This window comes from Ascaphus truei, chromosome 15, assembly GCF_040206685.1.
Source record: "Ascaphus truei isolate aAscTru1 chromosome 15, aAscTru1.hap1, whole genome shotgun sequence".
Lineage (NCBI taxonomy): Eukaryota > Metazoa > Chordata > Amphibia > Anura > Ascaphidae > Ascaphus > Ascaphus truei.
Genome location: NC_134497.1, coordinates 8715056 through 8828559, shown reverse-complemented (window position 1 = coordinate 8828559; position 113504 = coordinate 8715056). Strand labels below are relative to the sequence as shown.

The window sequence follows — 113504 nt, the reverse complement described above, 5'->3', positions numbered from 1 at the left end:
GTGTCTGAGAGAGAGAGTGTGTGTCTGAGAGAGAGTGTGTGTCTGAGAGAGAGAGTGTGTGTCTGAGAGAGAGAGAGAGTGTGTGTCAGAGAGAGAGTGTGTGTCTGAGAGAGAGTGTGTGTCTGGGAGAGAGAGATTGTGTCTGAGAGAGAGAGTGTGTCTGAGAGAGAGATAGTATGTCTGAGAGAGAGAGAGAGTGTGTCTGAGAGAGAGAGTGTGTGTCTGAGAGAGAGAGAGAGAGAGTGTGTGTCTGAGAGAGAGAGTGTGTCTGAGAGAGAGTGTGTGTCTGGGAGAGAGAGATTGTGTCTGAGAGAGAGAGTGTGTCTGAGACAGAGAGAGTATGTCTGAGAGAGAGAGAGAGAGTGTGTCTGAGAGAGAGAGTGTGTCTGAGAGAGAGAGAGTGTGTCAGAGAGAGAGTCTGAGAGAGAAAGTCTGAGAGAGATAGAGAAAGAGAGTGTCTGAGAGAGAGTGTGTCTGAGAGAGAGAGAGAGAGAGAGAGTCTGAGAGAGAGAGGGAGTAAGAGAGAGAGTCAGAGAGAGAGAGAGGGAGTCAGAGAGAGTCAGAGAGGGTCAGAGAGAGGGAGTCAGAGAGAGGGCGTCAGAGAGAGGAAGAGGGAGTCAGAGAGAGGGAGAGGGAGTCAGAGAGAGGGAGAGAGTCAGGGAGAGAGTCAGAGGGAGGGAGAGAGTCAGAGGGAGGGAGAGAGTCTGAGGGAGGGAGAGAGTCTGAGGGAGGGAGAGAGTCTGAGGGAGGGAGATAGTCTGAGGGAGGGAGAGAGTCTGAGGGGGGGAGGGAGAGAGTCAGAGAGAGGGGGAGAGAGAGTCAGAGAGAGGGGGAGAGAGAGTCAGAGAGAGGGAGAGAGAGAGTCAGAGAGAGGGAGAGAGAGAGTCATTGAGAGGGAGAGAGAGAGTCAGAGAGAGGGAGGGAGTCAGAGAGAGGGAGGGAGTCAGAGAGAGAGAGGGAGTCAGAGAGAGAGTGGGAGTCAGAGAGAGAGAGGAGAGACCCAGAGGGAGAGAGTCAGAGAGAGGGAGAGAGAGGGAGAGAGAGTCAGAGAGAGTCAGAGAGAGGGAGAGAGTCAGAGAGAGGGAGGGGGAGAGGGAGAGAGTCAGAGGGAGGGAGAGAGTCAGAGAGAGGGGGAGAGAGAGTCAGAGAGAGAGAGTCAGAGAGAGGGAGAGAGAGTCATTGAGAGGGAGAGAGAGAGTCAGAGAGAGGGAGGGAGTCAGAGAGAGGGAGGGAGTCAGAGAGAGAGAGGGAGTCAGAGAGAGAGTGGGAGTCAGAGAGAGAGAGGAGAGAGCCAGAGGGAGAGAGTCAGAGAGAGGGAGAGAGAGGGAGAGAGAGGGAGAGAGAGTCAGAGAGAGGGAGAGAGAGTCAGAGAGAGGGAGAGAGTCAGAGAGAGGGAGGGAGAGAGGGAGAGAGTCAGAGGGAGGGAGAGAGTCAGAGGGAGGGAGAGATTCAGAGGGAGTGAGGGAGGGAGAGAGTCAGAGGGAGGGACGGAGGGAGAGAGTCTGAGGGAGGGAGGGAGGGAGGGAGAGAGTCTAAGGGAGGGAGGGAGAGAGTCTGAGGGAGGGAGGGAGAGAGTCTGAGGGAGGGAGGGAGGGAGGGAGGGAGAGAGTCTGAGGGAGGGAGGGAGGGAGAGAGTCTGAGGGAGGGAGGGAGAGATTCAGAGGGAGGGGGAGAGTCAGAGAGAGAGAGGGAGAGTCAGAGAGAGAGAGGGAGAGTCAGAGAGAGGGAGAGTCAAGAGAGAGAGAGGGAGAGTCAGAGAGAGAGGGAGAGTCAGAGAGAGTCAGAGAGAGTCAGAGAGAGAGAGAGAGAGAGAGAGAGTCAGAGATGCCAAGTGTCAGGAAGAAAGCATTAATTTTATCGTTGTTCTTGTTCTTTTTTTATACTGTACTTTTCGAAATAAACCTATGTTTCTATGAAAATTGAAGTTTTTTTTTTTTTGCGGCCCACCTAAACTTAAACCTTGTTTATTTGGCCCGTGTTAGCCTTTGAGTTTGACATGCTTGCACTACACAATGTGTGTCTAACTCAATGAGCCACTACACAATGTTTCTAACTCAATGAGCCACTACACAATGTGTGTCTAACTCAATGAGCCACTACACAATGTGTGTCTAACTCAATGAGCCACTACACAATGTGTGTCTAACTCAATGAGCCACTACACAATGTATGTTTCTGGAATGGGATATTTCAACACGACCAAATGACTGCCGGCATTTGGCCACAGACGGAAACTCTGCCGCAGCCGATGCCGCTGATCACGGAGCCGTCGCCTGCTCCTAACATACGGTAAGTTTTAGGGGCTTTAGGGCTTGGAGTAAGGGGGTTATCTTTAGGGGTTTTAGTGGTTAAGGTAGGGGGTAACGTTAGTGTTAAGGGTTAACATTAGGGGGGTTTAGGGTTAACTTTAAGGACTTACCTTAGCGGTGAGATGAGTTGTGTCCAAGCGCCAATGGCCATTTGGTCATGGCGAAACGACCATGGACAATTTTCCTAGACCGGTGTGTCTAACACACTGAGTCTCTACACAATGTGTCTAACATACTGAGCCAACACTACACAATGTGTGTCTAACACACTGATCCACTACACATTGTGTGTCTAACATACTGAGTCTCTACACAATGTGTGTCTAACATACTGAGCCAACAAAACACAATGTGTGTTTAACACACTGAGACAACTCTACACACTGTAAAATAAATACAAAAACTGTGCGCTCCTCCCACATTGGCTTGCTATTTATTTGTGAAATTCTACATTCTGATCTTAAGTCTTAAAACAAAAGAGTAATTTTGTTGCATCTTTTGATCAAAAAATGATTCAATCCTGTTAACTGATTCAAGGCAAACTCCACTTAGCAGCAGCAAGTCTACTAAATGTATAATATTTATTTTTGTCTTGTAGACTAAACATCATTAAATATGTGAAAGTGCCTAGAGGCGTATACACTACACACTGTCTCTCTAACACACAGCCAGCTCTACACACTGTTTCTCTAACACACAGCCAACTATACACACTGTCTCTCTAACACACAGCCAACTCTACACACTGTTTCTCTAACACACAGCCAGCTCTACACACTGTCGCTCTAACACACAGCCAACTATACACACTGTCTCTCTAACACACAGCCAACTATACACACTGTCTCTCTAACACACAGCCAACTATACACACTGTCTCTCTAACACACAGCCAGCTCTACACACTGTCTCTCTAACACACAGCCAACTATACACACTGTCTCTCTAACACACAGCCAACTATACACACTGTCTCTCTAACACACAGCCAACTATACACACTGTCTCTCTAACACACAGCCAACTATACAAACTGTCTCTCTAACACACAGCCAACTCTACACACTGTCTCTCTAACACACAGCCAGCTCTACACACTGTCTCTCTAACACACAGCCAGCTCTACACACTGTCTCTCTAACACACAGCCAACTATACACACTGTCTCTCTAACACACAGCCAGCTCTACACACTGTCTCTCTAACACACAGCCAACTATACACACTGTCTCTCTAACACACAGCCAACTCTACACACTGTCTCTCTAACACACAGCCAGCTCTACACACTGTTTCTAACACAATGAACCAACTCTACACTATTTCTAACTAATTAACCAACTCTATCATATTTCTAACTAATTAAACAACTCTACACACTGTTTCTAACTAGTGAGCCAATTCTACACTATTTCTAACTAATTAACCAACTTTACACACTGTTTAGTAAATCTGTTCCCTTGTGTCTGACACATTAAACCAAACTCCTCTGTTTGTTTTCTAAGCTTCAGCTCCTCCGCATTTATATTTAGAAACCTTTGGTAATTTAATACTTGATGTCAAAAGGACGAGAAAGTTACCCAAAAGCAGCGGAGCCAGGTCCTTATCGACCAACAGTCTGAGACAGCGCAAGAGAGCACGTTATTTATAGGACACTCAGCTGTGTACTGCGCACACTGTCATGTCATTGGGTGTGGTTAAAGTGGCAGAGCCATTGGTCAGTGCATCAAAGTGATGTTATTAAGTATCACAACCTTTGGGTAATGGCAGAAACACACGGTGACGTCATTAGACAAGGTTACAGCATCCTTGCCATTGGTTAGCATAACAATGCAGGTTATTAACAATGGATGAAATGAACATTAAGTAACAGTATGGTGTGAAATATATAACTTCCCTTTCTGCCTCTTCCATGTGAGGCTGCGCTTATAGTGCCGGCAACGGCGCGGCAACACGACGTCGCTCCGAATCAAATACTCTGACTCCGTCGCAAGCGCTTATAGTAAGCGCGACGGCGACGGAGTGACCAAAAATTTTGAAGCCGGGTTTATTTGATTTTTGTCGCTGGCGACAGTCGCTCAAAATAAGTTTCGCTAGTGGCGACGGCGACGGGTGACGTCATCGCCAGCACTATACAGTAAGCACGGCCTAAGGGTTTCACCCCCTTAGCGCTGAGCTGGACACAAAGTCTTAGCACACATTCTCTCATTCATCTGAATGTATTCTTGGATTCTTGAGGTTTTTGTTTTTCCACTGTGTCCTCTTGAAATCTCCACAAGATGAGTTGGGGAAGGCTTTATATGGTGTATGTACATTATAGAAACCCTGTATCTCTGTTCTTTTTTTTCTCAATTTCCTTAGCATCACAAAACATTCAGCTCTGGGGTTGCGTGAACTTCCCGGCTAATGACCTGTATGAAACACACATTCAGTTATAAGCTTCTTACATTCGGTGCAGCCACAAGCAGAACATTACCAACAAAATGGTGTGTGTTCAATGCAGACATCTCTGCCTTGGGATGTAGGATTGTGTGTTGCTAAATGTTACAATTTAATGGCAAAAGTTGGGAAATCCTCAAACAGTATATATGACCCTTAAAAATAACTATGATATGCCCATGTCTGCTTTTGCCCCTCAGTCCCACCCATGACTCTCACTCCCACCTCTTTCTCTACCACGCCCTCCGAAACTGTCCCACAGCAAAGCTTTGCCTAGGCTGCTAACATATTATTGTTTACCCTACGATCAATATCATCTGTATTTGTAAAGCTTGTCCCAAATTAGCTCAAACTGGGAATTAAAAGGCGGAATAAAAAAAGTGCCTTTCAGCAGGTCTTAAAATCAATGTATTTTGATATGGCCGAGGGGACCTTGTTCTATGTTGTATTGCGAATGTCAATATCTATAATTGTGTGATGAATGGAGCCCCAGCGCGAGAGACAGGGAGCATAACAGATACTCTAATGAGACCGTCCTGTATTCATTGGCCCCAAGTGTTACCTATCTGTCTGGGATGTGAGATGTCCGTCTGTCCCCCATACACCTCCTTCCCCCCCCCCCCTCAGGCACAGACAACTCCATTCTGTCTTTGCCTTTCAATCAGTGTTGGGCACATGGGACCCTACCACTAAAATGGAATAAGGGGGGCTCTGGGCATCCATTAATTTTTTCAACGTTTACCTCTTTCCTAACAGTAATAACACAGGAGGGAGAGGACCAACAAGTAGTGGATACAAGCTTTCCAACCTCTCAGGGTCCTTCATCGTGTAACCCCAGTACCACCAGCTTTCCAACCTCTCAGGATCCTTCATCGTGTAACCCCAATACCACAACCTTTCCAACCTCTCAGGATCCTTCATCGTGTAACCCCAGTACCACCAGCTTTCCAACCTCTCAGGATCCTTCATCGTGTAACCCCAGTACCACCAGCTTTCCAGCCTCTCAGGATCCTTCATCGTGTAACCCCAATACCACAACCTTTCCAACCTCTCAGGATCCTTCATCATGTAACCCCAGTACCACCAGCTTTCCAGCCTCTCATGGTCCTTCATCGGGTAACCCCAGTACCACCAGCTTTCCAACCTTTCAGGGTCCTTCATCGGGTAACCCCAGTACCACCAGCTTTCCAACCTCTCAGGGTCCTTCATCGAGTAACCCCAGTACCACCAGCTTTCCAACCTCTCAGGAACCTTCATTGTGTAACCCCAGTACCACCAGCTTTCCAACCTCTCAGGAACCTTCATCGTGTAATCCCAGTACCACAACCTTTCCAACCTCTCAGGATCCTTCATCGTGTAACCCCAGTACCACAACCTTTCCAACCTCTCAGGATCCTTCATCGTGTAACCCCAGTACCACCAGCTTTCCAACCTCTCAGGAACCTTCATCGTGTAACTCCAGTACCACCAGCTTTCCAACCTCTCAGGATCCTTCATCGGGTAACCCCAGTACCCCCAGCTATCCAACCTCTCAGGATCCTTCATCGGGTAACCCCAGTACCCCCAGCTATCCAACCTCTCAGGATCCTTCATCGTGTAACCCCAGTACCACCAGCTTTCCAACCTCTCAGGATCCTTCATCGGGTAACCCCAGTACCACCAGCTATCCAACCTCTCAGGATCCTTCATCGGGTATGGCAGAAATACAGATACAAAAATATAATATACAGTGGTTGCAAGAGGGATCTCTGGTTACAATGGGTGTTCAAAGGAAGTGGGAATTAAGATAAGGTAGAAACAGGTGGCCTGGTGTGAAAATTAACAGCAGACACATAAAAGGCTCTATGGAAAGCTTGTAACATAGCCACTACATGTCGGTCCAATAAAAGGTATCATACCCGCTACTCCCTCTCCCTCTTTAGTTACTGCATGGAAGAAAGGCTATCTACTCAGCCTTCTTTGCTCTTTCCTATCACGAGAGTTAACCTTATGTGAATAAAACTCCAAGATCTTTCCATCAACTAGTGTGTTAGGATTAGTCACTCTTCCTTCCAACACAGTCCCACTCCATCAATAAAGCTGCAGTCCAATCTGCCGTTTCTTTATTTTTTATTTTATTATTTCCCCCTTTGATATGTGCATCATTACAATCACCACAATGATAAGTAATTAGCTAAGTTGCCGATCGATCCGTTCTTCTGTGATCGATCGGCAAAGCTTCGGATCAGGGGTTCACTAAATGGCTGTCAGTGCAGCAGAAGAGGACCAAAGATGCAAAGTTTCGCAGGGAAGATCATGTGACCAGGCAGTCACTAGATACAATTGGTGCACTGTTAGAGAGAGGGCAGGGCTCAAAAAGGGGTGTGCCCGAGCCTGTTTCAGAATAGGAAGGGGATGTGACATTGTAAATTATGGCTATAGAATGGGACTGCCAGGGACCCCCGCTGTGTTAATCCGATGGGCCATTAGTCTGTCTGCAGAAATCTCATAGAAATGTTGCAGTATTACTGGGAGATTGCCCCAGATTTTCCAAGGCAAGTGTTCAGATACTCGTGGCTGCATCTGTACATTATAATACATTAAAAAAAAAATTTAGAGTTGATTTTTAAAAAATGCTACAAGTATTTTTTCATAGTACTTAACTGATTTATTTTTTTTAAAAGACACACATAGGTATTGCTTGGTCTGCAGCTTTAAAAGAGCAGCCACCCCATTCATGTTCAAATTGTATTTGTAAAAGATGTCTTCACAATACTGTATAATAAAATATCTATTTCTCTGAAAATATTCAATTATTTTGTGTACTAATGGTCCGGAAAGCTTGCACTCTAATTACTCACAAGTTAGCTGCTACAGGTATCACTTCTGCCCCCTTACATTTGATTGTCTGGGTATGTTTGTGACCGCAAACTCCGTCTTCTCGCTACTCGTGGAACAGTCGCCACACTTGGGTCAGAACGGCTTGCTCCGTCCCACTACTGTAACTTCTCCCAACAAGGACGCAGCAAGACGCGACATGTACAAAGCCTGTCCGGATGCAGCGACTCACCGAGCCGCCCCATGACTGCCTCTCTGTCACATTGCCGGAGGCAGAGTGTAAATGCAAAGACTTCATTTAAAAGCCTCTCTCAGTGTGACAGTCAGAGATGGGCTGTGCATGCAGGAAACTCTCCCATTCAATGTCCCTGCGGCTGCTTAAATCTATAAGGGGGGGTTTCTGAGAGCTCGCTGGGTATCTGTGTGTTTTTTTAAATCTATAAGAGGCTGATCTGTGAGCACATGACCCCAATGAGATGTTTCGTGTTCCAGTACAAATGATAAAAATCTGATGACACAAAGAGATGTGTGTTGTAAGGGATGACTTCCATACAGTTCTTTAATCTAGTGGAAGGAGCGGCCTACTGTGTGTTTGTATTTGGATGGGACCAGCCATGTGCTCAGCACTTTGCAGAACAGCCATTAAAATTCCCGTGAGCTACCATAAAGTACAGGCCGTCAGACTCTATATGTTCGGGGATAAGGATCCAGCTCCTGAAGAGTTTGTAATCTAGGATTTAGGAGCGTAGAGAAGCTTAGAATCTGAACCTGGTGGCAAAAGCAGAAGTCTGAGACCTTTCCTTCTTTGGGAGCGTAGAGAAGCTTAGAATCTGAACCTGGTGGCAAAAGCAGAAGTCTGAGACCTTTCCTTCTTTGGGATAACATTCGCTTATGGCTGTTGGAGGTGATCCCCTATACACCCCTAATGCACACTACTGACAAACCCTAGCATGGAGAAGGACTGTCCTTGTGGTTATTACTGTGAGCCAGAGCAGGGGTGCTCAGCTCCAGTCCTCGGCCTTCCAACAGGTCAGGTTTTATGGATATCCCTGCTTCAGCACAGGTGGCTCAATCAGTGGCTCGGTGGAAGACATAACCAGTGATTGAGCCACCTGTGCAACAGCAGTGACTGATTGAGCCACCTGCGTGGAAGCAGGGACTGATTGAGCCACCTGCGCTGATGCAGGGATATCCTGAAAACCTGACCTGTTAGAGGGTCTTGAGGACTGGAGTTAGGGTAACACAAACACAACCTCGCCAAGAAGGTGAACATTCCTGCGCCTGCTTTAACATCTCCATCACTGCAAGGGGTTAAACACATCTAATATATGCCAAGGCAATCCATCAATACCGCTGCATATTCATGAGTCTGCCCAGACAGCTCAACAGGGCGCCTCCTTCTGCCAAGTCTTTCTGGACAGAATGGGCTCGCCAGCAGAGTTCCTGTGCATTTCCAGAGCCGGACGAGTCAGCCAGCAGCAGGGCATGGATTTCCCGAGCAGGGTGTAATTGATGGCTGGAGCTTGATGTCATTGTGAGAATGTCACAACACAGGCACCTGCCTTGCATGGAAATGTACGGATTAGCAGTGCGTCTGTGGCTTTGTGAGTGCGTGTACGTCTGTCAGTGTCAGGGGGACTTATCTAACTGTTTGAAAGACAGAACTCACTAAGATCTAACCTTATAACTCATTCCAAAAACACATTTCCCCGGGGGATAAAAGGCCAAAAGCAGCATTCTGCTATAAGACACCTTCTAGAGCTGGAAGACCTGGCAATGCCCTGTAAGGTGTCATGGCAGAATACTGCTTAGTAAGCATGGGCCAAATGTACTGAGACTCTATGAAACTGGAGCCAGGGTAAGGGCCTCCTTGTATTGGGAGACAAAGCATTTAAACCATTTGACATGAAAATAAACATGCTGCACTGTAATAATACTGAACATGAACCAGCAGTAAAGGCTGAACTAAATGGACGTCTTTGTGTAACCTAAACTTCTATGTTACTGTAGTAGAATATCACTGTACAACTCAACATCCAACATCTTCCCACAGATAACAGAACAGGGCGTCCCATGTCTTATGGGTAGGGTTGCCAGGTTGCTTCTCCAAAAATACTGGACTCAATGGTGAAAGGTGCGTCAGGTCACTGTGTCCAGGGAGGAAAATACTGGACAAATACATGTCCAGTATTACAGTACCTCTCATTTTTTACTGGACAGTGTATCCAAATACAGGACAGTCCAGTTCAATACCGAACACCTGGCAACCCTACTTATGGGATCGGCCTTGACGATTTAAGGAACAGTGCAACGTTTTGTTTTTGTAATACCTGAAATGGGAGATGGTTCATGGCGTCCAACCTTCGGCCACCCAACAGTTCTAGAGATATTTGAGTTTTTTGGGGGTCAGTGTGTATAAAAACAGGGGGAAAAAATGTCCACTAGAAAGTCACTGTGTCATCTCACCTTTTTATTGGGTGCCAGAGCGAGCCGGACGCCTCTGACATATTCTGTCCACTAGACAAATATTAGGGCAGACTGCTACTTTAATGATCTCTATGAGCAATAACCGGTAAAGGATTCTTGCCACAGATTATGGATCTTGGTATCTGCGTTTTGTGAGGTTACTGGAGCATCTTGTGGGGTCAGCTGCTGGCAATGCACTTTAACCCTTGCTCTCCTGCAGAATCCTACAGCACTGCTGGTGCCCAGCAGTTAGGTGTCTCTGCGCTGCAGACTCTGGTGCTTGTTCCACATCATTGGGTTTCTGCTTCTTCTTCTTCCTGCCATTTAAATGGCAGCAACTCTGAGAAAACCTCTTAGATCAGCAGAAACACAGAGTGAGAGCAGCCCGGGGAGGGGAGACGGAAGGGTGAGGGAAGGGAGAGGGGTTATCAGGTGCACAATGTTTTAGAAAATGTGCCTTTGTAGCCATAATGAAGGTGCTGGTTGAGCAGCGCAGAACCTGCGTGCACCTGTCACACATCCCTATCTCAGACACACACACAGGCAGTGGCGATGTGCAGCAGAGTTCTGAGCTCCACCTGGGAATAACCACTTAGCTGGAGGCTTCTTATACACCTTCCGAGGGCTGATGAGGTGACAGGTCCTGTGTGAACCTGACAGCCACCGTGCAGGCAGCATCAGTGCCGGGCTCCCCATCTCATACACACACTGGCCTGGTTACCCAACCTTTTACACTATGTAGGAATAATGAGGGCAGCTGATGTGCTAATCACACATACTGTATTTTATCTATCCAGGTTTACAGTCAGTGGGATACACAGGCTGCTCGGTATCAAAGTCAAAACTGGTTGTGCGAGTCCGCTGAAGCATTTTGAATAGACGTCTCGGTGTCTTTGGCCTCACTGGGTGAGTTTTCGAGTGGTTATACAGAGGTGTTAGCAGGCCTCCTGATAATCTCTAACAGAAAGATATCCTCCTGATCAAATACCCTGTATCACTATACAAACCATGTATACACAGCAAAATATACTGTATATTAAATACCCCCCTCCCATTAAACACACTGGTCCAAATGGATTAAATAGAATAAAATAGCCCCCATTTGATCGTTGTCTCTCTTTCGTATTTAGCTTTATATCTATCCCAAGCATGTTTGAATTCCCTTACTGCATTAGACCCAACCACCTCTGCTGGGATGCTGTTCCGTGAATCCACCACGATTTCTGGCATACAGTGTAGGTTGCCATCCTGACTCCATGTCATCATAAAATTCCAGTCCAGTTTATGTTTCGCAATCGACTCCTCGTGCATTTGGGTTCTCTATCATTTTGTACATCTATGTAAAACAGGGAATATGGGGACAGGGCTACAATCGTTCACTGACACGGGGTTAGGGTGACATCGGGCAATAATGCAAATGTCTAGAATAAGAGTGTGCAAACTGGGGGGCGTGCACAAAATTTTCCAGGGGGGGCTCGGCGGGTTGCAGAGGCCCCGCGCTCTTCCCCAAGCCATTTAAATGAAATGCCGGGGGGATCGCATGAGGCCTCTGCAACTTCCCTTGCCTTGTCTTCGGCGACGCATCGCCATGGCAATGCAGCGTCAAATGACGCTGCAGGTCATGTGATGTCACGTTGCCATGACCCCGCAGCGAGGTAAGGATGGGGCGCAAGCAGGGGGGGGGGAGCAGGCAGGGGGGGGAGAGCAGGCAGGGGGTGGGGAGAAGGCAGGGGGGGAGAGCAGGCAGGGGGTGGAGAGCAGGCAGGGGGTGGAGAACAGGCAGGGGGGGGAGAGCAGGCAGGGGGTGGAGAGAAGGCAGGGGGGGAGAGCAGGCAGGGGGTGGAGAGCAGGCAGGGGGTGGAGAGCAGGCAGGGGGTGGAGTGCAGGCAGGTGGTGGCAGACTGAAACGTTTGCCCACACCTGGTCTAGAACACAAACGTAACCCAGTAGGATACATTTTTACAGCGTCTGCAGATGAGAATATCCGTATATAATGATAATAGGACATTTACGAACACTAATACTGTACAATGTATTACTAGAAAGACATGTTTATCGTCATGGCTCGCAGTGAAGGCTGGGGTGGAATTTCCTCTCATAAAACTACATTAAAAATCTCTCCTTCTGCAGATGTGGGCTGGGGCGTTGATGGAGATTTTTAATAAACCCAACTGAATTGTTCTTCTTCTCTCTGTGCACCGCAATTAGTGACATGGTGTTAAGCATAAACTTATTTCTTTGAAGAGGCTCAATAATTCATTAGGATCCAAGATCCCAGAGTTAATTAAGCAGCAGCCAGCAGATACAATTCTATTTTGTTTGAACAAAGCCTCTCCCAAAACTTCTAAGATTCTCTATAATTTGCAGATAAAGAGCTTAAAAGAGCTTAGTTTTTGCCCTCTCCTGCAAACCCTGATGTGTAAACATACTCATTATCCTGCAGATTGTGATGCCTTTTCTTGGACCAACTAGAAAGGTTTTTCTGGATAATGCTAATGAACTATCCAGACTTCAGAGGAGGACGCATTGCTGCTGATCACCTCTTCTCCCTCTACCACTTGCCCTCTTGGCCTCATTCCATTCCATCCCATCTCCTCTAACCTCCTGCTCTTACTCCCTAATCCCTACACTCATTCATATTTTCAATTTATCCCCCAACGCTGGTACCTTTCCCATCTCCCTCAAGCACTCAACCGTTATACCCTTACTCAAAAACAGCAAGTTTGACCCTACCTGTCGCTCTAACTATCGCCCTTTCTCCCTCCTCCTTGAACACCTTGTATTCTCTCGCTTGCTCCATTTTCTCACCTCCAATTCTCTGCTTGATCCTCTACAATCTGGCTTCCGCACTGCTCACTCGACTGAAACAGCCCTCACTAAAATAACCAATGACCTCCATGCTGCCAAAGACAAAGGTCACTGCACTTTGCTCATATTACTTGACCTCTCTGCAGCCTTTGATACTGTGGACCACCTTCTTCTCCTTCACATTCTCCATACTCTTGGTGTCCGTAACAGAACTCTATCCTGGATTTCCTCTTACCTCTCCTATCATACTTTCCGTGTCTCGTTTGCTAACATCACCTCCTCCTCTCTCGATCTGTCTGTGGGTGTACCCCAGGGGTCTGTCCTGGCTCATCTTCTCTCTTTCACACTCTCTCTAGGTGACTTTATAACATCTCTTGGGTTCAAATATCACCTCTACACTGATGACACACAAATTAACTTTTCAACCCCCGACCTTACACCTGCTGTACATACCAAAGTCTCTGAATGTCTCTCCGCGATATCATCCTGGATGTCCCTGGATGGTACTATCATACTCGCAGTATAACATGCACGCTCCCTAGGGGTCACATTTGACTCCTCCATCACATTCTCTGCTCACATTAACAATGTTGCTAAAACCTGTAGTTTTTTCCTAAATAACATTACAAAGATACGCCCTTTCCTCTGTCGCTCTACTGCTAAACCTCTAACGCAGGCCCTCATTCTCTCCCGTCTCGCTTATTGTACCCTTCTGCTGTCCGGCCTTCCTGCCTCTCACCTGTGTCCCCTACAATCTATCCTAAACGCTGCTGCCAGAATCACTTTACTATCTCCTAAATCTGTCTCAGCATCTCCCCTGCTGAAATCCCTCTCCTGGCTTCCTATTATACTCTATATTACTTACAAAATTCTCTTCTCCTCTTTTAAGGCTATACTTCCCTCTGCCCCTGCTTAGATCTCAGCCTTAATTTCTCGCTATACTCCAGCCCGACTCATGCGTTCTGCTTAAGGATGTCTTCTCTCTACCCCTTTTGTATCAAAAGCCCTCTCCCGCCTTAAACCTTTCTCACTCACTGCCCCCACACCTGGAATACCCTTCCTCTCAATAGGCGACTGGCGCCCTCTCTCTCCACCTTTAGGATCTTTCTTACAATACACCCCTTTAACGTGCATATTTATTGCCCCAGAATTACACCACTTTTACCTTAATACATGCGCCTCTATGTATCAGGGTAATTTGGTAGTAAACTGGGACATTTTCACCCATGTCAATGCATTTTGCTCCATTTTTGCCCAGTCTGCCCCAGCATGCACAGTGCCAGTAGGAGTTGGAGAGAGGGGGCGGGTGTGGGGGTTACATGGAGGAACAGAACCTTAAAAGAATAAGGGGAAAAGGCCCCCTGTTCTAGCACTCCAAGTTAAAGTGTAATGGTGTGTTAGTTAAAATGTAACTTTTAATGGTGTTAATAATAATAAAATATAGTTGGACAGACTAGATTACCAATACCCAAAGAGACACATTAGAGATACTCCATGTGAGAGTGCTTGTGCTTACTGAACCTCAGTGGACAGATGCCTAGGACCGGGGTCTCCAAACTCAGTCCTCAAGAGCCGCACACAGGCCAGCATTTATGGATATCCCTATGTAAGGCCAGGTCCCCGCTGGCTACTGCAGCGCCCGCTGTGGCGGACGCTGCAGCGGACGCTGCAGGGACAAGAGCCGCCCCACATTGGGGCCGTGGCAGCTGCGAGGGGGGGGCGCCGAGATGCGCCGACAGAAACTCCTGCTCTCCAGGGAATTGAGATCAGGACTCGAGACAGAGTGATAGGCCACGGCCCCCCGGAGGTTCAGCCAATGAGGGCGAACCTGCAGGGTGAGGTCATGGCCGCGCCTGCTGTCACTCCCCCGCCATGCCCCCCCCCCCCCTCTTTCCCCCTGCAGCTCTCTGCAGACCGGGGAATTCGGCTGCACGCGCCGCCAGCCACAGCCTCAGTGGTAGTATAGAGTTCAGGCTCCTATAGAAAAAGTGTATAAACTTGGCTGTATAGTATAAACTCAAGCATGTAGAGCCAACAGATTTCACTGTATCAATAACCAGATCGCACTCGTATGAGAGTATCTACTAGGTAGGTATATAAAAGCTCTTATGTTCTCTTATGAGTGGTCGGACCGTCCATTAGGCGAAACTAGCGGACGGCAATGGCTTGGCTGTGAAAGGCGAAGACATCCGATTAGAGCAGGAGCACAGGAGACGGCTGGGGAGGTACGTGCTGTAACACCGGAGTTGGAAGTCAGGCGCCGGAAGTCAGGCGCCGGTCAACTTCCGGTGTTATAGCCCGTACTGCCCCTGCCATCTCCTGTGCTCCGGCTCATGCTCCAATCGGATGTCTTCGCCTGCCACAGCCAAGCCACCGCCGCCTGCAGTCTCAACGTCTTCCCTCCGCTGTCATCGTTTTTAACTGCCGCTCCCTGACTCCTGTGCCGCTCCACTCCTGCTGTGCCACCGCCAAGCCTGGCAAGTGAGGGTGGGTCGCCGCAACTTTCCTACATCTCGCTGGTGCTCTCGCGTTTTTCTCCTGCCCGCTGGTGACATCACGGAGCTTCAGTGAGATCTCACACTAGCGACCCTTCCAGATTTTGATGGTCTTTTGCAGACAACCAGAAAGAAACGCTCTCCCCCTACGCATTTCTTTACTTCCTCAGGTCATCAATGACGGAAGGAGAGGTGGAAAAAGTCTCTGCCCGGAGCCACTGAGGACTCAGGTCGGAAGTGGCGTCAACTTCTCTGGCCCACAATTTGCATAATATGTAAGGCTGCGTCCATACTGCGCATGACTGTGCACACGCGGCGCAAACAAAAGGTCGCACCTCAATGAGGCAGACGCAATGAAGCACAACGGCGACGCACATTTTTTGTTTTTGTCGCGCGACAGCCAGGTCACGTGGGCGGTTCAGCCAATGAGGGCGAACCAGCCTCATGACGTCATGACATGACGTCATGGACATGCTTCTGCCACGCCACCGACACGCCTCCCACGTCACGCACATCATACAAATCCCAAAGGCAACATATCGCTCAAGCTACAGGCGCGCACGACGACACACGCTCTGTCTCGCGTGCGCCTACTATATCCGAGGACATTTGACTCAAATGAGAGCAGAAAACAAAACAAATTCCCTTTCTCTATTGATGCATCTCCCCGTAGATCCCGGAGTGGGAACAAAGTAACACAAACAGAAAAACTGCGTTTGAAGCCGGGGAATTCTGGTTCAATTCCCGGTGTCGGCTCCTTGTGACCTTGTGCAATTCACTTTATTTCCCTGTGCCTCGGGCACCAGAAATAGATTGTAAGCTCTATGGGGCAGGGACTTGGGCCTGCACAATTCTATGTACAGCGCTACATACACTGTCGGCGCTATACAATAAAACCAAACAAAAAAATACTTATTGCCGCACCCTCAGAGCTGAAGCGCAGTGTCGACAGAGTAAACCCCTTACCTGCTTGAAGTAACAGAATATACAATATGTATTCCAGTTATTAATGCACATCTGCATAGAAACAGTTTGCAAGGTTCAGTATCATGAATTAAAATGTTGCATCTTAACGAAGCCTCCGTGATGTTATCCTCCCCCAGGGTGATAACTCATTGCTGTGTATAACCTTATGAAAGAGGAGGGTGGCACTGAAACGTATTACAGAGCACGGCATCTCCCTTGCTCACCCCCAACATTTGATTCCTGTCTCCAGCGGTGAAAGTTTAAGGTGAGCCCTTAAACTGAGGGAATTGTTCATATCTGTTCCCATTAATGAGGCTCCCCGGGCTTTCCTCTCTGTGCAGATATCCCAGGTCTACCTGCACTGATTGATGTTTAATCCTCGTCCGTCTGGACTTTACAGCAAGACGAGAGAAGCCAAGGGATGGAGACAGCTCCAGGAACCAAGCCTCAAATCCCAGCGAATGGATAAACCAGGAAAACATCAGCTCACATCTCACAACGCTTTGTACCTGTTCTTATTTTCTTTTTAATCTTCCAACCTTTTCATCTGTCTTTTTCCTTGAGTCTCATTGCTCTGTCTCTCCCTGTATGTTGATTCCTGCAAATATCCTGGTGACTTGTTATGCTGATGGATTTAGATACAGTGTCTTATTCAGAGAGCCCCAGAGGTGTTAATAAGCAGAATAGTAAGAGAGATAAACAAATTAATAACACATGAGCATCAGGATTAATTGGGATAACATGATTTATATTCCATTTACAAGACACCTCTTTCTGTAACACCGATAAGGTAAACCTACACTTTGGATGCAATTATAGAGCCCGGTGCTAGAAGTGGCTTTTCATTCAGTGTGTTCATGAATACATTTCCAGCCATAACACTTCTTAGCCCTTCTATGACTGCAGCAAGTGAGTTATTTGTGTGCTGTGCAGATTAGTGCCTGGTTATGGAGTGTTTATAATGACTGGTCCCTGCATCTCTCATACTCAAATGTATTTACAGCAACATCTTCATTATTGAAGCAGTCAGGAGGCCAAGTCGGTTTCATACAGATCCCAGTGGTACCCTATACGAAGCATACGAGTTGCTCCGTGGCTGATACTATACACCTCATACATCAACCTTGGCCACTTGCAGACGCACTTACCAAAACACCCTCCTACTGTCTCTGTACGTTCTTCCTACTTACCACTTTGATTGGAAAGTCTTCGGGGCAGGGACTCCTTTTCCTAAATGTTACTTTTATGCCTGAAGCATTTCTTCCCATTATGTGTTATTTGTTATTTAGATGATTGTGTCACTTGTATTACTGCTGTGAAGAGCTATGTACATTAATGGCGCTATATAAATGAAGACATACATACATACAGGTCAGCTGTGCAGAAATACCCAGACAACATATGCCACCATGCCAGCCACTGCCCTGCTAATCTTTATTCACAGCCCCATTCCTCTCTATCTACATGTGTGAATTCCTATTCATCTTTCTCTCGCTAGTGAATTTCCAGTTCCTTCGTGCAAGACAGAAATAAATGCCTTTTCTTGCTAGCCTACACTGGTTCTTAAGGAGAGAAAAAATGAAGGTTATTTCCTTTTTCTGGCATTCAATTCTACCAGTGTCATTATCGACTACAGTATGTAGTGACCCTTTTCTTTTAACAGGAGAATACAAAGTTATCAACAGCCATTATTCCCTGGGCATTTAACTCCTTCTATACCCAAGGGAATGGAATCACATTGCACTGCTTTAATCGGGAACTCATTTATATTCTGCACAAATACCGGATTTTAGGAGCATGGCGTGTATTTGCTCAGCAGAGGATGCATTTGGAAACATCTTCCCAGCACCCATCAGCAGGTCACTAAAAATAAATGAAGTCCCTGATCGTCTTTTGTGACATTCCACACTTCATGCATTTACTTGTGGAGGTTTGGGAGCTTGTCCAGATGCTGCATAATTGGTGCTAAACTATATCGGGGGTAATTTACTGCAGTCTCATGGCTGCAACAGGTGGGCAAAACCAGAGCAGAAGATATATCATCGAACAATCGTCACTGGTTTCCAATTTGATTCATTGAGGCACAATGTATCCAGGCCAAAGGGGTGCAATTCTGGGCCCCAAAAGGCCGTCTTGTGCTGTAGGTTGGGAGTAGCCCTCTCCTTGATAAAGGCAGTTCCCTGCTGAAACGTTGGACCCTCTGGTGGCACATTAAATATTCTTTGCATAAGACCGTGTGCCTGCTTCCATTTTCTATGCTGTAGGTTGGGAGATCACAAAGGTCTCATTCACCTTCACAGTATGTTCTCCTCGCTGGGAAACGAGAATCCTGAGAGATACAAACCCGGTTTCCATTAAACATGTATGTATGTATGTTTCTATAATTTTATTTATCTAGCACCAACAATATGCACAGCGCTTTACAAAGTTATAATACAAGTTAAATAACCTACAAACAGTGGGGATAAGTAGAATGGTAAATTACAACATAATGTAATGGGAGATCTTGCCCCAAAGAGCTTACAATCAGATCCTCGCCAATTTATATTTTCTGTCCAGATTTTCGTTCCCATATTCTTTACAACCTAACAACAATATCTAACTAAAAACCTAAAGAAAAAACGCTAGACCTAAAAAGTGACACAAACTAAACAAAACAAAAAAACGTGACTACTGCCATTGTGTGAGTGCACTTGTGCAGTGTACTGTGAATAAATACCCAGTGATAACCTAATATGGGGATTATCTACTGGGTGGAGCTGCCTAGGGGACCTCATACACAAGTCTCTCTAGGGACTTGTCAAAAAAGATGTACTACAGTAAACAAAATGCATTATACCTGACAAACAATGATTGGACAGATTGCCACTATAATGCACAATTGTCCACAGAACTGTCCACAAAGAAGTTCAATTCCAGAATAAGTCCAATCTTGGATCCCGCTCAAATAATGTCCTCCTCATGTATGGCTTTCATCCTAATGCATAATACAGAAAAAGGGGGGGCAGTATGCAAAGTCCAGAGATGGTACCCTATGTAAAACAAATAAAGGCCTATTTACAAAGTGGGCATTCAAAGCATGCAGCGGATAGGAACTGTGCTTGTACCAACGTCTTCTCCTTGATGCTTGATCCTGCCCCAAAGAGCTTACAATCAGATCCTCGCCCATTTATATTCTCAGTCCAATTTTTCCTTCCCATATTCTTTGCAACCTGTTTGTATTACTAGTAGAGTTTGAGCTAGCTGGGAATGTGTGTGTATTACTAGTAGAGTTTGAGCTAGCTGGGAATGTGTGTGTATTACTAGTAGAGATTGAGCTAGCAGGGAATGTGTGTGTATTACTAGTAGAGTTTGATCTAGCTGGGAATGTGTGTGTATTACTAGTAGAGTTTGAGCTAGCTTGGAATGTGTGTGTATTACTAGTAGAGTTTGAGCTAGCTGGGAATGTGTGTGTATTACTAGTAGAGTTTGAGCTATCTGGGATTGTGTGTGTATTACTAGTAGAGATTGAGCTAGCTGGGAATGTGTGTATTACTAGTAGAGATTGAGCTAGCTGGGAATGTGTGTGTATTACTAGTAGAGTTTGAGCTAGCTGGGAATGTGTGTGTATTACTAGTAGAGTTTGAGCTAGCTGGGAATGTGTGTGTATTACTAGTAGAGTTTGAGCTAGCTGGGAATGTGTGTGTATTACTAGTAGAGTTTGAGCTAGCTGGGAATGTGTGTGTATTACTAGTAGAGTTTGAGCTAGCTGGGAATGTGTGTGTATTACTAGTAGAGATTGAGCTAGCTGGGAATGTGTGTGTATTACTAGTAGAGTTTGAGCTAGCTGGGAATGTGTGTGTATTACTAGTAGAGTTTGATCTAGCTGGGAATGTGTGTGTATTACTAGTAGAGTTTGAGCTAGCTGGGAATGTGTGTGTATTACTAGTAGAGTTTGAGCTAGCTGGGAATGTGTGTGTATTACTAGTAGAGTTTGAGCTAGCTGGGAATGTGTGTGTATTACTAGTAGAGTTTGAGCTAGCTGGGAATGTGAGTGTATTACTAGTAGAGTTTGAGCTAGCTGGGCATGTGTGTGTATTACTAGTAGAGTTTGAGCTAGCTGGGAATGTGTGTGTATTACTAGTAGAGTTTGAGCTAGCTGGGAATGTGTGTGTATTACTAGTAGAGTTTGAGCTAGCTGGGAATGTGTGTGTATTACTAGTAGAGTTTGAGCTAGCTGGGAAATGTGTGTATTACTAATAGAGTTTGAGCTAGCTGGGAATGTGTGTGTATTACTAGTAGAGATTGAGCTAGCTGGGAATGTGTGTGTATTACTAGTAGAGTTTGAGCTAGCTGGGAAATGTGTGTATTACTAATAGAGTTTGAGCTAGCTGGGAATGTGTGTGTATTACTAGTAGAGATTGAGCTAGCTGGGAATGTGTGTGTATTACTAGTAGAGATTGAGCTAGCTGGGAATGTGTGTGTATTACTAGTAGAGTTTGAGCTAGCTGGGAATGTGTGTGTATTACTAGTAGAGAGTGAGCTAGCTGGGAATGTGTGTGTATTACTAGTAGAGTTTGAGCTAGCTGGGAATGTGTATGTATTACTAGTAGAGTTTGAGCTAGCTGGGAATGTGTGTGTATTACTAGTAGGTAACATTTTAGCACGTCTCATCCCGGATTACTTGTGATGTCTAATTCTGTGATTGTAATCAAACATCCCTCAGCCTGTAATCCTGCCAGTCTATTATCAGACCTCTCACTGCTGGGGGGTGGAGGGGTGGGGACAATCATGTTTTAATAAAGAGTACAGCAAATGTAATTACCAGGTCCACTCAGCGCAAATCACAATGTGATTAGACCTGCTACACTTTAATTATGCATAATATGTGCATGTACAGTGTGCCAGGAGCACTAACGTATCCACAGGAGGCGCTTTCTGAGATGTGAATATTCCCAGCTTGTATTTAGGGCTTGTGGCATCTCATGTGAGAGAGTGAGAGAGAGAGAGGGAGAGAGGGAGAGAGAGAGAGAGAGAGAGAGAGAGAGAGAGAGAGAGAGAGAGAGAGAGAGAGAGAGAGAGAGAGAGAGAGAGAGAGAGAGAGAGAGAGAGAGAGAGAGAGAGAGAGAGAGAGAGAGAGAGAGAGAGAGCTGCCTCCTATATACATATATACACACCTCTCCCCTCTCATTCTGCCCAGGGTGGGCAGGTCTTAAAGGATATAATAAACACACTGCCCCTTCTCTGAGAGAAGCATCCACTGCTCACACAGCCAGCAGCAGCGTCTCAGAGTGAGCACAGAGATGACACAGAGATAACAGAGATAACACAGAGATAACCCCACCATCCCCACCAAGGTCAGCAGAAGATTAGGGAGCAGGAAACAGGACAAGTTAGCATTTGAGGAGGAAATGAGGATTCAGCAGGAGGCAGAGAGGTGACATCTACACTGAAAAGAGAGCCAGCACATGGAGGCAGTGGGGAAAGCCAGGAAGCGGTCCTTACATTGTCACTCCATTGAGTGGAGCAGGTGGAAACATCAAGAGGAGAAGACACCGCGGGAAGGAGAGTGATTAACATTCCAGAGAGAGAGAGACAGAGAAGAGAGCATGAGACAGTACCTGAGAAGAGACTGTAAGCTTTCACTGAAGAGAAGCCTATGTGATTTGGGATTCACCATGAGATGCTTCTGTTTCGGACAGGTCTCCCTTCTCTTCCTGTTCTCCTGCATCGTCCCAGGTAAGTCCCACTTTACCCGTAGCGATAACATCGGTACATTTCATGGCATATCAGTGTCTGCTCCAGCTAAGGGGGGCAGTCCCGGAAATGGAGGGGGTTTGGTGCTGCAGAGCAAGAGAATGTTAAAATATTATTATATTAGACAGTTGAAGTGGATGTTGTACAGTGAAGCTGCCTATTGCGTTTCAGATGCAGCAGCAGAATCCCCTTGTTGCCTAATTGCTGTGCAATGCGTGGCTGGGCTTTCCATCACTGAAGGGGTACTTACAGTTGGGTGACCTGGTGCCCGTGCGGTTGCGTTTTATAGGGTTGGAGGGAGTGGGGTGGGTCTGTACCTCTCCGTGGATCAAGGACTTACAGTTTCCTACACTTCCTAAGCTCCTGTCTTCTCCTCTCCATGTACCCTTCACAGTAACTGGGACATCCTAACCTCTCCCAGAGACGCCCCTCCGCCTGCTCCTATTATTCACACTGAGCAGAATTATCCCCTTCAGCTCTGATCAGACCCAACATTCACCTGAGGGTCCAACTTCGTTAGATTCACCTTCATTCAGTTCAGCACCACGGACAGCACTAGGGTCACTGCTGTTCGCACCTAAGGCACTACTAGATTTTGGGTTACCCCCTCTTCTCTGATGGCCATCCGATGCACTAGCCCAGTGGTTGCCACCCTGAGTGGTGTTTGCCTCCTGTGATGCTGGGGCAGAGGTTGACTCACATTTCTCACCCTTCACCGGGTAGGAATTATAGTAAGCAAACTTCAGAAGGGCATTAAAAGCATAGATTAACTCATCTGTTGCTGGACTCTCATTACATGTAGCAGGTCCCCATTAGCAAAGAAGGGGTTAACGTGCTTGGGTACACTCCTTTATCTTTCTAAATATCCGTTTTGCTGCTCTTTACATCCCTTCTCCCCCTTCCTCTCTGCATGGCCAGGGGCTCCTTATCCCCATATTTTATTTATGTATATGTTTTTTTTTTGGCTGGCATTAAAATCCCCAGTTCCCTGAGGTTTGCCAGCTTTAATAACAGCAGATTCTTACTGTGCTTCTCCTACTATACTCCTAGTGAAAGGCTCTCACTGTGCAAACCCTGCGGTGTAAATGGGATTTGAAGTTTTAAAAACCAAACACTGAGCTCATTGCATCTCCGGAGGACTCAGACTTCTCCCCCACACGATGAAGAGAGAAGCTGAATCACAAACTCAATCTGTGTTCTCATTATGTCTATAAAGTCTGCACATCTGGATAATATATGTGTGTGTATTTGTAATATCATAAATATACTATATACATTATATATGTGCATGTGGGTGTGTGGGTGTGTATATATCTGTTTGTATTAGCATACATATAATTATTTATATATATATATATACATATATATATATATATATATATATATATATATATATATATATATATATATATATATATATATATATCTATCTCCATGCATGTGTATATATATATATATATATTTATATGTGCAAAAAAGATATGTGTGTGTGTGTGTGGTGTGTGTGTGTGTGTGTGTGTGTGTGTGTGTGTGTGTGTGTGTGTGTGTGTGTGTGTGTGTGTGTGTGTGTGTGTGTGTGTGTGTGTGTGTGTGTGTGTGTGCATATATGTTACATATAGATTGAATATATATATATATATATATATATATATATGTATGAACATATATTACATATTATTATACGTATATTCATATTATTCCTGACATAAATGCAAAATGCATATGTACAAATACATTTTTACATTGTTACAGAAATATAACACTCTAAAATCTGCCTCTACCCTTAGATCCCGTGGCTGGATTCCTATTAAATTCCATATCACCTACATAATTGTCTTCTTCTTCTTTAAGCCTCATCTGCCCCTTATATCCCTGCTCATATCTCCCTATGTGCCTTCTCACCACCTCTGCTCTTCTCAGTCCTGCCTTCTCTCTGTTCAACATGTCTCTAACACTTCTGCAACTCTTCTTTCCCCCACTACCGCCACACTCCCTCTCTCCCTATCATCAAGATTCCCTCCCTTCCTACTTCTCCCTTATCTTTTTTCCAAATCATTCTGAATTTCATTGGTATTTTAACGGTCAGTCAACAACCAGTTGTTAATGTTAAACCCACATTTCCAGCCACATGTTGCATGCAGTAAGAAAACGTGTTATTGTGAGGTGCCGAAGAAATGAACGTGCAAAATAACCAGATTGATGTTTTTCAAAAGACATAATAAACCATATTCATAGGTGTAAAATGAGGAAACATACAGGTATCATTCACCAGAGCATTTCAGGGATGAGATCTGTGTTGACATTTTGAACCTCTTGCCACATTTGAGGGAGACGCATAACATTCTTCTGACATTTCTGTTTATAATTACGTGTGAATATATAAATAAAATACACAAAAGAACAAATACTTTTTTGCACCTTAAAATAGAGCCACAAGTACATCCTGTTTTATTACATGTCTCTTTGTACAATGTTCACATTGTTTCCGTGAAATTAAATGTCATCTATGTATCTGATTTTCACAGCACCTTTTGAACTACTAAAATATTATTTCTGTGTTTGCTATATTTATCCTCTGTATCAAATAGTGTTAGAAGAGGTGCCAGCAGTATCTGAATAGACGCTTTCCCCTCCATCCCCTTCTAGCCTATGCCCCAATGTATTTCATACATTAATGTATAGGGATAGCATTTCTTGGTCCGGCTTATTCAATGGGAAATATTTCTGATTTTGGGATCCTCACTATGGTATTCAATGGTTACTGGAGACCCTTTCCTGTCTATGTCTCTGTATATTCGCCTATTCAGGATTTCTACTGTATGCGGTAAACCTTAGGTAGCTGGAGCAGTTATACTCATTACAGCTTTATGCTGCTGTCAGTGTTTTCTATCAACCAATACAATTCTCCAGTGATGCCCTTGACTGCGCTGCACAACAGAATCACCGTAGGAATAATATTAATAGTTGCTATGCAAAAATTCCCTGCAAAGCTGCATTATTTATGCCAATGCAAACAGACCCTGTGTTCCGCCAATATGATAGGAATGCACAGCAGAGACCCTTTCTGTAAGCATCCAAATGCATGGTGCACTGTTAACCTCTTCACTCTGACGGAGGCTGGAATTAATACGCGGTCTTACCTCTGAACTTATCCCTTTCTCTGCTTCTCTCGAAGCCTCTCTTTGACCAGGAGTCATCAAAGTGGGATCCGCTGTATCGTGCCCGAATCCGCCATTGGATTTCATGCGGATCTCGCAGATTCTGGCGCTATACAGCGGATCACGTTTTGATGATGCCAGGGGTTTGTGCGTTAGCTATCCCGACTGCAAAAAAACAGGACAATACTGATGCAAAAACACGGCACTTGATTTGTGTCTGTATGTATAATTTTATTTATAGAGCTCCAACAGAGTACACAATGCTTTACAAAATTACAATACAAGGGAAATAACATACGAGCAATGGGAGTAAGAGTGGCAGGAAAATGAGAACATAAGACAAAGGGAAACCTTGCGCTAAAGAGCTTACAATCTATTCATCAAGGAAATGTCATTGGTTTTAATGGGAATGCTTTCCCTTAATAAATCTGATGCCCCAGTTTTGCAGCAGGGAGACTTTGCCAATTAAGCCACGATGGGGGTAATTCTATTTCAACCGAAGTGGCAGTTAGGGAATGTTTTTGGTAGAAACTACTCATTGAAGTCGATGAGAACTTCCAGGCAGAAACGGTACAAACTGCTGCTTTGGTGGATTTAGACTGAGGTCCTGTCTCTCTTACTACCTTCTGTCGGAATCACACGGCTTGTCGTTTATCAGAGTCGCCCAGCTGCAAAACCGGGAGATTAAACTCTGCACCGAATCTAAAAGGAAAAACGATTCCCATTAAACACCAGCGGTGGGGGGTTTCTTTGATAAATCGTGTGCAGTATTTTTACACCAGTTTTGCAGCCGGGGAGATTTTGAAAGGTGTCTCCCTCTATCTCTGAATCTCTTCTGCCGGAGTAGCTACTTATTAATGTCTTCTGTCTACAAGTTGTGTGTAAAGGAAACATTCCCAGTCAAATAAACTGGGTTCTGCTGCTACGATAAATTTGGTCAGTTCCCTGTTTCTGTGTTCCTGTCAATCTCAGCATATTGTCACATTGAGAGCCGAGCACACGCTGAAGACAGACTTCTCCAGAAGCTTTTCTCAGGATATAACAAGTGGTCACGACCCGTCGCCAACATCTCGGACGCGGTGCTGGTCCGGTTTGGACTCTCCATAGCTCAGCTCATCGATGTAGTAAGTGATGTACATTTTTGTTGACAGAAGTTCACGTCGGGTGAAAATGAGCCGATATTTCTTTGTGGAAAAAAAAATGTGAAGAGATCCGCACACCTTACAGGTTACGTGACCCTTTATATACTGATGAAGAGGAACAGTAACTCTCCAAAATCATTCATCAGTGGTATCAACTGTATTTCAACTCCAACGTTTCGGTCCAATGCAGTGGACCTTTCTCAAGGCTCCACTGAGCAAGGTCCCCAGAATGATGGAGTTACAGTAGCATACATTTTCTACCACTGATAAATGATTTTGGTGTTACGCCTTCTCTTCACCTAGATATGCGGGAGACTTTAATTTGAGCACCTGCAAGTAAACAGCGTGTTCGTATCTCTTTTTTGTTAACCCTTTATATACTGTCATGTTTGCAAAATTCTGCGCGAAAGTCACAACATTTGGTGGTAATTTAATGAATATATAGCATTTTTGTGCAAGGTACTTTTTTAGTGAAAAATGCATAATTACAGAGAATATTGTATATAGCTCTTGCGAAACACATTTGAAGACATTCACACAACTCTAGTAAAATCTTTGGTAACGCTGTTATGTTGAGAGGTCTGCTTAAAAAATGGGAAAACGGCAGCAAATATGAAAAACAAAACACAAATAATGTTGCCCAACACAATTCCCGCATATCAGTTTATAGACTAATTCCTGAGCTGTGCACTAATGGCTTTATAACTGCATGCAAGTAATAAAAGGTTATGCGGTTTATGCAGATTTGGAGATTCTCCCAAGAGAAACAATTAAGAGAGATTAATAGTAATGAAAGAACTTTCTCCTTGCTCATTAGAAAGCTGTTTGTCTGGTAGTCTGTAGGAGCTAGTCCTAAAAACACGGTGCTAACCATTGGTATCATTAATAATCGCAAAGATAAAAGTGGGTACATGTCTTTTAACACTTATCTTAGTGAATATTCTCCCAGGTGTTCCTGTTTTCTCTCTCTCTGGCTGTATATTAGGGATATAACTTGTGTATTGTAAGTTATACAGTAATAGGGACAGACACATTACCCCCAAAAAAAATTTGGTCCAGAGCTGTTCCCTGCTGGCTATGGGATTTATTACATTTTATCTGCACCTAAATCCTGTTTAAAACACAGAAGTGTAAAATCCACAGACATGCGTAACATTTTTAGTGTTACATTATTGCCATTTTGCATCCCGTTATCCGTAACGCGTACCCCCAAAGATCCATCGCGTTACAATGTCCTCGCATTCACATGAAAAATAGCGTAGCGCTGCAATTTAACGGACGCCTGGCGTACTCATACGCAGATCATATGGTAATGAGCAGGTTACCTAACAGCGGAGATCCTCAGACCTCTGTTCTTGGGATCGGACGGTAATGGCGCTACGATAAGGAAGACCTTCCAAAAGCTGGCGTTGCCAACATCCACACCCTGATTATCATTGAGTTATTGAGTTATTTCTGGGAATGCCCTAAAAGCAATGTAATCAGTATAGGACTTAACCCTTTCATTACACAAGTCTCACGTCATACAACTCTAAATAATAGGGATCATATAAATGTCTGAAATATAGCATAAAATGTATTGGATTTTAGTGATTAAAGTGATATGTTTGTGTGAACTAATATGGTATATAATGTAATAATGACTGTATTAAGTATGGTTGTGCAATAATGTTTAGCCATACATACCTTAACAAAAATAATTAATATTTAATTTATAGTAATGTACAATTAAAATAAATTAAGGAAGGGCACTATAAATAATGGAAAAAATGAATGCGTTAAATATGTCTGAATATTATAACAAGATTTGCATTAGCTTTTGGTAACGCAATGAGAAATGTGTTGTTAGCACATGCATTAATAACGTGCGTTAAAGTTTGACAAATGCGCATGCGCAATGTGTTGGAAAACGCATCCCCGAGACATGAAAATCATGGTTAATAGCACTGCTACTTTGACGAACGGACTTTATTTTTGCATCTCATTAGCTTTGTGGATACCTGTTAATAAGACGAAAAATAACCTCCACTCCCAATTTCTGTAATGTGTGTTATTAGTGCAAAAACAACGGAATTCTGTGGATCTACCGGGGTGCCTTGGTATCGTTGCAAATCCATTGCAGATTTAATGCAATCAGTTGTTATTCATGTGAAACGTGTAAACTAGGAATATTCCGCTATTAATGCGGAAACATCAAAGTCGGACTGGATATCACGGAAAAACAGATTCACTCATTTCACTAATGGAAACTATAATCCTAGAAGTAATTAGATTTTTTTTTTTGCTTGTATTAAAATGACAAAAATGGCCAGAAAATTACTAATAGTCTTAAAATAAATCAAATAAAAAACGGTAGTAAATATGCAATCGCACACGGTCGCCAGTTGAATTTCTTAGGGGCCTCTGAGTGGGGAAGGGTTTGTCAGTCAAGTGTTTAATTTCCCTTTATCCCATCCTGTCCTTATCAGAGAACCAATAAAGATAAGGGGAGGAGGGACTCTGGCTGTACAAGCACTTGCTGATCACAGTGACATCACACAGTGACATCACACAGTGACTAACATCACACAGTGACATCACACTGTGACTGACATCACACAAAAGGGAGCAGCCAGAAGAAATTAAACCCTACCGAGTCTCACTTAAAAAAAAAAATACTTATGCAGGTCAGATTTGGTTTTAAAAAAGGTTATAATTACCCACATGAGAGCCCTTAAACATGTCACTGAAACTTGTTCACTTTGGTCCTAGGAGAGATTGTCCCTCTAACAAAATAAACCAAAATAAAAATGCTTTTCTTTGTAAACACCCATAATATTTCTTAGCTAATGTACCATTTTAAAGATGCCTCTGAAATCCCCACCGAGGGGTTACAGGCTCGGAAGGAGTGGAGTATTTGTGAAAAGCATAGCTGAGGCTGCTAGCTTCGGACTGCTCTTGCATCTCAATATAACATCTCAAGTAGCAGCAGCTAATGTCGCTGGAGGAGGTGAGACATTCCACTGGTGTCACAAAGAGAAAGCAAAGGACCAGTGAGTTACGAGGAGTGTCAGACAGTCATTACCATCTAGTCTTATATATTGTAACCATATCGTCTGTGCCGTCACCTCAATAATTTATAGTGGTTGAGCTGAGTCACTAATGGTATTAATGTTGCCGCTGGCACAATCCATGTTTTCCATTATAGTTCTCATCCGGATAATCAATTGTTTCTATGCTGCCTCCTTGGCACAGATAGAAGAGGCTCAGCGTTATCGCATAGAACTAGTTCTTCTGGCAGGACACCCTTCCCATGGCAATGAGTGCGTATGTAGTACCGACGAGTATTCTAAAACAAATCTGGGGCAATCACCAACAAGACCCAGGTACATGATTGGGTACATGCTGCAACATTTCAGTGACATTTCTGCAGACAGTCTAATGGCCCATCGGATTAACAGCGGGGGTCCCTGGCAGTCCCATTCAAACTGAATGGGACTGCCAGGGACACCTGCTGTGTTAATCCGATGGGCCATTAGTCTCTGCAGAAATGTCACTGAAATGTTTGCAGCATGTACTCAGCATGTACCTGGATCTTGTTGGTGATAGCCCCAGATTTTCCAAGGCAAGTTTTAGAATACTCGTCGGCGCACCTGTATGTAGCAGGTGTGCCCCAAATAAAAAGGGACACTCCTGCCTAGGATGAAAATGAGCTCAGGACGATGTCTGCCTAAGGCATTAAAGGTCACTGATTGATACCCCTTTTGAACAAGAAAAAAGAAATCCGACTATTATAAGTATTTTTGAATATTTGTTTGGAAACGTTTAGCGGGTTTTTTCCAAATTTAAGCTTATGTCTTGTGCTGATAAAACTGTTTGTCCGTCCTCAAAGCCGCAGGTAAATTGCTAGCTTTGTTCAGTCTTTAATTTGCAAAGTCATTAGGATATCATCAATATTGACACAAGCACAGATAAGTGGCTGATCTTCTTGAATCCAGTGTTACCGACTAAACATATTAAAATTGTAAAGTCAAATTGTTAGTTTAAACGAGGGCCATATTTTTCGAGTAGTCTTCTGCTATAAGACACCTTAGGGTTGGAACACGCCATATTTTAAGTCAATAAACTGCCAGTGCTTAGTAAACATGGGCCGGAATCTTTCTGAGATAATAACACTGATAAGTTGCTTTCATAAGGCTGCAGCCCATGAAACCCGTGGCAATGAATTGGTCAGTTGGTCATTTCTCTGTTACCCACCTCTTTCCATCTTCTTCAGGATGAGAAAAACCAGATGATGACGACCAATGTTTGGGTGAAACAGGTGAGTCGTTCTCAGTGTTCACATCTCAGTTTACTGCAGTAAGGAGAAGACATTAGGACATGGGTACATTTAAATGAAAACAAAAGTAATTCCATGTTCTGTGTATCAGCCTCCATACTGAGCATTAAGTAGTTATAGGGAGTAGGGAGTTTGGGAAGAGTAATAGGGAGCAATAGGAGGAGTTTGGGAAGAGTAATAGGGAGCAATAGGAGGAGTTTGGGAAGAGTAATAGGGAGTAATAAGAGGAGTTTGGGAAGAGTAATATGGAGTAATAGGAGGAGTTTGGGAAGAGTAATAGGGAGTAATAAGAGGAGTTTGGGAAGAGATGGAGGAATATGAGGAGTTTGGAAAGTTATAGGGAGTAATAGGAGGAGTTTGGGAAGAGTAATAGGAAGCAATAGGAGGGGTTTGGGAAGAGTAATAGGGAGTAATAGGAGGAGTTTGGGAAGAGATATAGGTAGAAATAGAAGGAGTTTGGGAAGACTAATAGGTAGCAATAGGAGGAGTTTGGGAAGAGTAATAGGGAGTAATAGGAGGAGTTTGGGAAGAGATATAGGTAGAAATAGAAGGAGTTTGGGAAGACTAATAGGTAGCAATAGGAGGAGTTTGGGAAGAGATGGAGGAATATGAGGAGTTTGGAAAGTTATAGGGAGTAATAGGAGGAGTTTGGGAAGCCATGTGAGAAATAGGAGGGGTTTGGAGTTATATGGAGCAATAGGAGAAGTTTCAGTAGAGTTGTATGGAGTAATAGGAGGAGTTTGGGAAGAGTTATATGGAGAAAAGGGAGTTTGGGAAACGTTATAGGGAGTAATAGGACAAACTATAGGGAGAGGTTATGTGAAACAATAGGATTTTGGAAGGAGTTGGTTATATTGAGCAATATGAGGCATTCAAGTAGCTGTGGCATGGAAAGAAATATAAATTGCACACAGGAGAGTATTAAGTTCCTTGCAGGTATTGAGTCCTTGTCAGGAACCAGCATTACATTTCTTCATACACTATAGTGTAGACATTTTTGATACCTCATAACTTTTCACCAGATGTCAGATCTCAGACCCCTGGCGTTTGCAAGTTTACTCTATAAACTACACCCACAAATAACACTCGTCTAGGGTCATTTAAAGGTATCACAGTTTTCCAGACAAGTATGTATCTCTGGAGATAATCCAAACATCTGATGCTTTCCGTATTGCCCTCTCTTCCTCGTAGAATAATGTACTGTGAGTTACACTCCTCTCTGAGTATCCTCCACGGCAGTAACTGAAGTATTTCTCTGCCCTGTTCATCTCCCCTCTGTCCCCTCCCTCATGGCAGGAGTGGCATGATTACAAGCTGCGCTGGGACCCCCTTGAGTACGAAAATGTGACATCGATCCGGATTCCTTCTGAGCTGATCTGGAGACCTGATATTGTTCTGTACAACAAGTAAGTATACATCAACCATGGGGGGGGGGGATATCTTACACATGGGAAGGAGGGGAGAAAGGGCAAATAGTCAAAAAACTTGCATATTACACGTATCAATCCTTCTCAGATTCACAAAATTGCTGGAAACTGGATATTTGCACCTTGCAAAAATAAGAATAAAAATACACTTAAGTGCCGCTAGTTTAAAAACTCAAGAGTTGCTGTTCACATGAAATTCACCCCACATTCTCATATCTTCCAGATCCCATAAATAAGGTAAATGTGGGGATTGTACAGGGTTCTACAGACATTTCTCTGAAGCTTTAGCAAAGTCTGAATAAAAGGAATAACTCTGCACTCTGTACCTGAGACGTGCAGGGGCATGATGGGGGCTCAGAGCTAACTTTGGGATCCCAGAGACGCAGTGATGAGGCCAGTGATAATAATATGTGGGACCTGAATAAAAAGAAAAGTAAGGCCTATTTCTACTGTTTTTGGAGCAGTAAGAAGTAATGTGGATGTAACCCCTTCCCATGCAAGGTACCAAATACACTGCATCACATTGCTGGCTAAGAAAAGTAGCTAAGCAGGATTTATTTATAAAATGTGTTAACAGGAAGTAATACATTGAGAGTTACCTCTCGTTTTCAAGTATGTCCTGGCCACAGAGTTATGGTTACAGATACATAGTGACATTAAGTTCGCAGAGTTATACATTATATACAAGACATTGCATGCACAGTTAGAGATAGTATATGTTATAGGCGTATGTAACAGTTACAGACCAGGTTAAAATGTGAGACTACTTTAGTTTTGAAAGCACTTGGACTGGTGGCGGCTGTGAGAGTCTCTGGTAGATTGTTCCAGTTTTGGGGTGCACGGTAAGAGAAGGAGGAGCGTCCGGATACTTTGCTGAGCCTTGGGATCACGAACAGTCTTTTGGAGTCATATCTCAGATGATAAGTGCTGCATGTGGTAGGGGTGAGGAGCTTGTTCAGATAGGCAGGTAGCTTGTCCAGAAAGTTTTTGAATTTGTATGTCTGAATAACATCATCCCAAATACTATGAAGAGGTTTTATGGGGTCCCGTCAGCTGTAGCAACTGTGCACAGGTCAGAGTATGACTGCACTCCCAAATATTTATTTGAGAGCCTCATGTAACCCTCTTCAGGGCTGAAGACAGGGAATATGTGGTAAGCATAAGCTCACATTTTAATAGGGTCCCCTGTCATCTATAACTCAGTGTCACCACTTGCACAAATTCACCAGCACACACTGACTCAGACACATTCAAAGTTACACACCAGCTCCCACATGCCTATATACTGTAATATATTCCTGCTGAGGTTGGAAGCATGGGCATAGTTTGCTTATATGGGTGCTACACCCTGTCTACTTATCATTTAACCAATAAAGGAGGTCAGTGGTAAGCTCCATGGAGAAGAGGGGAGTCCAGGAATGTGGGAGAAGAAGAAAGCAAAGATATTGTATGCAGACACCTTGCAGAAGGTAAAGAGCAGCTAGTTCTGTAATCAGGACCAGCAGATATCCCCTTGTTATGCACATTGCTACAGACATTATCTCAACCTGCAAGTTACCTTTTTCTTCCCTACAAAATATCTGCTGAGAAAACCCTGCTTTCATTTGCCTTTGGAGACGGTTTCCCTTAGAGGTTGTGTCCTCTTAATGTTCCAAGTTAAATAACCTGATTCTGCCGGCTGCAGGAACTGCTACGCAAGGCATTTTTAAATGAAATTCTTGCGTCGTCGCTGTAGTTTTGCAAAAGTCATTTGAATTCTGTTGTAATTAAAACGGTAGAAGCTGAAGTGGAAATAATTGTGCTTCTCCTGCACACATTGTGTGGGCTTCACTTTATGGGAACACACAGGGGACAGCCAGAGAGGCAGGCTTCTCTGATACGTGTAATTCCCTGTGCTTTAACACTTATCATGAAATAATTATTTGCTTATCAAATGAACCTCTGAAGATCTGGAAGGACTTATGATGGAAATAATTTCTGGGATAAAGTCTGATCATGGTCCTTACTGTACAGCTTCTCCTTGGTTTTGGGATTCATTTATAGGCACGACCATTGGAAGGCTTGGGGTGGGCAGTATACATGTAGGGATTTCTTATCTCATTCAATGCCAGATAGACCTGTCTATACAGTAGTTCGATAGATTACTTGTCAGTCACGCTACAAACTTGAGTGGGTTGGCAGTGTGTGGTCATACTCACCATCGGTTTATACTGCAGCATGCTACTTTTAGTGGATCTCAGTGTTGCTTTACCTCGCTGCATGTGCATTGTAATTGCTGGGTGGTGATGAAGAAACGCTCATTTGAAATGACCCAGTTATTATGCACGGGACTCATAATGATTTATTAGTCTTTAGTGCGTATCTTGGATGCGTTTTGCTAATTGGGAAAATCAAAAAACTGTCACGTAACCAGAGGGATTCCCAGGAAAAGAGCAACCCTTTCTAGCTATATACGGTGCCCTTCCACCCTCAGCCCATTCCCCGGGGGTCTTCATCTCCCTCCGACATGCTGGGGTGCAGTGGTTACACCAGAGGCTTGTGCGTGTGTCGGGTCAGGAGAGTGGTGAATATGGGATCATTAGTGGGAATAAGCGATGTGCTGCAGGAAACTGACAGCACAGTGCTGTACTATATATCTTTGTACCTGACAGGGAGAGGGCGTCTGATGCCAGGTTCTGTCACTACCGGGAGATTATTTGTATAAAGAGGCAGAGCTGCATTACTGATTTGCAAATAAAAAGAACAGGAAAACAAACTTCCATCCAGCTATTAGAAATACTGTACCATGATAAGAATAGTCTATAATAATGCCAGAAGCCAGGGGAGAAGCACAGTAAGAATACATGGAATGCAACATGCAGGAAGGGTAATAGAGCAAAATATACATCTGACAAAAGAGAGCGCCTGACCAGAAGAGCTTACAGTCTAATTTGTGTTCGGGAGACATACAAGGACAAAAATAACACGAAGTAACTGCTCAGTGAGAGGGTCAGGGTCAAACTGTGGTGATTTCTTTATAGAGGGTCTGGGAAATTACAATCAGAATATGTTAATGGAGAAGCTTCTCGTATTACTTTACCCCCACAATGTGGGAACAAGACCATGTGGGAACTTGGAAGCATTTGATTAAGAGAAGTGTTTGCAGCTAAACCTCAATGCTTTCAGATAAAGCCCATAGCAAAATGACGAATGACATTGAATATTTCAAACAGTCTGGTTGTATCCATTCCGAGCATCCGTTTAGCCTTCTGATTTTATCGATTCTGACCATCGGTTTAGCAGTCTGATTGTATCCATTCCGAGCATCGGTTTAACAGTCTGATTGTATCCATTCCGAGCATTGGTTTAGCAGTCTGATTGTATCCAATCCGAGCATCGGTATAGCAGTCTGATTGTATCCATTCCAAGCATCGGTTTAGCAGTCTGATTGTATCCAATCCGAGCATCGGTTTAGCAGTCTGATTGTATCCATTCCGAGCATCGGTTTAGCAGTCTGATTGTATCCACTCCGAGCATCGGTTTAGCAGTCTGATTGTATCCATTCCGTGCATCGGTTTAACAGTCTTATTGTATCCACTCCGAGCATCGGTTTAGCAGTCTGATTGTATCCATTCCGAGCATCGGTTTTGCAGTCTGATTGTATCCACTCCGAGCATCGGTTTAGCAGTCTGATTGTATCCACTCCGAGCATCGGTTTAGCAGTCTGATTGTATCCACTCCGAGCATCGGTTTAGCAGTCTGATTGTATCCACTCCGAGCATCGGTTTAGCAGTCTGATTGTATCCACTCCGAGCATCGGTTTAGCAGTCTGATTGTATCCACTCCGAGCATCGGTTTAGCAGTCTGATTGTATCCATTCCGAGCATCGGTTTAGCAGTCTGATTTTATCGATTCTGAGCATCGGTTTAGCCGTCTGATTGTATCCACTCCCAGCATCGATTTAGCCGTCTGATTGTACTCACTCCGTGCATCGGTTTAGCCGTCTGATTGTATCCATTCCAAGCATCGGTTTAACAGTCTGATTGTATCCACTCCGAGCATCGGTTTAGCAGTCTGATTGTATCCATTCCGAGCATCGATTTAGCCGTCTGATTGTACTCACTCCGTGCATCGGTTTAGCCGTCTGATTGTATCCATTCCAAGCATCGGTTTAACAGTCTGATTGTATCCACTCCGAGCATCGGTTTAGCAGTCTGATTGTATCCATTCCGAGCATCAGTTTAGCAGTCTGATTTTATCCATTCCGAACATCGGTTTAGCAGTCTGATTCTATCCACTCCGAGCATCGGTAGCATCTGAAAGCCACCTTTGTTCCTATGTAACTTGAAGGTTATTGAAAGCATTGTATTTAACTGCTTAAATATGTAAGGCTGGTGAGGCTGTAATAAGTCAACAGTAGAGGATTAAGGAGGCTTAATGTAGACGTGTTAGAATGCAAGTGCGTGTGTGAATACTGGATGCAGAATTAGGAGTCTAGTTTGAAAAACAGGTGTAATATATGTCTCATTTGTTTTATATAGAGCCAACAATGTACGCAGCTCTTTACAAAATTACAATACAAGGTAAAGACATTTCAAACAATGCGGATAAGTGTAACAGGTGAAGGACAGAATAAGGCAAAGGAGACCCTGCCCCACAGAGCTTACAATATAAGTGTAGTTAGACACTTAGCACTTGTCCTTGTCCAAGGGTGTCCAATAGGTAGCCATGATATTTGTAAGAAAATTGCCTTGCCTTAATACATACAAGATGAATCACAATTAGGGTTGCTAGGTGTCCATTATTGGACCGGACAGGACATTCCTGTATTTGGACTCTCTGTCCAGTAAAACATTTTAGAAGTAATACTGGACATGTATGTGTATACCGGTATTACCTCTCTGGGCGTGTATGTGTATACCGGTATTACCTCTCCGGGCGTGAATGTGTATACCGGTATTATCTCTCTGGGCGTGTATGTGTATACCGGTGTTACCTCTCTGGGCGTGTATGTGTATACCGGTGTTACCTCTCTGGACATGTATGTGTATACCGGTATTACCTCTCTGGGCGTGTATGTGTATACCGGTATTACCTCTCTGGGCGTGTATGTGTATACCGGTATTACCTCTCTGGGCGTGTATGTGTATACCGGTATTACCTCTCTGGGCGTGAATGTGCATACCGGTATTACCTCTCTGGGCGTGTATGTGTATACCGGTATTACCTCTCTGGGCGTGAATGTGCATACCGGTATTACCTCTCTGGACGTGTATGTGTATACCAGTATTACCTCTCTAGGCCTGTATGTGTAGACCGGTATTACCTCTCTGGGCGTGTATGTGTATACCAGTATTACCTCTCTAGGCCTGTATGTGTAGACCAGTATTACCTCTCTGGAAATAGTGACGTGACCGGCTTGGGGGGCTGTGGGATTTCCCTGAGCGGGGAGAGTGCAGGGCTGTTAATAGGGGCCTGGGCAGCTTCCTCCATCCTGATTGGCGGCATTACCCAGTAGCAGCCAATCAGGAGGAGGTGTTAGGAGCCTAGGGGTGGGGCCAAGGAGAGGAGGAAACAGAATGGAGCGGAGATAGGTGAGAGAGGGCTGTGTGTGTCTCAAGCGTGTCGCCCCTTTCATCATTAGGTCCAGTGTTTTTGGAGAAGCCGCCTGCAAATCTAATCACAATCTTTTGGTGTCCACATACGGAACCCTAGCACATCTTACCTGTTATTCCCTGGCATATATCATGGGTTTAGTCAATACACAGGTCACGTGATCATTTTCAATAGCTAACAACCTGTGAGGTCTTGAAGGTCAATGCTAATTTAACCCTATATTGAACTCCCCAAGGGTCATCTATTGAGTGTCACTGCCCCCTTTAAAAGGGTGCAGTGTTCTCTAACATGTCAACTAGAACTCTGCTCTGTCCGTACATAACAGTACAAAAGGGGAGGGACGTTTACCCTGAGTCCAGTTAAACTGATCCAATGAATAAACACATCCCTTACAATTAAATGGAAAAATACAATCGACTTCTATATTTGTGTATATAGTCCGGCTGGCAGAACCCTGAGCAAAGAAAAATCCTTTATATCTAAACTACAATAAATAATTCAGCTATAAATAAAGAAATGAGCTAGGAAAACTATTTCTCCGGTCACCCGGTTAGGCCCTTATTTTATTCCCACTGACGTGGCGGTTTGGACCTCTGAAAAGACTTCAAAGAGGATATACAATGCCCTTGTTATTATTCCAGCCCATTCCGTATCCTTTCATAATCACTATAGGGAGATTCTTGTGAATCGTAGAATAAAAGGTGCTGGAATTGAGATCCCCCACAAAAATCCCCCATATGTATCATTTATAGTATTGTCTTCCATCAAGCAGTGAATAGAAAGAAAGTCACCCACTGTGTCCTTTTTTTCCCAAGTGCCGACGGGGACTTTGCAGTGACCCACCTTACTAAAGCTCACCTCTTCCACGACGGGCAGATCAAATGGACGCCACCCGCTATCTACAAGAGCTCCTGCAGCATCGACGTTACCTTTTTCCCCTTTGACCAGCAGAACTGCACCATGAAGTTCGGGTCGTGGACATATGACAAAGCCAAGATTGACTTGGTCAGCATGCACAGCCATGTGGACCAGTTAGACTACTGGGAGAGTGGTGAGTGGGTCATAGTCAATGCCGTGGGCAACTACAACATCAAGAAGTATGAGTGCTGCACAGAGATCTACTCAGACATCACCTATTCCTTCATCATCAGGAGACTTCCTTTGTTCTACACCATTAACCTCATCATTCCATGTCTGCTCATCTCCTGCTTGACCGTGCTGGTCTTCTACCTGCCCTCAGAGTGTGGAGAGAAGATCACCCTCTGTATCTCAGTGCTGCTTTCCCTGACCGTCTTCCTCCTCCTGATCACTGAGATCATCCCCTCCACCTCCCTGGTCATCCCGTTGATCGGGGAATATCTTCTCTTCACCATGATCTTTGTCACGCTCTCCATCATCATCACTGTTTTTGTGTTGAATGTCCACCACCGCTCTCCCCGCACTCACACCATGCCAGCCTGGGTACGCCGGATATTTCTAGATGTGGTGCCCCGCGTGCTGTTCATGAAGAGACCAGTGAAGGATAACTGCAAGAAGCTGATAGAATCCATGCATGCCAGAAGATCCAGCCCCCCACCTAGGCTTTGGTCCGAGACAGAGATAGAACCAGCTTTCCCCAGCTCATCTTCTGTCAGCCCTGCCAGCCAGCGGGCATCACCGTCATCCTCCTGCTGTCACCAGTTGGAGCAGACGGCCAACTCCCAAGTAGTCTGCAAGTCGCCATCTGGACAATATTCCATGCTGTGTGAGGAATCCATGCTGACCAGCTGCCCTTCCCCACAGACTCAGACCCATCTGTTGGGAGATGCCCCATCCAACCTAATGCCAAAAATGCGTTCTGTGAGTGTCCAGCAGATGTACAGCCCAAAGGAAACCAATGAGGGCAGCATCCGCTGCCGCTCCAGGAGCATCCAGTACTGCTACCTGCACGAGGATTCCTCCCAGACCAACGGCCAGTCCAGCAGCTCCCCGCTGTCCCAGAGGTGTCGTGTGCATGACGGGCAGCCAGGGAGTCAGAAGACATCCCAGTGCAAATGCAAGCCAAAGAAACAAGAAACGCCAAGTAGCACCAGTCAAGTTGCCAAGACTCTCAATGCCAAAGAGCAGCACGTGCTCCTGATGTCCCCATCCCTGAAGCTGGCCATAGAGGGCGTCCACTACATCGCTGACCACCTGAAAGCAGAGGATGCTGACTTCTCTGTGAGTATTATCACTGCCTAGGAAAGTAATATTAATAATATTCTGATATAAAAGGTGAGAGCTATGTGTCCCTTATCTTTGTGTATTCGGAGGAAGTGTCACTGATGCCTGTGTAGTAGGTGGGGGGTCATTTTGCTGCCCCAGTGGAAATGTTGGGACAGAAACCTCTCATCACGGTTGTCTCCGTCGTTAAACCAAACAGCGCTTACCTTGGTGGTGTTTGCTGGCCTGGATGATTCAGCTGTGGTCATTACACAGCAGGTGCATGCTGTGCTTTCTGATAACTTGAAGCCTGAGCTGCACTCAGTGTGATAAAGTGAGCGCACAGCCTGCAATCATTTAGTCTATTTCCATCTCAAGTGGCTGTTATCTGTTTTATTGCACTGTGCCTCTCAATTGCCTCAAATCTCTCCATCCCTCACATTCTGGGGACCAGTTCCTCCCTCTTTCTTGTGGTAGGTGTTCCGTTTACCTGCTCCTCTCCCCTCTGTCTCCTCTCCCCCCTGTCTTCTCTCCTCTCTCCTGCTTATCTCTTGCTATCCTTCATGCTTTATGTGTTTCTGTAGGCACCTTATCCTGTCAGGGTTTGTTTCCCACCTGTGAGGCCTCTCACCTTCATCTCTTCATCTATATAGTAGCTACTATAAATATAACCTTTGTGCCCCCATGAGACTTGAACATGCTCCTGGTCAGCTCCCCCCTTTGTACCCTCACATATATAGGTCATATTGGCTGCTTTGGCAGTATATGTTTGAATATATTGTGACACACTGCTTATTATACGGAGATCAGCTGTGTTGTCACTATGGAGAGTGCCCTGACAGTGTGTGCATGTTGCAAAGAATGTATGTGCCGCTGTGTGTATATGTGTATATCAGTGTAAGTGCAAGTGTTTAGTTACTTTTCTTTGCACCGGCCCCTGTGTCTCTGTGTTTGGTCTATGTGTCTCTGTGTTTGGTCTATGTGTCTCTGTGCTCGGCCCGTGTGTCTCTGTGCTCGGCCTGTGTGTCTCTGTGTTAGGCTCCTGTGTGTCTCTGTGCTCGGCCCCTGTGTGTCTCTGTGCTCGGCCTGTGTGTCTCTGTGCTCGGTTCCCGTGTGTCTCTCTGAGCTCACCCCCGTGTGTCTCTGTGCTAGGCCCTGTGGTAGGCCCCTGTGCCTCTCTGTGCTCGACCCTGTGTCTCTGTGCTCGGCCTCTGTGTGTGTCTCTCTGTGCTCTGCCCCTGTGTGTCCCTCTGCTCGGCCCCTGTGTGTCTCTGTGCTCGGCCCCCGTATGTCTCTGTGCTCGGCCTCTGTGTGTGTCTCTCTGTGCTCTGCCCCTGTGTGTCCCTCTGCTCGGCCCCTGTGTGTCTCTGTGCTCGGCCCCTGTGTGTCTCTGTGCTCGGTTCCCATGTGTCTCTCTGTGCTCGGCCCCCGTATGTCTCTGTGCTCGGCCCCCGTATGTCTCTGTGCTCGGCCCCTGTGTGTCCCTCTGCTCGGCCCCTGTGTGTCTCTGTGCTCGGCCCCTGTGTGTCTCTGTGCTCGGCCCGTGTCTCTCTGTGCTCGGCCCCCGTATGTCTCTGTGCTCGGCCCCCGTATGTCTCTGTGCTCTGCCCCTGTGTGTCTCTCTGCTCGGCCCCTGTGTGTCTCTGTGCTCGGCCCCTGTGTGTCTCTGTGCTCGGCCCGTGTGTCTCTGTGCTCGGCCCGTGTGTCTCTGTGCTCGGTTCCCATGTGTCTCTCTGTGCTCGGCCCCCGTATGTCTCTGTGCTCGGCCCCTGTGTGTTTGGCTTTTTGTCTCTGTGCTCAGCCCCCATGTATTTCTGTGCTCGGCCCCCGTGTCTGTGCCCGGGCCCCTGTGTGTCTCTGTGCCCGGGCCCCTGTGTCTGTGCTCGCCTTCTACCTTGCCCGCTATCAGGATAACCAGAGCCCAGGAAAACAGCCTGGGCATTGAGGAAGTGTTGAGCAGGGAAGAGATTGGCAGGGGGTGCCAGCTGAGCAGGGTGGGGGTTGTGCCAGCACGCCTATTGTGCTAAAGAGATAAGGGGTATGGCGGCCTGCAGAACCCCAGAAGTTGGGGGGTTAGACAGGCCCCATTCAGCACTGTGCCTGGAATTTCATCCTTGTTGGCTACCCTTCCTGTCTCCGTGCTCAGCTCCTCGCTCTCTCGTCCCGCAGGTGAAACAGGACTGGAAATACGTGGCCATGGTTATTGACCGGATCTTCCTCTGGATGTTCATCATTGTCTGCCTGCTGGGAACCGTCGGACTGTTCCTCCCGCCCTGGCTGGCTGGGATGATATAACATGGGGGAACCAGCATACATAGGCTACTGTGTCAGGAAGAGAGGCGGGGAGGACCGCGGGAGAGAGGAAATAGGAGATCACTTTGAGAGGCGAATGAGTGAACGGAAAGAGGTGAATATTATGGAAAGTGGGAAAAAAAGTGCGAGAGCGTCACAAAGATGGGAAAAGAGATGCAAAGAAACAGAGTGAATGTGGAAATAGAGGAAAGGAGTGGAAGGAGGAACGCAGAGGGGAAATACAGAGAGACAAACGAGACATGAGCAGAGGCGCTCTCCTGAGTGGGGGAGAGAGTGTGCTTGTGACAGAGTGTCTGCGATGTATAAATTATTTAGCCTGTGTCTGCCTTGCATGAGTGGGCTCAGAGGACTCTTGGGGACATCCTCGGGGTAGAGGAGCGTTTCACAGGCAGCCCCTGCCTTCCAGGGCGGGAACCCCTTATTAATATTTGCTTTTGCACAACTCACTGCACCGTGTGTGAAATTCCAGACATGTAACAGTCGCTTCTCGGCAGGTAAATGAATAAACATGATTTGGGAGCGTCTCCTCTCGTTTCCCTGGAGCCGTCAAGAGAGCGCGCGCGCCGCACGCTCAAAGGGCAAATTTAAACGTCTTCGTGGCCGGGAAGGTTCCGGAAAACTCGAGGCAATGAAAGGGTTCGGCACCCGGGGCCATTTAGGTCCCTTAACCCCTTCACTGCCAGAGAGGCGTTGCTTCCCCTGTTATGCTTGTAATCGGTGTCACTCTGTCGTGTTATAATGCGGACAGTGGGATAACTGACCCCTCCCCCCCCCCCCAATACGCACTGTGTGGAGAGAACTGCGTAACGTGAGACGTTAAAGGTGCAATCCCACATAGCCAGCGAAAAACACAACGTTCTGTAAACAATTTAACAATCTAATTGGTGCCCTTAAACTAATGTAGATGGGGAGAGGGGGAGTCAGGGGAAGGGAAATCGCTCCAGAGTCTCAGCTCATTGTGTTTATAAACTAACTTTAAAACTGGATTTATTACTTATAGGAAGAAAAAAAGAGAACGTGTATTTCCCAGAGCTTCGATTTCCTTGTATTTCCTAAAAACCCACCACAAAGGGCAGCATGGGCCCCTGTAATCCCGTCGCCCCTCTCTCTGATTTATTAGGGGTCCCAGCTGGGTTAGGTAGAAGGTTTGAGGACAGCACACATCATGTGAAGGACACTTTCAAGGTTGGGGACGTGTGCGTGTGACGAGCTTAGCTTCGAGCCCAGGGCATGGCAGGTACACGGCAGGATTAGCTGAACTGTCTTTCAGTGCCGGGGACCCAAACCCATGGGGACACAGGAGAGAACTCAGCCATGCGACACGGAGTGTGGGATCTTTTATTATCTGTGAAGGGCAGGTATTGGACAGTTCGCCGCGGCCATTTGTCCGCTGGACAAGTGACCCAGGGAGTCTGGGTATTTCCGGGACATTTTGGGTAATGCCGATAAATGCAAACTACTGCCTAATCTTTACCTGGACCCCTAATCTTAACTCCTAATCCTAACCGTAACCCCTAATCCTAACCGTAACCCCTAATCCTAACCGTAACCCCTAATTCTAACCGTAACCCCTAATTCTAACCGTAACCCCTAATTCTAACCGTAACCCCTAATTCTAACCTTAACCCCTAATTCTAACCTTAACCCCTAATTCTAACCTTAACCCCTAATTCTAACCTTAACCCCTAATTCTAACCTTAACCCCTAATCCTAACCTTAACCCCTAATCCTAACCTTAACCCCTAATCCTAACCTTAACCCCTAATCCTAACCTTAATCTAAACTCCTAATCCTAACCTTAACTCCTAATCCTACACTTAACCCCTAATCCAAACCTTAACCCCTAATCCTAACCTTAATCTAAACCCCTAATCCTAACCTTAGCTCCTAATCCTACACTTAACCCCTTATTCTAACCTTAACCCCTAATCCTAACCGTAACCCCTAATCCTAACCTTAATCTAAACCTCAAATCCTAACCTTAACTCCTAATCCTACACTTAACCCCTAATTCTAACCTTAACCTCTAATCCTAACCTTAATCCAAACCCCTAATCCTAACCATAACTCCTAATCATACACTTAACCCCTAACCCCTAAATCTAACCTAAACCTCTAATCCTAACCTTAATTTAAACCCCTAATCCTAACCTTAACTCCTAATCCTACACTTAACCCCTAATTGTAACCGTAACCCCTAATTCTAACCGTAACCCCGAATCCTAACCTTAATCTAAACCCCTAATCCTAACCCCCTAATCAGGATTTCACACCAATATTTTACCAAATAGAGACAGGCGAGGCATTTCTGTGTGAAGTACCAAAGTGCTGAAATATGTAACACAAAAACTTTGATTCATTTTTGGAAAGAGTAATTGTTATTGCATATATACCCCCCCCCCCCCCTGCTGTATACTGCCCCCGCTGTATACTGAACCCGCTGTCTACAGCGTGTACCCAAACCCAAAAGTTTTCTCTGTTTATAAAAATCAAAAGGAGGATGAGCAGGTTTTGGGGTCGGATTTTACTCAGACATCTGAACGTCCACTGACCCTTAATATATACTGCATATACAATTCATACACTGCATATACAATACGTACACTGCATATAGAATTCGTACACTGCATACACTGCATATACAATACGTACACTACATATAGAATTTGTACACTGCATACACAATTTATACACTGCATATACAATACGTACACTACATATAGAATTTGTACACTGCATATGGAATTCGTACACTGCATATACTGCACGTATACTCAGAGCTGCTCAGCACTTGACCATCGTAGCGATCTTTAAGTCCAAAAAAACAATTGCTTTTCACGTGTCTAATAAGCGCAGATTAACCCCTTCTCTGCCGAACAGAAAAATAAGGCGATGTGTTTCCCTGTTCACAGTCTGTTTGCTCAGACCTATAAACCCGCCCCCAGCGTGCCGGGGTAGTTTCACCCAATATACAGTAAGTGCCATTGGATCTACACTGCGTATTGTGCAGCTGGCCGTAACCCCTTAACTGCCATAGGGCAATGCATTACAGGGCAATCTTGTAATGATTTGCTCGCCTCTCTGGCAGGGAAGGGGTCAAAATAGGTACAGGGCATGAGCCCTCCAACCCCCCCCCCCCCCACCTTATGGTTATACAGATGTGTTTATATTGAAATAACACTTCCGAGGCACAGCGGACTTCACGGGCCCCCCGTCTGCGTCCTGGGGGAGGGGAGTCCTGGGATCATTCAGGGGATAGCGCCAGGTCCGGGATACCTGCTAACAAAGGGAACAGTGTCCTGAGCTGTGAGTGACAAAGCAATAAGGCACCTCTGCCTGAAAGTGGTAGAGCGTGTGGGGTGATGGGGGAAGCGAGAGCGGACACCGGTGTAGGGGTGCAAATGGAGAAGCAGTGTCTGCCGTGGCATTAACCCCTTCCTTGCTGGAAGACACTGCGGTATCCCCAGTTTTCAGGCCGCGGAGGCGCAGGGTCACATCTCCTGGTCGTGCGTTACTCCCTCGGGATCATGTATTGAAATAAAGAGCATTAGGAAGCGCCGGGAAGGGATGCCCCACTCCTTGTGTCACACAGGTATGCCCCACTCCTGGTGTCACACAGGTATGCCCCACTCCTGGTGTCACACAGGTATGCCCCACTCCTTGTGTCACACAGGTATGTCCCACTCCTGGTGTCACACAGGTATGTCCCACTCCTTGTGTCACACAGGTATGCCCCACTCCTGGTGGCACACAGGTATGCCCCACTCCTGGTGTCACACAGGTATGCCCCACTCCTGGTGTCACACAGGTATGTCCCACTCCTGGTGTCACACAGGTATGCCTCACTCCTGGTGTCACACAGGTATGTCCCACTCCTGGTGTCACACAGGTATGTCCCACTCCTGGTGTCACACAGGTATGTCCCACTCCTGGTGTCACACAGGTATGTTCCACTCCTGGTGTCACACAGGTATGTCCCACTCCTGGTGTCACACAGGTATGCCCCACTCCATGTGTCACACAGGTATGCCCCACTCCTTGTGTCACACAGGTATGCCCCACTCCTTGTGTCACACTGGTATGCCCCACTCCATGTGTCACACAGGTATGCCCCACTCCTTGTGTCACACAGGTATGCCCCACTCCTGGTGTCACACAGGTATGTCTCTGCTTTAAAGACACAGCTCACATTTGGTTAAGTTGAAACACGCTAGTTAAAAATGGAGCAGCAATATTGTTATGAGGGATAAATCATATGAGGAACTGTAGGAGCGTCCTTGTGATCAAGGTAGTATAATAGGGACATTGAGTAAGTCAATTGATGTCCCTGTGACTCATGCATACACAATTAGATTGGGAGCTCATCAGATCAGGGATTTATTTGCTGGATACACTAAAATTATTATGAATAGGAACACTTTCCCTGCCCTGCTTCGATGCCTCTCCTCCACTCTACCTGTACTAACCCCCAGTGTCTGCCCCAAAACACAGATAAGGGTCACAGCTCCCAGGAGGTCCGGGCGCTCCATGCTGACCAGGGCTTCCAGGAGATCCAGAAGGTCCAGGAATTCCAGGAGAACCAACAGGGCCTACATTCCCAAATATCTCCTTCCCTGGGGGGCCTGAGAGAGGGAATGACGGGGTGAGCGTGATGGAGAGAAGAAGAGGAACAGCAGAGGGAGGAAAGATACAGAGACAAAGAAGGAGTGTAGATGGTGGTGTATGGAAAGGTAGAAAAGGAAAAGAGAGAGAAGAGAAAGGAATAGAACAAAGAGAAAGATTTATTTACATTAGAAAAGAGGCGTCTAAGAGGGGATATGATAACTATATACAAATATATTCGGGGTCAATACAAGGAGCTTTCAAATGAACTATTCATCCCAAGGGCAGTACACACAACTCGGGGGCATCCCTTATAGTTGGAGGAAAGGAGATTTCACCAGCAACAAAAGAAAGGGTTCTTTACAGTAAGGGCAGTTACAATGTGGAATTCATTACCCATGGAGACTGTGATGGCAGATACAATAGATATGTTAAAAAAAAAACCTGTTGGACTTCTTTTTAGAAAGGAAAGGTATACACGGATATACCAAATAAGTAAACATGGGAAGGATGTTGATCCAGGGAGAAATCCAATTGCCATTATTTGGAGACAGGAAAGAATTTATTTGTCCCCTTATGAGATATGATTGGATGATATTTCACTGGGGTTGTGTGTTTGCCTTCCTCTGGATCAATAGACTGTAAATAACAATATAGGATAAAGTATCTGTCGTCTAAATTTAGCATAGGTTGAATTTCACTGACGTATGTCTTTTTTCAACTTCATCTACTATGTAACTATGGGGCCCATTCACAAAGCAGTGATAAAATCAGTGCATTTGCGTCCGACTATGGGGCCTGTATCTCATAAAGTAGGGGGTCCCCGAGGCTGAAACCAAGGCGGTTTAGCTCCGGAGACCCCCTGCTCATGTAGACTATTATAAAAATCCCAATAGCAATTCAAATAAATTCATTACCGTAGCGGCTATCCACTATGCTAATGAAGCAGCTTTAATTACATTTTTATTAATAGTGTGTCAGCTCCTTGTGATTTCGGGCAAGTCACTTTATCTCCCTGTGCCTCAGGCACCAAAAACATAGATTGTAAGCTCTATGGGGTAGGGACTCCAAAAAGTCTACGTACAGCATTGCGTATACAGTCAGCGCTATACAAGCGAGAAAGAAAAAAACATTGACAATTATAAAGAGAAAAGGAGAGAAACAGGCAGCAGGTCCCCCTCCTGTTTAAAGCACATGGGAAGTGTGTCCTGTGCCTCAGAGACAGGGCAATAAGGCACCTTTCTGCCTCAAAGTAGGGAGGGTGGAGGTGCAAACGGAAAAAGTCTCTGCCATGGCATTAACCCCATCCTTGCTGGAAGACTCTGCTGTACTCAGTTGCCTACTGAAAAGGTAACAAGGGGAACCGCCCAGTTTTTAGGCAGCGGAGAAGCTGGGTCACGTTGCTCTCCTTGTGTGTGACTCCCTGGGGACCATGTATAAAGAGCATTAAGTTGGACTTGTACTGAGAAGGCGATGCCCACTTCTTGCTACACACAGGTATGTGTACCCCCCCTCCCCCCTGTATAAAACAATGTGAGGTGTGTTTACCTGCTGTGCCTGGGGGCCCCGGGGGGCCCTCCCTGCTTTTTCCTGGCTCTCCCTTCTCTCCTGTAAGCCCTTGTTTCCCTGACACATACAAACAAATAATTATACATGTAACCTGCCTTCCTCTGGATCAATATACTGTGAGTAGGGATATAGGATAAAGTATCTGTCGTCTACATTTAGCATAGGTTGAACTTGACGGTCGTATGTCTGTTTTCAACCTCATCTACTATGTAACTATGTAACTATATACAGAGGACACAGAAAGGTGTGTGTATGAGGTTCAGTACTGGAATAGCAATATTAAATGTAATTGAAATTGTATTCAATAAGCAATAGTACTGGAGGGATGGGGTATAGTAGCAGAGGTGTGTGTGTGTGTGTGTGTGTGTGTGTGTGTGTGTGTGTGTGTGTGTGTGTGTGTGTGTGTGTGTGTGTGTGTGTGTGTGTGTGTGTGTGTGTGTGTGTGTGTGTGTGTGTGTAGGGAGAGGTGGGCGTCAGTACTGGAATAGCAGAGTGAAGGAAGAAGTGTGGGTGGGGTGTCAGTACTGGAATAGCAGAGGAGCCTTCAGGGATGAGGTATAGTGGCAAAGCTGTGTGTGTGTGTGTGTGTGTGTGTGTGTGTGTGTGTGTGTGTGTGTGTGTGTGTGTGTGTGTGTGTGTGTGTGTGTGTGTGTGTGTGTGTGTGTGTGTGTGTGTGTGTGTGTGTGTTAATGCAAAGGGAGAAGTGGAGGGGGAACAGTACTGGAATAGCAGAGTGAAGGAAGAGGTGTGGGTGGGGTCAGTACTGGAATACTAGAGGATGCTGTAGGGATGAGGTTTAGAGACAGAAATGTAATTATGCACAAAGAAATAGCATCTTTACCCCATTCGCCTGGATACCCATCCCGGGCTGATTGCCCGGATGCCCCATTTACCCCGGCTTCCCCACTCTCCCCGGGGGTGCCGGGTGGTCCGGGGGGGCCTGGCTCTCCTATCTTCATATCCTCTCGCACAGGTACCGGCTGCCTCTCTCGCTCCCCAAGGACCGTGTCCAGTTTCACCATATGGGCTGGAGAAGGCGACAGATGAACGTGAGCGGGGGTGACAAAGATGGCGACGTGTTCACAGACTGATATCTTATGATGCAGCCGCTAACATGTGTCTCCCTTCATCGGGGTCATCATGGAGACCACCAGGCAGACCAGAAGCCAGAGGGGGGATTGTAGGATTCCAGAGAGGAGGAGAATACTGGGGTATAGAGGATGAGCCCTCTAATGAGGGACTGGTGAGGCTCGCCATTTTGCATTGCTCTAATCTTCATCACAGTTTTGTGTCTGATAATAGTGTTAAATCCGCAACACGAGGACTAACGGCAGCTTAACACCAAAACAACCAACAGATAGAAAGGGTGAAAAGAGAGTGACCACTTACCTTGAATGAGCCTCTCACACACCTGATTCACCAAATGGTAAATGGTGGCCACAGACTGAGGTTCCCCCTAAATGCAGGACAAAGGTTTGAACTTCGGGCAGGTGGGTCATTTATGTTGCCCTGAGAGTCCCACAACACACTGCAAATCAATGATGAGCACCTAAGGAGTTCATTCTATGTTTAAGAGCTTTTTATTGCCCCCTAGTTGTACCTTAAGAAATGTCGTAACCCCCTTTCTGCCCTTGTAAAGTATGGTAGCAGTGTTATAATGTGTGAGGAGAAGACGTTCAGCTGATAAAAGCCCCTTATCTCTCAGTGTAATTAGCAACCCAGTGCAAGTCAGGACTCACCTTCTCCCCCTTCTCTCCGCGAGTGCCCGGAAGACCCTGGGAGAGGCAGAGGAAATAAATTAGTTCTTGCAACTTTGAGTGGAGGAATTTTGATTTGAAACTCCCCAGAAGTGCACGAGCCCTTCACATTGAGAGGAACTCGATCCCAACGAGCAAGACAAACTCCCAAAATCCAATGAGTGACACTGCCCACTAATGAGTGACACTGCCCACTAATGAGTGACACTGCCTTCCAATGAGTGACACTGCCTTCCAATGAGTGGCACTGCTCACCAATGAGTGACACTGCCCACCAAAGAGTGACACTGCCCACCAAAGAGTGACACTGCCCACCAATGAGTGACACTGCCCTTCAATGAGTGACACTGCCCTCCAATGAGTGACACTGCCCTCCAATGAGTGACACTGCCCTCCAATGAGTGACACTGCCCTCCAATGAGTGACACTGCCCTCCAATGAGTGACACTGCCCTCCAATGAGTGACACTGCCCTCCAATGAGTGACACTGCCCTCCAATGAGTGACACTGCCTTCCAATGAGCGGCACTGCCCAATGGGACTTGTTTACAGTGAAGACTGAATGACAATGTTACTCCGATACTTTATGACCTGGTCATACTACACTGCAACTTCCGGTGCCGATTCTCTTCAGAAAAGAGGAGATTTTTAACCAGTACTGTATGACACAGGTCTCTGATCCAACAAGAGGGAACACTTTCCTCCCCTCCTTCCGATACTCACTGTTGGCCCAACGTCTCCTACAGGACCTCGGTCACCAGGGCTGCCTTTTATCCCTGGAATCCCTTGTATTCCCTAGAGGGCCAGAATCAAAGGATCCATTAAAGCGACATATTATCCCTTTCACCATAATCCCACCCATAGAAGACCTACCCACTGATGATTTGTGACATTTGTGTAACTGACACAGGTTTAGATGCCAGCTCCTTGTCTGCGTCTTGTGCAAGTCACATTGTATGTCTCGGGTATCTAATATTAGTTTGCAAGCTCTTTGGGACAGGACTGTATTGTACTTACATTGATCTCCACAGGGGTTCCCAACCTTTTTTACATTGTGCACCCCCTGCTGCAAAAGGTTGAGGAACCCCTAATGATTACAGTTTATAGCCTACTCAGACTATTTCTAACAAACTGTGCGACCGATCCCAGGCAGTATAGTGTCCTGAGCTCGTAGAGGGGGGACAATAAGGCCCCAAACTGCCCCTCGGTGTATGCAGGCAGCATGAGGGGTATCGCTGTCACTCACTGCGGGAGCTTCCAAAGTCACGCCCCATAATGCCTTGCCGCTGCGGATACAAAGCATTGTGGGGAGTGGCTTTGGCTTCTGCTGTAAGTGACAGGTATACCTCCCACGCAGAGGTGTAGTTTGGAGCCTTACTAAGTTCGCAGCCCCCACACGGGCTCAGGAACCCGATATACTGCCTGGGATCCGCCAGTACAGATTTTATTTGGCGAGTCACAAATTCCCTGTTGGGGATCACCGATTTAGAATATTAAATCCCTGGCACACACAATAGAATATACATTTCAATTATACTATAATGTATCCAGATAAACTACTGACAAGCTCGTTCTCTGTGTCAGAACTGCAGCTAAAGACCATCTGAAGATCACAATTCATATTGATGAAGAGATGTGCGGGATCAAGCTTGGACTGGCTACTACAGGAAGATCAGAGGACTATACGGCTGATACAATTCCAGATTCAAACTAAACTCAAGCTCAAAGGGAATAAATGGGGGGGGGGGGGGTGGGGTGGTCCGGGTTCTTACCCGTGGCCCAGGAGGTCCAGGTAGCCCAGTTGTCCCCTCTACTCCTCGTATCCCCTGGAGATATAAAAGGGAGCCAAGGACAAATAGGAGAATGAGAGCCTCAGTGCCACTGTACACAGCGACAGATGCACATATCATGCAAACATAGAAACTAGAATCGAGCCCTAGAGATATCAGGTGTTCATATGGCGACTGTCCCGGGTTCTAGGTCTGTGAACCTCTTGCAGTTCTGTCGGCAAAACGTTTCAAGACTTTTCCTTCAATTTCACGATTTGGCTAAACATTTCTTTGCTCTGACATTGGCAGATAGTCACCATAGACACAACATTTTCCCCAGTTCCTGTGACTTTAGCCTAAATTATGCAGAATGTAATGATATGGTCATCTGACCCAGGGCATGTCCCTGCAGTAAGTGAAATCCGAGTGACTTTGAAGAGGTCAGCGAATTCTGGCAAATTCCTAACATGTGAACGCCTGGATTATGCTCGGGTGAAAATGTGCCAATGTTGCCGACTTTGTGAAATGTTCTCCAGCAGCAAGAGTCAGTTTTGCGAACGTGTGCAGAAGTTTAGCACATTCAAAGCAAAGCTGTAAAGTGACATACAGGTGTATCCGGTGTCAGTGTTCCCTCCTGGCAGGCTATCAGCACTGCCATTCAATCCCATGGAAACTCAGTGATAATGTTGTTATGTGCTTATAATTACTCTCACATCAGATAATTATTATCATATAACTGCATTTATTATTTTTCTGAACATAGAGGTCATACACAGGCTCAATGAATATGTGGAGTTATGTACATTGTATTTACACACAGTTTCACAGATATTTATCACACACACACACACACACAGACGTCAGGCCTCACACACACTATATCACACATATTTATCACACACACTATCACAGATATTTATCACACACACACACACACGTAAGATTTCACACACACAGTTTCACAGATATTTATCTCACACACAGTATCACAGATATTTATCACACACATACACACACACACACACACACACACACAGACACACAGACGTCAGGCCTCACACACACTATCACACATATTTATCACACACACTATCACAGATATTTATCACAGACACACACACGTAAGGTTTCACACACACAGTATCACAGATATTTATCACACACACACACACACACACACAAACAGACGTCAGGCCTCACACACACTATATCACACATATTTATCACACACACACGTAAGGTTTCACACACACAGCATCACAGATATTTATCACACACACACACACACACACAGACGTCAGGCCTCACACACAATATATAACACACACTATCACAGATATTTATCACACACACACACACACAGACGTCAGGCCTCACACACACTATATCACACATATTTATCACACACACTATATCACACATATTTATCACACACACACTATCACAGATATTTATCACCCACAGACGTCAGGCCTCACACAGTATCATAGATATGTGTAGCCCTCTTTCCTTATAACTATATGGGACTACTGATGCTGTATATACCTGTGGCTCACAGAGATCTGAGCCTCTGCTAACTGGGAGCCTGGGGCAACAATAAGTAATTTGGCAGCGCCTCCACTTGCCCAGGATCCCCGATATGTGAGATTACCCTGGACAAGAATAATAATAACAATCCACAACTCTGTAACATTTACTATATACTTGTGGCATGAATACACATATATTGCATATGACACTGAACAGCATATAACATATATCATATATGGAAAATACAACTATAGCAAACACATACACTTCTATGATGAATATAACCAGTGTTCGACAAACCTATACATTTGCTCGCCCCGGGCGAGTGGATTTAACATCGTGGCAAGCTCCTATTGGCCCAAGCAGCACACGTTTGGTACTAGGTGGCGAGAAGATTTTTTTGTGTGGCGAGTAGATTTTTTTGTGTGGCGAGTAGATTTTTTGGTGATTTGTCGACCACTGAATATAACTATATATCAATAGTCCAGAATGCACTCCAATGTATAAGTGTCCCTCTCCCACCACCGTGTGCACCTCACACACACCATGTCCAACGTACTGGACCAGTTCCTTGGTCACTTAACCCCCATTGTCCCTAAAGAACCCACCCCCAAGGCGTACTCAGGGCCTGCAGGTACTGGTGTTGGTGCACTTATTATAATACCTGCCGGGCGCTCCAGCACCCGGTAGCTGTTACTTCGAAAAGGATCCGCCGATCCAGCATGGTCTCTCACGAGTCTTGACTCAATACTGCAGTATGAGCCCAAACTGCAGATCACCATGCAGCGCAGGAAATTGCTGTGTCCCTGACTGCTACCATAGTAAGTGTAAAGTCCCTATCTAGGGCTGTTCCCTGCAGTACCACAAGCTGGTGGTGACTCAGGGCCTGCGCTGGGGCCTAGGGGAATATTCTGGCTTATGCAGTGGGTCACTGACCCCCTGCACTATGCACCTACTCTCCCCTTGCACTCCCAGCACCAACTGGCACCAACTGCCTGTTTTCTCCAGCGCGCAGAATGTCTCAGAATCAGAGAGCAGAGAGTTCTGACAACCCCATTGGCTGCTGTGACCACCACGCATCCCAACTCCCTGAGGCTCATGGGACTTGTAGTCCCACACAGAGCACACAACTCTATCTGTAGGGGCCGCCTCAACTATCGCACTACTGCGCAGGCGAGAATCGCGCATAACATGGCGGCGCCCTGAGCCAATACCTCCGGGAGTCCCCGGTGACGCGGCCGCCCCGGCAGCTCCCACTAGCACCAGGGTAAGAAGGGGTGCTACCGGAGGACCTGGCTACATCTGTATAACATGCAGACATCAGGCCTCACACACACAGTATCATAGATATGTATCACACACAGGCCTCATGCCTCACACAGGGCTCAGGCCTCACACACACACACATAATCACAGATATTTATCACACCCAGACGTCAGGCCTCACACACAGATGTCAGGCTTCACACACAGACGTCAGGCCTCACACACAGACGTCAGGCCTCACACACAGACGTCAGGCCTCACACACAGACGTCAGGCCTCACACACAGTGGCTCCCTCACACTTATGTGCCAGATACCTTAGGACCTGCCGTTCCGTCTCTCCCCGAAGCTCCATCTGGGCCTGGAGAACCCTAAAGAGACCAGACTAGGGGTAAGTACAAGGAGGGGGGAATGAACCCGTCCGACAGGCAATTGTTAACCCCTTGTGTGCCAGAGCAGCCTGCACTCCACCCTGGCACTCAATGAGATTGATTAGCACATATTAATTACCTGTAGGCCAGGACTCCCCATGTCACCTTTCTCCCCTTTCATACCTGGCGGTCCCTGGAGGGAAAGAACAAATTGAGCCATTAGTCAATGCTGCACAGTGGTAGCCCAACTCTTGGAGTGCATTGTAGGTAAGGTAATGGTTAGTTTAAAGCAGCAGTCCAAGCTGACGGTTTTACCCCTCCTTTTATATGTGCCTCAATACAATCCCCACAATGATAAGTAATTAGCTAAGTTGCTGAACGATCCGTTCTCCTGTGATCGACCGGCGAAGATTCGGCTCGGGGGTTCACTAAATGGCTGTCAATGCAGCAGAAGAGGAACAAAGATGCAAAGTTCTGTGGGGAAGATCATGTGACCAGGCAGTCACTAGATACAATTGGCGCGCCGCTAGAGAGGGCGGGCTCAAAAAGGCGTATTCCATAGCCTGTTTCAGAAGAGGAAGGGGATGTGACGTTGTAAATGGTTGCTATAGAAACAAACAATGCTTGTTACATCATAATACCTAAAAAATGTAATTTTTAAAAAAATGCTACAAGTATATTCTCATAGTGCAGAACTGATTTATTAAACACACATGTAGGATATTGCTTGCTCTGCAGCTTTAAACCCGCCTCTGCGGGAAATGGCTCTGCAACAATGTGGCAGCTAAAGGATTTATTGCACTGCAAGTACAATCTCAGTTACTGTGTAATCACACCATCAGGCAATAGCATTAAGTAACATGTGATACTCAGGACCAGGGAGGAAGTAGAGGGGACTATACCATTGGTCCTGTAACTGTCATCCCACGCAGCCCAGGGGAGCCCATGTGACCCCCAAGACCCTCCGGACCCCACTGGCCTGGAAGTCCAATTTCACCCTGAGAAATGAGGTAAAGAAGAATAGGGTGAGATCTTTGAGCTTCCCTGCAAACCAGAGCCAAAAATGCTTTGCATTAAATTTGTGGCCACTGAGCATTTTCAGGCCCGTTTTGCACCCACTTAAAAATTCATAATTAACCCGGTTTTCTCTCTAATCAGCAAATTTCCTTCACAATCTGCATTTATCCCCCCAAATTCTTCCAGATTATTCCCTGTGGCAGGAAAAAGATTGACACGACACTCATATAGAGATACTGCAGGTGTACAGTACAGCGCTGTGACACTCAGAGATACTGCAGGTGTACAGTACAGCGCTGTGACACTCAGATAGAGATACTGCAGGTGTACAGTACAGCGCTGTGACACTCAGATAGAGATACTGCAGGTGTACAGTAAAGCGCTGTGACATATATCCCTTCTGTCACGTTGTCACCCTGCAGTACCCATCTCCCCCTGATGGATCCCCATCTCCCCCCTGATGGGTCTCATCTCCCCCTGATGGATCCCCATCTCCCTTTGATGGATCCCCATCTCGCTTTGATGGATCCCCATCTCCCCCCTGATGGATCCCCATCTCCCCCCTGATGGATCCCCATCTCCCACCTGATGGACTGATGGACCCCCATCTCCCCCTGATGGACCCCCATCTCCCCCCTGATGGACCCCCATCTCCCCTTTGATGGATCCCCATCTCCCCCCTGATGGATCCCCATCTCCCCCCTGATGGATCCCCATCTCCCCCCTGATGGATCCCCTTCTCCCCCTGATGGATCCCCATCTCCCCCTGATGGATCCCCATCTCCCCCCTGATGGATCCCCATCTCCCCCTGATGGATCCCCATCTCCCCCTGATGGACCCCCATCTCCCCCTGATGGACCCCCATCTCCTCCCCTAGAGTGTGCACCTTTGGCCCAGGTTCCCCTTGTTCTCCTTTTAGTCCTCTTGCTCCTGCAGGCCCCTGTTGGAGAGATGTCAGAGAGAGTGACCACTCAGCAGGACAGTTATAGAACATTACAAGGAATGGGACATCTGAACCCCCTTCTCTCTGTCCTCACCCCACTTTAACGCTGAACATTATAATTCTATCCGTGGAATACACGATATATACTGCAACTACATTAGATCAACATTTGCAACACCCAGCATAACTACCTCCCTTTCTTCTCTATAATCCCACCCTAACTGCCTCCCTGTGATCATCCCATATCCCCGGACCCCATATTGTGCTACAGTTCCAATAAATAACTCCCTCCCTAGGAGGCCATCCCCCAACTGCTCCAATTGGGAAAATGTAGGTGGCTTTATCTTACAGGGGGTCCCGGCAGGCCTGGGGGTCCCGGCGTGTCTGAGCTGCAGGTGCAGGCGGAGGGGGGTGCAGGACAGGTGCTCTCATCTCGCTGGAAGGCAGAGGACAGACTGTCAGGGAGGAGCAGAGACATCTGTCCTTATAGTAACTGAGCAAAAGGCACTGTGTGAGCGGAGAGCCGTACAGGAATAGCAGAGGGGGTGTGAGCTGTGAGCGGAGAGCCGTACAGGAATAGCAGAGGGGGTGTGAGCTGTGAGCCGTACAGGAATAGCAGAGGGGGTGTGAGCTGTGAGCGGAGAGGGGGGGCTGTACAGGAATAGTAGAGGGGGTGTAGGCTGTGAGCGAAGAGGGGGGCCGTACAGGAATAGCAGAGGGGAGTGAGCTGTGAGCGGAGGCCGTACAGGAATAGCAGAGGGGGTGTGAGCTGTGAGCAGAGAGGGGGAGCCGTACAGGAATAGTAGAGAGTGTGTGAGCTGTGAGCGGAGAGGGGGGACTGTACAGGAATAGCAGAGGAGGTGTAGGCTGTGAGCGAAGAGGGGGGCCGTACAGGAATAGCAGAGGGGAGTGAGCTGTGAGCGGAGGCCGTACAGGAATAGCAGAGGGGGTGTGAGCTGTGAGCAGAGAGGGGGAGCCGTACAGGAATAGCAGAGGGTGTGTGAGCTGTGAGCGGAGAGGGGGGACTGTACAGGAATAGCAGAGGGTGTGTGAGCTGTGAGCGGAGATTGGGAGCCGTACAGGAATAGTAGAGGGGGTGTGAGCTGTGAGCGGAGAGGGGGGAGCCATACAGGAATAGCAGAGGGTGTGTGAGCTGTGAGCGGAGAGGGGGGACTGTACAGGAATAGCAGAGGATGTGTGAGCTGTGAGTGGAGAGGGGCTACTGTACAGGAATAGCAGAGGAGACTGTGTGAGTTGAGAGGGAGGACTGTACAGGAATAGCAGAGAAGACTGTGAGTTGAAAGGGAGGACTGTACAGGAATAGCAGAGGGTGTGTGAGCTGTGAGTGGAGAGGGGGTACTGTACAGGAATAGCAGAGGAGGTTGTGTGAGCGGAGAGGGAGGACTGTACAGGAATAGCAGAGGGTGTGTGAGCTGTGAGCGGAGAGGGAGGACTGTACAGGAATAGCAGAGGAGACTGTGTGAGCGGAGAGGGAGGACTGTACAGGAATAGCAGAGGAGGTTCTGACTGCAGAATATAAGGCACTGACAGGAAAGTGTAAGGGATCAGTATTAAGAGGGGATGTCTGTGCTCATAGCCCAGCATGGTAACATCCCAAACCACGACTCTGACCTTCGCTAGGACATCACAGCACCCGTCTTCTTCAGGCCAGGCCCCGCTGCAGATAATCAGGAAGGACTGGAGTTGGAGCTGGGAAGGGATCATCATCATCATCATCACCAGTGGCGACCGGCTTTTTCCTACTGCGCATGTGGCAAGCTCTGATCGCGCATGCGCATGAGCGACCAGGAACCGCCGATCGCGCATGCGCAGTAGCCAAGTGCCTATCGCACATGCGCAGTAGCTAAGTGCCGGCGCGCATACGCAGCAGCAAAAATAAGCATTGTTCACATTACAGAGCGGGCCCCCAAGAGAGCGGGTCCCCAAAGAGCATGGGTCCCCCAGCAGAGCGGGTCCCCCAAGATTGTGGGCCCCCAGGCTTTAGCTACGCCCCTGATCATCACCATCATCATTTATTTTTTAAGTAAATACTGTGCACGCCTCCACTTATGGGGGCATCGCAAAACTTTACAGCCAGTTTGAGAACGACTACAATTAAATACAATTATTTTGTTTCAAATATACAAAATAAAGCCAGAATTATAATTTTTATTATTATTATGTGCCAACATATTCCGTAGCGCAGTACAATAGGGGTGGGGGGACGAAAACAATACTGTAACAATGTATGCTTATGTTTGTTATTTTAAGTAAGGAGGGTCCGGCCCCAGGGAGCTCACAATCTATAGGGTAAGGGCATACATAGGGTACATGGTCGGGAGGTACATTAAATGAGCAGAGGTTATACATTCAGTTTGCAGACATTTCATGGACAGTTACAGATAATAAAGGAGTATGGGGATTGTAACAGCATCTCTAACATCAGCAAACGCTGACGGCTTTGGGGAGACTCGGGTGGTCTCATATCAAAGGGTCCTGAGGTGAAGTGATAGCAGCCGGAAGCAAACAGACCCTACCAGCAAAAATACAGGGGGGGGGGAGGAGGAGGGAGAGGGGGGAGGAGAAGGGGCAGCTCCAGGCCTCCCAATCTGATCCCTGTGCGCTCTGCGTATAAAGTATACAGTATATATATACTGAAGAAAGTGCACTGATAAACTCCAAATTCCAATGCGTGTCAAATATATATATATTGTTAACACTGAGAAACACGAATAAAATGAAATCTATGGAAAACAAAATAAATAAAAACAGTTTTTACGTAAAAAAAAAATAAACAGAGACCGGAAACCCTAATACACCCCCCCGGTTTGCAGGTTCCTTAATACACCCCCCCGCTTTGCAGGTTCCTTAATACACTCCCCCGCTTTGCAGGTTCCTTAATACACTCCCCCGCTTTGCAGGTTCCTTAATACACCCCCCCGCTTTGCAGGTTCCTTAATACACCCCCCCGCTTTGCAGGTTCCCTAATACACCCCCCCGGTTTGCAGGTTCCCTAATACACTCCCCCGCTTTGCAGGTTCCCTAATACACCCCCCCCGCTTTGCAGGATCCCTAATACACTCCCCCGCTTTGCAGGTTCCCTAATACACTCCCCCGCTTTGCAGGTTCCCTAATACACCCCCCCGCTTTGCAGGATCCCTAATACACTCCCCCGCTTTGCAGGTTCCCTAATACACCCCCCCGCTTTGCAGGTTCCCTAATACACCCCCCCGCTTTGCAGGTTCCCTAATACACTCCCCCGCTTTGCAGGTTCCCTAATACACTCCCCCGCTTTGCAGGTTCCCTAATACACTCCCCCGCTTTGCAGGTTCCCTAATACACTCCCCCGCTTTGCAGGTTCCCTAATACACTCCCCCGCTTTGCAGGTTCCCGGGACACTCCCCCGCTATGCAGGTTCCCTAATACACCCCCCCGCTTTGCAGGTTCCCGGGACACTCCCCCGCTATGCAGGTTCCCTAATACACCCCCCCGCTTTGCAGGTTCCCGGGACACTCCCCCGCTTTGCAGGTTCCCTAATACACTCCCCCGCTTTGCAGGTTCCCTAATACACTCCCCCGGTTTGCAGGTTCCCTAATACACTCCCCCGGTTTGCAGGTTCCCTAATACACTCCCCCGCTTTGCAGGTTCCTTAATACACTCCCCCGCTTTGCAGGTTCCTTAATACACCCCCCCGCTTTGCAGGTTCCTTAATACACCCCCCCGCTTTGCAGGTTCCCTAATACACCCCCCCGGTTTGCAGGTTCCCTAATACACTCCCCCGCTTTGCAGGTTCCCTAATACACCCCCCCGCTTTGCAGGATCCCTAATACACTCCCCCGCTTTGCAGGTTCCCTAATACACTCCCCCGCTTTGCAGGTTCCCTAATACACCCCCCCGGTTTGCAGGTTCCCTAATACACTCCCCCGCTTTGCAGGTTCCCTAATACACCCCCCCGCTTTGCAGGTTCCCTAATACACTCCCCCGCTTTGCAGGTTCCCTAATACACTCCCCCGCTTTGCAGGTTCCCTAATACACTCCCCCGCTTTGTAGGTTCCCTAATACACTCCCCCGCTTTGCAGGTTCCCTAATACACCCCCCCGCTTTGCAGGTTCCCTAATACACTCCCCCGCTTTGCAGGTTCACTAATACACTCCCCCGCTTTGCAGGTTCCCTAATACACCCCCCCGCTTTGCAGGTTCCCTAATACACTCCCCCGCTTTGCAGGTTCCCTAATACACTCCCCCGCTTTGCAGGTTCCCTAATACACTCCCCCGCTTTGCAGGTTCCCTAATACACTCCCCCGCTTTGCAGGTTCCCTAATACACTCCCCCGCTTTGCAGGTTCCCTAATACACCCCCCCGGTTTGCAGGTTCCCTAATACACTCCCCCGCTTTGCAGGTTCCCTAATACACCCCCCCGCTTTGCAGGTTCCCTAATACACTCCCCCGGTTTGCAGGTTCCCTAATACACTCCCCCGCTTTGCAGGTTCCCTAATACACCCCCCCGCTTTGCAGGTTCCCGGGACACTCCCCCGCTTTGCAGGATCCCTAATACACTCCCCCGCTTTGCAGGTTCCCTAATACACTCCCCCGCTTTGCAGGTTCCCTAATACACCCCCCCGCTTTGCAGGTTCCCTAATACACCCCCCCGCTTTGCAGGTTCCCGGGACACTCCCCCGCTTTGCAGGTTCCCTAATACACTCCCCCGCTTTGCAGGTTCCCTAATACACTCCCCCGCTTTGCAGGTTCCCTAATACACTCCCCCGCTTTGCAGGTTCCCTAATACACTCCCCCGCTTTGCAGGTTCCCTAATACACCCCCCCGCTTTGCAGGTTCCCTAATACACTCCCCCGCTTTGCAGGATCCCTAATACACTCCCCCGCTTTGCAGGATCCCTAATACACCCCCCCGCTTTGCAGGTTCCCTAATACACTCCCCCGCTTTGCAGGTTCCCGGGACACTGATGAGTAGATCTGGTGCCCAAACAATCAATTATCCCGTGTAGTTGATAAACAATCCAGAATATTTGGAAAAAAAATGGCTCCCTTTATTTTAAGTATTGAGATCCAATACAGAGTGCATGGAGAACGGTGCCCAGAGTCTCCGTGGGTTAGACACACTAATAAATCTCCTTAATGAGGCACAGTATGCCATATATGCTGAATAAAACAATAGCAGCAGAGTAACTCACTGCAGAGTCCTGTTGAATCCTGGGATGCGCGTCCGCTGTGGGAAAGTAGCAGGGACAAGGATAGGAAAGAACGGAGCACTATCCAGTGAGATACACGGGGGAGCCCTCTGAATCCTTATTTTATTGGATAGTGCTCCGTTTTTTTCTATCCTTGTCCCGGGACACTGACCCTATTCACAGACACAGATACTCCTACTGTTCCTTGTCTGCTCTCATGGAAAGTAAGACATGCTACAGATGTGTGCCATAAGACATGCTACAGGCGTGTGCCGTAAGACATGCTACAGGTGTGTGCAGTAAGACATGCTACAGGTGTGTGCAGTAAGACATGTTACAGGTGTGTGCAGTAAGACATGCTACAGGCGTGTGCCATAAGACACGCTACAGATGTGTGCAGTAAGACATGCTACAGGCGTGTGCCGTAGGACATGCTGCAGATGTGTGCAGTAAGACATGTTACAGGTGTGTGCAGTAAGACATGCTACAGGTGTGTGCAGTAAGACATGTTACAGGTGTGTGCAGTAAGACATGCTACAGGCGTGTGCCATAAGACACGCTACAGATGTGTGCAGTAAGACATGCTACAGGCGTGTGCCGTAGGACATGCTACAGATGTGTGCAGTAAGACATGCTACAGGCGTGTGCCATAAGACATGCTACAGATGTGTGCAGTAAGACATGCTACAGATGTGTGCAGTAAGACATGCTACAGGCATGTGCAGTAAGACATGCTACAGGCATGTGCAGTAAGACATGCTACAGGCGTGTTCCGTAAGACATGCTACAGGTGTGTGCAGTAAGACATGCTACAGGTGTGTGCAGTAAGACATGCTACAGGTGTGTGCAGTAAGACATGCTACAGGTGTGTGCAGTAAGACATGCTACAGGTGTGTGCCGTAGGACATGCTACAGATGTGTGCAGTAAGACATGCTACAGGCGTGTGCCATAAGACATGCTACAGATGTGTTCAGTAAGACATGCTACAGATGTGTGCAGTAAGACATGCTACAGGCATGTGCAGTAAGACATGCTACAGGCATGTGCAGTAAGACATGCTACAGGCATGTGCAGTAAGACATGCTGCAGGCGTGTTCCGTAAGACATGCTACAGGTGTGTGCAGTAAGACATGCTACAGGTGTGTGCAGTAAGACATGCTACAGGTGTGTGCAGTAAGACATGCTACAGGTGTGTGCAGTAAGACATGCTACAGGTGTGTGCAGTAAGACATGCTACAGGCGTGTGCAGTAAGACATGCTACAGGCGTGTGCCGTAAGACATGCTACAGGTGTGTGCAGTAAGACATGCTACAGATGTGTGCATTAAGACATGCTACAGGCGTGTGCCGTAAGATATGCTACAGGCAAGTGCCGTAAGATATGCTACAGGCATGTGCAGTAAGGAATGCTACAGGTGACTAGAGTAAGGCATGCTACAGGCGTGTGCAGTAAGGCATGTTACATATGTGTGCAGTAAGGCATGTTAGTGGTACGTGCAGTAAGGCACGTTACAGGTGTGTGCAGTAAGGCACATTACAGGCGTGTGCAGTAAGGCATGTTACAGGCGTGTGCAGTAAGGCATGTTACAGGCGTGTGCAGTAAGGCATGTTACAGGTGTGTGCAGTAAGGCATGTTACAGGCGTGTGCAGTAAGGCATGTTACAGGTTTGCTGCAAACTTTCCAAAAACATTACTAGCAGCATTCTGGATTTGTAAAGCAAAAAAGTAGTACCCTCGTACCACCAAACGTTACCACCGAGTCCAGAATACTATCTAAATGATGAGGAGTGGGTTCTGTGGGTTTACAACGTTTGCCATTGTTCTGATAAAGACTTCAGCAGCCGAAACGTTGGCTTCTATTGTAGCAATAAAACCAATGATTGATGAGAAATCCGTAGTATTTAGCTATGGATCTCTATGGGGAAGAAGCATCCCGCCCCAGGAGAACGGATCTCTATGGGGAAGAAGCATCCCGCCCCAGCAGAACGGATCTCTATGGGGAAGAAGCATCCCGCCCCAGCAGAACGGATCTCTATGGGGAAGAAGCATCCCGCCCCAGGAGAATGGATCTCTATGGGGAAGAAGAATCCCGCCCCAGCAGAGCGGATGTCTATGGGGAAGAAGCATCCGGCCCCAGCAGAACGGATGTCTATGGGGAAGAAGCATCCCGCCCCAGGAGAACGGATCTCTATGGCGAAGAAGCATCCCGGCCCAGGAGAACGGATCTCTATGGGGAAGAAGAATCCCGCCCCAGCAGAACGGATCTCTATGGGGAAGAAGAATCCCGCCCCAGGAGAACGGATCTCCATGGGGAAGAAGAATCCCGCCCCAGGAGAACGGATCTCCATGGGGAAGAAGCATCCCGCCCCAGGAGAACGGATCTCTATGGGGAAGAAGCATCCCGCCCCAGGAGAACGGATCTCTATAGGGAAGAAGAATCCCGCCCCAGCAGAACGGACGCACGCGTATTTATATCTACAAAGCAACGAAGCAGCAAGTGTAATCTCATCCTATGTGATATCCGCAGGACATTACCCAGCAACAAAGGAAGCTAAAACTCCACCAATATTTGGTCAAGTAACACAACGTAGGAGATGCAGCAGTAAGCCAAGCTATTTAACAACAGAGTGTCCCCGGGGAAGAGAGTCTCCTCGAGGCAGGGAGAGTCTCCTCGATGCATGGACAGTCTCCTCGAGGCAGGGATAGTCTCCTCGAGGCATGGACAGTCTCCTCGAGGCAGGGAGAGTCTCCTCGAGGCAGGGAGAGTCTCCTCGAGGCATGGACAGTCTCCTCGAGGCATGGACAGTTTCCTCGAGGCATGGAGTCTCCTCGAGGCAGGGAGAGTGTCCCCGAGGCAGGGAGAGTGTCCCCCGAAGCAGAGAGGGTGTCCCCCGAGGCAGAGAGGGTGTCCCCCGAGGCAGAGAGGATGTCCCCCGAGGCAGAGAGGGTGTCCCCTGAGGCAGAGAGGGTGTCCCAAGACAGAGTGTGTTTCCCCGAGGCAGGGAGAGTGTCCCCGAGGCAGGGAGAGTGTCTCCGAGGCAGAGAGAGTGTCTCCGAGGCAGAGAGAGTGTCTCCGAGGCAGAGAGTGTCTCCGAGGCAGAGAGAGTGTCTCCGAGGCAGAGAGAGTGTCTCCGAGGCAGAGAGTGTCTCCGAGGCAGAGAGTGTCTCCGAGGCAGAGAGAGTGTCCCCGAGGCAGAGAGAGTGTCCCCAAGGCAGAGAGAGTGTCTCCGAGGCAGAGAGAGTGTCCCCGAGGCAGAGAGAGTGTCCCCGAGGCAGAGAGTGTCCCCGAGGCAGGGAGAGTGTCCCCGAGGCAGGGAGAGTGTCCCCGAGGCAGAGAGAGTGTCCCCGAGGCAGAGAGAGTGTCCCCGAGGCAGAGAGAGTGTCCCCGAGGCAGAGAGAGTGTCCCCGAGGCAGAGAGAGTGTCCCCGAGGCAGAGAGAGTGTCCCCGAGGCAGAGAGAGTGTCCCCGAGGCAGAGAGAGTGTCCCCGAGGCAGAGAGAGTGTCCCCGAGGCAGAGAGAGTGTCCCCGAGGCAGAGAGAGTGTCCCCGAGGCAGAGAGAGTGTCCCCGAGGCAGAGAGTGTCCCCGAGGCAGAGAGAGTGTCCCCGAGGCAGAGAGAGTGTCCCCGAGGCAGAAAGAGTGTCCCCGAGGCAGGGAGAGTGTCCCCGAGGCAGGGAGAGTGTCCCCGAGGCAGGGAGAGTGTCCCCGAGGCAGAGAGTGTCCCCGAGGCAGAGAGAGTGTCCCCGAGGCAGAGAGAGTGTCCCCGAGGCAGAGAGAGTGTCCCTGAGGCAGAGCCTAGAGTTAATATTGAAATGCATACATAGATTGAGTGAGGCGCTCTCTTTTTGTCACCGGCAGCGGCTTTCTCCTGCACACGGGGCTCCTCTGACCCACGCCAGCTATAAATAGAGAGATGCTATCACTTCTCTTTAAATGTCCTCTAGAGAGCCGGCTCTTTCTTCTCTGCTCGAGGAGACAGAGTGAGAATTTGTTCCAAATGAGGCCCATTGATCATGGGAAATTTAAAATGTCTCGAGTTAAATAAAGCTGGAAATGAGGCACTCTGTCTCCTGTCTAACACACACAGAAAGGCTGCAGTGACACCGGGGTGACATTGTATTATGGGGATGGAGGGATGACACATTCTTGGACGGTAAATAAAATAAATGGAGCCCCTTCTGTGTCCGAGGGTTGCAAGACTTTAGTAAGGACCGTGTGCTGCTAGTGACTGCAAAACAGGTGTCAGCAACGCAACGGTTAAAGAGACTGCCACCAACTCCTTAACCACACCAGTGCTCTGGGAGGGTGACCAAAGAGATATGCAAGCGCAAACGCAAGGCGTCAACCTTTTGCACGCGCATGTCCCATCATTTGTGCATCCCAGGGGATCCTTGAAAGCATTGAACAGCAAAGGCACTCAGGTGGTTACATCCTAATTAGTTCCAACCATTAATGCTAGGTGACTACAGCATGTCACCTATTGCTTTAGCTCGGAGCCTGCGCCTCTTTTTTAAGATTTCTTTTGACATACAGAGGAGGTGAGGATGAGGAAGATGAAGCAGAAGTGGCTCTGGGTGTACTCACTGCTGATGAGCCGCTCCGTGGGCCTCTGGTTCTGGTCAGCTTCCCCAGCATTTCAAACCCACGATTGGTCACTCCTCCCATGCCTTTTATGGTCCTCTCAGCTACTCTCTGACAGTCCACATACAGCCGGACGCTCTCTCCACTGACGGACACTTGCACCTGGAGGGGAGATGGGCAAGGTCAGAGAAGGTCAAACTCATTTATCACTCGTAGGACATCAGCCCCACTCATAACATGCAGGGAGCTCCCTATATCCCATTACAACATTACCCTTCAGAACACCCCAAATATCACTTACTGGTGACACCGGCAGCTAAATAATCCTAAAATAGAACCTTAATGTGTGAAAACGTATTGCAGCAAGCTTCAAAATTGTGCTAGAACCATTATACAGCCTGAGTCTTTAGGGGTCTGTGTCAAAAGGCAAAGGATTGTGGGACTAGTCCTTGTAGTGAGATGACCGTGCAATACACAGGACTCTGTCGCCTACTATCTGTATACGCCATGCCTTACTGAGGAGTCACCTGCTGCTTTATCTTGGGAATCGGCATGTCAATAGGACTCAAAATGTGTCATTGTAACCTACAGAGCCCCCGTAAATAAATGATACATGAGCGCTCTGTCAAAGTATCCGTTCCTGGGCTTTATGCTGCATAGTATCCAGTGTTTGGAAGGACACTGTGACGTTGAGGTGGTGTTGAGGTGATGTTGAGTGGTGTTAAGGAGACGTTGAGGTGATGTTGAGGTGGTGTTGAGTGGTGTTGAGGTGGTGTTGAGGTGGTGTTGAGTGGTGTTGAGGTGGTGTTGAGGTGATGTTGAGGTGATGTTGAGTGGTGTTAAGGAGACGTTGAGGTGGTGTTGAGTGGTGTTGAGGTGGTGTTGAGGTGGTGTTGAGGTGGTGTTGAGGTGGTGTTGAGGTGGTGTTGAGGGGTGTTGAGGTGATGTTGAGTGGTGTTAAGGAGACGTTGAGGTGATGTTGAGGTGGTGTTGAGGTGGTGTTGAGGTGATGTTGAGTGGTGTTAAGGAGACGTTGAGGTGGTGTTGAGGTGGTGTTGAGGTGGTGTTGAGGTGATGTTGAGGGGTGTTGAGGTGATGTTGAAGTGGTAACGTTCCAGTGAGAACCTTGTGAAAACTCCCATAGAATATCTTCTTTACTTCCTGCTGATCAAAGCTGACCTCCTGTAAACTGCCCTCGTGGTCATGGTTGAAATAGGTCAAGGATTTTTTAGTTGCTGCCAAAGAGAGATAAAACAAATTGTGATCAGAATTTTGTTTGTCATGAAAGATAATAAACAAGTTAAAAGCAGGGGTCCCAGTACCAATCCCTGAGGTACGCCACTCACAACTTTTGCCCAACCTGAAAAAGGTGTTGTGTCCTTATGACTGCAATCCCCACAATGCACCATGGTAGAATGAGATATCCTCCAGGCAATGACCCTGAGGTCACCCTGACCTATCTTAGCTCTGAACACCTCTACACTTGAAATCTTACGGTCCAGAATCATCCCCAACAGTGGCTGGAAATCCTCATCCACCAGCTGCCAGACGGCAAAGGGCTCCCGGGCAGAGTGTGCGGGCAGGCGGAGGAGGAAGCTGAGCGTGTGCTGGGCGGGGATCCCATTAGGATGGACTTCCCTGGGAGAGACAAACAGGGAGAGGGGGAAACCTGCCTTAGTGCACCGAGAACAACACAATAACCAGCAGGCATCTGGATACCAAGCCGCCAATGGAAATGCAGCATTATTTGTTACATAAGTTGAAAAAAAGATGCGTGTCCACCAAGTTCAGCCTTGGAGAAATTCGAATTGGGATGATACCCGTACTATATTCACAGATATAGTTTTATGTATAGAACAATGACAAGAACTAAATTATATCCACTTGTGCTTTGGAGCAAAGGGGCGTGAAGTCCCTCAATAAAATGTATGCAGATGTTTCACACCTGGAGTCATGGTGGGTCTTCCATGCTGGCCTGACTTGTGTTGGATGTGCTTGCAGTGGGGATGAGGTATAGTACAGCGTGGTAGTGATAACGCATGGGGATAATGGGATACTTTAAGGTTTTGCATAGTGTTAGATAATTTCTCAAAGGTAACTCCCTCCTGAGGTGCCCCAAGACTTAAATATAGGTAATGGGTCAGCATGCAGAACAGGTCAGATGTCCCTGAAGGGAACAGAGCGTCTCGGGCTTTGGATACTCAAGCTGCGGGTTTAGCAGCTTTGCTGCTATAAAGGAGATTAATATTATCTGCGCTGTATGGGATAAAAAGGACAGATTAAGGACTCAGAGGCTGTGTGTGACATGAAAGGAGCAGCCCCTCTCTCCCCTCCCTAAGACTCCCTCACATCCCACGCTTCCAATTAACTTCCTATCCAGGAGAAAAAGGTCTCGGCCAGGCAGAGAAAATGAGACTTTCTCCTATTTCGAAGCAGATGAAAAGTGAAATGCAGCAAGCTGGAAATGGAGAGAGAGAGAGAGACACAGACAGACAGGGAGAGAGACACAGACAGAGAGAGAGAAAAAACAGAGCGAAAGACAGAGAGAGAGCAAAAGACAGAGACAAAGATAGCGAGAGAAAGAGAGAGAGAGAGAAAAAGAGCGCGAAAGAGAGTGAGCGAGAGAGACAGAGAGACAGGCAGAGAAAGAGAGAGACAGAAAGACAGAGAGAGAGAAAAGAGGAGGAGGGAGGGGGACCTAGAGAGAGAGTAATGAGGGGTTCTGTGTGGAAGAAATAGAGACAGGCAGAATGAGACACAGATACAGTGAGAAAGGGTGAAGAGAGGGGGCGCTGTGGAGAAATATAATAAAAGATAGACAAGAATGGGATCGAAATGAAAGAGGAATCAGAGGTTTAAGAGATAAATACGGGGAAAAAAGAGATTATAATTAAATAAAAGAGAAGAATTGAACAAATATGTACACACAGCAGTTGTATTAAATATCAGAGATTATATATATATATATATATATATATATATATATATATATATATATATATATATCCCTCCCTCTATGAAAAGCAGCCAAGAGCAGTAAGCATTGGGTGTGGTCCCCTGGCCCACTCGCTGAGCATCCTACCTGGTCCAGATGGTCAGTTGAGCATCTTCAGAGATTGTATAAATACGGGAGCCTCCCAGGACAAAGGCATCGATGGACACTCCACTAATGGAAGCGTACTGTCTCCCAACCAGGCCAAAAGCTGTCATCATGTCAAAGCCTAGCAGGTGGGGGGAGAAAGTACATTCAGGTTGGTCACAGGGGAAGGGTTATGTGATGGTAGCCCAACTCCTGCACTGCACTATGGCTACCAGTGGTCAACAGTAAAGGAGATTATAACAATGATTTTTCCTTTCAAATTCTGCACCGACAAAGAAACGCACTGCTCTGCACACACACACAGATCTCTGTGTACAGAAACGCGCTGCTCTGCACACACACACAGATCTCTGTGTACAGAAACGCGCTGCTCTGCACACACATACTGATCTCTGTGTACAGAAACGCGCTGCTCTGCACACACACACTGATCTCTGTGTACAGAAACGCACTGCTCTGCACACACACATACTGATCTCTGTGTACAGAAACGCACTGCTCTGCACACACACATACTGATCTCTGTGTACAGAAACGCACTGCTCTGCACACACACATACTGATCTCTGTGTACAGAAACGCACTGCTCTGCACACACACACAGATCTGTGTACAGAAACGCGCTGCTCTGCACACACACACAGATCTGTGTACAGAAACGCGCTGCTCTGCACACACACACAGATCTCTGTGTACAGAAACGCACTGCTCTGCACACACACACAGATCTGTGTACAGAAACGCGCTGCTCTGCACACACACACAGATCTCTGTGTACAGAAACGCGCTGCTCTGCACACACACATACTGATCTCCGTGTACAGAAACGCGCTGCTCTGCACACACACACAGATCTCTGTGTACAGAAACGCGCTGCTCTGCACACACACACAGATCTCTGTGTACAGAAACGCGCTGCTCTGCACACACACACAGATCTCTGTGTACAGAAACGCGCTGCTCTGCACACACACACAGATCTCTGTGTACAGAAACGCGCTGCTCTGCACACACACATACTGATCTCCGTGTACAGAAACGCGCTGCTCTGCACACACACACAGATCTCTGTGTACAGAAACGCGCTGCTCTGCACACACACACAGATCTCTGTGTACAGAAACGCGCTGCTCTGCACACACACACAGATCTCTGTGTACAGAAACGCGCTGCTCTGCACACACACACAGATCTCTGTGTACAGAAACGCACTGCTCTGCACACACACACAGATCTCTGTGTACAGAAACGCACTGCTCTGCACACACACACACACACAGATCTCTGTGTACAGAAACGCGCTGCTCTGCACACACACACAGATCTCTGTGTACAGAAACGCGCTGCTCTGCACACACACACAGATCTCTGTGTACAGAAACGCACTGCTCTGCACACACACACACACACAGATCTCTGTGTACAGAAACGCGCTGCTCTGCACACACATACTGATCTCTGTGTACAGAAACGCGCTGCTCTGCACACACACACAGATCTCTGTGTACAGAAACGCACTGCTCTGCACACACACACACACACAGATCTCTGTGTACAGAAACGCGCTGCTCTGCACACACATACTGATCTCTGTGTACAGAAACGCGCTGCTCTGCACACACACACAGATTTCTGTGTACAGAAACACACTGCTCTGCACACACACATACATAATCCTGCACACTCCTCAATGTTCTGTGTACTTATACAGAGATGCACTGACCTGCAAATTCACACAGAGGGGCAGTGATCTGTACAGACATGTGATGAGCTACTGTATATACAGAGATGCAGTGCTCTGTAGGATAGACACAGTGCTCTGCATGAACATATAGCGATGCAGTGCTCTGCAGAAGAGACTGCTCTGCAGGAACATATAGCGATGCAGTGCTCTGCAGGGGGGACACAGTGCTCTGCAGGAACAAATTGCGATGCAGTGCTCTGCAGGAGAGGCACAATGCCCTGCAGGAACAAATAGCAATGCACTGCGCTGCAGGAGAGACATACAGAGCTCCACTGTCACTTAAAGAGATGCAGTGCTCTGCAGCAACGTATAGAAATGCAGTGCTCTGCAGCAACATGGAGAAATGCAGTGCTCTGCAAGCATGTGAAGGGATGGGGTGCTCTGAACACAGATGTCTTGCTCTGTACACTCACAGATGAGATGCTCTGCACATGCACACACCGCACAATCTCATGTTCATTCCTATCAGTACGTCCCTGCTCTTATTTAACGAACAAAGCTTCCTTCAAAGTCAAACGAGGAGAGGGCCTTAATTACTCCCCAGTGCAAGATGCACAGAGCCATCGGACCAAAGCATCATGGGAATTCTTTGATGTTGAAAGGAAACCTATTCAATGACAAATTCAAACAAATGAGAAAGTTGCTTTATTATCCTCCTCACATCTGATCCCACTTAAGAGGCTCAAACATCCTTCTGTTATATCGAAGCAGCCTTTAAACAAACCTTTCAAGGCCCCCCGAAGCCTCTCACACTGCAGTCGGGGGTCACTGCATGTTTTGGGGTGATCGCTGCCCACAGATTTTATAACGGGTGCTATTAACTACAACGAATGCGCACGTTTTGGCGTTCCTCCGAGATTAACCCTTTCACCGGCGACCGGTGTGATGACAGGAGGTGATACTCGGCACTGCTATTTCTTTATTAGCAAACTTACAACTTCACCTCATTTCTAAAGAAAACAGATTTGCGTTAAAAAAAAAACAAAAAAAAGACACGTCTAGCCGTTCTTTTCTCATTAATAAGACATAAACCTTCTTAGAACAAAGGAACGGAGAGATGTGTCTCTCCGTGTATAACGAGAATAGTCTTTATTTAATGTCACCTGGTCGAGATGTGGCTCAAACGTTTAAACAGCTTTACAAAACTGCCAATCTTTTTAAAAAATAAACAACTTTCCGAAATGTTGGTTTTTCACGCTAAAATGACCAGAGGCGAATATCTCGCCCCAATGAAACGCCCATAAAATCTGCAGATTTGATGATGGCTTTTGTCACATGGTGTGGTTTTCGCTGCACATTTTGCCTCGTTTAATGACGATTGTACCACTCTCTGGGAGATTCCCAGACTGCAGAGAAAGTAATGATTAAAGGGATCTCTCTGGTGCTGGGACTTGGTTACAGCTCAGCTGCCATCGCTGGCTTCCTCCTGTCTGCGGGGGGTGTCATTCCCACACAATCCCCAAGAGATGGGAGGTCCTGGTCTCAGGCTCACGGATTCCTTACCCCGAACAGAGTCTGCTCCCTCGCTGGGCTCAATCAGAGGACAGCTTTCTGCAAAACACAAGGGAGCAATGTGGGGGAGCCAGCACAGGTCACTCTGAATATAATGTTCAGAAGGAAAATTATAGTGAGCTACAAAAGTGATCTGCATGTTACAGTATACATCACACTGCATGTGATATATCTCATTATAATCTGTGCACCATGTAACTCCCCCCAACTCCTCCTACTGACTCTCCCCAAGGTGCAAGCTGGGACAGAGACGCAGAATGTGATACATCCCATTATAATCTGTGCCCCATATAACTCCCCCCAACTCCTCCTACTGACTCTCCCCAAGGTGCAAGCTGGGGCAGAGACGCAGAATGTGATACATCTCATTATAATCTGTGCACCATGTAACTCCTCCCCAACTCCTCCTACTGACTCTCCCCAAGGTGCAAGCTGGGGCAGGGACGCAGAATGTGATACATCTCATTATAATCTGTGCACCATTTAACTCCTCCCCAACTCCTCCTACTGACTCTCCCCAAGGTGCAAGCTGGGGCAGAGACGCAGAATGTGATACATCTCATTATAATCTGTGCACCATGTAACTCCTCCCAACTCCTCCTACTGACTCTCCCCAAGGTGCAAGCTGGGGCAGAGACGCAGAATGTGATACATCTCATTATAATCTGTGCACCATGTAACTCCCCCCCAACTCCTCCTACTGACTCTCCCCAAGGTGCAAGCTGGGGCAGAGACGCAGAATGTGATACATCTCATTATAATCTGTGCACCATGTAACTCCCCCCCAACTCCTCCTACTGACTATCCCCAAGGTGCAAGCTGGGGCAGAGACGCAGAATATGATAAATCTCATTATAATCTGTGCCCCATGTAACTCCCCCCAACTCCTCATACTGACTCTCCCCAAGGTGCAAGCTGGGGCAGAGACGCAGAATGTGATACATCTCATTATAACATGTGCACCATGTAACTCCCCCCAACTCCTCCTACTGACTCTCCCCAAGGTGCACGCTGGGGCAGGGACGCAGAATGTGATACATCTCATTATAATCTGTGCCCCATGTAACTCCCCCCCAACTCCCCCTACTGACTCTCCCCAAGGTGCAAGCTGGGACAGAGACGCAGAATGTGATACATCTCATTATAATCTGTGCCCCATGTAACTCCCCCCAACTCCTCCTACTGACTCTCCCCAAGGTGCATGCTGGGGCAGAGACGCAGAATGTGATACATCTCATTATAATCTGTGCACCATGTAACTCCCCCCCAACTCCCCCTACTGACTCTCCCCAAGGTACAAGCTGGGGCAGAGACGCAGAATGTGATACATCCCATTATAATCTGTGCCCCATGTAACTCCTCCCCAACTCCTCCTACTGACTCTCCCCAAGGTGCAGGCTGGGGCAGAGATGCAGAATGTGATACATCTCATTATAATCTGTGCACCATGTAACTCCCCCCAACTCCTCCTACTGACTCTCCCCAAGGTGCATGCTGGGGCAGAGACGCAGAATGTGATACATCTCATTATAATCTGTGCACCATGTAGCTCCTCCCTAACTCCTACTGACTTTCCCCAAGGTGCATGCTGGGGCAGAGACGCAGAATGTGATACATCTCATTATAATCTGTGCACCATGTAACTCCCCCCTAACTCCCACTACTGACTCTCCCCAAGGTGCAAGCTAGGACAGAGACACAGAATGTGATACATCTCATTATAATCTGTGCACCATGTAACTCCTCCCTAACTCCTACTGACTTTCCCCAAGGTGCATGCTGGGGCAGAGACGCAGAATGTGATACATCTCATTATAATCTGTGCACCATGTAACTCCTCCCTAACGCCTACTGACTTTCCCCAAGGTGCAAGCTGGGGAGGAGACACAGAATGTGATATATCTCATTATAATCTGTGCACCATGTAACTCCCCCCAACTCCCCCTACTGACTCTCCCCAAGGTGCAAGCTGGGGCAGAGACGCAGCATGTGATACATCTCATTATAACCTGTGCACCATGTAACTTCCCCCAACTCCTCCTACTGACTCTCCCCAAGGTGCATGCTGGGGCAGAGACGCAGAATGTGATACATCTCATTATAATCTGTGCACCATGTAACTCCCCCCAACTCCTCCTACTACTGACTCTCCCGAAGGTGCAAGCTGGGACACAGAGACGCAGAATGTGATACATCTCATTATAATCTGTGCCCCATGTAACTCCCCCAACTCCTGCTACTGACTCTCCCGAAGGTGCATGCTGGGGCAGAGACACAGAATGTGATACATCTCATTATAATCTGTGCCCCATGTAACTCCCCCAACTCCTGCTACTGACTCTCCCCAAGGTGCAAGCTGGGGCAGAGACGCAGCATGTGATACATCTCATTATAATCTGTGCGCTATGTAACTCCCCCCAACTCCTCCTACTGACTCTCCCCAAGGTGCAAGCTGGGACAGACATGGCAAAACTAGAGAAAAATGTGCGATACATAGGTGCAGGGTGAAAATGCACCGGCTTTGCTCTAAAATTGGATTGATGCATAGAACCCTTAGCAGGCTTAGGTCATATACACACATGAGATAGGGGGCACCTTATACTGAGCTTATCACAGCTTCATATTACTGACTCACCCTCTGTCCTGCTTGGTATAAAGCCCCCACGTGCCGCGGGCACCTTCATATGGGGGGCATCTGTGCCGAAGAGAAGTAATACATAATCCGTGTTAACTGCCGAGGAGCCTGCAGCATAATGCTTCACTATTATCAGAATAATCTAAATATGTTATTATTACTGATACAAACATATACTGTACCTAAACAAAATAAATAATAATATTTATTTACTCTCATTCCTCCCTCATCTGTCACTTGCCTCTTCCTCTCCCTCTCTATTTCTCTTCCCTCTCCATGTTTTTCTGAACGCTTTTATTGCTCCATCCTTCTCTCTCTGAGTATTTTTGCCTATCTCTCCCCTCTCTTCCACCCCTCATTCCTGCCCTCTCCCCTCTCTGTGCCTCTCCTCTTCCTCTCTATGCACTATCTCCTCTCTCCTCCCCTCCCCCTGCCTCTCTCCTGCCTCTCCTCCCCCTCTCCATGCTTCCTCTCCCCTCTCTCCCTCGTCTGACCCATGCTTCCTCACCTGTGCTGTACCTCACCGAGGAGGCATCACTCTGAGCTCCATCCTCAAACCGTGCAGAGATAGACACCTGATACTCCGTGCTGGGAACCATCCCAAACATCAGAGCCATGTGCTCCCCCCCCGGGACCGAGAGCTGCCGGAGGAAACCAAAGGACAGGTGAGAGAAGAGTTCACCTGTCTGACCTCAGGGACACCTCCCCCTAACACTGAACAAGAGGACACTCTTCCAATGACCAGATTGCCGAAGGACTGATTCCTCACTGGGATGCTGTATTCCTATTTGTGCCTAAGTTAGTGGGACTTTTCTTTTTGTTCGACTTGTTAGAGAGTCACTCTTGGGATCCGATTTGTAATGAAGCAACTACAACCAGTGCAGGATGGTGAGGTTGGGACGTTCACAGGTACAACCCAAACCCGTGCAGAACGTGTGATGGAACCTTCTCTCTTATTCACAAATAAACTTTCAGAAAACAAGGTCAATATTGGATCAGGTCCTTAGAGGTCTGGATTTGTTTTTCAGGCTGAGTGGGGGTTGGGAATTATCAACGCTACTTTCTAAGGGACAACAGCCACTGGCCCTAAATAATAATGGTACCTGGCTGAGTTTTCCCCCACTGAGAGGAATCCACTTGATCAGATAAGAGGTGACATCAGCTGCTCCCAGGTCCCATGTGACACTGGCGCTGTCACCAGAGAGACTTGTCACTTTCAGACCGGTCGGGGAGGGGACCTTCACTGCAAAGCAGAGAAGGGATTTTTGGGTTACAAATACCCATTTCCACAATGAAGAGAATCAGATTGAAAGAGACCCTACAAACAGACAAAGTAGCATTTATACTGCACATGCATCCTCTAATTGCAAATAATCCTAATCTGCATCTGATATACAGACACACTCACATACGCACACACCACATAAGCATCACATAAGTACACATAAAAACACAAACACACACTCACATACAAATAAACACAACACATCACGTAACCACATAAGCAGACACATACAGTACATTAACAAAAACACACACCACATAAGCAGACATACAAACACACACAAATAAACACAAACACACTGCATAAGCACTCACACATTAACATCACATAAGTACACATAAAAACACAAACACACACCACATAAGCACACACAGTCACACACACAAATAAACACAACAACACATCACATAACCACACACAGACACATACAGTACATTAACACAAATAAACACCACATAAGCAGACACACAAACACACACAAATAAACACAAACACACTGCATAAGCAGACACACAAAATAAACACAAATACACACCACATAAGCACACACAAATAAACACAAACACTCACCACATTAGCACACACATACAAATACACACACACACCACATAAGCACACACACAAACCACATAAGCACACGCAAACAAACACATATGTCCGTGTCCTTGCTAGGTGACAAGTCTTGTTATCCGCTGTACCCAATGGACCTGCCATTAAGAAGTGACATTCTGCGACTCTGTAATTAACACTAACTGACGGGCGTGTTTGAAGCCTGAGAATTTCCCTGCGCGGAAACATAAGGCAGCAAAGACTCTCAAAGTTAAATAACTTCAGCATGAGCGAGGAGAATGGCATGATCTGCCAGCCAACAGCACTTCATCACTACAGGACCTCTAGGACTACAGTGCCACGACATGTTAATATCCCTCTCCAGGTGGCTCTTCCTTCAGGTCACTTACATGTTGTAATGTTCCCAGTCATAAGAGCGTCTGCCTTTGGTCCTCTGTGTATGGAGCTCACAGTGACTGAATACAGAGTCTGGGAGCTCAGTGGTTTCAGAGTCACAGATGACGTGTCCCCAGGGACTTCTGCCTGCAGGGGACAGACATAGTAGGTGCACATATCACAAGGTGAGGTAATATCATGGCACAAAAAAGGTGACAAGTATCCAACCAGCTGAAGACTGTCATGTCTAGAGCTATTCTGTCTGCAGGCCATATCCCTAAGACCTGGAAAACTGCCAGAGTTGTCCCAATCTTCAAAAGTGGGGACAAAAACACTGTCTCAAGCTACAGGCCCATCTCTCTTCTCCCAATTCTATCCAAAGTCATGGAAAAATGTGTCCACTCCCAATTAAGCAATTACTATACCAAGACAAATTTCCCTAGCCAATTCCAATCTGGCTTTTGTCCCAAACACTCCACCGTAACTACCCTGCTAAAAGTTTGCAACGAGATCCAGTGTGGAATGGAACAGGGACAACTCACTGGTGCAATATTCCTAAATTTTGCAAAGGCTTTTGATACTGTTGATCATGCTATCCTGCTTAACAAACTCCAGAGCTCTGGAATAGGGAAGCATGCTTTAAACTGGTTTAATTCCTACCTATCAGGAAGATCCCAACATGTGTCCATCTCAGGCTCTAACTCCAACCCCCTGGATATCACCTGTGGTGTCCCACAAGGCTCTGTTCTGGGGCCCCTACTCTTCTCAGTGTTCATCAATGATCTTCCTACAGCTTGTAAGGAAGCCTCAATACACATGTAGGCAGATGACACAATCTTATATGCACACAGCCCTAGCGTCTCCGACCTTGAACACGCACTTCAATCTGACTTTTTTGAGACTTGAAAATTGGATTTCCCAAAACAAACTGTTTTTAAACACTGACAAGACTGTAACAGTGGTATTTGGGACCAAAGCTACATTTTTAAAGGTTCCAATGACTGAGCTCAAAATCAGAACAAACGCTAATACCAGTCTAGCCCCTGTTACTAGTTTTAAATACTTGGGCATATGATTTGACTCCCTCTTAACATTCGGGATGCACATTGATACCCTGACATCCAAAACCTATGCCAAACTAGGTGTACTTTTCAGGAACAAATCCTCCCTAAGTCTGCTGGTCAGAAAGCGTATCGCACAGCAAATGCTAATGCCAATTATCGACTATTCTAACATAGGCACAAAATAGACGAGAAGAAGGAGCACACAGGAGACTTGTTTTGAGTTTGAAAAATCTTCAATAAAGTATTCACAGCATCAGAGCTAATAAAGGTAACGTTTCAGGACTAATGTGTTCCTCCCTCAGACCCAGCACCTCTGGGACATAGTATACGGCTCAGCACTCCAAACCCACCTTGGCAAACATGATACCATCTACAACTCAATATGCCATTTTGTTCTCCAATGCAACTACAACACACATCACTGAGAAATGCTCAAAGAACTAGATTGGTCATCACTAGAGTCTAGGCGCAAAGTTCACCTTTCCTGTCTTGCCTTCAAATACTTTCTGGGCCAGCTACCCGTCTATCTGAACAAGCTCCTCACCCCTACCACATGCAGCACTTATCATCTAAGATCAGACTCCAAAAGACTGTTCATAGTCCCACGGTTCAGCAAAGTATCCGGCCGCTCCTCCTTCTCTTACCGTGCACCCCAAAACTGGAACAATCTACCGGAGACTCTCACGGCCGCCACCAGTCGTCTAAGTTCTTTAAAAACTAAAGCTGTCTCACATTTTAATCTGGTCTGTAACTGTTACTGTACATACTCCTATAATATACAGTATATTGTCTCTAACTGTGCATGCAATGTCTTGTTTATAATGCATACCCTGTTCATTTATGTAACTATGTATTTGTAACCATAACTCTGTGCCCAGGACATACTTGAAAACAAGAGGCAATTCTCAATGTAATACTTCCTGGTAAAACATTTTATAAATAAATAAACAGCTCAGAGGAGCAGTGCGATGGGGCACAGACTTGCACGTCCAGCTTTACTGGAGCTCAGGATAAAATGTTATCGTACCCATTGAACTATTTGGTTTAGGGACACCAAGCCTGTCACCTCTGGAGCATGATGAATCAGATTATGCATCGTGCCACTATCACGAGAGACCAGAACTAATACCAGGGATCAATATCGCCAGACAGAAACACAAGGGTTTATCAAATTAATTTATTGGAAATCAGTATCCACAACTGTACAAATAAACAGACAACACATACTCACAACTGGGAAAAACTGGGGATACCCTGCAGTCCTAGTTGCAGGGATCCACTTGCAGAGATTTCCCCTGTTATCTTCCTTCTTCTTGCACAGTGCCTACAGAGACTGGTTTTCAGCCCTGGGACCAGCACTGGAGCTCTGTATGTGCAGCTGGCAATCACCCCCAGAACTGGAGCTTCAGCTAGCAAGGGGTCTCCCTCCCCACCTTTTTATACCCTTAACCCACCACTTAGAAACATTCAGGGCCAGGTGCTGTCTACGTGCCCAGGTCCCTGATTGGTGGATAGAAACGTAACATTAAAAAGAGAAACGTATAACCTGTTACAGGGACAGGTCACAGATCATTTTGCAACATTTCTCTTGCAACCACATTAACCCCTGGTCCCTGAGTTGCTGGAACCAGGTTTACAGTACAGATATACATATATGTATAACCGAACATAATACACTGTATTATTAACAAGTAGGGGCAATGGCAGGCTTGACCTGTATTAGCAGTAGCCATATTCACCCCTACCATCACTTTCACCTCTGGGTCTATCAACCTAAGGATTCGATGTCACAAATTCCCAGTATTATTGTTACATCTCAAAGTGCTAAGAATTGTCTACCGTGTCACACTGTCGTTTGCACGAAGCTGACAATATCTCCGGCTGTGACAGTCGCACATGTTCAGGGCCGGGCAGGGTGTGAGGGGGACCTCAGAGTGACACAGCTGATGTTCTGCACACAAACCTTGCCACTGCTCATGCTGCTCCCGTGAGCTGCGTAGGTGACATGTCGTGAGCTGCCATCGGGTGATGTCCCGTCCCAGTGCACAGTGACACTGCTGTGTGTGATGTCAGAGAAGCGCAGGTCCTGGGAAGCCCTGGCAGGTTCTGCAACAGATCAAAAGCAATCCTGTGTGCCTTATTGCCGCAGCAATGACTCCCACAGCGCCTGGAAGATGGAACTCACCTGTGAGCTGCTGTTGAGTCACCGGGTCACTGGCTTCGTCCCCAGACACAGCATACACAGTGACACTATACAGAGTGCTTGGTGACAAGTCAGACAACAGGACATCTGTGCCACCCACCTTCATCTGAAAAACAAACCCCCCCAAATTCACAGAGACAGACGTATGGTCCACTGCATGGTGACATGGGGCAGATAGGACCCGTGGTCTGTAGTTGATACAGTCTGGCCAGCACTGACCGGTGACACGGTGACACTGACAGAAGGCACTTTCTGACCCTGATTTACCTCAGTGACCTCCTCCTCCCGGTCAGATTCTGCCGAGTATAGGACCAGATACTGCGACGCTCCCTCGGCCGGCGGCCAGCGGAGATGGATAGAGGTGTCGGTCACATGATCCATGGAGAGGACGCGGGGAGCAGAGAGCGGCACTGGGGGAGACAAGATACAAGGCACCTTACCTCTGCCACCCTCCTGGGAAGGTGGCACAGTGGCCTGTGAACCCCATGGTTCTGCATTCCAGAGCATTGCGCCGAGTTACAGAGCCTGCTGCTGTATTGCAGAGCATTGCGCCAAGTTACAGAGCCTGCTGCTGCTGCATTGCAGAGCATTGCGTAGAGTTATAGAGCCTGCTGCTGCATTGCAGAGCATTGCGCCGAGTTACAGAGCCTGCTGCTGCATTGCAGGGCATTGCGCCGAGTTACAGAGCCTGCTGCTGCTGCATTGCAGAGCATTGCGCAGAGTTATAGAGCCTGCTGCTGCATTCCAGAGCATTGCGCCGAGTTACAGAGCCTGCTGCTGCATTGCAGGGCATTGCGCCGAGTTACAGAGCTTTCTGCTGCATTGCAGAGCATTGCACCAAGTTACAGAGCTTTCTGCTGCATTGCAGAGCATTGCGTCGAGTTATAGAGCTGGCTGCTGCATTGCAGAGCATTGTGCAGAGTTACAGAGCCTGCTGCTGCATTGCAGAGCATTGCGCAGAGTTACAGAGCCTGCTGCTGCATTGCAGAGCATTGCGCCGAGTTATAGAGCCTGCTGCTGCATTGCAGAGCATTGCACCAAGTTACAGAGCCTGCTGCTGCATTGCAGAGCATTGCGCCGAGTTACAGAGCTGGCTGCTGCATTGCAGAGCATTGCGCCGAGTTATAGAGCCTCCTGCTGCAGCATTCGAGAGCATTGGGCCAAGTTGCAGAGCTTTATGCTGCATTGCAGAGCATTAGTTCGCGTTGCAGAGCAGTGAAATCAGGCTCATTGGTTGGTCGGTGTCTAGCGTGGGTGAGTGACTAGAGAGTGAACAGACACTCACGTGTGGAGGTGATGCCACGCAGCCCGGAGCCCACAAAGCTTCCGTAGATGGGGAAGACGGACACCAGATACTCTGTGCGTGAGGTCAGGTTCAGGAGGAGAGCAGAGGAGAGGCTGCCATCCAGTACCACCTGCAAATAGAGGGGCAAGACCAGGGCAAGAGTGCTGGGCAGACAGAGGAGCAAGACCGGGGGGACAAGAGTGCTTGGGCAGATAGAGGAGTGAGACCGGAGGGGCAGGAGTACTAGGGCAGATAGAGGAGTTAGACCGGAGGGGCAGTGGTGCTGGGGCAGATAGAGGAGTGAGACTGGAGGGGCAGGAGTGCTGGGGCAGATAGAGGAGTGAGACCGGAGGGGTAGAGGTGCTGGGGCAGATAGAGGAGTGAGACCAGAGGTGCAAGAGTGCTGGGCAGATAGAGAAGTGAGACCGGAGGGGCAGGAATGCTGGGGCAGATAGAGGAGTGAGACCGGAGGGGTAGGGGTGCTGGGGAAGATAGAGGAGTGAGACGGGAGGGGCAGGGGTGCTGGGGCAGATAGAGGAGTGAGACCGGAGGGGCAGGAGTGCTGGGGCAGATAGAGGAGTGAGACCGGAGGGGTAGAGGTGCTGGGGCAGATAGAGAAGTGAGACTGGAGGGGCAGGAGTGCTGGGCAGATAGAGGAGTGAGACCGGAGGGGTAGAGGTGCTGGGGCAGGTAGAGAAGTGAGACCGGAGGGGCAGGAGTGCTGGGGCAGATAGAGGAGTGAGACCGGAGGGGTAGGGGTGCTGGGGAAGATAGAGGAGTGAGACGGGAGGGGCAGGGGTGCTGGGGCAGATAGAGGAGTGAGACCGGAGGGGCAGGAGTGCTGGGGCAGATAGAGGAGTGAGACCGGAGGGGTAGGGGTGCTGGGGAAGATAGACGAGTGAGACAGGAGGGGCAGGGGTGCTGGGGCAAATAGAGGAGTGAGACCGGAGGGGTAGGGGTGCTGGGGAAGATAGAGGAGTGAGACGGGAGGGGCAGGGGTGCTGGGGCAGATAGAGGAGCAAGTCCAGAAGGGCAGGAGTAATGGGGCAGATAGCATTGTGAGACCGGAGGGGCAGGAGTGCTAGGGCAGATAGACAAGTGAGACAGGAGGGGCAAGAAGTGTTGGGGCAGATATATAATGTGTGGTGGAGAAGCAGGGGGGAAATTGAGGGGCTGGGGTCGAGAAGTCATTGTACTGTGTGATTGGGGTGGGTTGGTCTCATACCTCCTGGGGTGTCCCTCCTCGCGAGGGGTAGTATACAATGCGATATTGCCGGATGTGTTGCTGTGGGGGGGTCCAGGAGAGGCGCATGCTCTTTGCTGTCACATCCGAGACCACCAGGTGTGTGGGGCTGGGGTGAGGATCATTGGTGTCCAGCAGGGCTACAATCGGACCCCCTGGGAGTGAAACATATTATGTCATCTTCTGGAAGGGTGACAGACACTTAGCAGAGGGAAGAAAGACAGGGTGCTCTTATAAATAAAGATATACATGCGGTTAACAGGATACACATCAGGCCTGCCTTACCGCTCTGGTAACATGTATGTATGTATATATATATCTTTATATAGCAACCACAGTGTACTCAACACTAAACAAAGACAATAAAATACAAGGAATTATAATACAAAAAGCGCAAGACAATAGGAAAGGAAATCTCTGCCCTGGGGAGAGAAGGGGGGGGAGAGAGAAGGGGGGGGGAGAGAGAAGGGGGGGAGAGAGAGAAGGGGGGGAGAGAGAGAAGGGGGGGAGAGAGAGAAGGGGGGGAGAGAGAGAAGGGGGGGAGAGAGAGAGAGAAGGGGGGAGAGAGAGAGAGAGAGAGAGAGAGAGAGAGAGAGAGAGAGAAGGGGGGAGAGAGAGAGAAGGAGGAGGGAGAGAGAGAAGGGGGGGAGATAGAGAGAATGGGGGAGAGAGAAGGGGGGGAGAGAGAGAGAAGGGGAGTGAGAGAGAGAGAGAAGGGGGGAGAGAGAAAGAGAGAAGGGGGGAGAGAGAGGGAGAGAATGGGGGGGGGGGAGAGAGAGAAGGGGGGGAGAGAGAGAGAAGGGGGGGAGAGAGAGAAGGTGGGGGAGAGAGAGAAGGGGAAAGAGAGACAAGGAGAGAGAGAATTGAAGGAGAGAGAGGGAGAGGGTGAAGGAGAGAGAGAGGGAGAGAGGAGAGAGAAGAGAGAAGGGGGGAGAGAGAAGGGGGCAGAAAGAAAGGCAATGAGGATAAATAAAATGACCTTAGTCTAATGTCCTGAGCAATGTCTCACCCATCTCTGCTTCCTTCCTCTTCTCCTTCAGCCTCATGCACAGCGCCCGAGAGACGCGTGCTACCAGCGAGCTGAGCAGCGGGAAGTCCGGTACCGTGTGCACCGTCAGATCCACAGGTTCCGACGCCATCTGTCTCAGCTCCAACTCATCTACGTTCTTCACCCCTGAACCACCAGAAGGACAATCTGTACAACCTGGAGCCTTGATACCGGCCCGGGAGGGTTGGGGGTACTCTTGTTACTCTCAAAGGAAGAGGCTCATTGGGCTTTGAGGTATCCTTGTAAGAGGGTTGTTCTTATAAGCAAGGGCCATGCTTTCTTACCGATAGTGAAGATGTAAATCCCGGCCTCTTTGAGTGTTTGTGCTGCAGCGTTGGCCTCGTCCTGTGACTTTCCGTCCGTTAGAAGGAGCAGCACTTTCCCAGCCTGAGCCCGGGCACCGGAAGCTGCTCTGAGGTTCTCTTCCAACACGTGAGTGAGAGCCAGGCCTGAAAAGTGACCTCACATAGGAGATGGGCACAGGACACACACAGCACCCTGCTCCAGAGAGCACAGGACACACACAGCACCCTGCTCCTGAGAACACAGGACACACACAGCACCCTGCTCCTGAGAGCACAGGACACACACAGCACCCTGCTCCTGAGAGCACAGGACACACACAGCACCCTGCTGATGAGAGCACAGGACACTCACAGCACCCTGCTCCAGAGAGCACAGGACACACACAGCACCCTGCTCCTGAGAGCACAGGACACTCACAGCACCCTGCTCCTGAGAGCACAGGACACAAACACAGCACCCTGCTCCTGAGAGCACAGGATACACACACAGCACCCTGCTCCTGAGAGCACAGGACACTCACAGCACCCTGCTCCTGAGAGCACAGGATACACACACAGCACCCTGCTCCTGAGAGCACAGGACACTCACAGCACCCTGCTCCTGAGAGCACAGGATACACACACAGCACCCTGCTCCTGAGAGCACAGGACACCCACAGCACCCTGCTCCTGAGAGCACAGGACACTCACAGCACCCTGCTCCTGAGAGCACAGGATACACACACAGCACCCTGCTCCTGAGAGCACAGGACACTCACAGCACCCTGCTCCAGGGAGCACAGGACACACACACAGCACCCTGCTCCTGAGAGCACAGGACACACACAGCACCCTGCTGCTGACAGCACAGGACACTCACAGCACCCTGCTCCTGAGAGCGCAGGACACTCACAGCACCCTGCTCCTGAGAGCACAGGACACCCACAGCACCCTGCTCCTGAGAACACAGGACACCCACAGCACCCTGCTCCTGAGAGCACAGGATACACACAGCACCCTGCTCCTGAGAGCACAGGACACTCACAGCACCCTGCTCATGAGAGCACAGGACACACACACAGCACCCTGCTCCTGAGAGCACAGGACACACACAGCAACCTGCTCCTGAGAGCACAGGACACCCACAGCACCCTGCTCCTGAGAGCACAGGATACACACAGCACCCTGCTCCTGAGAGCACAGGATACACATAGCACCCTGCTCCTGAGAGCGCAGGACACTCACAGCACCCTGCTCCTGAGAGCACAGGACACACACACAGCACCCTGCTCCTGAGAACACAGGATACACACAGCACCCTGCTCCTGAGAGCACAGCACACACAGCACCCTGCTCCTGAGAGCACAGGACACACACAGCACCCTGCTCCTGAGAACACAGGACACACACAGCACCCTGTTCCTGAGAGCACAGGACACACACACAGCACCCTGCTCCTGAGAGCACAGGACATACACACAGCACCCTGCTCCTGAGAGCACAGGACACACACAGCCCCCTGCTCCTGAGATCACAGGACACCCACAGCACCCTGCTCCTGAGAATACGGGACACCCACAGCACCCTGCTGCTGAGAGCGCAGGACACACACAGCACCCTGCTCCTGAGAGCACAGGACACCCACAGCACCCTGATCCTGAGAGCACAGGGCACTCACAGCACCCTGCTCCTGAGAGCACAGGACACACACACAGCGCCCTGCTCCTGAGAGCACAGGACACACACAGCACCCTGCTCCGGAGAGCGCAGGATACACACAGCACCCTGCTCCTGAGAACACAGGACACACACAGCACCCTGCTCCTGAGAGCACAGGACACACACAGCACCCTGCTCCTGAGAGCACAGGAAACACACAGCACCCTGCTCCTGAGAGCACAGGATACACACAGCACCCTGCTCCTGAGAGCACAGGACACTCACAGCACCCTGCTCCTGAGAGCACAGGAAACACACAGCACCCTGCTCCTGAGAGCGCAGGATACACACAGCACCCTGCTCCTGAGAGCACAGGACACACACACAGCACCCTGCTCCTGAGAGCACAGGACACACACAGCACCCTGCTCCTGAGAGCTCAGGACACACACAGCACCCTGCTCCTGAGAGCGCAGGATACACACAGCACCCTGCTCCTGAGAGCACAGGACACACACACAGCACCCTGCTCCTGAGAGCGCAGGACACTCACAGCACCCTGCTCATGAGAGCACAGGACACACACACAGCACCCTGCTCCTGAGAGCACAGGACACACACAGCACCCTGCTCTTGAGAGCACAGGACACACAGCACCCTGCTCCTGAGAGCACAGCATACACACCAGTGAATGTGTTCCCTCCTTTATATTTCAGCCTCCTCACAGCCTCTAACACTTCATCCTTCGTAGAAAACGTGTTGAGGTCCCAGTCTGTCTGCGGCTCCCCACTGTACTGGGACAGACCTACAGGGGGAAGAGGAGAGGCTCATACAGCACAGGGCAGACAGAGGCACACAGGTACATAGTGTGTGTGTGTGTGTGTGTGTGTGTCTGTGTGTGTGTGTGTGTGTGTGTGTGTGTGTGTGTGTGTGTGTGTGTGTGTGTGTGTGTGTGTGTGTGTGTGTGTGTGTGTGTGTGTGTGTGTGTGTGTGTGTGTGTGTGTGTGTGTGTCATGCAGACACATATATACAGTACATATATATGTGTGTGTGCACGTGCTTAATAGGTGCATTTCAATTTTTCATTTCATTTCAAACACATTTCCCCCCCCCCACACACACACATTTCCCCCCCCCACACACACACACATTTCCCCCCCCACACACACACACACATTTCCCCCCCCACACACACACAAATTGTTTGTGTAGTAGGTCGTGAAACGTCATGTCAGCGTAGTTAGATGACTGTTCTTACCGGGTAGTGGCGCTGATGTAGTGTGAGGCGTCGCCTTGGAGTGGTGGCTGCAGCGTCTGATAGTGGAGTGACCGGTGGGGGCGAGGTGAGGACGGCGCCGAGGAGCGGAGTGACCGGAGGGAGGGGGGTTGGTGGGGGAGAGGTGAGGACGGCGCCGAGGAGCGGAGTGACCGGAGGGAGGGGGGTTGGTGGGGGAGAGGTGAGGACAGCGCCGAGGAGCGGAGTGACCGGAGGGAGGGGGGTTGGTGGGGGAGAGGTGAGGACAGCGCCGAGGAGCGGAGTGACCGGAGGGAGGGTGGTTGGTGGGGGCAAGGTGAGGACGGCGCCGAGGAGCGGCGGGTGGGAGTGGAGTGACCGGAGGGAGGGGGGTTGGTGGTGGGGGAGAGGTGAGGCCTGCGCGGTAGTGGCGTGACCGGAGGGTGGGGGGTTGGTGGTGGGGGAGAGCTGAGGCCTGCGCCGAGAAGAGGCGGAAGTGTGTGGGGGGTGAGGAGTGTGGGTTCGCCAAGTTGTTCTCCTTAGGTTCCAACTGCAAGTGAGATGGTCCTTGCAATGTGAGGGGTGGGGTGAGGGGGGGGGGTGGGTGTTGCGCCGTGGCCAATGACACAGGGGGAACACAGGGCCAATGACACAGGGGGAACACAGGGCCAATCACACAGGGGGAAGACATACACACACAAACATTATTTGAGACTTATAGATATAGATATATATAGATAGATATATATATATACACACAGTATAAACTGCTCTGCAAGTTCTTTGTTATTGCATAACTGTCCTGTCTGACATTGAAGTGGTTTAACTAAAGTGTCCCCATCGCAGCACTATCCCTGTCCCTACGTCACTGAGACCGTCCCCTATCTCTGTCATTATTCCGGGAGGAAGTGTGGGGTACCTATCCGGATCCTGTCCCGCGAGATATTAAGTGGGCTGAGTATCCCTCCAAGGAAGTTTTTGACAAGCCGGAAGTTGGCCCGTCCCACGCTCCAGGAGCTGTCCACAAGCAGCACAATGTCCCACTCTGACACCGTGTCACACTGATACGCCAGGCCTGGGTACACAGGGAGGACAGCAAGATACTGGGGAGGAGACTCTACTACAGGGACAAATAACTCGGATTCAAAGAATACAGAATGAAAGAGAAACAGATAGATAGACCGATACATTGAGAGAGGAAAGAAAGATAGCGACAGTCAGAGAGACAGAGAGACAGATACGATAGATAGATAGATAGATAGATAGATAGATAGATAGATAGATAGATAGATAGATAGATAGATAGATAGATAGATAGATAGATAGATATGCACAAACATACCACATACACCTATGAAACATTACCCTTCTTTGAGGTCTTGGGGGTAGCGGACACCTCCTTCTCTGCCTTGGGGGGGCTTCTCTGAGTGGGTTTGGGTGTCAGGGCTGTGGTTGGGGGGGTCATCCTCTTTCCATCAGACCCCTGGGACGCTGTGTCCGGGACCCCCAGCGGTTCATTCTCTGCTACCCTCTCCGGCACTAAAATACAAGGAATAAAACTAGATGTTTATGGTTATAAAGCAATGTGTTGCAGGCCGCTTGGGTAAAGTAGGGGTTACGCCAGTGTAAAGGGTTCTGCAGGTGAGAGACAGCGGGGCCTCTACAGTCCTAACATGAAATCACAGTGCACATAGGGAGCCCAGTTACCCTCTTCCCTGGCAGTGCCAGTGCCATGCAGACCTGTGCCCGCAGAGGGTGAGGATGGCAGCGTCCCGCTGATCCTGGGCACTGGCGTTCCCTCTTCTGGCTTCTTCCTGCTGTTTCTGACCAGAGCCTTCAAATCCTCAACTGCAGAGAGCCAGAGATAAGGTCAGCGGGCAAGGGGAGAGCTTGGGCAGGAGGTGGGGGTAGAAGAGGCCTTGAGGGGCTAGAGGGGTGAGGAAGGAACCACATACAACGAATCCTTTTGGAGGGAATAACTAGATGAAGAGGATCTAGTTAAACTTACAGGAGCGCAGGTAATGAGTAACACTTCCTATACAAAGATGTGTTCTGTATTTGTATATACATGTGATATTAAATGATGCATTCCTTGTAAAGTAATTATTTGAAGGTAGGAGTCCCTGCCCTGAAGAGCTTGCAGTCTATTAATCTGTCTGTGAGCCTGCAGCTGTGGTTGTGGTTGCTTTGTGCCATTTCTGTGCACCTTCCATTGACCACTGACCCCTGTAGATTTGGGATGTACACCCCCGTGTATCCCCCACGTGGTGGTACCTCACCCCTGGCTGCCCTCTCTAACTTCTTTTCTACTCACTGATGAACCTCTTCTTGGCTATCAGGGTGTCCTGCGTCCCCTGGATGACATGAATCTGCAGGATATATTCCTTCCCGGGGTCCAGACCACCCACCGTCACTTTGGGGGTTTTGGTTTTCAGCATCACCTCCTGCTCGGGGTCCCCTGAGGTCAGAGAGGGGACATGTTGGTGAGTGCTCTGTGAGTGGAGTGGACCCACCCTCCCCTCTCCTCGTCTTCATCCCCCACCTGCCATGGGCTTCACCAGCACTTTGTACCCGCTGGTCAGTCCCTCTGCTTCCTTCCATTTCATCTGGAGTCTGTCCTCTGAAAGGACAGCGAGTCTCAGCCGGCCCGAGCCTGCGGGAATGCAGCACGTTAGCGAGCGAGGGCTGTGTCCTAACAAGGCTCCGTCACCGTCCAAACGCCCAAATCAGTGACATATGGAGTCAACATAAACTGATGGAAAAGTGCTGATTTTTAGCAGTGAAACTCCACTGGTCTGTGTGATTCTGCTTCTAAAAACCAGCTGATTCTGGATCAGTGAGACTCAGAGAAATCAGTGACAGTGTCCGGTCAGCTGGAGAAATGTGCTGTACGGCTTCTTTACAGCAGCCGTACAAGCTGCCGCTTAAAAAAATTAAAAATCCCCTTTAATATATGCATCAATACAATCCACACAGTGATAAGTAATTAGCTACGCTGACGATCGATCCATTCTCCTGTGTTCGATCGGCGAAGATTCGGCTTGGGGGTTCGCTAAATGGCTGTCAGTGCAGACACAGATGCAAAGTTCTGTGGGGAAAATCATGTGAGCAAGCAGTCACTAGATACAATTGGTGCACTGCTAGAGAGAGGGCAGGGCTCAAAAAGGGGTGTGCCAGAGCCTGTTTCAGAAGAGGAAGGGGGTGTGACTTTGTAAATGGTTGCTAAAGAAACAAAAAATGCTTGTTACATTATAATACATTCAAAATGTCATTCACAGTGGGTTTTAACAAATAAATAAAAAGTGCTACAAGTATTTTCTCATAGTACAGAACTCATTTATTAAAAAGACGCACGTAGGATATTGCTTGGTCTGCCGAGTTAAACAGATTCTTGTTTGTATGTGGTCGGAGTTATTGTGACACCTTGTGGCCACGCTGCAGAATGCAGCTACTCTACGAATAATCCAGTGATTCCCAAAAGGGGTTTCGGGAATCCACAGGCGGAGGCGGTTTTCCCGCAAGGCTGGGGGGGCGGTAGTTTTTGAGTGTGTGTGTGTTGAGACCTGTGCACACACTTCTCCCAGCTATTCCAGTGTCGCGTTGTCATGGCACGCTGCCAGTGTGATCTTATGGGCAGCAAAAGGTGAAATCTGCCACTGCCCATAGGAGTTTGTGAGATGTCTTCAAGGTGTTATCCCCCCAAAAATCTGCAATGCTGGATCCCAGGCAGTATAGCGGGGTCCTGAGCCCGTGTGGGGGCAGCGCACTTAGTAAGGCCCCAAACTGCACCTTAGCGTGGGGGGTATCACTGCCACATACAGCAGGACCTTTCAAAGTCACTCCCCACAATGCATTGCATCCGCAGCAGCAAGGCATTGTGGGGCATGACTTTGGAAGCTCCCACAGTGAGTGACAGACATAACCCCCCATGCTGCCTGCACACACTGAGGGGCAGTTTGGGGGATTATTAAGCGTGTGTTCCCCCCACGAGCTCAGGACACTATACTGCCTGGGATCGGCCACACAGGTTTGTTAGCGATAGTCTGATGAGTCAGCGATAAGATTTATTAATTAGGGGTTTGGGGAATAAATATTTCCTAGCGGGGGGAAGAGGGTAGCAAGTGGAGGGGATGCTGTACTAATGTATAGTTAGGATGGACACTAGGACCAAAGGTCAAGCACACCATAAGAGGTGTGTGCATGCTTGAACTTTGCCCTTAGTATTGTTACCCATCATGACTGGGATACTCTCAGCACCCCCTGTAGTATTTGCATTAGACTCTGCTCTGGGTCATCCCACACCGCTGGCACCTGATTCCCTTCTGCGGAGCACAAAAATGGCGGAGGTTTCTTGTTGCCTTTTTCACCCACCATAACTTAAAATGTCATTGTGTGTGTGTGTGTGTGTGTGTGTGTGTATGTATGTATGTATGTATGTATGTATGTATGTATGTATGTATGTATGTATATATATATATATATATATATATATATATATATATTTATATATATGTGTATTGTATTGTATGTCTTTATTGATATAGCGCCATTAATGTACATAGCGCTTCACAGTAGTAATACATGGGGTAATCAAATAAATAACAGATAATATAAATAACAGGTCATGGGAATAAGTGCATCAGACATAGAAGTAACATTAAGGAAAAGGAGTCCTTGCCCCGAGGAGCTTACAGTCTAATTGGTAGGTAGGGAGAACGTACAGAGACAGTAGGAGGGAGTTCTGGTAAGTGCGTCTGTGTTCAGAATATCCACAGGGCTATTCATATGCTTCGTTAAGCAGGTGTGTCTTAAGGTGGGTCTTAAAGGTGGATAGAGAGGGTGCTAGTCGGGTACTGAGGGGAAGGGCATTCCAGAGGTGTGGGGCAGTCAGTGAAAAAGGTTTAAGGCGGGAGAGGGCTTTGGATACAAAGGGGGTAGAAAGAAGACATCCTTGAGAAGAACGCAAGAGTCTGGATGGTGCATAACAAGAAATTAGGGCAGAGATGTAAGGAGGGGCAGAAGAGTGTAAAGCTTTAAAAGTGAGGAGAAGAATGGAGTGTGAGATGCGGGATTTGATCGGAAGCCAGGAGAGGGATTTCATGAGGGGAGATGCTGAGACAGATCTAGGAAAGAGTAGAGTGATTCTGGCAGCAGCGTTTAGGATAAATTGTAGGGGAGACAGGTGAGAGGCAGGAAGGCCGGACAGCAGGAGGTTACAGTAATCAAGACGGGAGAGAATGAGGGCCTGAGTCAGAGTTTTAGCAGTCGAGCAACAGAGGAAAGGGTGTATCTTTGTTATATTGCGTAGGAAAAAGCGACAGGTTTTAGAAATATTTTGAATGTGAAGGGCGAAAGGAGAGAGGAGTCGAGTGTGACCCCTAGGCAACGTGCTAGGGCTACTGGGTGAATGATGGTAGTTCCAACAGTAATGTGGAAGGAGGTAGTAGGGCCAGGTTTGGGAGGAAGTATGAGGAGCTCTGTTTTAGCCATGTTGAGTTTAAGGCGGCGGAGGGCCATCCAGGATGATATAGCAGAGAGACATTCAGAAACTTTGATTTGTACAGCAGATGTAAGGTCAGGGGTTGAAAGTATATTTGTGTGTCGTCAGCAAAGAGGTGATAATTATATTATATATATATATACACAGCTGAACCCCGTTATAACGTGGTGCTCACGGTCCACATAATGAGACCGCGTTATAACCGGGATCATAAAATGGCCACTGTGTGAGAATTTACCCGGCATCTGCATCTCTCTCCTCTCTCCCTGCTTCATCAGGCTGCATCCACATGTGTAGATCTCCAATTTATAACACACACGCGTGCGCGCTACCAGTGTATGAAGGGTCATAGGTTCGATTCCTGCATGGTATGGGGGAAAAAAACCTTGGAGATGTGCGCCGCACAGCAGCCTGATGAAGCAGGGATAGGAGAGAGCTGCAGATGCCGGGTGTCCTCGCGCAGCGGCCATTTTGCTAAAAAAAATGGAGACGTTTTTAAATCGAGAGCCACGCTCAGAGCGCGTTATAAGCGGATCCGCGTTGTAGCAGATCGCGCTATAATGGGGTTGAGCTTTATATATATTCACAATAAGCTTCTCTGCATCAGTAAAACACTTACATGGATATATTTGGGGAGTGTACACTTCTTGTAGCAGGGACCTCATTTCCTATTGTTTCATTATGTTTTAAATTCAATGTATTTTATTCTAGTCTTTACCTCCGTGTTGTACCACACTGCGGAATATGTCGGTACCATACAAACAAAAGACGATAATAATAATAATTCATTTCGGGTGCTGTCACTGTCCTGCAGCAAGACATCTCCAGCAGGGAGTCTGCCTCCTGCAGGGACATGAGCTGAGAGTGTGGCAGGTTCAGAGCAGGATATAGGTGTGAATCCTGCACCTGAAACAGAGAGTTAAGGGAGGGAGAGAGGGAGAGAAAGTGAGAGAGAGAAGAGGAGAGAGATCAGAGAGAGAAGAGGAAAAGAGGGAGATAGAGAGATCAGTGAGAGAAAGTGAGAAGAGAGAGAGAGGTCAGAGAGAGAGAGAGAGAGAGAGAGAGAGATAAAGGGGGAGAGAGGAAAGAGAGAGAAGAAACAGAGAGGGAGAGAGATAAAGAGAGAGGAGAGAGATCAGAGAGAGAGAGATAAATGGAGAGAGATAAAGAGAGAGGAAAGAGCGCGAGAGAGAAGAAACAGAGAGAGGAGGAAAAAGAGAGAGGTGGGGATAGAGTGAAGAGAGAGGGAGAGGAGGGGGAGGAAACAGAAAAGGAGGAAGGGATCTGCTTGCATGAATGAGAGATGAGACTCAGGCACGAAATGAAAGGGAGAACGAGAAGTTCCTTTTCAATGCTAATCAAACTCCGAGCTGCATCCGAGCGTCAGCACACGGCAATCTCCAGTGGGGGAAATGATCGGACAGATCTCATAGTGGGGGTGGATGTAACAGGCCGGGGGGTGGATGTAACAGGCCGGGGGGTGGATGTAACAGGCCGGGGGGAATGAGATAAGTGAGGCTTCAACCCAACGTTGGACGTATGTAATAAACTGTCTGCCGGGAAGGAGATCCATTCTCCAGCACTGCATGTGTTTTGGGGGGGATCTGGGGGCAGTCCCCTCTTATACCTCCCATGTCCCATCCCTAAAATCAGATTGAATTCATTGTAGGGAGCGCGCACATTCCCAACCAGATTAACCCCTTAATCACTGCGGTGTTCAGGGTCCTAGGGGTTGCAGTGCAATGTGCTGCAGAGCTAAAGGACTAGGGCTCCCTTGGTTGTGGGTCCTCCCTGCCCATCGTGCCCAGATAATTTCCGCTCAGTGACCCCTTAGGGCAGAGGTTCCCCCGCCTAGAGAACAAGCAGCGCTTGTCCCGAGAGGACAGAGCCTCCATTCAGCGCGGGCACACAGGGGCACACGCTGTAACACAGCTGGGCCGTGAGCAGGAGACACTGGCGTGTCCCAGAGGTCAGAGACAGTGAGAGGGAGAGAGCCACAACAAGGAGATTCACAGCCCCTCTGCCCCCCCAGCACGTGTCCCCCCTCCTCCCCCATCCCCCCAAGCACGTGTCCCTCCTCCCCCCCTTCCCCAGCACGTGTCCCCCCTCCTCCCCATCCCCCCAAGCACGTGTCCCTCCTCCCCCCATCCCCAGCACGTGTCCCCCCTCCTCCCCCATCCCCCCAAGCACGTGTCCCTCCTGCCCCCCATCCCCAGCACGTGTCTCCCCTCCTCCCCCATCCCCCAAGCACGTGTCCCTCCGCCCCCCCCATCCCCAGCACGTGTCCACCCTCCTCCCCCATGCCCCCAAGCACGTGTTCTTCCTCCCCCCCATCCCCAGCACGTGTCCCCCCTCCTCCCCCATTCCCCCAAGCACGTGTCCCTCCTCCCCCCCATCCCCAGCACGTGTCCCCCCTCCTCCCCCATCCCCTCAAGCACGTATCCCTCATCCCCCCCATCCCAGCACGTGTCCCCCCTCCTCCCCCATCCCCCCAAGCACGTGTCCCTCCTCCCCCCCATCCCCAGCACGTGTCCCCCCTCCTCCCCCATCCCCCCCAGCACGTGTCCTTCCTCCCCCCCTTCCCCCCAGCACGTATCCCCTCACCTCCCTCTACTCCCCTAGCATGTGTCCCTGCCACCCCCAGCACGTGTCACCCCTCCTCTCTCGCAGCACGTGTCCCCCCTCACACACCCCCTGCCCAGAATGTGTCCCCCCTCACCCTCCCTCCCCCCAGCACGTGTCTCCCCTTACCCCCCCCCATCCCCAGCACATGTCCCCCCTCCCCAGCACATGTCCCCCCTCACCCCCCCATCCCCAGCACATGTCCCCCCTCACCCCCCATCCCCAGCACATGTCCCCCCTCCCCAGCAATGTCCCCCCATCCCCAGCACGTGTCCCCCCTCATCTCACCCATCCCCAGCACGTGTCCCCCCTCACCCCCCCATCCCCAGCACATGTCCCCCCTCACCCCCCTATCCCCAGCATGTGTCCCCCCTCTGCGCCCTCCCCCAGCACGTGTCCCCCCTCAGCCCCCTCTCCCAGCACGTATCTCACCCCATCTCCCCCATCCCCAGCACGTATCCCCCCTCACCCCACCCCATCTCCCCCATCCCCAGCACGTATCCCTGTTACTGGGGACACTATTCAGTGGAAACAAGAATGTGGCAGAAAATAGCTGTGTGATGTCCCGGTTCCTGTCCCACAAATAGCAGAGAGCGCCGGGGGGGGTATTAATGACTTCCTATAGGACATAAGAGCCCCCTCTGTTCCAACTCTGCTTCCTAACCCTCCACTTAGTGTTACCGGCGGCGGAACAGACTCGGGGGGTTCATAGGAAACTAATTAGGGGGAGAACAATGGTGCAAAGGAGTCTCGTTACATGAGTGCATCAGTGGGAATTAGATATGTACAAAACTGGTCAATTTTAAACTTCAAAAAAGGGGTCCCCAGATGTGGCCGATCATCATAGTTATATAGTTACATCGTTACATAGTTATATAGTTACATCGTTACATCGTTACATCGTTACATAGTTTTATCGTTACATAGTTATATCGTTATATAGTTACATGCATTAAATGCATTCACCAGGATAAGCTCTGCCTCACTGGGGAGACTGGCTTCTTGCTGCCTCTTACCTTGGGTTTGGGCACTGCTGGTAATCTGGGTCAGTATCACTGCACACACAAGCAAAGGGAGACTCATGGCTGTCATGGGGACCTGGATAGATAGATAGATAGATAGATAGATAGATAGATAGATAGATAGATAGATAGATAGATAGATAGATAGATAGATAGATAGATAGATAGATAGAGACAGCTAAAGATAGGCACATACTGTAGTGATATCGATAGCTACCGATAGATAGACATAGTAATATAGATTGACAGACAGGCCCAGATACACAAAGCTCCTTTATTAACGCATTAACTTAAGTTAATATCTTCGTTAAATGCTAACGGGTATCTTCAAAGCTAACGAACGCAGTGTTAAGTGCTATTTACAGCCGTAATGAGCCCTTGAAAGGGGTTCCCTGTAACAACGCATATCCACAGACATCTGTTACAGGTAACGCGGGGATGTAACGCGGGGATGTAACGCGGGGATGTAACGCGGGGATGTAGATATAACGCGGGGATGTAACGCGGGGATGTAGATATAACGCGGGGATGTAACGCGGGGATGTAACGCGGGGATGTAATGCGGGGATGTAACGCTGGGATGTAGATATAACTTGGGGATGTAACACTACGTGAGTTAGGTTATAACTTCCATCCAGACCCTGAAATACGGGACCCTGGAGAGTGGGGGAGAGGAAAGATTCCTATTTTACTAGAGTGCTATATATATCCCGACATAAAGGTGCACACCTGACATACCCGAGAATCAGGATATATGCTGACAAGTCATTCAGATATACTTTGCATATCTCATTAGCATATATCCCAGGTGTGCTTCTTTTTGTGTACAGCAGTCTCTCCACGTGTTTAATGTGTGCTTGAGGGGATATAGATGCGCCCGTTACTGATTTAGATAACATGACGTTATGAGCCCGGACGTCGCCGAGCGCCGTGTATCTGCACCATAGTGATAGATCCATGTGTTTGCATTTAATGCAGGTTTACAATCTATCTGCTCTAACTATTTATTTTAGGAGACCAATGTGCTGAGAATATAATGTGTGTATATAAAAGTATAACATCCTGAAACCTCCTATCCTCCACGGGTACAAGAAGAACACAAATCCTGATGCTAAGAGACACTTATTCACAATAACCGTCTGTGCGCCCATAACACAATGCCCGGGATATATGTGGAGCTTGACACACAGTCACTTAGACCCCAGTGTGAATAAGAGTTTGGAGGCCTTGCTATCAGGAGTAAGGTGCGTCTCACCAGGTACATTTCCATCCCCTTCAGGAATAAGCGAGGAGCAGCCTTGTGGATAACGCACTGGTCTCTGAAGTGAGACACACTATTTTCCTCGTAACCACAGGTAACCCATGGCTTTATCTCTCTGTCTCAGATACTTGGAATATCGATGATAATCTCGGGGAGGAAGGAATCCTCTTCCCGTATGTTGGTATATAGGGGATGGCCAGACGGCTCTCTGGTCTGTGCCTGTGCGGACATGCACACCGTACGCTACAGAGCATGGACGCTGCTTATTCTCCATCACACCCCAGCACTCACATACCTGTCTCAGGTGTGCCTGCCGCGTTAGCTGCTGCTGCATTACACACAGGATCGGATGGGGAGCATGAGCCCTTCAATCTGCGGGTCTCAGGGACTGGGCTCTCTCTGACCATTAACTATTTAACCCCTTCCTTACTCCGCAACACGTTGCTGGCCCCTCTGGCAACAGATGGGACAAATTGTAACACTCCCTTATTTACCCTCCCCATTGTAACCCCTCTTACCCCAGTGTTACCCCTCTTACCCCAGTGTTACCCCTCTTACCCCAGTGTTACCCCTCTTACCCCATCCAGGTTGCAGAAAGTGTATGTGGGTGCAGGTGTTGCGGAGAGCGCTCACCCAGTGCCCTGAGATAATTCCTCTTCTCTCTGGCGGAGAGGGGAGGGGGGGGGGGACAGACACTGCAGAGGGTAGTCCCACACCCTGTATGTGATGTGAGGAGGGGGGCTGCACAGCCGGATCTCTGTCTCTGATCTGATACGGGGATGAGAGGAGATTCCCCTCCCAAAGCCCAGCCCCAAATACCCATCTTTTTTACATCTCGCACACTACTAACTGATACATATTACTAACATGCACTCATGCTACCGACACGCACTACTAACTGACACACACTACTAACATGCAGCATACTACTGACACACACTAGTAACTGACACACACTACTAACCTGCACTACTAACTGACACACACTACTAACCTGCACTACTAACTGACACACACTACTAACATGCAGCATACTACTGACACACACTACTAACTGACACACACTACTAACCTGCACTACTAACTGACACACACTACTAACCTGCACTACTAACTGACACACTACTAACCTGCACTACTAACTGACACACACTACTAACATGCAGCATACTACTGACACACTACTAACTGACACACACTACTAACCTGCACTACTAACTGACACACACTACTAACCTGCACTACTAACTGACACACACTACTAACCTGCACTACTAACTGACACACACTACTAACATGCACGCATGCTACCGACACGCACTACTAACTGACACACACTACTAACATGCAGCATACTACTGACACACTACTAACATGCAGCATACTACTGACACACACTACTAACCTGCACTACTAACTGACACACACTACTAACCTGCACTACTAACTGACACACACTACTAACATGCAGCATACTACTGACACACACTACTAACCTGCACTACTAACTGACACACACTACTAACATGCAGCATACTACTGACACACACTACTAACTGACACACACTACTAACCTGCACTACTAACTGACACACACTACTAACCTGCACTACTAACTGACACACACTACTAACTGACACACACTACTAACCTGCACTACTAACTGACACACACTACTAACCTGCACTACTGACACACACTACTAACCTGCACTACTAACTGACACACACTACTAACATGCAGCATACTACTGACACACACTACTAACATGCACTACTAACTGACACACACTACTAACTGACACACAATACTAACACGCAGACATACTACTGACAAACACTACTAACATGCTGCATACTATTGATACACATTACTAACTGACACGCACACACTACTGACACAGACATTACTGACACACATTACTGGCACACATTACTGGCACAGACATTACTGACACACATTACTGGCACACATTACTGGCACACATTACTGCCACACATTACTGACACAGACATTACTGACACAAACATTACTAGCACACATTACTGGACCTTTCGGCTGCTATCACCCCTCATTCTGCACACCCTCCATTCTCTTAGCCTCCGGGATAATGCCTCTCCTTAAATCTTAGTTTCCGTTCCTGGGGCACTCTCCACTCCCACTCACAGTTGGGGTACCGCAGGGCTATGTTCTAGGGCAGGGGTGGGGAACCTTTTGTCTGCCAAGGGCCATTTGGATATTTATAACATCGTTCGCGGGCCACACAGCAGGCACACAGCAGGCATACAGACACAGGCAGGCACACAGCAGGCACACATAACCCGGCCCCCCTACGTCTGGTAGTTGCTGCTGCTGCTGCTGCTGCTGGGGGGATCGTGTAGGGCGGCTGCTGGGGTAAGTGCGGGGGGGAAGTACGGTGGCTGCTGGGGCTAGTACAGTGGCTGCTGGGGATCGTGTAGGGCTGCCGGCGCCTCACACCACCTCCTCCCGATCGGGCGCGCGGCGGCCATTTTGTTAAAAATTAGCATGACCCCGGTTATTGCAGTTGCCTTAGCAGGGCCAGACCAAATTATTTCGGGGGCCTTATACGGCCCTCGGGCCTGACGTTCCCCACCTCTGTTCTAGGGCTTCTTCCCTTGGTGAACCAATACAGTCATTTGTAACTTTGTGATGGTATCCAGCCCTCAGTTAAGAATAAATTTACCGTTCAGCATCAACCAAGAAATACAGAAAAAGGAATCATTTTTACTCAGTCCATATCACCCACGCAAATAGCACATTTACAAAGCCAGTCAATATTGTATACAAAATGTTTACAACATCAGAAGAGAGAGACAGAGCCACATTACTTATCCACTAATGTCGTAGATGCGATAAGCACAATGGTGGCTGACCACCGGACGTGGTATTGTAAGACAGCTGCTAAATAATTTCATGCGGAGGCACAAAAGCTATATACTGTAGGGCAGATGTTTGATCAAATGCAAAGTGAGACGTATTTACAGAAAGGATCCAGGGGGGCAACGTTTCGGAGACTGGCCCCATCCCACCCGCGGTACTTCCCCCAATCCATAATAATGAGCTTTCTGACGATACAGAAACCTGCCTCGTGTGCTTAGTCCGGCTCCTGCTGAGGGAAGTAGCTCAGTAACAACCCGAATCAATCCCAACCTGGGCAGTCATTTGGTTTTCATGATCAACTCTATGCCGATGATCCCAACATGTAACTCTCCACGCCGTGTCACTGACTTTCTATCTCCTGAAGGATGTCCCATCACTACCTTAAACTCGCAATTTCCCCTCCTCCTAACTCTATACATATACCGACTTTATCACTTGTAATAGTACTGCGCCTTTATTCCGATAACCCGAGATAGATGCCTAGGTGTCATTCTTGACTCTTTCCTCTCCTGCGTCCCCCACATTCAGTACCTCTCTGAATCATGTCGTTTCCACCACAGCATTGTGGCTCAAATACGTCCCTACCTCATGGAACAATCTACCAAAATTCTTACTCGCGCCCTCATTATATCCCGACTGGACTACTGCAATCTGCTTCCAGTCTGCTCCCCTCTGCAGCCGCCGGGCCCACTTACTGCTTCTCCTCCGATGGCCCATTATGAGTCACTATACTGGCTACTCTCACCATACACAGTCACACTAAAGACCCCTACAAGGCTATACATAACCCCGCTCCTCTACATCTCTGAGCTGATGTCCAAGTACTCTTCCACATGCAGCCTACATCTCTCCACCTCACTTCCACCTCCAAGACTTTCCGTGCTGCCCCGCAACTCTGGAGTTATCTACCCCACAGAATCAGACTCTCCCCTAACTTATATACATTTACACACTCGCCAGGAGACTTATCTAGCACTCATCCTTTAACCGCATAAAACACAGTACTGAGGGTGATGGCCAACCCCTCGCTGAGAAACACGCTATTCCTTGTGTCGCCACTCCCATCCTTCTAGATTGCAAGCTCCTTGGGGCAGATACCTACTTCCTGTCTCGATCTGTCCTAACATGGACTCGTCATACGATGTTATTATACTCCCACATTGTACTGCGCTACGGAATACGTTTTTGCCATATTTTAAAAAAAAGAAATGATAATACATTAATGATTGAGACTTTACTAAAGTCGCTCGGCTGTAAACAGGATCAGATTTAGCAGAGAAATCCCATTGAGAGCAGTGAGATATTGGTTAACCCTTTGCTGTTTTCCTGGAGTTAGAGGGGCAGCCCGTATGTGCAATGTTTGGAGGGATGCGGTTCTGTTTAATAATTGGTTGTTTTTACATTGCAGGTTCTTGGCACTTCAATGGCTGCTGTTCGGATGGCGGTCCTGTATTCTCGCTCTTCTGTATATTCACACGGAGAGCATGTGAAAATACAATAATAAATTGTGAACGAACAATTGGACTTGTGTCCAGGCTCCCACCAATTCCTGCACAATGACGTAGAAATAACTCCCACCTACATAACTTCTCCTGTGCTGCCCTCGTCTCTGGGACTTCCTACCACACCCATCATGGGACTCTTCCCCCAACTTTCAAAACCTCCCTTAAAACATTACCATCTCAAGGACGCCTGTCTGGCACACCTCCGACAGCCACCCGCACCCCAACAACCCTACTGGGACTAGCTGAGCGGCTGGACCAATCTGCAGGCTAACCCCCCCACTAACATTCTCCCTCCCCACCCAAAACTAAAATGAGCTGGTTGACTGGACCATACTCCATCCTAATATACGTCGTCCCAAAATGAGCAGTCACTTTACTTTTTGTTTCAACATTGGCGCTTATTCCCTCTAAGTCAGTGTTTTCAACAGGTGTTCCAAGGGCATCCCTAGAGTGTTCCCTGCAATTTTTGTGTCATTAGAAGTTTGTACCAAATACAGAAGACTTTAAATTTTCATCTGATCTCAGACGCGCTATTAGAGAGGGTTGGGGTTCCTTACAATGCATCTGATCTCAGACACATTATGGGCGGGGTTCCTCAGAATTTCTCAATATAATTATAGGGTTTCTTAAATAAAAACGAAATAAAAAGGTAACACTGCTCTAGAGAAGGGGTGTACAAATCATTGGAGCTGCGCCCCTCCCTGCTTGCTCCCCCCTTACCTAGTTTTCCAGCGTCAAATGATGCCGCATGGTCATGTGACATCACGGCATGACCCCGCAGCGACGCGTCCCACCACACATCTGAATCTCGGTAAGTGAGTTACAGAGGCCGCACGCGATCCTCCGGCATTTAAGTTAAATGCCTTGGGGGGGGGGGGGGGGGGGGGGGAAGAGCGTGGGGCCTCTGCAACCGCCCGCGCCCCCCCCAGAGAAATCTCACGCCACCCCAACTTTGCACACCCCTGCTCTAGAGTGTAAGCTCTCAGGATCAGAGCATTGTGCCCCCCCCGCCCCCCCGCAATATGTTGGCGCGTTACAAATAAACTATAAAAACACTCATACAAGATGTTCTAGAACACAACAACAATACAAAGTGTTCTAGAACACAACAATACAAGGTGTTCTAGAACACAACATCATCAACATCATCTTCAGAGCCATTATCCACAATAAAAAAGGACTTTATTACATGGACAATGTATTTACACCGCGATGCACACAGAGCTCCAGATAACACAATGCAGACTAATGAAAATGAACACTTAGCCAATTAAGGGAAGAGTTTAAGAAAGGATTTCCATGTCACTGGGGGGTTTGTTTCTCTTTGTAACCAACAAAGGATTCCGGATAAGATTAGTTTTTCATAATTGACCATAACGAAAAAGGGATTCCTGAGGATTTGTTGCCTTTTTACATCATTACATGAAATAAAGCAGCAGAGTGAGACCAGAGTATGAAATATACATTTCTGAGGTTTAATGTGGAAATCTTATTATAGTAATTCTATATACATACTGTTTATCCAACAGGACTGGTTGATACTATTTGCACAGTCCCCCCGATTACTATGTAACAAAAAAGGCCAGGTTCGGATTTTTAACCCAGACACAATGAGACCTGGATACGGCAAGTCTCCCTTAAACCCTCCTGTGATGGGGTTAAGGGCACAGGGGGAGGACAAAAGATCATGCATTGCTTTATCCGAGAGAGAGTTAGGGGGTCCCCTCGATGGTCTCCATAACCTCCAGGACGAGGGTCCGAGGCCCGGTCATGATGAGGCTGCTGATGGTTTGGTAATCGAGGTGGAGGGATAAGACCCCATTAACGGAATACACAAACTGCCGCACCTGTGGGGGGGGGGGGGGGGGAGAGTTCATGCTGGGTTATACTGGGGGGCTTTACAAGCAGGTCTGCAGAGCTTACAATTAGAGGCAAAAGCACGTCCAAAAATGGTTTATACCAGTTACGTAAAGAGCATTTAATAATTATTACCGTCATGGTGCACAGGGGTCACCAAGCAGGCGGTCACAGCACAAGCGTCACAGGACAGGGGGTCACCAAGCAAGAGTCACAGGACAGGGGGTCACCAAGCAAGCATCACAGCACAAGGGCCACCAAGCAGGCATCACAGCACAAGGCCCACCAAGCAGGCGTCAATGTGTCACAGGGTCAGACCATCACAGCACCGGGTCCCTTTACCTTCATTCCAGCAGCAGCTGCCGGCCCCCCAGGATCTACAGCCTGAATGTGACAGGGTTGTCCCCCGCGGACCACAAACCCCCAACCAACAGCGTCCCCAACAATCTGTGCGAGAGAGAGACCAGAAACTAACTGGGACTGATCCTACAGCACCGGATTCCTGCCCGTGTCTGCACCCCACTCCCCACCAGTGACTGCACCCCCCGCCCTCTCCCCAAACTCCCCGTCAGCCTCTGCACCCCAACCTATCTCCAATCTTCGCTGTATCTAATTGCATCCTGGATTCTTCCTGATAACTGCTTCCCCCCAGGAACCCTGTGTGATACTCCCTACTCTCACACCCGTCGCTCACACTCACAGTCAGAGCCTTTTTGAGGTAGGGGGCTCCCGGTGACAGCAGCTCCTCATTCGTTACTGGCTTCGTTAGCACTGGGAAAGAGTACAGAAAAAAGTCAGTCCCACTCTGTTATACAAGCCCATTGTCGGGGGGTCAGTCCTCCTCTCTCTGCTCCTTCAGATACACTTACACAGTAGATGAGGTTGATAAGACATGCATCAAGTTCAACCTATGCTAAATTTTAGACGACAGATACTTTATCCTATATCCGTGCTTACAGTATATTGATCCAGAGGAAGCAAACACAAACCCCCAGTGACATATCATCCAATGATATCTCATAAGGGGGAAAATAAATTCTTTCCTGACTCCAAGAATTGGCAAACTGATTACTCCCTGGATCAACATCCTTCCCATGTTTACTTATTTGGTATATCCCTGTATACCTTTCCTTTCTAAAAAGAAGCCCAACCTATTTTTTGAACAAATCTATTCTATCTGCCAACACAGTCTCAATGGGTGATTCCCACACTGTAACTGCCCTTACTGTAAAGAACCCTTTCCTTTGTTGCTGGTGAATCTTTTCCTCCAACCTTAAGGGATGGCCCCGAGTCCTTTGTACTGCCCGTGGGATGAATTATTTTGAAAGCTCCTTGTATTGTTTCGAAATATATTTGTATACTAGCTGAGAGACCCGGCGTTGCCCGGGATGTAATGTTCCCGCTCCTCTCTCTCTCTCCTCACCCCTCCCCCCCTCTCTGTTTGTCCCCCATTCACATCAATCCAGTCCCCCCCCTCCCTCCTTTACAGCTATGTTTGTCCCCCTTTACAGCTTCATGCATTGTGTGTGCGTCAGTCAGTCACTGTGTGTGTGCGCGCGTCAGTGAGTGTGACGCAGAAACAAACACACACACAGACTGACGCACACACACACACAGTCAGTGTGTGCGTGTGTGTGCCTCAGTCAGTGTGTGCGCCTCAGTGTGTGTGCGCGTCAGTCAGTGTGTGTGCGCCTCAGTCAGTGTGCGTGCGTGCGGCAGTCAGTGTGTGTGTGGGGGGGGATGTGTGTGCGCGCGTCAGTCAGTGTGTGTCAGTCAGTGTGTGTGTGTGTGTGTCAGTCAGTGTGTGTGTGTGTATGTCAGTCAGTCGTGTGTGTCAGTCAGTGTGCGCGTGTCAGTCAGTGTGCGCGTGTCAGTCAGTGTGCGCGTGTCAGTCAGTGTGCGCGTGTCAGTCAGTGTGTGCGTGTGTCAGTCAGTGTGTGCGTGTGTCAGTCAGTGTGTGCGTGTGTCAGTCAGTGTGTGCGTGTGTCAGTCAGTGTGTGCGTGTGTCAGTCAATGTGTGCGTGTGTCAGTCAATGTGTGCGTGTGTCAGTCAATGTGTGCGTGTGTCAGTCAATGTGTGCGTGTGTCAGTCAATGTGTGCGTGTGTCAGTCAGTGTGCGTGTGTCAGTCAGTGTGCGTGTGTCAGTCAGTGTGCGTGTGTCAGTCAGTGTGCGTGTGTCAGTCAGTGTGCGTGTGTCAATCAGTGTGTGCGTGTGTCAGTCAGTGTGTGCGTGTGTCAGTCAGTGTGTGCGTGTGTCAGTCAGTGTGCGTGTGTCAATCAGTGTGTGCGTGTGTCAGTCAGTGTGCGTGTGTCAGTCAGTGTGCGTGTGTCAGTCAGTGTGCGTGTGTCAGTCAGTGTGCGTGTGTCAGTCAGTGTGCGTGTGTCAGTGTGCGTGTGTCAGTCAGTGTGCGTGTGTCAGTCAGTGTGCGTGTGTCAGTCAGTGTGCGTGTGTCAGTCAGTGTGCGTGTGTCAGTCAGTGTGCGCGTGTCAGCGTCAGTGTGCGCGTGTCAGCGTCAGTGTGCGCGTGTCAGCGTCAGTGTGCGCGTGTCAGCGTCAGTGTGCGCGTGTCAGCGTCAGTGTGCGCGTGTGCGCGTCAGTGTGCGCGTGTGCGCGTCAGTCAGTGCGCGTGTGCGCGTCAGTCAGTGCGTGTGCGCGTCAGCCAGTGCGTGTGCGCGTCAGCCAGTGCGTGTGCGCGTCAGCCAGTGCGTGTGCGCGTCAGCCAGTGCGTGTGCGCGTCAGCCAGTGCGTGTGCGCGTCAGCCAGTGCGTGTGCGCGTCAGCCAGTGCGTGTGCGCGTCAGCCAGTGCGTGTGCGCGTCAGCCAGTGCGTGTGCGCGTCAGCCAGTGCGTGTGCGCGTCAGCCAGTGCGTGTGCGCGTCAGCCAGTGCGTGTGCGCGTCAGCCAGTGCGTGTGCGCGTCAGCCAGTGCGTGTGCGCGTCAGCCAGTGCGTGTGCGCGTCAGCCAGTGCGTGTGCGCGTCAGCCAGTGCGTGTGCGCGTCAGCCAGTGCGTGTGCGCGTCAGCCAGTGCGTGTGCGCGTCAGCCAGTGCGTGTGCGCGTCAGCCAGTGCGTGTGCGCGTCAGCCAGTGCGTGTGCGCGTCAGCCAGTGCGTGTGCGCGTCAGCCAGTGCGTGTGCGCGTCAGCCAGTGCGTGTGCGCGTCAGCCAGTGCGTGTGCGCGTCAGCCAGTGCGTGTGCGCGTCAGCCAGTGCGTGTGCGCGTCAGCCAGTGCGTGTGCGCGTCAGCCAGTGCGTGTGCGCGTCAGCCAGTGCGTGTGCGCGTCAGCCAGTGCGTGTGCGTGCGTCAGTCAGTGAGTGTCAGTCAGTCAGTGTGTGTGTGTGTGCGCGTCAGGGTGTGTGTGCGTGTGGCTGTCGGGTTGTGTGCGGGCAGGGGTGAAGGACAGAGGTGGGGGGGGGGTGAAGGGCAGGGGTGGTGGTGGGGGGGTGGTGAAGGGCAGGGGTGGGGGGGGTGAAGGGCAGGGGTAGGGGGGTGAAGGGCAGGGGTAGGGGTGGTGAAGGGCGGGGGGGTGAAGGGTGGGGGGGTTGAAGGGCAGGGGCAGGTTGAAGGGCAGGGGCAGGGTGAAGGGCAGGGTGAAGGGCAGGGGCAGGGTGAAGGGCAGGGGGGGTGAAGGGCAGGGGTAGGGGGGTGAAGGGCAGGGGTAGGGGTGGTGAAGGGCGGGGGGGGTGAAGGGCAGGGTGAAGGGCAGGGGCAGGGTGAAGGGCAGGGGTAGAGGGGGTGAAGGGCAAGGGTAGGGGGGGGTGGGGAAGGGCAGGGGTAGGGGTGAAAGTGAGGCACAAATTGTTAGCAGGAGTAAAATGTACACACACACACACACACATCCGAGGAGGCTGCTTGGCCCCCCCAGCGGCCGGGGAGTTAACGTAGCGCCAGGGAGTTAAGGGAGCGCCGGGGAGTTAAGGGAGCGCCGGGGAGTTAAGGGAGCGCCGGCGGCTGGGGTAGGAGGGCCGTGCCGCGCTTACCCTCCGTGTTTCCGGGAGCCGGTTGAGAGCGATGGGGGAGGAACCTGCAGTTGGCGGCCGGGGCAGGAGGGCTGCGCTTCCCCTCCGTCCGGGAGCCGGTGCACGTGATGGGGGGGGGAGGGAGGGTGGGGGGGAAGTGTGTATGTGTGTGTGTGTGTGTGTGACCTTTGGCCCGTCACACCGCCTCAGGCCAATGAGAGGTGTGCGGGGGCGGGCGGGCCAAGGGAGCAATCTCATTGGCCTGGCAAAAGGTCCAATGTGATTGCCGCTAGGGACACAGGGAGGGACACAGGGAGACACATACAGACATAGCCACATAGGACGCTTTCAGAAATATATAGTAGATAGTTATCAAATCCCCTCTTAGACGCTTCTTTTCTAATGTAAATAAATATAATTTATCTAGCCTCTCCTCATAAGTTAGATTATCCATCCCCTTTATTAATTTGGTGGCTCTTCTCTGCACTCTTTAGTTCCAGAATGTCTTTTCTAAGGAGTGGTGCCCAAAATTGTACTCTATATTCAAGGTGTGGCCTTACTAATGCTTTATAAAAGTTGCATAATTAGGTTGACTTCCCTTCCATCCATTGCCCGTTTAATGCAAGATGAGATCTGGTTTGCCTTTGAAGCTACTGCCTGACTTTGAGCACTATTGGTAAACCTGCTGTCTACAAGCACTAATAAATCCTTCTCCGTCAAGGATTCCCATAAATGTATCCCCATGTAATTTGTAATTTGCCCGTTTCGTTAGTTTCCCAAATCCATGACCTTACATTTATCTGTATTAAACAGTGAGGGGGGGATTCAATTAGGAGCAAAGGCTTTAACATTATAGTTAACCCCTTCCCTGCCAGGTGGTCCTACAATAGCTCCTCATCACTCGACCAGTACGAGTAACAGGACCACAACCCCCAGAATGCTTTGCGAGCCCTGGCACAGCCTCACCTGACTGGGGGTTGCATTCCGCTGTGGGGTGCAGTGTCAGCAAGGGAGGGGGGCAGAAGAAGTTGGCACCGGATCCCACAGACAGAGAGGTGATGCTGCTCCTTCTAACCGCAGACAGAACCTTAAGATCCTTGCTGGGCTGGACTGAAAGGAGAGAGAGGCAGGAAAAGAGCCGAGAGAGAGGGAGAGAGAGGAGAGGCGCAGAGAGAGAACCGAATATCATCTCTCTCTGCCCATCATGATTGATAATGTTGACAAAGTTGTACTAATGCTGGAGACATGGCAAACACCATGACATTATTAGATTGGAGCTGGATGTTGACTAGGAGAAAAGGGGAGACGTTTCTTACATCACGTTCTTTATTTAAAAGCCGATTTATTATCGCAGGAGAGACAGCTGTGACGTTTATCCTCCCTCCCTGTGGTGTCTGCACTGCTACCAGTTATAATAATATTTCAGTGAATATTACAGCTGGGCTATGCTGCCACCTGCTGCCCATGAGCTGTTATTACCTCAGTGCTACAGGGTCTCTGTGCTACAAACCCGCAGAGCATCGCTTCATTAACCAGTCCCTGCTGGCGATCCCAACCCACAGATCATCCCACCCGTTCTCACCGGAGAGGAAGCTGGCATTGGTTAGCTCAGCACTGAGTTTGCGCAGGCAGAAGGGGCTTTCTGGGGAGTCGGGGGACTCGTGCAGGGAGGGCAGCAGGTTCTCGCTCAGCAGCTCCGTCAGCCTCCTCCTGCGGCGGAAATTAATGCGGAACTGGAAGAGCAGATCCGAGTCGGAGAAGTGATGCCGGCCGGTCACTGAGTGGGGACAGGGGAGGAACAGGGTCACGGCAGAGCACGCGGGCAGGAGCATGGCACGGCACAGAGTGCGCGGGCATAGTGCAGAGCGCACGGGAGGAACAGGGTCACTGCACAGCGCGTGCAAAGGGGAGGGACAGTGTTACGGCAGAGCACGTGGGGACAAGGTCGCGGCAGAGCGCACAGACTGCACACGGGAACAGGGTCACAATGTAGTGTGTGTGCGGGGAAATGACAGGGTAACAGCGCAGTGACATCACCAACTCTCTAAGCATGAGCACTCGGCCGAGCAGTGACTGGCGCCGATTGGTTACTGAATGTCATGCGACCCTTCAGAGAGCCTGGAAATCAATGTCATCTGTCTCGCCAAGCACCTAGCGCCCGCGAGCGTACGGGCACAAGCGTGCGCCGCCGGACACTGACATTCATTGAACTCAACGCGCCAGCGTGGACACAGCCCAATGCATACACACCGAGAGATTATAGAATACCTTGCTGTATGACTCCATGCTCCAGCAGCGCCCGGCACAGCTCCTCTGCCTCCTCCCTGCTCCGCACCTCACCCTCCTTCACCAGCCAGTCCAGCATCTCACAGCCCGGAAAGGTCCGGTGGTACCGCTCAGACCCCTGCTCCCGAACCTTCAGTATGGAGGCCTCCTTACCCGTCATCATCCTGATAGCGAGAGGGGCACAGCCGGTGACGGGGGGCACCTGATCACTACCTTCCTATGTATCCTTGTGTATAACACCCGTGTGTGTGTATATATGTACCCATGTGTATATGGTGCCTGTGTGGATATGTACCTGTGGCCTCTCGGTGATACTCACGTCTCGTACAAACCCTGGCCTCTCAGGAAGACTTTCACCTCTTTGTTCAGGGGGAACGTGCCATCGTCCTTCCGAAACCGATACAGCAGTTTGGCATCTTTATACTCCGAGTGCTCGTCACACACTGCGGGGGGAGAGGGGACAGTCACACCAAGGGCACACAGGGACGGGGCTACATGTAACCGTGATACTGGGGACAGAGGGGCACTGAGAGCCGTGACACAGGGAATGGAGGGGGGGTAGGGGCACAGAGTGTGGGCACACAGGAAAGGAGAAGGGACAGGGGGAATTATGACAAAGAAGAGGGCAGGAGCAGAGCTGGCAAGGAAGGTGTTGGGGATAAATCAGCATTGCCCCCCATCTCCTATGTAAGGTCCCCGCAGTGCTGTATTAACCCCTTCTTGTCTTAGAGCGCTTCACACAGCCAGCTCCTAAACTCTAGCGGGGAGAGGGGAAGGTTAATGGTTAACCCGGGGTTGAAGTCACAGCGCCTGTCCCACCGGTTACCAGGAGATCTCTCATTATTCCAGGTCTGCTCTTATCACCGAGTTACCAGGCAGGGCAGATTGCGATGGGCAAGCAGCAGAGCACAAGGGGTGGACATGGCGTGAGGGGCAAGCAGCAGAGTGCGAGGGGTGGCAGGACAGAGCGAGTGGAGGGCAGAGGGCAAGCAGCAGAGCGCGAGGGGTGGGCACGGCGTGAGGGGCAAGCAGCAGAGTGCGAGGGGTGACAGGACAGAGCGAGTGGAGGGCAAGCAGCAGAGCGCGAGGGGTGGGCAGGGCGAGTGGCGGGCAGAGCATGAGGGGCAAGCAGCAGAGCGCAAAGGGTGGGCATGGTGCGAGGGGCGGGCAGCAGAAGGATCTTTACTTCTTGCAATGTACAAATCTAGTTATTGATGCAGTGAATCTGCTCTGTGTTACACCCCCCCCCCCCCCGTTTTGGAAACACTGAGCTAGAACCCTGAAAACAATGGTAGCATCCCGGCCTCCATTGACGCCCCACTTTTCCCCTGCCCATAAGAAAACGGACAGAGCATTCATTGCGTGCCCCCACAGGCCCCCGTTTTACAGCAGAGAGCTGCAGGGGCAGGGCGCACCGTGATGGATGATGTTATAGTCCATGAGTTTCTGCATGACGCGAATAGCGGTCTCTCTATCCGGAGCCTCCTTGTGCTCCATCAGCCAATCGGCGAGCTCCTTGGCCACAAAGCAGTTTGGGTAGGTGCGCAGGTGGTAACGCCGGTCTTTAATCAGCTTGGCATCGTGCAGCCGCAGCCTGCAGCAGGAAACACAACAGCCCGAGTGCCTTATTGCCCTGCCCATGTAGAACCGTGCCACCCACAAACACTGAACAAAAAAGGATCATCGGTTACAGTATGAATAAGTCTCATTATGTAACGGAGCACAGCCCCGGGGACCTGCACAGGGGTAAGAGGGATGCTCTGCCTGGAACCACTCCTGGTGAGCAGGTACCGGTTTGGTGAAACAAGGGACAATAGACCTGTCACCTGGAGATTAAGAGACCTTGTGATGCTTTTTAAAAAGCACACAAAAGGGACAGTCTCTCTCCTTGGACCAAAAGTGCACTAATGGCAGTGACATTTTATTTACTTTTTAAAAGGTCCATTGCATGTGAACATAATAATATAAGGCAGGTGGCCAACATCATCAATAAAGTAATGGATGGCAATACAAAAAGAAAAAGTACAGAATGAACGTGGCATTAGCAGAACTTCTATCATTCTAAAAATCAACAAACTAGATCTTAGCCATCAAGAAGCCCGGGTCACACGGTCGTTAAATATGTCTAACTGCATTAGAGGTTGAGAAAGAATCTAACCACTTTATACCTATCCAGGACCTTCAACCACCAGTAACCCTCCCACGGCAGGGACATGTTCCAGGGATCATATCCGGGTGACCGAAGGCTTATCAACGTCTGTAAAGTAACGTGGTAAACACGGCGACGTGGGAGGGTTCGGAGTGTGTGTGTGTGTGTGTAACAATGATATTACACAGGTAAAACCCTCTACTGCCTCCCCTTACCTTTCTTGGCTCTCCGACAATGACAGGTCACACCCTCATTCATTTTTAATAATAATCCTCAATATTAAACATGTGTTAAAAAAAACTGCCACATTTGTAAAAGCACATGTCAGAGGTATTCATGTAATCACCACTGGTGCACACACACAGTTCAAACCCAATAGACACCTGTCCCACAGACCCAACGCTCCAGTGTGGGGGCTTGAGGCACAGAGAGAAAGTAATGTAACAG

At 48.5% G+C, this 113504-nt stretch overlaps 3 protein-coding genes across 10 annotated transcripts in view; 1 reads left to right on the top strand and 2 right to left on the bottom strand.

The window, feature by feature from the left end:
- The first annotated feature begins 21406 nt into the window (after positions 1-21406).
- CHRNA4 (cholinergic receptor nicotinic alpha 4 subunit) lies at positions 21407-42694 on the top strand. 2 transcript variants are annotated; one of them, XM_075571496.1, is made up of 6 exons: positions 21407-22018; positions 26167-26318; positions 30592-30636; positions 31951-32060; positions 38492-39875; positions 42027-42694. In XM_075571496.1, exons 1-6 carry the CDS (start codon positions 21889-21891, stop codon positions 42150-42152), a joined length of 1947 nt encoding a protein of 648 aa, XP_075427611.1. In that variant the 5' UTR covers positions 21407-21888; the 3' UTR covers positions 42153-42694. The 2 variants fall into 2 exon arrangements, with proteins under 2 accessions (XP_075427611.1, XP_075427612.1); XM_075571497.1 differs by lacking the exon at positions 26167-26318 and having other exon boundaries at positions 21907-22018.
- A 1899-nt stretch (positions 42695-44593) lies between these two features.
- COL20A1 (collagen type XX alpha 1 chain) lies at positions 44594-99081 on the bottom strand. Of its 7 annotated transcripts, none has more exons than XM_075571491.1 (39): positions 98984-99081; positions 98701-98858; positions 97139-97220; positions 90543-90653; positions 90315-90458; positions 89708-89848; positions 89366-89539; positions 88920-89075; positions 87452-87571; positions 85108-85272; positions 84785-84949; positions 83758-83930; positions 82533-82662; positions 81515-81657; positions 81230-81353; positions 81008-81150; positions 77995-78127; positions 76854-76993; positions 76259-76391; positions 75751-75810; positions 73107-73154; positions 69842-69980; positions 68255-68397; positions 67885-67994; positions 66763-66921; positions 58626-58703; positions 57343-57429; positions 56937-56990; positions 55935-56030; positions 55172-55225; positions 54979-55032; positions 51870-51923; positions 50821-50892; positions 50081-50116; positions 49731-49797; positions 49183-49368; positions 48321-48398; positions 46627-46792; positions 44594-45449 (listed from the first exon to the last, which is right to left on the bottom strand). In XM_075571491.1, exons 2-38 carry the CDS (start codon positions 98737-98739, stop codon positions 46632-46634), a joined length of 4152 nt encoding a protein of 1383 aa, XP_075427606.1. In that variant the 5' UTR covers positions 98740-98858; positions 98984-99081; the 3' UTR covers positions 44594-45449; positions 46627-46631. The 7 variants fall into 7 exon arrangements, with proteins under 7 accessions (XP_075427606.1, XP_075427607.1, XP_075427604.1 ...); XM_075571492.1 differs by having other exon boundaries at positions 44594-45446; XM_075571489.1 differs by having other exon boundaries at positions 46637-46792.
- Positions 99082-103971: 4890 nt separating this feature from the next.
- LOC142466958 (uncharacterized) overlaps positions 103972-113504 on the bottom strand; it is a 25887-nt gene continuing 16354 nt past the window's right edge. The window contains exons 11-18 of the mRNA XM_075572611.1: positions 112324-112502; positions 111228-111351; positions 110891-111072; positions 110205-110399; positions 109589-109732; positions 105369-105439; positions 105011-105115; positions 103972-104658 (exon numbers count right to left, since the gene is read on the bottom strand). Coding sequence (XP_075428726.1) covers positions 104524-104658; positions 105011-105115; positions 105369-105439; positions 109589-109732; positions 110205-110399; positions 110891-111072; positions 111228-111351; positions 112324-112502 — 1135 coding nt within the window. The 3' untranslated portion in view covers positions 103972-104523. The remainder of the gene's footprint in view (positions 104659-105010; positions 105116-105368; positions 105440-109588; positions 109733-110204; positions 110400-110890; positions 111073-111227; positions 111352-112323; positions 112503-113504) is intronic.

What these genes read in the sequence shown, in the direction of transcription:
- CHRNA4 (XM_075571496.1), top strand. Translation starts at nt 21,889, where the DNA reads ATGAGACAGTACCTGAGAAGAGACTGTAAGCTTTCACTGAAGAGAAGC. An exon ending in CCAATGTTTGGGTGAAACAG is followed by an intron (nt 30,637 to 31,950) that starts GTGAGTCGTTCT and finishes CCCTCATGGCAG; the next exon opens with GAGTGGCATGATTACAAGCT. An exon ending in CAGAGGATGCTGACTTCTCT is followed by an intron (nt 39,876 to 42,026) that starts GTGAGTATTATC and finishes CTCGTCCCGCAG; the next exon opens with GTGAAACAGGACTGGAAATA.
- COL20A1 (XM_075571489.1), bottom strand. Translation starts at nt 98,739, where the DNA reads ATGCAGCAGCAGCTAACGCGGCAGGCACACCTGAGACAG. An exon ending in GACTGGGAACATTACAACAT is followed by an intron (nt 76,994 to 77,994) that starts GTAAGTGACCTG and finishes TCTGCTTTGCAG; the next exon opens with TGAAGGTCCCCTCCCCGACC. An exon ending in GGGGCCCCCAGGCACAGCAG is followed by an intron (nt 46,793 to 48,320) that starts GTAAACACACCT and finishes TCCCTCTCTCAG; the next exon opens with GCCCCCCAGGGAAGGAGATA.